Genomic DNA, 105,049 nt, shown 5'->3' with positions numbered 1-105,049 from the left:
AGGTAATTTACACCAACATTCAGCTCCACTACAATTCATAATGTCTATAGTGTCACTTCCATCAAGTGCATAATAATATGAATGTCACTACATTATTGAAAACAATGTATGAAGTATGGAGGGCCAAAACTGACAGGATTAAGATGATGAAAAAAATTATTTATTCAGTAAATAACTAACTATGCCATTAAATGCCACAAAATAAATTTTATATTTTTTGATTATTAATTTTTATCACACTGATTAATTTTTATTTGATCCTATGTTAATTTTACATTTTATTTTTTAAAATAATTTATGCATTAATATGTTTATTTCCCTCAAATACATTCATTTTGTGATTTTACATTTCTTTATGCATTTCTGCTTCATTGTACACATAAGAGGGCTTAGCTAACCTATTTTAAATCTTTAGTGACTAAGACTTATTTAAACATTTATTTACAAAAGGCAAAAGGTTCACCTCATGACTGATTTTGATTGATAGCCAAATTATTTGCAACAGAAAGCAGAAATGTGGAAAGAAATTTGAAAAGAGAATACAACAATACAGTCGTTTGGGTAAAAAGAAAACACAACTAATGCTTAAAGTAAGTTATTATGCTATTTGAGAGGCATTTAATGGCATATGAATTTATTTAAAAAACAATTTATTTTAAATTTTTGGCTGTTTTGGTCCTCCACAGCGAACAAGAAGTATTGTGCCACAATGAATACAACATTTTTTATATTTAAAAAAAGCATGTATTATAAAGTTTGTATAATGTGTAAACATAAGGGCATTTACATCCTTGCATATACTGACTGTAAACTCAGAAGAGTCACATATCCTCCAGATGACAACATCAAAGTCTTTCAGTAACATGGTGGCATATCAGTACACGCTGGACAGCGAGATCACCATTTTACAGATGAAAAATGGAGCATTATTCCTTTACTATCAACACATAATGGTACAGAGTATATCGTATATGCTGGTGGTTTACATTCATGGATATGGTTTTACCACAGTGTCTCAGCAGGAGGAAATCATGCAAAATCAGGCATGGATTTGATGATCTTATGATCTTTTTTTGCAGCTAAATCCACACTCACCTGCTCACATGTACTGTAATAAACCAGTCTCTATCTTTTATGTCCACATGATGGGTGTAATGATGTGTATTTGTACCACAGTTGCCGGCAGGTTTCATCATGGCAGTAGGCAGCAGAAAAGTCCCATTTTATGCGTAATGCTTGATTGAGTTTTCATGATGCGTTTTAGTCTGTCAAGGTAAAGGCTCATAGGACTAGACAGTGTTAGTGCGCCCACATTTTTTCATTTTCTGGGTCAGTCAAGACAAATTAATCGCATGTTAAAGCCACTAAAGCAAAAAAAAAAAATGTCCGCCTGATTCTGTTTTCTCTCTTATTTTCTTCAAGATGGCGAAACTGTTAATTCCAACATTTACATCCAAGGTTAGAAGGAAAGCACCAACTGTAAACATCATGTTAGTGTGTCAGTCACTCAACATCCACAACAGTCTGGAGCTGCCACATAGCACCAACGCCAAACAGTCAAGTACAGAGAAATCCACTAAAGAAGAAGAAAAAGAAGCAGAGATGCACCAGGATGCAACAAAACCACAGGACCGGCTGTTAGGAGGGCATGAGTCTGAACTTCTCTCAGTCTGAACAAATGCCTCTCCCTTTCTAACATCCTTAGGTCACTGCCTGCTGAAATTAAGCTTATACCTGTTGTCTGAAGTTAATAAAAGGCATTCTGGGTAATGTAGGAACAAACAGATGATTAAAAAAGAATTTACAGATATGGTTTAACAGTGAGTGAGAACGTCCAAGATTTAAATAGTCACTTGAAGTCAGAGGTTTCCACTTTGGGATGTACACCAGCACAAACTGGCGATCCTCCACTTGAGATTTGTTTTCACAGTTATTGCTGTAGTTAGAAATTAAATTTGTAGAAGCTGCTCCATAATGAATCACTGAATGAAGGTGAGATGGTTAAACCTCTGAGAAAGTCCCTATGAGGTATCTGCAGCCTTAGTTTCACATGCACTGTAAAAGCTGTAGCGATGGTGTGCTTTGTAACAGTCTGCGTCTTCTTGGTTTTTCCTGGAAGCCAAGCAGATATGATTTGTTTGTGTGTGTGAGCTTATCATGGGATGCCACTTTGTTCTCCGCTCACTGACCTCTGTTATTGCTTTGGTGATTCACACATTCAGGATTCAGGCAATTGTTTCTTACAGCATCCACTACGCCCTGTTTTTGAAGTGCTACAGAAATGCCGCTGTGACTGCATATCATAAAGAGGTCTCCACGCAGGAGCCATTTCTGTGGAAAGATCTGTGGTTGTGGCAGTTCTCACTGCAGTGGACAATGAGCACCGGGTAACAAAGTGCATCCTCGTAGTCCGGGGGCTCCTCGTCATCTGTGGTGAGGCGTTCCGATAGGCAGCGGGTATTTTCGCTGGGGCTCTCCTGGTCGTCCAGGCTGCCGCTCCTCCAGAAGCAGCTGCGCTGGGAGCCATAGCGCCGGGCCAAGGAGAAGCGGCTGCTGCTGAAGGGGATGCGGGAGCTGGCACCAGTGCAGATGCTGAGGGCGCTTCGGGAGAACACTGAGGAGCAGCTCATGGCTCTGTGGCAGCGCTCGCAGTTCTGACGAAGCCCACTGAAGCTAGAGGGGCACTGGGCCAGGTCCATGAGGCCAGCCTCTGAGTAACTGGGAACCAGCTGCTGGTTGGAGCGAATGTGCCACTCCAGTTCTGTACTGTCAATGGTGTTAACTCGAGGGATACGGCGCCAATAAGGGCGATCATCACAAGGGGTCACAGGGAGGTAATCGTGGCCAAAGAGCTTTTCAACACGATAGTGGACGTATGCAGTGCGATACTCCGTGAAGACTCTGAGAGGCCAGGAGAACGTGAGGAAGGAGGCAAACCAGAAGACGTACTGGGACAGATACCAAGGGTGGTGCTCCGGGTCACAGAGCACCAAGACATACTCCTTCAGGTCAATGTTCTTCAGATGCATGCCCTCTCTTGCTTCCATGTAGTCATCCAGGCCCTCATTGTCGGTGAAAAACCTCGCCCTTTGTGTGAGATAAGAATTCTCGGACTCCACGTTGGCAAAACTGAAACACTTGGTGAAGCGCATCTTTGTCAGCGCAGACTTCTCCAAGCCCAGCAGCTGTTTGGAAACATCTTTGACACCACAGTGGCTGTAGTCAAATTCTGCTTCTGCCACGTGGGTGTTGACACGCTCATGGTAAACCTGGGTGCTCGTGTAGGCGTCTCCGTTGCGGTAGCGCGTGACTTGTCGAGTTCGGCGCACATAGTGATAGCTGATGGCCTTCCACCAGATGCAGGGCTTAGCCTGCTGCATCCTCTGGATACGCTCGGAGATGCCCTCCACGTCCACTTTGTGCTGCAGCTCATTCTTCACGTGACAGTGCCAGCACTCAACTAGGTAAACTAAATAGAGCATGCCCAGCAGGGCCAAGGGGATGTAGATGTAGCCATCAGAGCAGGGGCTGTCGTGGTACATCATGGAATTCCCTTTGAAGTCACTGTCGAAGGTCAGGCGGGTCACCTTGGTGATGTGACACCAAACCATGGCTCCCATGCAGCCATACATGAGAACGGACAAGAGTAGGCATTTCCAGAAACTCTCCCGACATAAGGACTTGCTTAGAGATTGCTTCAGCGGTCTTTGCTGTCGGGTGAAAGCACAAACATAAGAAGAAACGTTTTAAAAACTGATCAGAACATATTTATAATTCTATCACCACCAAATCTTAAACATCCATAATCCTTGATGTATTTAGAACACAAGTCGTAAGAACAAATTCAGCCTTTTGTAAATATTAACAAGCTGCGAATAGCTTTGTAACTGCAGAACAATATATTTCTTCAGTGCTGTACAAGCAAGCTTCATTTTTATGTGCAGGCAGTTTCATTCATGCAAAGTCAAAATCGTAATAGAACCAGGATTCTGTTAAAATCTCAATATGCTGTATGAAAAAGAAATGCCAAAGCCAAAATTCACTAATCACAAAATTTTGTGTATCTACCCAAAAAATGGTTTAAATCCTATACTCAATGAAAAAATTTGAAATTAGAAATGTACAATTTATCAAATGAAGTGGAAACTTAAATTGAAAACTAAATAAATATGAGAATTTATACAGCTGATTTTAATTGAATTAAAACAAATGTCAATTTATGTCACATGTACTTTGTAGAAAGTGTGTGATTTTTGTTTTTTTGGGGGGGGCAGTTTAGGTCCTCCATAGTTAAACACCACAGACTGCCAGTAGCTGTCAGATGCAGGTTTGTGTTTTGCTCGTTTGCTATCTGACTATTTTTGTTAGATTAAATATCAGAAACGTTAATAAACTTTTAATTGTAGGCGAAAAGCTTTAGAAAAGAGGAATTTCTGATTAAATTAAAATGTGTAAATAAAGTAAAAGCCTGGCCTTTATCATTTCTCACTGTGGTCCTCAGTGAACCTGACTGGCGTCGTCCGTATCTGCTGGGTTTGTGTTTCTGGTTTGTGTGGCAACAAATAAATTATGTTGCCACTGTGAGTTATTTCTCTTTTAGCCAGCTTGTGCTTTTTTAAGTTATCTCATGTGTATTATTGTGACTTTTCCTTCCTTCCTTTCCACTTCTTTCTTCCCTTCATGTTTCCTAATTGTGTCTTGATCCCCCAGTCAGTCCTTTGTGTATCCCCCTGTCAGCTGATCTGCTTTACAGTGTTTTTGCAAAAAAAGCGCTATACAAATACAGGCCATTTTGCATGCTTTGATTGCAGCTGCTGATTAATAACCGTGACATTGTTCAGTCTTTCGCATAATTAGACCAAAATAAACAAAGGAGTCACAAACCCTTGCAAGCAGCACTGGGGTTATGGTTGAAAAGAACAACAAGATAATTATGTAAATTGTCAGATGAAGTATGCAGCACTTACATGATATAGAAAAATGTTGCCACACACTTTCAGACAATAAAAGTACCTTTTTGCACTTTTAGTGGTACAGAGGTTTATCACTGAGGCTTTATCCTCTGAGGTGCAGAGTGCAGGGGAGACTTCTTTACACCCTTTGCACATCTGGTATCAATAAGTGCACAAGGCTCCCAGAAACAGGGAGAACAGGTGACAGTCCTCTGCGATTCTGCACCTTTACCTTAAATCTTAAACTGTAAGAGTAAATTTTATATTTCACCTAGTTCTGAAACAGTCACACTAACACGTTTCAAATTATCTGATTTTATTATTAGACAAAGATAACCCAAGTAAGACACACACACAAAAAAGACAAAAAGAAGAGTTCAATTTCAGTCATCACACCCAGACCTGTTTACTGTCCGACCTGTCGAATCAAGAATTTACTTAAACAGAACCTGTCCCACAAAGTGAAGTAGGCTAAAAGTTGACAAAAAGCAACACATTGTGCCACGATCTAAAGAAACTGAGAAAAAAAAATCATTGACATCTGTGAGTCTTAAATGGTTACATTGTCATTTCTGAGGCTTTGGAACTCCAGTGAATCACGGTGAAGACCATTATTGATAAATAGAGAGAATTTGGAACAGTGGTGAACCTTCCCAGGAGTGGCCAGCATACCAAAATAACCCCCAGCGTCCAGTGACGACTCATCCAGAAGGTCACAAAAGAATCCAAAAGAAAATCTAAATAACTGCAGGTCTCACTTTCCTCAGTTAAGATCAGAGGTCATGAATCAACAATAAGAGACTGGGAAAAAGTGAGAGCATTCCAAGGAGAAAGCCACTGCTGACCAAAACAAACACAAGGGCTCGTTTAACATTTGCTAAAAAAAAAACATTAATGATCCCCAAGACTTTTGAGAAATTTTCTCTGGACTAATGAGACTTGCTGTAATTGATGGAACAAGAAAAGCTGAAGGAGAATGTCTGGCCATCACTTCATGCCCTGAAGCTCCATCACTGTTGGGTTATGCAGCATGACAGTGATTTGCAACAGACCAGCAAGTCCACCTCAAACAACCCTTCAATGTGGCTGAATTAAAACAACAGTGCCAAAATTTCTCCACAGTACATTATGAATTGAAAGCCTCATTGCCAGTTATCACAAATGCTTGATTCTGCCAAGCTGGCACAGCCAGCCATAAGATTTAGTTTTCACACCAGGCTATGCAGGTTTGGATAGCATTTTTTTCTTAATAAATAAAATCATCATCTAAAAAAATACTGCATTTTGTATTTAGCCAAGTTATTTTTATCTAGTATTAAAATGTATTTGATGAACTGAGATATTCAAAAATAGAAAAAGAAACCATTAAAGGGCCAACCACTAAACAGTACTGCACCCTTTTGGTCCTTAAAAAGGTATATAGTTGTCTTGAAGTCTAATAATTAGCTTAATGGGTGCAGATGTGTGTTGATTATACTTTTAGGGGCCGAAATTGATGTTTTCATTTCTGTGAGTGTCCATGCATTTGGGCTTACAATTATGTAATTATTGCATTGGGTGAAAATTCCTTAAGAAAGAATGGATGTTAACTCTAACCCTAAACGGATCCCAGCCAAACTGATGGATGTTATTAGGTCACTGGCTCGTTTGCAGCTGACCTGCATCTCTGCTGACTGATAACTGCAACGTCTGTGGATGTTTTGCATAAAAGTATGACCAAAAGGGTCAAACACACACGGATCAGACATTTCTGTCCAAAGAAAATCAATCTGCAAACAGTAAGAATAACTGAGGATATTCCGTCCATGGTCAGGTTCACAGGCCCGCTGCGGCACACGGGAGGTGAAAAACAGGTAAAGACGCTGGCTGGCTGATTCCCAATCACATATCCTGCAGTTTTCCTCTAAAATAATCAATGCATGCTACAAGATTATAGAAATTCCTTTCTATATCAGACTGTGGAACAGTGGCATGTCTGTAACACCAAATTCCCGTCAGATTATCCACCTGCAGCGTGTCACAGCCTGCACAGCACTCACATGGACACATTAAAGCTCTGCGACAAGCTCTGACAAACAGACCGTAACAAAAGGAATTTGCTGTGCCAAAAAAAAAAAGATTGCCAGAAAATTCTACCTCCTCTCTGGTGTCCTCCTCGAAAACGGTGGTGGTGCTGCTTTCACTCGCTGTCGCAGCCGATGCTGGAGGAGACATGATGCTGGGCAGCTACTGGTAGTGATGACAGGGCGTGGAGGAGGAGGAAGAGCGAGAGATTTCACCACCTTTGCTCCACAGCGACCCTCAAATGAGACTCGTCACATCTGCTGTCGTTTAGAGGCATTTAGAGCTGAGCCGACGGGGACCGGCTGATCGGTGAAAGACAAAATAAGAGCATCTGTACCTTCCCGGTGCGTAAGAAACGAAAAACAATACGCGAGGGTGTTTCTACAGGAACTCCCGCATCCTGCTGTCTACGGTTCAGCCGTCAGTGCCGCAGTAACATGATGGGAGATTTGCTGTATTAGCCGGTTGTTGTTACTGAAGGAGCGTGCCCTGCCCCTCGGGGCCCGCTGGGTGCGCAGGAGGCGGCCGGAGAGCTGGCGGGGTCGCTGTCCATGGTGCTGACTGAGGTAGACTGAGGTACCGGGAGATGCTGTTGCATAAATCACTTAAAGGGAAAGTCCGACCTAAAATGTGCCGCCCCACTGATTATCAACATATGGAGCAAAAATAAAGTTACTTTTAGTTTAGTAAAGTAATCTGGTCACTCTTTAGGCTTAGCCACTGGTTTTATTTGGACGGCTTAATTGTTCGTAGTGTTGTTGTGACTTTGTGATCTTTGGTTACTTAATATGAATGAGTTTTGATTTTATTGAAGTTTTGGATTCTCCTGTTTGTTGATTTGTTGTTTGTTGATGATACTGCCAAAGGGAACCATGTATAATTCTGTTTACATAAACATGCTTCCCTTAGGCAGTATCATTAGAAGACATAGTATACATTTTCACTGCTATGCAGATGACACCCAACTTTATCTACCCATGAAGCCAGGTAACACACACCAAATTGTTAAACTGCAGGAATGTCTTAAAGACACAAAGACCTGGGTAAACACTAATTTTCTGCTTATAAATTCGGTTAAAACTGACGTTATTGTACTCAGCCCTGAAAATCTTAGTAATATGCCCTCTAACGAGATACTTGCTCTGGTTTGCATTGCCTTGACCTCCAAACTGCAGGCTTGCTTGTTGTTCCTAAAGTATTTAAAGTAGAATTGGAGGCAGAGCCTTCAGCTTTCACGCCCCTCTTCTGTAGAACCAGCTTCCAGTTTGGATTCAGGAGACAGACACAATCTCCAAAGGCTTAAAACTTTAATTTTTGCTAAAGCACATATTTAGGGCTGGATCAGGTGACCCTGACTCCTCCCTTAGTTATGCTGCAATAGGTGTAGGCTGCTGGGGGAGTCCCATGATGTTTCTTCTTTAGTCACCTTTCTCACTCACTATGTGTTAACAGACCTCTCTGCATTGAATCTGGCTCTCTTCCACAACAGCTCTCTTTTATCCTGTCTTCCTCCCCCTGACCCAAACCAGTCGTGGCAGATGGCTGCCCCTCTGCCTGGTTCTGCTGGAGGTTTCTTCCTGTTAAACAGGGGTTTTTCCTTACCACTGTCACCAATGCGACCTTCTGCATGTGGATCATCGGGCGCAAGAATCACATACATGTCAAAGAAGTGCAAGTAACAACTGTTTTTTAAAGGGCATTGTGATTTAAGCACTTCAGCCACACAGCTATCAGGAATCCTATTCACCCAGCACAATATATCTCAGTTAGTTTTTGATACACATGGCACATACACACAAATATAAATGATACAGAGTCATTAAAATTTGTTCTTTTTCACAGGACTCAGACAGATGGCCTCACATTTGACCATACAGCACTTTGGTACATAGATGAGTTTATTGTTGACTCAGTGACTCAAAGGTGTCCAGGTCCCGTGGTTGCAAAACAAGCACAAATCATTCATATTCCACCACCATTCTTGACAGTTGGTGGGACATGTTTGTGCTGATATGCCGTCTTTGGCTTTTGCCATAAAGTCATGCTGCCATGTTTTGTTTTGTTTTTAGAGAGAAATGGCTTACTTCTCTCTAAAAGCCATACTTCTTCATCTTTTTTTCTAATTGTAATGCCATGAACTTTAACCTTTAGCATGCTGGCTGAGGCATTTAGAGTCTGACATGTTGCTCTTGGGCTTTTTTGCAGTTTCTCTGAACATTGCACGGTCTGAAGTTGGTTTGAATTTGCTGGGATTTTCACTACTTTGTAGCTTGTGGCATTTTGTTAACACACTGGTGAATCCTCCAGACCCACAAACTGCCAAAACGTCTGCTCTTATAAAGGTGGTCACACAGCTGTGCTCTAGTAAGTAGAAGCACCCAGCTTCTACTTACCCTTAATTCCAATGGAAAGTAGAAATAAGTGTATATCTACTTTTTCCCAGGACCCTCTATAGAGTAAACATTAAACATTCTTTCAAAAGAAATTAGTTCCATTTGTAGATTTTGTCAACTTTTGTATATTCAGCTTCTTTAAATTTATCTTTACTATTCATTTTTTTTAGCTGTTTGACTCATTTCTGTCTTTTTGATCTGTTTTTTTCCCACTTTTAATTTCACTTCTGATTCTCTGTTCTATTCTGGAGTCATCAAAGAGAAATGGTAAAAATAAAATACTTTTTATTATTGATTTACATATTTAAATTTGAATATGAATACCATCAGTCACATTACTAATGTTACATCTGTTAAACAACGTGTAAAATGTTTTCAAGAACCTCAATAAGTGTTCACGAAATGTGGTGAACAAGGGAGCAAAAGTTTCCAGAAACCATCAAGCATCAAATCTACTGCATGAAAACTCTTATTTCTTTAAGTCTAATAAAGATATTTGTAAGTAGAGCTCCTCCTGTGTGTGAGTCATGTGTCATACATGATATGAAGCACATTTAATGCTGGCATTATTACTAAAAAGCACATTTCTTCACATAATTGGGATACATGAAAGAGAAGACTCCATCAAACATCAAAATTATATCACATTCTGGGTCACAATTAAACTTACAACTCACAACAAAAGTAATGTTTGTGTTATGTATGATCTAAAGCTGCCTGTTCAGCTGTTTGGTTCTAATTTGTCTTTACTGAAACAGAGGAGGACATCAGTTCAGCAGGATGTTGGAAAATCTTATGGGTCACTTGGAAGGGTTGTGGTGTTAGTAAATGACTAAATGTGCTATTAAAATGTACTTTAATGCACTGATAACGGCATTGCAGTACATTATTTCCTTACTTGACACTGAATAAATGTAACTGAGCATCAGTCTTTAGTAAAATAGTCTTCATTTTAACCCTCAAACAACTCGTCTATTACTATTTTCTTGCAAAGAGGAGTTGCACAATTAAAATGACATTTTATTTAGACAATCCTATGATTTTTCTCACAAAACAAAAGTTCTTTGTTTCGGTAACACTAGAAAAATATGTATGTAAGTATATAAGTATATGTAATATACTTTTAAGCAGATTATGTATCATTTAACACCGAACTATGAAATGGCGACTCCATAACACTTTGATCACCGACAAATTACAGTGAAGTTATCACAGTCAGGAGGTTTGTTTTTCATCTTTTGTTACTTCCAGGCTCAAACTAAATCTATTTGCCAATATGTAATATGGTTCTTTGAGCAGAAACACTCAAAATTTCCAGATTACTAAAATATCTAAAAATAATAACTGTCAATATTGGACTCAGAAATATGACATTATTACCAACAAGTCACAAATTACAATAAAATCAAAGCCTATAACGATAAAATAAGAAGAAGGTGGGAAAAAAATCATGGCAAGAAATAGTTCTACAATCAAAAATATCACAAAGGCACATATAAATATAAGGCTTGGGTCATAAATGACTCCACACAGGTCACCTGAAGGCTAAAGAAACAGAAATCACAGAAAAGGATTCTTGACGGAGACAAAACTACAACAAAGTCTTCACCTTTGGGGCTCCTCCTCCCTGATGACCACACTGTCTGAAACCCAATACTGGTTACTGCTTTTTTCCAGCATTTCTTTTTTCTGGTGATGATGGGATCCCTTAAAGGAACGTTGGCACAAGTGCAGATGCTGAGGGGGCTTCTAAAGAACACTGAGGATCAGATGATGACTCTGTGGCAGCGCTCACAGTTCTGATGAATCTCGCTGAAGTTGGACGGTCACTGGGCCAGATCCATGAGGTCAGCCTCTGGGTAAGCAGCTGCTGGTTGGAGCAAATGTGCCACTCCAGTTCTGTAACATCAGTGCTTTTAACTCGAGGGATACGACACCAGTATCGTCGATCAACACATGGCGACACAGGGCGGTAATCGTGCCCGAAGACCTTCTCAACACGATAGTGGACGTATGCAGTGCGATACTCCGTGAAGACTCTGAGAGGCCAGGAGAACGTGAGGAAGGAGGCAAACCAGAAGACGTAGTGGGACAGATACCAGGGGTGGTGCTTTGGGTCACAGAGCACCAAGACATACTCCTTCAGGTCAATGTTCTTCAGGTTCATGTCTTCTCTGGCTTCCATGTAGTCATCCAGGCCCTCATTGTCGGTGAAAAACCTCGCCCTTTGTGTGAGATAAGAATTTTCGGACTCCACATTGGCAAAACTGAAACACTTGGTGAAGCGCATCTTTGTAAGCACAGACTTCTCCAAGCCCAGCAGCTGTTTGGAAACATCTTTGACACCACAGTGGCTGTAGTCAAATTCTGCTTCTGCCACGTGGGTGTCGAGGCGCTCGTGGTAAACCTGGGTGCAAGTATAACGGCGGTAGCGCGTGACTTGTCGAGTTCGGCGCACATAGTGATAGCTGAAGGCCTTCCACCAGATGCAGGGCTTAGCCTGCTGCATCTTCTTTATGTGCTCATAGATGCCCTCCACGTCCATTTTGTGCAGCAGCTCATTCTTCACGTGACAGTGCCAGCACTCCAACAGGTAGACTAAATAGAGCATGCCCAGCAGGGCCAAGGGGATGTAGATGTAGCCATCAGAGCAGGGGCTGTCGTGGTACATCTTGGATTTCCCTTTGAAGGCACTGTCGAAGGTGAAACGGGTCACCTTGGTGATGTGACACCAAACCATGGCTCCCATGCAGCCATACATGAGAACGGAAAGGAGGAAGCATTTCCAGAAACTCTCCCGACATAAGGACTTGCTCAGAGATTGCTTCAGCGGTCTTTGCTGTTGAGTGAAAGCACAAACATAAGAAGAAACATTTAAAAAACTGATCAGGACATATTTATAATCCTATAACCACCTAATCTCATGATGTATTTAAAGTACAAGTCCTCAGGTCCCGTGAACAAAATTCAGCATTAGCAAATACTAATCCAGCCTGCATTATGCAACTTTGGAAGGAGAGTGTTTGCTTTCTCAAAGAACAGTTTGTATTTTATTCAGACTGCACAACACTGCAGAGTTTAGGACCGAAATGCAGGACTCTGAGTCTGGCAGATGTAAAAACTACTTTTACTCCAGGCAAGGTAGGCAAACTTCAAAAGTCCAAAGTTCAAACAAACTTAACAATGGTCTGGCCAGAGTAATGCAATGGTATCTTACAGGGTAGAAACACTAATCAGGGGAAGTGAGCACAGCTGGGGGGAAACTGGGCACAGGTTAACAAAATCTACATAACAAGGTAAGAGAAATAAAAGCGATTTTATTTATATAGCACAAAAAATAAAAACAGAAATCCTTGTAGGTTTACAATTCATTAAGGTAGTGAAAAACAATGAGATATCATTTTTTTTTAAAAGCCAATCAAAATTAAACAAAAAAACAAACTTGAGTGTGGTCCTGTGTGAATAGTAAAGGTAAAGTAAAACTAAAAAGAAAGGCACAAAAGACAAGAAGAAAAGACTTGGCTAGAGGATGAAGAGGAAGTTTGGAACAAGCATAGACTCAAACATGACTCTAAACACAAACTAAAAAAGAATGAAATTGGCCACAGGGGTGTTACTACAGTTAAACATAATAAACCTGCAACATAAGAAACCTAACAGAGATTAATAATGAAGAATTCAAAGTTCATAAAACTCTAAACTTCATGTTTCAAATCAGGAACATGACAGGTATTTCTATATGTACTTGCTGTAAAGGCAAGTTTCATGGTATGGAAGACAAAAGTAGCTCAATTTGAGTAATAAAACTATGATTTAAAGTTAATATACATGAAGGCAGGCATTAATTTGGTTGAAGAGAACAGACATTAATATGCTGTCAGTTGTTTTGTAATTGTCTTTGTAAAAAACAAAATAGGAAATTAAAAGTATTTATTTTTACCCTTTTTGGTCTACATTTTCTCTCATTTCATTCATTTCTATTTGTCAAAAATAATTCATAAAAACGAAAAACTGTGAGAAAACTTTACTTAAAACATGTTTCAAATAAAATGAACAAATTAATAAATAAAATGGAAACTTAAATGGAAAACTAAATAAACAGGAAGATAAGCAGAGTGAATCGCCACCGCCACACGCACTCCCGTGTTCAAGTTTTCACCGATGACACCTGTCAGATCATCCACCTGCAGCGTGTCACAGCCTGCACAGCACGCGCACGGACACAATAAAAATCAACCACACAGAGACTGTAAGAAAAAGGAAAAAGAAAAAAGAGAATTGCCAGAAAATTCTACCTCCTCTCTGGTGTCCTCCTCGAAAACGGTGGTGGTGCTGCTTTCACTCGCTGTCGCAGCTGATGGTGGAGAAGACATGGTGCTGGGCAGCTACTGGTAGTGATGACAGGGCGTGGAGGAGGGAGAAGAGGGAGAGATTTCACCACCTTTGCTCCACAGCGACCCTCAAATGAGACTCGTCACATCTGCTGTCGTTTAGAGGCATTTACAGCCGGTGATCGGCCAAAAAAGAGCATCTGTACCTTCCAGCTGCTGGGAAACGGGTTAAGACAAGAAAAACAATACGCGGGGGTGTTTCTACGGGAAATCCCGCATCCTGCTGTCTACGGTTCAGCTGTCAGTGCCGCAGTAACATGATGGGAGATGTGCTGTATTAGCTGGTCGTCGTTACTGAAGGAGCCTGCCCTGCCCCTCGGGGCCCGCTGGGTGCGCAGGAGGCGGCCGGAGAGCTGGCGGGGTCGCTGTCCATGGTGCTGACTGAGGTAGACTGAGGTACCGGGAGATGCTGTTGCATAAATCACTTAAAGGGAAAGTCCGACCTTAAGCGAGTCTTAAAATGTGAAGCTGCACCGATTTTCAATGCAGGGAAGGAAAAACAGAGTTTTTCGCTTTAACTCAGTAATCCGATGACACTTAAAGGTTCCTCCTCAATGTGCCGGCTCATCAGCTTGATCAAGGTGTCATGGTCCCAGGGTTTTGTTCCTTATTCATGACTTTTGATTTCAGTGCTGTTGTAGAGGGGTTTTTTTTTTTAAGTTTTTGGATTCGTGGATTCAGGGTTTTTAGTCACGGTCTGGGCTTTTGTGTTGTTTGAGGGTTTTTCATTCTTAATACATTTGAGCTTTTATTTTTAAAACTGTTTTTTCATTTATTATTATTCTGCTAGTGATTTTAAGACATCATCAAGTCTTTGATTCCTGTCTTCAACTTTATAATTTTCCAGTTTTGTGATTTGGGGTTTTGGTTTTTGATCCAGTGACTTTCCAATTTCTGTGTTTTTGTTTTCCACCATTATAACAAATCTCCTTTTGCCCGCTCCCTGTGTAGGTCTGTATGATGTTTTCCTGCCATGTTCCCTCCTGAAATAGTTCATTAATTTTTAGAATCTTTCTTTCATCTCTCCTTGTTTGGTCATTTCCTTTTTTCTTATTGATAGTTTCCTCTGCTTGTTTCTTTTGGGTTTTATTTCCTCCTCTTCTGTTTTCTATTCCCTAATCAGCCCTCTGTATATTTATAGTCATGTTTTCATCTTTGTCAAAGAGTCTGTTAAGTCAGCAAAAGTATAAAACCCACAAAAACACAAAGCCCAAAAAAGTTTTGGGTTTCTTGTGGATTTTTAAAATAATTTTATTATTTAATATTTATTTTTGGTTGACACTTTCCGCTTATTTCAGTTAGGATTCTGCTTTAGATTACTTATTTTAGACTCTTTTTTTCCTTAACTTTTCCTTTGTGTTTAGTTACCTCCTGTGTTATTTTTGACAGTCACATTTCCTTGTGTCTGGTACAAAGAGTAGGTAAAAAAGTAATTTTTACAGATTTGCTTGTTTAATTTTAAACATGAATTCCACCAATAACATCAGTTATGTTGTAAATGATGTATTATGTAAAATGTTTTCAAAAACCTTGATAAGTCCATAATAAATGTAGTTAACAGGAGTCTCCAGAAACTGTCAAGCATAAAATCTGCTGTATGAAAATGCATTTAACTATTATAAAGGTTTTTATATTTACAGTTTACAGTATTTGTGTGAATCTTGTGTCAGAGATGATATGAAGCACATTCAATCTAGAAATGAATACAAAATCTTTACAAACAGAAAAGACCTGTTCATACATGAAAGACTCCATGAAATATCAAAATCATGTCAGATTTTAGGTCAAAAATAAACTCACAACTTAAAAAATACAATCTACTTCTCAGAAATTCAGTCAAAATCTCAGAGCAGTGAGTAAAATTGTTTTTCAGCTGTTTGGTTTAAATCTTTACTGAAACACATGAAGCACATGTTGGAAAATTGTGGATCATTTTTGAAGGGCTGTTCATCCATCCATTTTATTCTGCTCATATCCAATTCGAAGCCATGTGGGGTCCCTGGACAGGTCGCTCGTCTGCCGCAGGGCTAACACAGAGACACAGAACCATTCCCACAATCACGCCTACAGTCAATAACCCACAGAGACTCAGGGAGAACACGCAAAGAAAGGCCACAGGGTGGCCTCAAACAAAGCATCAATCTCTAGTAAAACTGTCTTTTAATCCTCAACAATCACTTTTTTTCCATTTTCAATGCAAAAAGGAGTTAAAAACAAAATTGTATGAACAAAATCACATTTATTTGGACAATCCTTCTTTGGTTCTTCACACAAAACAATTTTCTCTGTCAGTAAACCAGAACATTTTTAAAACTTAAGATTTGTCGGATAGAATCATATGTGGACAGGTTGTTACTTTCAACAAGTTGTAATGAAATAAGCGCCAATAAATTCCAAATTGCAATAAAATAAACGTCTGTAGTGTTAAATGTATGTACATATATTACCTCTATCCAGTTTTGTTTCCTAGTTGCCCATAAACAGCTGTGAAAAGTTGTACAAGAAGTCAAATCAAAAAATTTTTGTGGTCAAAAATATCCTGAAGGCACATGTAAATATGAGGCTGGGATCATGAATGACTCCACGTCACGTGAAGAAACAGAAGTCATTGAAAGGGATTCAGGGTGGAGGCAAAGCCGTAAGACAATCTTCATCCTCAGGAGTGCTCCTCCCTGATGTGCCCACGGTGTGAAATCCCACGCTGTTCACTGCTTTTCCCAGGGTCTCCTTTTCTGGTGACGAAGGGAACCCTAAAAGGAAAAGCAAATAAGAGTTATGAGTGCATGAAAATCTCTTCATGGTCAGAAATATTCCATAACCTTTCAGTCTGACTTTATACATGTTAATAAAAGAGGATAATGCTTAATTTAAAATTGTTTCGGATGATGCACTGAGCTACTTACAGAGTACATGTTGGAGAGGTTGTTGAAAAGCACTTGGCCTGCGCTCACTTTGTTCCTCACTCCTCTCACGGTCCCATTCTTGCTGCAGATATTGATCCGCTTGTTGCTAAACAGCATCTCTCTCTTGGCACTGGCGTACAAAAGCAGGTCATCGGGTTCACAGCCATTCTCGTCCACGGCTGCTTCCACCACCAAACCGTTCAGGTGGCTGTTGGCCTCGCTGGTGGGGAGAGAGCCACCCTGCTGCTCTGCCTCCGGGCTGCTGGTCGGGTCAGACTCCACAGAGTCCTCCACCGAGCCGCACCAGGCTCTCTCATCCTTGAACACCTCCGCCAAGACCCGGCCGCTGTTGGCAGACGCTACTCTAAACCTGACTGTTTTCCCAGCCTTCTCGTTCTCCTGTTTCAGTTTTGGCCTCTCCATTGAAATACAAGAATGTCTCACATGTTTTACATCCCATTCAGAAAAGCCAGACACGCTCTCTCTGTGCTGCGCAATTATCAAACAATAATATCCTCACTGATGTGTCAAAATGAGCTGAAAATACCCTGAGTACAAAAACTAGACACCCAGATGGTTAATAATTAATGAGCTTCTGCCATGGTAACCGCTAAAACAGGCAAACAGTAAATTGATATTACCATGTTCAATAATTGATCCAGGTTAGTTTTCAAACAGCTACAGAAGTGTGTGATCCTTTATGGTCGACTGGGCCAGCAACAAGGATGAATTACCCAAGAAACACCAGACAACCTCCGGTGACCTTTACTGCGACCCCCGTTTTGTTTGTCTGACCCCGAGGTTATCATGAGAGCGCAGACTCGAAAGCCAAAGTAGGCAGATTGTTCTTTTCTGTGTTGGCCACTTTATTATATGCATCTGTTCTGCTCACAAATATCTAATCAGCTAATCACATGCCAGCAGCTCAGTGCATTTAGGCATGTAGACATGATCAAGATGAAGAAACAACAAATGGCATGACGGTTGGTGGTTCTCGAGAGAGCCTCTCCACTGGAACCTCAGTAAGCTCACTCTTTCAATTCATCTCATAAATATTTTCTTGGAAAAATCTGGACCACCAGGATTAACCCCTGTCTCCTCTCTCTCCCTACACCTGGAAAAGGACCACTGTATTCTAACTCACGCTTCCACTGCTGATACAAGTCAGCAGTGGGAGTCATGACAAATCATGACATGCTCATAAATACACCGTGTGTCCTTTCTGTCAGTGTGGAAGGTTATTGCTTTGTATTTTGGTTCCTGTTGTGATAGCTTGTTTTGTTGTGTTTCTTTGTTTTCAGTTTCAGTGTTTGCCTTTTAGTTACTTCATGTTTTATTTTGAAGGTTAACTTTTCCTTTGTGTCTTGTCCTAGTTTTATTTCCAACTTTTTGCAACCTCTGCACCTTCCAGCAGGCTATTTTATTTGCCAGAGTAAAACACAGTAGGTTCAGTTAAGTGTCACAAAGTAATGAATAGAGCCAGAGGCAAAACTTTAAGCCTTACCACCATCAAGTTAGTTACTAGCAACTTAACTGATCTCCTTGACCTGTATAACCCAAAAAGAGCACTAAGATCCAAGGGCGTGGATTTGGCATGGACGGAGGGGACACGTCCCCACCAATATCCAGCGATTATTGAATTGTCCCCACCAATAATTTGATCGCTTCTTGTAAAAAAAAAAAAAAAAAAAAAAAAACGATAGAAAGAAAAAAAATCCATCTGTCAGCGTCTCAGTCACCCAGCGGTGCAGAAAGAGTTAAATTACGTTCTCTACTGGAGTCCGACCTCATGTGACAAATATGGCCAATGTGATTGGCTGAGCTTTTCAGGGAGCTCTGTTTAGTTTCAGCAGCGGCAAACCTGCGCTGCGAGGAGGAGAGGAGGATGGCAGCAACGAGGAAGAACGTGCATATAAGAAAGTATTTTTCAAAGAAACCTGTAAGTCACTTAAAGCCAAGTTCACTCATGAAATGTGTCCGTCATAATAACGTTACAGGCTATGCTAGGCTTTGGCCCACATCAGTCTAAAATTGTATGCAACCATGAATTACGTGTTTTGGACACTAACTGCACAACAAGCAGCTCTATTAGTTCTCCCAGTCTCAGAGCAACATGTCTAATTAGGGCCCGAGCACTGAGAGTGCGAAGGCCCTATTGTATCTGCTCTGTTTATTATTATTATTATTATTATTATTATTATTATTATTATTATTTTTCATTGAAATGAATTGCCTTTTTGAGGGCTTTAACATGCTCAAAAACTCATGAAATTTTGCACACATGCCAGGTCTGGTGAAAAATTTTGTATTTTAATGGTTTTACAAATGAGCACTGGGAAATGGCTCTGTAGCGCCACCTATGCCTTGTTAAATGCAGCCCTACGAACACATCGTTTTAGCTACATGTATGAAATTTGGCACACATGTGTATCATGCCAAGACGAACAAAAAGTCAGTGGGACCATTGACGCAAACCCAACAGGAAGTCCGCCATTTTGGATTGAAGGTCACATTTTGGCTCTAATTTTGCCATTTCCATGCCTCGAACTTTTGCGAACTCCTCATTGGAATTTCATCGTACAAGCTTCATATTTGGTCAGTGCCAACTACACACCTGGGCCATGTTAAATTGCGGAGCTTTTGAGTTTTCGGGATACGGTGAGGCCGTGGCACCACGGCGAATTTCAATGACTCGCCATGAAAATCTTATTGCCTCTCGTTCTGTCATACATTGTCCGACCTTGACCAAAGTGGACACATATGATAAGGCTCCACCCTGAACATATTTCAACTGCCATATTTGACATCAGGAGAGCGCCACCTAGTGGGAACAGGAAATGTCATGTTTTACACTTTGGGGTACAGTATTGTAATGGGTGACATCTGCAGCCTCAAATTTCTCCAGGAAAGCCTTAAGGAGTTGGTCTTGGGTTACAGAGAAAACTGTGAGTTTTCGCTGAAGGGTGTGACCCCAGCAGCATGGCGAACATTGAGGTCTCGCCATGAAGAAACAAATTAGTGTAACTCAATGAAATCCAATCTGATCAGTACCAGATTTTACAGGGATGATGTCAGACCCGCCCTGAAGAGATTGATGTGCCCATTGTCAGGAATACGTAGAGCGCCACCTAGTGGCACCAGGAAATGTCATGTCTTTCATTTTGTTGTACTGATTTTCACAGGTTCATCGTGGCCACCTCAAAAGCGGTGAGTATCACCATCAGTCCTTCATGATGCTTCTGTGCGAAAATTGTGACTTTAAACTGAACGGCGCACCCTGGTGGCAACGCGGTTCACCATGAAAGACAAAGTGGCTTTTGAGGGGCTTGGAAATTTTAAAAAGTCTTGGAATTTGGCCCAAACCTCCAATGTGATGAGCGCTTTGTTGTTATGTGATCATTTTCCTTGAATAGTGCAAAATGGCTCCACAGCGCCCCCTACAAAATTTCAAAACATCAGCCCCTGCTCTGTGTTTTATTTATAAGTCTGAAACCTGGTAAGCTTATGGAGGATATCAAGATGTACAAAAAAGTCTCTTGGAGCAATATCCCAAATCCAACAGGAAGTCAGCCATTTTAAAATTAAGGTGTAATTTTAGCCACTTTTTCCCCGCTTTTCAGACCTCATACTTTGACGAACTCCTCCAAGGGATTTCATCACATTAACCCGATCTCCTGTGTGTGGAATCTAAAGACCTTTGTGATGTTAAATTGCGAAGCTTTTTACGTTCAGGGAAACGGGGTGGCCATGGCGGCACGTGGAGTTTCAATCCCTCGCCAAAAAGCAGTAATCTGCTGTCACTCAAAAACACAATGTCCAATCTCTCCCAAAGTTCGCAGGCGTGATGAGACTCAAGGTCGGAAATGTTTGTTATCCCATTTGTCAGTAATGGTTAGAGCGCCACCTAGTGGGACGACTATAATAATGATTGAATGAGATGAATCGTTAGCTGGTGGTTCTAGGCATGAATTCCATCAATGTGACATCAGATCGGACGTGCTGGTTGTAGGTGTTGGGCGTGGCCCGACGTGCCGGGGTGCGAGGGCCCTCATAACGCTGCTTGCAGCTTTAATTTTGATTGAAACTGTAAGAAAAAACGGCAGCCTCGAGCAAGCCAGGATATTAGTTTAAAGAGGCTGTTAGAATTATGTCTAACGTTAAAATGTTGGTGACACAATAATTTCATCCTAGTGGCACTGACATATTCATAGGGTTAATTTTTGAGACAAAATATCATGAGGTAGTCATGATTTTGCAAATATTCCATACCACTTATTGTAGTGCAGTTTGCACTACAATTGTTTGGCTGCTGATGTAAATTGATTGATTAGTGTAGATTTGACAAAGAATCTGAATTGTCTCACTTTTTATATGGCACGAATCAATGTGTTATTTTATCAATATGTCCTAGTGCAGTCAGAGGGGAAAAGCCAGGGCCAAAGGTGAGGCACATCAAGCACAGAATAATAATTTTGTGGTCATCTTAGATGAGTTTTATGGACAAAAACCACCAGTTCATTTAGTGTTCTCTTAGTGCTAATGTATAAGAGAAGTTGGTGTACTATAACTGAAGTAATCGTGTTAAGATAAGATTACCTTTCATTTTGTCACAGCAGAAAGTGGACAGTGCAAAGTTATATAGCAAAAATTAGAATACAATAAGAATAATATACTGTACACAACTGTACAGAATAGAATAAAATAGAATAAAATATACATTAGGATAAAAATAGAATACAAATGTTATATACACCTGAGTAAAACTACAACTTACAACGTCTTATGTGTGTTTGATCAGCTGCAAAAGTCTTTGTTGTGGAGTCTGACAGCAGTGGGGAGGAAAGACCTGCGAAATCGCTCCATCCCACATTTAAGTCCTTAAAGTCATATTCTTTTATTGTCTTGACTGTATTTGAAGCTATTTTTATTTTTGTATGATACCTGATTTATGTGGAATATGGCTGAAGTAAACTAAAGTCTAAAATACTTAGTCAGTCATTTGTTTAATAGTAATTTAACATTATATAATTCACATATAAAACTATGAATTGTAATTTTACATGTTTTAATAGCATGTAGAATAGCATATGTAGGCAAGTATATTTGTCCTTTTTTATCAAGAAGCAAAGACGAAAAGGAAAAAAAAGAAAGAAAAAGGGCGGGGTTCGGTGGTTGAAACACCCGTCCCCACCAATGCCAAAACCAAATCTACGCCCTTGCTAAGATCCTCCAGCCAACTGCTCCTAATACAACCAAGGTCTCGTTTAAAAGAGGTGACCGTGTCTTTGCTATTGCCGCTCCTAGACTCTAGAATAATCTCCTAGTTGATAGGATTGAATCGGAATCTATTCAGTCGTTCAAATCGCGCTTAAAATCCCACCTGTTCAACTTAGCTTTTGAAGCAAATTAGTTTGACTTTCACTTGGCCTGCACTACACCATGTAATTGTAATTTTTAATTGAAATTGTACTATTTGTTTCTTGTTTCTGCCCGCATTGCGGTATTATTATGAAGCACTTTGATCTACCCTAGTCTTTTAAAATGTGCTATAGAAATAAACTTTGATTCTGGTGAGTTTTTTTTAATGTTATGTTATTATTAAATGAGATGGGAAGCTATCCACAGAGACCAGGATTTTTATTATTATTATTTATTATTGTTGTTGGTATTTGGGTGTAATCATCGACTGTAAAGTTGATTATTTTAGAATTAGAACCTGTGGAGATTCACCGACTTTTGGAGCCAGCCTCAATTGGCCACTACAAGAACTGCAGTTTGCTTGTTTTTTTGCCGAGAATAGCTATCAGCGGTAACAAAAATCTCATCTTTGCTTCTGAAAGCCTCTCTGGCAAGTTGTTTTTATATCAAACCATGTTTTTCATCAATCAGGTGTTTGTCAGATTTTTTTGGGGGGGTGCTTTTTTTTATTGTACTAAACAACTTTCCAGTCATTTAAGTGTTTCTAGGATCAAAGGAAAATAAGTGCTAATTGATTTCTTCTCCATTCTTCTCATGCAACTTATTAGCGAGTGTACTCCTAATGTTAATCCCAATCCAGGGATCGGGTAAATTCGTGGCCAAACAAATAATGCGGATCATAAAGTTCCCTCTAAATAATGTCGATCCGCCAGCCTGTAATTCCACCCCGCTCCTGTAGATGGCAGAAAGCGCCCGCTGCTGGCGCACAGCAAGAAGAGGAAGAAGCAGACCCCACACGTGTTCCTGCACCAGAGTGTCAACATGGGCAAAAGAAAGGAGAATAAGCAGTTTATAACTACTTTATCCAAAAAACAGAAGAAGCACTTGAAGGAGTTTGGAGAGGAGCATCCTTTTCACGATGTGTAAGCAGCACGACAGCAACTTCCGGTCTGGTTTAAATGAAGAAGCTGCTTTATATTAGCAAGGCTGCTAATTGGTACTCAGATGGCAGTTTATTCAAACTATTGCACGGATATGTATGCGTTATCAGCAAAGACCTGGCTGTATTAATATACATTTCACTAAAAAAGAGGGTCACGGGTAATTTCTTTTCAATTTTTTAAACGTAACTGTAGTTTTTTTTCCCCCGTATTATCTCGGTGTAAAGTACAAACAGAAATGTAGCAAACATGTTAAGTTTACGTTTTCTAAGGAGGGCAATGTGCTGATGTTTACCTGATGACGTGGATTTTTAATATTAGAAACTATCAGTGAGTTAAGCCCCTAGTAAAGCCGAAACAGTAGAAGAAGAATGGCGCATTTTAAGGGAACTCTTTAACTTCAGTCAGAACAGTTTCTCCTGCTTTGTGGAAAGTGACGCAGGTACGCCGGAGAGGCAACAACAGCACAGCCTCGCTCCTAATACCATCTGGCTGATCGTTCTATAGTTTTGCTTTTTGGTGGTACTTTTTTCTACTGGTAGCTCAGGAGATGGGCTGTTACACAAGGAGAGCTGGACAGAGCCACAGAAAGGCATCAGCACCGCTACAGCACTGCGATCTGCTCCTCTGTGTGTGTGTAGAAACAGGAGGAGCCACCGCCAAAGCTCTAAATGATGACCTCATTCATTTTCTGGATAAACTGTTAGAATAAGACTCCATGAGGACGGCAGGAGGAGCTCACATCTAGTGGGACATGTCAGATTCTGCTGTTTTTACATTTAATTCAGAAAGCCATCCAGTGGGTTGAATTCTATACTTTGGTGGGTCAGCTCTCTCACCACTGGTGCCATCCCTGATCTACATAAGCAGTGGTGCAGGCCAAAAGAACAATGCGTTAATATATATATATATATATAATAAACTGCCACTTATTGATCACAGTAAGTGGCAGATTATTAATCATTGGTGTAAAACTAGTACAAAGCTTTACTTTGTCTTTCCAATATTCCAATATAATTCCAATATTTTTACAAATATGTTGTCTGAGCAGCTTCATTTCATTCTCCCTGCCTCTCTCTCCCTCTCTCTCTCTCTATTTTTTTTACAGAGTTAATGAAAGACCTGAAAAAACTCAAGTAATAGAACTGGTGAGTAGAAAGTCCTAAACCGTTTAGTGCTGTGAAAAGTGTGTGCCTTGTCAAAGTCTGCTTTTTTCCCCGACTCCCCGTATATGTTTCTACAAATACAGTCTGGACACATTTTTCTGTTTGATTTAGCGCTTTTCTTTTGTGTAGTTTTAAGCTTATTGAGACCGTTGTTTTTGCCACATTGTATTGCACTTTAATGCTTTATTTAAAGTATGTAATAATAGGTGGTATTTATTGTTTTGGCTCCTCTAATACATGAAATTTCAAAGTTTTTTCTAATTTACCACTTTGGGCTTATGTGTCCCAATGAAGCCTCGATTATACTTTCCACATCGATGAGTCTGCTCAGGTTAGGCTGATCTAAATTTCATCGTAATACGGCAAGCCTGAGGGTCCTAGTGGACAGCTGCATGCCTCCCTGTTTTGTGTGATCAGCTATGCATGCGCTTCAGGCAGCGGTCTTCAAAGAAGTGTAACGGGAATGACTGCGGAACAAAATCAAAGCTTTAGGGTAGTGATGCCCAAAGGGTGGACTAGGCCCCCCTGGTGGGCTGCTAAGGAACTGCAGGTGGGCCAGAGTAATAACAGAAATTCAGTTTGAAATTACTTACTAGTATGTACAGTTACAGACTTGTATAAATGTATTTATTTATATAAAAAGGGAAATAAAACTGGTAGTAGGAGGTGGTTGTTTGTGATATTACTCTGACCTAAATTTACTGCATTTGCATTAAGGTTTGTGTCCCAGTGGCAGATGTGTTGGTGTTCACATATGACTGTATAACCAAAAGCCTGTATGGTTTAAGGGTTCTGAGTACATTTTTTAAGGAAATACAATATTTCTTGTTGTATTTTTACTAGAGTAAAGTTTTAAGATTGGGTGGGGCCCATCGGATTTTCTGTGTTTTAAGTGGGCCGCACACTCTTGACTTGGGGAGTGGCTGCTTTAGCCTAAGGTTTACATTGTTAATTTGTCATTCCGAGCATCTCAGGTCATCTGAAGTAATGAACAAGTAATGTAGTGTATCAAATTACCTTCTTCAGACAGTAAAGTAAGTAAATAAATAGTTACTTAATTAATCTGTAATATACTTTTTTTAAATATCTATGACACCCCATCCTTGCATAAACCATCACATTTGATCCAGTTTTGAGGTTACATTTAGGTTCAGTATTTACTATTACACACAAAGCGATGACGCCACATTCAGTGAGCAGCAATAATCGTTAGGATGTAGGAACAGCATCAACACAGCGATAATAAATGGATTCATGAGCTACCTTTTTTTATTTTTAGCCGTCAAGTCCAGAACAATCTGAGTCAGAGCCCGATGAGCTGGAACCAGAAGAAGAAGAGGAGGAACCAGAGCAGAAAACAGCCTATCAGAAACTTCTTTCAACTCTCAGCCAACCAAGAGGTGAAGCTCAGAGCGAAGAGGAGGACAGCACAGATGATGATGATGATAATGAAGAAGAAGAAGAAGAGGAGCTTCTTGGTGAAGGTGAGCTGTTTGTTTCCAGGGTTCTTTATTTCAGCAACCACTTTGGATTTCACTGAATGTGTTTGTGTTTTTTTCCATCTCAGATGAGAGTGACGCTGAGGAGGGAAGTGAGGGTGGTGATGAAGATGAAAAGGGAGAAGGAGAACCTGCAGATGGAGAGGAAGCTTTGATGGAAGCAGGAGATGGGGAGGATGACAGGAAGGAGCCAGGAGATGAGTTTGTAGACAAAGAGCATGAGTCCCAGTTCTGTCTGGAGACCAACTTCACCGGAAAAGGAGAACAGGAGGAAACACGGGATGAAGATAGTAAAGGTACTTAAAGGGTTGGAGGGGAAAAAAGATCTCCGGTATTCTTTAGTATAATTACTTAGTATCTTAAAAAACTGATTTTTGAATGTTTTCTTGTACATTTGTTTTATCAGCTCTAGATACGAGTATGGTGTGTTTTATAGTTTTATCTTGGTTTACAGACTTGTTTGTCCAGCATTTGGACACAGAGCTTGATGAAGAGGACGTGCAGAAGATAACATCGGGCTGCAAATCAAAGACTCAGATTACGGTACACCAGTCTCATTAAATACATCTTCATTAAAGGAGACTTATAATGCTCATCAACAGCTGCATATTTTTTGTCGTAGAGTAGCTTTATGTTGCTGATCCTTGGTGCAGCCCCTCATTTTTAATCCTCTGTCTGACAGAAGCCGTGTTAGCCCCTTCTCCTTTAAGGCCCCCCCCCAACTTTCTTCAGATTGGTTCCACCTCTCAAACATAGGGTTTGATTAGCAAGGAGGGGTGGACTTTATGTGCTTATAGTCCCAAGCCATGTGCCTGAGGTGATTCTCAGTGATGTCATACGGAGCCATAAGTAAAAAAAGAAGCCTAAAACTGAGGTTTTGGCTCACAGGAGCAATTTGCACATGTTCTGGGCATGTTTAATATCGGCATCCATTATTGTATGTGTGTGTGTGTATACATATATATATATATATGTATATATATATCTAAAAAACTCTAATATATAAATATCCAGAAATATTACCAAGACTTGAAATATAAAAGTTGAACTTGAAGTGCCGCTCTTATCATACTACAAAGTGTAAAGTTTCAGTCTTTGCCTTTCTCTTTCTTAGTGGCCAAAGCTGGGAACTCTGCTTTGCACCAATCCCCTGGAGAAGTTTGGCCCTATCAGCCCCCAGAAAGACACAGAGCTCCCAGTTTTCCATAAACTTGTGGAGACACGCTGGAAGGATCTGAACCAGACTTTCAATCATAAAGGGCAGGCCGAAGAGATCAGCCCTCTCCAGCTGGAGTTGCTGGCCCTCATGGGCTCCTATAAAGATCTCTACTTCCCGGAGACATGCCCTCTCAAGCAGGGACCACATGTGCGCAGTGCATACTGCCTCCATGTGCTTAACCATGTACTTAAGGCCAATTCTCGGGTTCTGGCTCATAACTCACAGTTGAAAGAGCAGAAGAGTCGGACTAAAGCAGGAGCCGAGCCACAGGATGAGCTCCGAGACCAAGGACTCACCAGGCCGAAAGTAATCCACAGAAATGTTTATTAATTCTTGTTCTAGTTCTTGTTCTTTTTTATTACATATTAGTATTGTTGGGTATCTGCTAACCTGCTGTCATCGCCCTGATGAATATGTCAGGTCCTGATCCTCGTTCCATTTCGGGGAAGTGCACTGCAGGTCATCCATACGCTCATCAGCCTGCTGGAGACTAAAGGCAAGAAAGTGATGGTGAGCAACAAGAAGAAGTTCAAGGAAGAATTTGGAGAGGACGAGGATGAGAAGCCGCCCAATTTGCAGAGACCAGACGACTATAACGCTATCTTTACAGGCAACGTGGACGATCACTTCAGGATAGGTACGCTCTGAAAAAAGAACCCGAGCTTCTTTAAAAACCCGAGTTTGTCTCTTTGACTGTCTCCTGCTGTCTCCTCTCCAGGTGTCTCCATTTTGAAGGGCAGCATGCGCCTCTATGCCCCCTTCTACTCATCTGACATCATCATCACGTCTCCTCTGGGCCTTCGCACTGTGCTGGGAGCAGAAGGAGAACGCAAGAGAGACTTCGATTTCTTGTCCTCTATCGAGATGCTAGTGGTGGATCAGGCAGACGTCTTCCTCATGCAGAACTGGGAGCACGTCCTGGTAAGAATAGGATTTACTGCGGAGAAACCGTAGCGCCCTCTGCTGTCCAGGAAGCAACTTTGGGCATAAGCAACAAAAATGTTTGCATTTCAAATGTAAGGAAAGAGATGAAAGCTTCATTTAAGACTCGTTCTGACCAGATTTACTTCACTCATGCTTTCACTGCTACCTGCTGTACTCATTTATCACAATCAAAGTCCAAAGTGCGTTTGAGTACCACTGACAGTGATAATTAGGGCTTTAATAACCCACTATTACTGCTGCAATTTAAATCTCATCCAGAGTGATGAAATGTACTTTTTAATCTTTGTTGGAAAATTATCTTTCCTTATCCTGTTTCTTATCCACACAGTGTAATAATTAAACTTCAGTGTGATAATGGAGGAAGTTCATTATATTTTTTTACAGATTTGATGGAAACAAAAAGCAGCTTACTGACCTAATTGATTGATTATAAAGGAAACAAAAGCCATTACAAGAATACCAACCTGTAGAATAATCACGTTATTTAGTATTTACTAAGACCTTTTCACCCGTTCTTCAAGCATAACTTCCCCTACACCCTCACTTTAAATCAGTGTGTATAACTGTTATAAAATCATGACATGTTAGTTTATACAAGCCCTGATTTTCATTCTAGTGCTTTTAATGTGTTCTTCCTTCTGTTGTTTATTAGTGGCTGGCACATAGTAGCATGCTGCACATTAATGTGCCCTGATTACAAAAAAGAAAATATTGGTTTTAATCCCGGAAATGGTTGAAAAATGTTTTGCTTTTAATTTAATGACTAGTCAAGCATTTAAACATGGTGACTGTCCTTAGTATTTAACATTTTAACAAGTTGGTACCATTAAAACCATGTTGGATCAGCTATTAGTAGATGCTGCTTACAAAGTACTCTGGATGTAATAACAATAATAATCATTCATCTATGTACCACATTTAAAAATCCACATTGCATCGTTTTTAATAGGAGAAACAACAAAGACGAAATCAGGGAAATCCTTCCTCTAAAAATATGTTTTCAGATTCAATTTAAATGAATAGCAGGAAAATTGTTCTTCCACCTTCTCTCATAATGTTATTATTTTCTTCTTTTTATTTTTCCCCCTTATGGCCACCAGCATGTGATGAAGCACATGAACCTGCAGCCGCTGGACTCCCACGGTGTCGACTTTTCCAGAGTGAGGATGTGGAATCTGAACAACTGGGCCCGACACTACAGGCAGACGCTGGTTTTCAGCTCCATTCAGGACCCGCAGATCAACAACATCCTCACCAAGCACTGCGCCAACTACCGGGGACAGGTAGACCACACTTCACACTTGACTATTACTGAGAGAGAGAAGGTGGATGTAAACCCTTTATTATGCAACATTTCCAGAACAAGGCTCGGAAATATCTGCAGGTTCATATTGATTTGGTTTTAACTAAGGTGTTAATTTTTTGTCCTGTTTTCTTTGTGTGTGTTTGGCTCAGATTGTCATAAAGAACATGCCAAAAACTGGTTCCATCTGCCAGGTCTTGGTCCAGCTGCCTCATGTCTTCCAGATGTTTTCCTCCGCCAGCTTCATCGACCACGATGCTCGGTAAAGTCCAGCGTGTACCTTGACCCTAAACTCTCTTCTGACATTAGTACTGTTTTTTCTCTCTCACAGCATTCTAACATATAGGTCCTGGTAGCTGATTGGTTGTTTTCTTCGATTTTGTGTATAGGTTTCAGTTCTTTGTAGACAAAGTGCTGCCGCAGTACAAGGATTCGGTTATGTCACACACTCTGATCTACATCCCGTCTTACTTCGACTACGTTCGGCTGCGTAACTACATGAAGAAAGAGGAGATGAACTTTGCCAGCGTCTGCGAGTATTCCAGCAAATCCGAGGTGTCCCGAGCACGCCACTTTTTCCAAAAGGGGGAGAAACAGTTCATGCTCTTCACGGAGCGCTTTCACTTCTACAAGAGGTCAGTTCTTTGTAATGCCCTGTCATGTGGGCCTTTTCCATATTAAATCAAACAAATCTAAAGAAAAAAAACCCCACCTGACCACCTCTGAGTCATCTGATTTATTTTGTACAATAACTTTGGTTAAGTTACAGGCCCTCAGGGTGCAAACGGTGGTCAAAATTTAGCTTTGTTTAATCAGTACGTTTTTCGGGGCGTTAAAAAGACTTTTAAGATCTGGTTTAGTGTTTTTTGTTTTTTGTTTCGTTTATTTCAAACAGCAACCAAATCAATTTTATACCCACTCAAAATGTTACAATCTAAAGCCAAAAAACAACCCTGTTTTGGGAGTCAATAACAAGACTGCACCAGCTTTTACCAATTGCTCTCTTATTGCCTGTTCAGTTTGTAACACTTTTCTTTTGGCTTTACTAAACTTTAGAAATTCAACTGTAAGAGGACTTTTAACAATCGCTTCTGTCAGCTGTGAAGGCTTTAAAGGCACTAATCTTTAGAGTTAACATCACCAGATAACTGATATATTTGTAATCCATTTTATTGCACTCACCTGATAGCTGCATATGACAAGTTGCCAAGAGAGAAACTGTGGTAATGTATGATGAAGTCACAAGTGGCAGAGAAGTATGTGAGGCTGGTACAGGGCATGAATGTGGGGGTGGGATTGCATCAGGGATCATCTCTGAGCCCCCTGTTGTTTGCAGTGGTGATGAACAGGTTGACAGATGGGGTCAAGCATGAGTCTCTGCAGACTGTGATGTTTGCAGATGACAAGACAGAATATGTGTGTGAATAAGGGGGAGACAGGTGAACAGGCAGATTTTAAATACCTGATGGAAGAATAGCAGAAAGAGTGAAAGGGAAGTTTTACAAGATGGTAGTGAGAGCTGCTATGATGTGTGGTTTGTGAGGTGGTGGTACTGACAAAAACACAGGAGGCTGAGCTGAAGGTCGTAGGATTTTCATTGGGAGTGACAAGACTGGAAATAAGTACATCTGGGGGACAGCTCAGTTTGAAAACAAAGTTAGAGAGCCAATGCTGAGCTTGTGTGGAAATGTGAAGAGAAAGAATATAGGATATATATAGGATGGAGAAGCCAGGCAGGAGGCAAAGAGGAAGACCTCGAGAAGAATTGTGGATAAAGTGAAGGAGGACATGCAGGGGGTTGGTGTGACAGAGGATACTTTGGCTGGGCTGAAATGGAGGCAGATTATCTGCTGTGGTGACCCCTAAAGGGAGCAGTCAGAAGAAGAATTGTAGGACTGTCGGGTGTTTTCATCTTGTTGTTGCTTTGATGCTTCTTTTTTAAAAATTTATAGCACATAGATGCCTAATCATGGAATAATTCCTAAATATTTCAAAAGAAAACATGAAGATATTTTTGCCTTTTTCTGCTAGATTTATCCAACTCATTTCCTCCTTGTTTAGAATTACTGCAACGTAAAACAATGCCTTGCATTCATTGCTTATCCCAGCCGATCTGAAATGAAAATTATTTAAATTAAAGGTTGCAACTACTCCAACAGTTTTTACTAAGCAAATTAAGTGACATTAAACCCTTAAATGCACTTTGATCAATTAATACAGCTCATGATCTCTATTTAGGAAGCTTATATAAATATATGCTCTCAAGGCAACAACTTGATAAGATTTTATTACACCAGCGTGATAGTGTAATAGTTCTGCGTGATCGTTCGGCGTGATAGTTCAGCTCGGGGTCAAACAGGCTGTTGAAAAGTCAAATCGTATCAGCAATGCATGTCATTATAATGTTTCCTGTTATAGAAACTGGTTTCGTGTATCCTCTGCTGTAGGCGGTAATAAAGGACAGTTTATTATCAGTTCTGTCCTCTTGCTTAAAGAAAATAGTCATTCAGCTTAAGCCACTTTCTTTTCCCATTAATGTGCTCCCTTTGATCCTTTTTAAAGAGCTCTGGAAGACTATTGGACCAATCGTTCAGACCACTGTTTAAATTAAATACCCCGTTCAGACTAATATTAATAAGCTGTGGTACTCCTGCTGATTAAAACATAAATCTCAGTGCTTTGGTTTTCTCTTATTTTAGACTTATTTAAAAACTGCCATACATACCTAAAGTTTTAGAGAAAACTGTACTTTTAGAACGGCAGTTCTTTTTAGGCACTCGCAGTATTTAAGTTTTCTAGTCTGGTCTGAAAATCATCCATGTTTTTGTGAATTCTAAATGGTCTTTTACTAACTAACTTGCATGACTTCACTATTATTGTGCTTTTAAATCTTACTGATGCTTCTGACGCAGTGAACTACACCAATCTCATGTCCCGTGTAGAACACTAGGGCATCAATGGTGGTTTAGGTCCTATTTATCACAGAGAACCTTCTCGGCTCGTCTTGGTGACCTTCCTTCCTCAACCATTCACAAGGTTTAATTCTTGGGCCAATTCTCTTCTCTCTTTATTCTTTCCCTATGGGACTAATTGCAGATGATACCGTAATTTACGTGCCAATAAAAAGAAACTATGTCAGCTCCCTTAAACCACTGCTGGTGGCTTTAAATACTTAAAAGCCTGGGTGGCCTTAAAGTTTTTTTCATTTAAGTAAACTGAGGTCATTCTGTTCACATCAAGTGGTGTCTGTACTGCTTCTCTCCTGGGCCTTCAGCTAAACCTACAGTAACAATCCAAGTGTCGAACTAGATGGGCAGATTATTTCTGTTCTTGAAGCAAGATTTTACCTGCTGAGCCTTTTATTCAAGGCGAAATCTACTTAAGCTTTTTTTTTTTTTTATTAAACAAATTTCTTAGTCATGCTTTTATGATAAAACACCTGGACTACTTTAATGCACTTTACGTTGCCTTTAGCAACACTTCACTTGCTCGTCTGCAGTTAGTCCGTTTTTTTTTTTAAACCTTTAAAAGATCAGCACCAACTTGGGTATCCAAGCTGCTGACGATTAATTTTAATAGAATTTTATTACTAACTCTCACTAGTCTAACCCAGGTTGCTTCCCTCAGTTTGGCTCCTTTCTAGGTAAAACTGTTTCACTGCTTTTTTTTTTTTCCATCACTGGACCAGGCCTTTGTCTTCTTGAGGGCATCCAACCAGTCTACATGCATTTTGTGGACCTATTATTGTAGGGAATTTGGTCCTTGTATTACGATAGCTTGGTTTGCATCAGAAATCCAGTTTGCAGATTGGATGACAGTTAGCTCCACCAAGTATAAAGCAGCTGTTTTTAACTGGAAAAAACCATGAGAAAATGATGGACCATGTTGTCCTTGGTTTAAAAGAGCCTGATCTCTGACGTGCTTCTTTTAGGTACACAATCAAAGGGATACAGAACCTGATATTTTACGGATTGCCCTCCTTCCCACACTTCTACAGCGAGGTGTGTAACATGCTGGCAACAGCAAGTCAGGGGGAGGAGGCCAGCTGGACCTGCACGGCACTCTACTCGCGCTACGACGCTCACAAACTGGCCGCCATCACCGGAGCACAGCGAGCAGGACAGATGCTGAACTCCAACAAGGCTGTTCACCTCTTTGTCACGGGAGGGGAAGACAAAAATGTATGATGACACTGGATAGATATGAGAAGGACGACTGGAGTAAATTGAGCATAGGTGTTTACCATGCTTAATAATCAGGAAAGTTTCCACATGCACCAGAAAACATGTTTATTGGCCTTGTTATTGCAGGAGACCATAAAAACATTCCTTTCATTTGTAAAGAGATTATTAAATTGTCACTGGTAAGAAGAAAGAGTTGGATGTTTATTATTAAAAAACTTCTTATCTTTTACTTGATTAAAGTTCATGCATAGCAATATGTGACCTAACATGACCATGAAGTGCCAAAATAATTGCATAATAGTTTTCATGAGGTGACCACGCAGTAATTTAATGAGAATTTCAAGCCAAAAAACCTGCTAGACTAGCTTTGCATGATTTACAGTTCAGATTAATCCTCATAAAACTTAATCAAAGACAGTGTAGATTAAAACCTTAATGTCACCGTGAGAATCATGGACATAAATGTGGAGCGACTAAAGCTCACAAACTCAACATGTAAATGTTGATGTTGAGGGTCCAAAGCAATGAGAAGACCCCCATTTCAGACAGGTCATTGAAGGTGACAACACTATTCTCACAGGTTGTTTATTTAATTCCAGTTCGCTCCTGTTTTATGACTACTAAACAAGCAAAGGTGGGGAGATGATAACCGCCTTTAAGCATCAAGAAACCCCCAGCAAAGCAAGGCTCGCGGAGGGGTAACAATCTATTACATCGGGTTTGGGGCATGAGGGAAAAAATGAGAGAGCTGGAGGAGTATATAGAGGCCACTATCAATTGAAACAATACATTAAACGAGAACAACGAGAGGGGATAGGTTAATTGGATAATCCAAATTGTCACTAGGTGTGAATGTGAGCGTGAATGGTTGTCTGTCCCTGTGTGTTGGCCCTGCGACAGACTGGCGACCTGTCCAGGGTGTACCCCGCCTCTCGCCCTATGACAGCTGGGATAGGCTCCAGCGCCCCCCGCGACCCTGGAAAAGATAAGCGGAAGCGAATGGATGGATGGAGAACACAAAGGGTAATGCATGCAGAAAGGTGCAAAAATAATGGTGAACCATAGATTATGAGCCATTTTTTCCCCTCTTTTTATTAAATGCAGCTGATCTAAGCGGATGTCACTGATAAGTCCTAGGCTTAAGTTTTCCTGGGGGTAAGGAGACTATTTTAGAGCTTTAAATTGGTCTTTTTATAAAACAGTCTAATTTCCATTAGAATAACAAATGCGTAAAATGAAGTCTAGTCTTACCCTAAAAACTGATCTAGAGTATGTTTGTGAAACCAGCCCTTGTCCAGAGGAGACTGAAAGCTGAAGGCTCTACCTCCCATTTTGCAGTCTCACAGTGATGTGCTCTATCGGGATAATATGTTATTAGCGGGTAACATAACATCTCAAGGCCAGTGAAGGAGTACAACAGAGAGTCTTTGTGGTCTGATTTACATACTTCTGACTCAGGGCTGCTTAGGTGCTGTGCATCTCTGTCATCCCTGAAGCAGCCAATAAGAAAAGCCCAACAAACATATGAGGCCGTGTGAGAATACCAAGCAAAACAGGTGGTTGTATGAGCCGCCCACATAATTATTAACTCCTTGTGTTGATGCAATAGTGACTTTGGTCACGCTATTATAGTGTTTTCTCCACTGTTAAAGGTGTCAGATTGTAGGCAGCTGTGTAACTGCAGTGATGACGGAAGAAAAGCCGCAGAAGCTCAAACTAAAGCGGGAGCTGGGGATGCTGGGAGCCGTGTCCCTCATCTTGGGGACAGCGGTCGGATCTGGGATCTTCATGACCCCGCAGACGGTGATCAGCTCCATTGGGAGCCCCGGTGCCAGCCTGGTGATATGGGCGTCCTGCGGCTTGCTGGCGATTCTGGCGTCGTTCTGCTACGCCGAGCTCGGCACAGTTATCAGAGAATCAGGGGGCGAGTACATCTACATTCTGAGGACTTCAGGTCCAGTGCTTGCCTTCATGTTAATCTTTAGCTCTGTGCTCTTTGTGAGACCTGCAGCCATTGCTGGCATGGGACTGAGTTTTGCCACCTATGTTGCAACTCCTTTCTACGGAGACTGCCCCCCTCCGGTGCTGGTGGTGAAGTGCGTGGCTGCAGCAGCAATTATCACGCTCGCCATCGTGAACTGCATGAATGTTCGCTTTGCAATGTCAATCCAAGTTTTCTTTACTGTAGTCAAAGTCTTGGCTCTGACAGGGATTATCATAGGAGGTGTGGTGATGCTTATCAAAGGCCACACTGAGAATTTTGAAAACTCCTTTGAGAACACAAATGTTGGCGTCAATTCAATAGGAATTGCTTTCTACCAGGGGCTGTGGTCATACGACGGCTGGAACAATCTGAACTCAGTGACTGAAGAGTTAAAACGTCCCGAGGTAAGTGGGAGGGTCTTCAGAGGCTGACCCACGCCCTGACTGTAAAACACAATCACCCCGAATAAATAAGTAATGGTTTCTCTGCAGGGAGAAAATAATTTATTTTTATTGCTTAGAAACAAATGTTTAACGTGAACTTTGAGCTATAACCGGCTGAGACCTTTGTGTTGAGGCCAGAGAAGCACAGTAGCGACAGAGGTAATAAATGAATAAACTGTTTAATTTCAGATCTATTATCTGTTAGTAGTGTGTATTATGAACATCACATAGAGAAAAAAAAAAATTTCTGTTGATATTCTTCCTATTTCTAATCTTTCGGTAGCATAATAAGACCATAAACTTAAATCAGTAGTTTCTTATCGTAAAACTTAACAAGAAGGGCGAGCACAAACCCCCACCAAGGCAGTTCATTTACTTTTAAGGGATTAGTGTTAAATTTAGTTCATATTCATTTTATTTTTTTCTTTTTAAAAGTACTCTGAGAAGTTTGTAGTGCAGGTTTTTATTTGCCCTGTTGAAACACATTTTAATAAACAACATAATTTGAGTATAATTACTTTTTATTTCCCCTGAGCCATAAAATGCAGATGAGGTATTGTCATCACACAGGCGGGCGGGCGACGTGGGCACCCAAGTTTGTGAATGCAATAACGACATAGGAGTAGGCATTGATTTAATTATTAGGTCAAATTAATTTGTGTTTAGTAATAAAGACCAAGTGAAAAACAATGATAACTTTTATCTTTTTTCTCTTATTCAGGAACATTGTACATGTATCACACTGTTATTATTTAAACGTTTTAAATCTTGGTACCTTTAAGAGTCAGCTGTCAATTTTCAACCAATAAATCATTAAACTGACCTTGGGGATAATTCAGTGATTTAATGTCTTACATAGATGGATGTAGCCCAGATGTTGGATGATAGATTAATGGATTGTTAACATGAGCCCATTAAATGATTATTGTGTTTTTCTCCTGAAGTCAAGATACACTCTGTGGTTCTGTATTCAGGTTTAGATCTGTTTGCATTTATTTATTTGTTTATTTGGCTCAATTATAATTTAAAAGATTTGATTTTGAATGTATTTATTTAAACGGGACAGTGGATATTAATGTAAATATGTCAGAGTTAGCCAAACAGCAAGGGAAGCAAAAGCAATAAAAAAGACATTTAACACAACATCAGACAATGAACAAGAATCTTGCTCAGACAACAAGAATATTAGAGGCTGTTCTTTTCTTTCTAAACATTCAGCAGGGAATCAAATACATTATTTCTCCCCTATCAAAAAAAATCTATTTTCCCTTTCAGAATATAACAGAATAATAGTTACTAATTTTCCTAATCTATTGGTCCACACGTGTTTATCCCAGAGTAGACGAATATTTCTAGGAATTGGTTTCCTGATAAGATGTGGCTCAAGGTTAAAATCCCTAATAAATATTTTTGAGTACAACAGCAACTTTAAATCTGGTGTTTTGTGTGTTAGTTGGGGCATCTCGCAGCAAGAAGTTGAGTGCCTTTAAACAGTTCATGATGCAAAAATCTCATCTCAACCCACAGTTTGCACTGGAGAGTTTGTGGTTTTGCAGGATTTACAGCGCTATAACCTGGTAGTTAGGAATGTGCTAAGTCATGCAGAACTGCTCATGCTGTTCATGAGACCATATTGCTAAGCAGTTTTATATTTTCTCATATTTTTATTTTTAGCTTTTTAGTTTCTGGAGTGGCAGTGGTTATTTAAGATACTCACTTATTCATTCATTGCTTAGTTATACATTTATTTTTATTAATGTTACTGTTACATGGGTATTTCTAGTGTATATACATATATTCTTGTACCCCCAAAATATTTAGTTTTTATATTTTCTAAAGTACATAGTAACTACTAAAATATTTTGACACCATAACTAATAACAGCGAACAAGGTAAAACACATGAATTAAACACCTCAAATTCAGAACTGAACATTGAAGTCATTTCTTCATATACAGATGGTGATACCGAGTGCCTGTATTTTATTTATAAGTTGTTTAATTTGGAAAAGCTTATGTTTAAGTAGTTAAGCAATAAGAAAAAACCACAGAGTAACTGCATTAAAAATGCACTCTGCTTTTTATTGACCAGGTTTTATCAGTTCTGAAAGTACACTGAGGACAGACTGAGCTGTGAGTCATAGAATAACATACTTAGACATGTCCTTTCTATGATAACATTGTTAAGCAGATTGTCTGTTCATGTTTTCTCTAGGTATTTTTCTGCTGACAGTACAGCTCTCTAATATTCATGTAGGTCGAGACACAAGAAAACATAATATCGAGGCCTGAAGACAAAGTCTTTCTCTGACTTTGAGGACACTAGTAGAATCCATTCGGTTTGCAGGGATTATTTCTGTAGAAAAGCAGGACTGAAATGATTTAAAACATCTATATTTTTAATGTTTTACTTCCCTGTCAGTGTTTTATACAGAACCTAAAATAAATGACTGCTTATGTGAAACCTAAGAGAAAAGAACAACTTTAAACAGGCATGCATATAACAGCCATGCTGCTGATAGCCTCACCTTACTTTCGTAGCTGTATAATTATGTGTGCTCCTCCTCTTATGTAACAGACGTTTTACAGCTACAGGTGTTTATTCTTGTCCGCTGCTTCTAAGAAGACGAAAACTTTCTAAACATGGGACATGACACAAATGGACTCAATCTGCAGAGGGAAGTGGGGATCATAGGAGCAATTTCCTTCATTGGTGGGACCATGATTGGATCTGGGATCTTCATTTCTCCCCAGTACGTCCTTTCCACTATTGGGAGCCCAGGGGCCAGCTTCATTATATGGTCCTGCTGTGGACTGATAGCCATGCTGGGGGGGCTGTGCTATGCTGAACTGGGCACTATCATACCAGAGTCTGGAGCCGAGTACATTTACATACTGCGGACTGCAGGGAAAGTGGTGGCCTTCATGTTCGTCTTCAGCTTCATCATGGTCATGAGGCCGGCTAGTGGCACAGGAATCGCTCTCAGCTTTGCTGAATACGCTGTGGCCCCCTTTTACAGCGGCTGCACTCCTCCACAGCTGGCAGTGAAGTTTGTGGCTGCCGGATCAATCTTGGTGCTGGCTATAATCAACTGTCTGAATGTCCGCTTGGCCACTGGCATCCAGGTGGTCACCATGGCAGTGAAGGTGGTGGCCCTGGTGGTGATCATCCTGGGAGGCATTGTGATGCTTTTCCAGGGCCACACTGAGAACTTTGAGGACTCCTTTGAGGGAACCAATGTAGGGGTCAGCTCCATTGGCATTGCTTTCTATCAGGGCTTGTGGTCATATGATGGCTGGAACACTTTAAATTATTTAACTGAGGAGGTGAAACATCCAGAAGTAAGTCTGTGTAGGTTTGCAGTAATCTAACTCATGGTGGTCTCAAAAACTGGTACTTTTTTAACAATTTGGCTCATGTGATGACACATATGATAATTAGTAGATCAACAACTCCCTCCAATAGGGATAACCCCCACTACGGTTGAATACCTGGAACTCTTCACCTTTTCTTTTAGAACTGAAGAAGCCTCAGGGATGACAGGTAAAATGATCTTAAGGTATCAAAAAAGTAAGAATTTCAACATTTACTCTTTGTGGTTTATAGAAACACAAAAAGAATGAGATAAATCGAGCCAAAATTGTGGCTTTTTAGTGAGGATTGTATATATTTTATCTTCTTACTAAACGAGTAAGAAGATAAAATATCGTTTAGATGAGTGGACTGGACAAAGTAACATGAAAACTGATATTAATTTTAGACATGATGACCCAAGCCTGTTGGCCCTTTAGTGCAGTGGTTAGCACTTTTGCTATAGAGCAAAAAAAACGGTGGAGTTAATATTTAAATGAGGGTAACGAGTAGGTTTTACGACCCCTTGATCACATTGAGAGCTTTTTTTTTTTTTTTTTTGAAAGCCATTTCGAAGCAGTTTGTAGCGTCTGAATTCTTTGTGATCTTTCTCAGTCTGCTCTGTAGACGTGTCGCTTTGTGCTCCCTGCTCTCTATGACCATGGCGGACAAAACCCCAAAAAACGAAGGCCTGCAACTGAAGAGGGAGATTGGGTTGATTGGCGGAGTAGCAATAGTTTCTGGAACCATGATTGGATCCGGTATCTTCATGTCCCCACAGTATGTCCTGGCGTATGTGGGAAGTCCTGGGGCCAGCATGTTAATCTGGGTTTTTTCAGGTGTTGTGGCTTTGTTTGCAGCTCTCTCCTACACTGAGCTTGGGACCCTCATTCCTGAATCCGGTGGGGAATTTACTTACATCCTGAGGATCTATGGTTCATTCCCAGCCTTCTTTGCGGCAATCACTTTTATGCTGCTTTTGAAACCTTTCAGCATTGCAGCAAAAGCAATGACCATTGCAAAGTATGTCATGGCTCCCTTTTACCCAGGCTGCCCACCTCCTCAGCTGGCTGTGAAATGCTTTGCAGCTTTTAGTATTGTGGTAGTTGCCATGACCAACATCCTGAATGTCCGACTTGCTCTGAGAGTGCAGGTGATCTTCTTGGTGGCCAAAGTGTTTTCACTCACTTTCATTGTAATTGGAGGACTAGTGGAAGTCATACAGAGCAGCACTGTGATCGAGGAAAATTTTGACGTTGACAATGCTTTTCAAGGCACCGAGTATTCTGTGGGAACTCTGGGAATGGCTTTCTATCAAGGCCTCTGGTCTTACGGTGGCTGGTGCAACTTGAACTATGTGACTGAGGAGCTGAACAAACCAGAGGTGAGGCTGAAAGGGTCAGAAGTGACCTAAAATAGTAGCATTTATTCATTCTAAATTTTTTAAAATACAGCTTAAAACCTGTCAAGAATGATTTGATGCTCTACTGCAAAAGATGCCTATATGCTGCTATATTTTCTTCCTTAACTCTGGATTTGTATTTCAGGTAATTTATTGACTTTGTCCTAACACAGGTTGTCTATAACACTCTGTAAATCAGTGATCAATGTGTCTGAGGTGTTGTATGGGGATAATAAAGGTAGACGAGAGGACATTATGTTTGGATTGCTATCACTTCGGTCCTAACTCCAATGGGGCGTGACTCCTTGGTATCAAAGACTGTATATAAAGATGTACAGTGAATATAATATATGAGGATCAAGTAACAGAATATATTTTACAACAAGAAGCATTTTGACCAACATTTTTCTGTCTCTTCAGCTTTTCCAGAACAAATACTTTGTTTTTAGTTACAGCTCCTTACAGCATTTTATATAATAATTAGTGCTGTCAGCGTTAATCTTGTTCAAATGACGTTAACGCCATAACCGCATTAATGCACCAAATCTCCATTAGCGAGTTACCGTGGATCGCCCCGTGCGTGGGGCTGCACAGTGTCAACGCATTAGCACAGGTAGCTCATTAACGCGTTGACGCTGTGCAGCCCCACGCACGAGGCGATCCACGGTAACTCGCTAATGGAGATATGGCGCATTAATGCGGTTATGGCGTTAACGTCATTTGAACAAGATTAATGCTGACAGCACTAATAATAATATTACTGTTTAAATAGGAATTTAATATTTTTAAAGACTTGGTAAATTATTTAAAAATACTCCAACTCATGATAAACTTAATTTATCCTTATCTTAAATGGTTTAAACTTCAGTGTGATTGTCCTTTTTCATATTATTTCATAATAATTCACCCATTTCCACTGACTGAATTTTGCAGCTTGGTGTTCTTTTCTATTATATCACACTAGAGTCTTTTTAATCAAAAGAAGAGTTCAACTTTGGAGAGCATTTTTAACTACATGGTTTAGCAAAGTATTAAAGAAAGTAAATATTCAACTTAGTTTTATGTTATTCTGTTGGACCGCTTAAATTGGTACAAGGGAGAACCAGGCCAAGTCATGCCCATCCTCTGATAACATTGTCATGCAGATACTCTGTTCATTTCTTCACTCAGATGAAGCCCTGTCTAAACTTTTACAAAAGTTTCAGTGTTTTTGATCTTAATGTAGGTCATGTAGATCCAGACACAAGTAAACATAATATGGACAAACACCAGAGAAAGAATTGAGGACACCAGAAGAATCCACTTGGCCTGCAGGGACATTTCCAGTTGACTGGAAATATTCAAAACGGTCTATACTTTTAATTTTTCACTTCTCTGACTGTGTTTTATAGAGCAGAACCTAAAATAAATCACTGTTTACGTGAAACCTAAGAGAAAAGAACAAGTCTGGACAAACAGACATCCATAAAATCTGCTTAAAAAATAGCCTGATTTTAATTTCATAGCAGTTTAACTTTGTGCACTCCTCCTATCGTGCAACAGGCAGTGTTTTATAACTGCACATGTCTGATCTTCTTTGCTGCTTCTGAGAAGACAAAAGAGTTCTGACAATGGGACATGACACAAATGGACTCAATCTGCAGAGGGAAGTGGGGATCATAGGAGCAATTTCCTTCATTGGTGGGACCATGATTGGATCTGGGATCTTCATTTCTCCCCAGTACGTCCTTTCCACTATTGGGAGCCCAGGGGCCAGCTTCATTATATGGTCCTGCTGTGGACTGATAGCCATGCTGGGGGGGCTGTGCTATGCTGAACTGGGCACTATCATACCAGAGTCTGGAGCCGAGTACATTTACATACTGCGGACTGCAGGGAAAGTGGTGGCCTTCATGTTCGTCTTCAGCTTCATCATGGTCATGAGGCCGGCTAGTGGCACAGGAATCGCTCTCAGCTTTGCTGAGTACGCTGTGGCCCCCTTTTACAGCGGCTGCACTCCTCCACAGCTGGCAGTGAAGTTTGTGGCTGCCGGATCAATCTTGATGCTGGCTATAATCAACTGTCTGAATGTCCGCTTGGCCACTGGCATCCAGGTGGTCACCATGGCAGTGAAGGTGGTGGCCCTGGTGGTGATCATCCTGGGAGGCATTGTGATGCTTTTCCAGGGCCACACTGAGAACTTTGAGGACTCCTTTGAGGGAACCAACGTAGGGGTCAGCTCCATTGGCATTGCTTTCTATCAGGGCTTGTGGTCATATGATGGCTGGAACACTTTAAATTGTTTAACTGAGGAGGTGAAACATCCAGAAGTAAGAATTTCAATATTTACTATTAGAAGTTTATAGAAAGTCAAAATAAAGATGAAGCATGCCAACACTGTGCGTCTCCACTCATGATTGTGCATTTTTTAATCTCCTTACTGATTTAGATGAGCAGGCCAGGACAAACTGTAACATAAGAACTGATACTGGTTTAGGATATAATAATCTAAGCCATAACCAACTGGTGGCTCATTGGTGCAGTGGTTAGCACTTTTTCCACACAGTTAGAAAACTGTAGAGTTAATATTTAATTGAAGCCAAAACAAGTATATTTTACACCACGTGATTTCTTATGAAAGCTTTTTCTACGCAGTTTGTAGCGTCTGAATTCTTTGTGATCTTTCTCAGTCTGCTCTGTAGACGTGTCGCTTTGTGCTCCCTGCTCTCTATGACCATGGCGGACAAAACCCAAAAAAACCAAGGCCTGCAACTGAAGAGGGAGATTGGGTTGATTGGCGGAGTAGCAATAGTTTCTGGAAGCATGATTGGAGCTGGTATCTTCATGTCCCCACAGTATGTCCTAGCGTATGTGGGAAGTCCTGGGGCCAGCATGTTAATCTGGGTTTTTTCAGGTGTTGTGGCTTTGTTTGGGGCTCTCTCCTACATTGAGCTTGGGACCCTCATTCCTGAATCCGGTGGGGAATTTACTTACATCCTGAGGATCTATGGTTCATTCCCAGCCTTCTTCGCGGCAATCACTTTTATCCTGCTTTTGAAACCTTCCAGCATTGCAGCAAAAGCAATGACCATTGCAAGGTATGTCATGGCTCCCTTTTACCCAGGCTGCCCACCTCCTCAGCTGGCTGTGAAATGCTTTGCAGCTTTTAGTATTCTGGTAGCTGCCATGACCAACATCCTGAATGTCCGACTTGCTCTGAGAGTGCAGGTGATCTTCTTGGTGGCCAAAGTGTTTTCACTCACTTTCATTGTAATTGGAGGGCTAGTGAAAGTTTTACAGGGCAGCACTGTGATCGAGGAAAATTTTGACGTTGAGAATGCTTTTCAAGGAACTCAGTTTTCTTTGAACACTCTGGGAAAGGCTTTACTTCAAGGTCTCTGGTCTTACGGTGGCTGGAGCAACTTGAACTATGTGACTGAGGAGCTGAACAGACCAGAGGTGAGGCTGAAAGGGTCAGAAGTGACCTAAAATAGTAGTATTTATGCACATTATATGTAAAAAAATAAAATAAAATAAAAAATACAGTTTATAACCTGTGCTTTGGTAAAGATTCTGCAGGGAATTATGATTGTTGTCTTGCTGCTATCCTGAGAAAAATGACCACTTACCTCCCCCCCCCCCCCTCCCTAAACTCTAAATTTGTTTTTCAGGTAATTTATTGACTTTGTACCAAAACACATCCCTACAACGCTGTAAATCAGTGTTTAAAGTTTCTGAGGTGACTAAAGAGGTACACGAGTTGACATTGTTAGGATTGTTGTAATTGCAGTTCTTACTCTGAGTATGTCAAGTATAACAAGAAGCATTTCAACCAAAATTTTTCTCTTTCTCCAAATTTTCCAGAATAAATGAAAGTTTTTTTTAATTACAGCTCTTTAAAATGTTTAATAAAGTTTATGCCTTTTTGATTAGGAATTTAATATTTTTATTTATTCTAAGAAATTTGGGGGTAAATTAAGTTTATCTTAAGTAGTTAAAATTTCAGTGTGATCATACGTATTGTTCATGTCAGTTTATAATTCACCAGTTTGTCCTGTCTGCATGAAACTTGGTGCTTGGTGTTGTTTGGTGAGCTTTCCCCCCCATGGTTTGGCAAAGTATTAAAAAAAAAGTAAATCTTCAAGGAGGCTTTGTTTTATCATGTGAGACTGCTTTGTTAATATGTGTAATCAAGATTTAGCCAAACATAACAACCATGTCATGTCATGACATTTAATTTAATTTCATGTCATTTCTTTTTTTTGTACAGGTGAATCTTCCTCGGGCGGTGCTGATAGCCATTTCTCTTGTGACTACTTTGTACCTGCTGGTGAATGTGAGCTATCTGACAGTAATGACGCCTAAAGAGCTCATGTCCTCAAGCGCGGTAGCAGTTACCTGGGGGTAAGACAACACCTGTTCTCAACCTGATAAGACCTTTTTTTTATTACTTCTCCCATAGAACAGGAAGCAAACCTGAAGAAATCCTCTTCTCTGTACAGTCATTTGATATATGCATTAAAATTACTGATGTTCAAACAAATGGGGCTTTTGTAAGTTGAAAACACAGACTATATTTAAAGATGGATGTTGCCATCCTGTCTCCATTTTGAATCCTCTTTATTAGCATGTTAGCTCCCTGCCATGTCAATTCCACAGATTAAATCATCCAGCGGGATTAATTGGTGATTAATAGGTAATTTAAATCTACCCACTGTGCAAATAATTATGAAACTTATCTTACACAGTTGATGTGATTTCTCGCAAGACTCATCAATCCACTGTAAGGAAAATTACTTACGAGTCACCTCCAAACATTTCAAACATAGAAGGAATGGCAGCAAAGAGCATCACTACTGTGAGGTGCTCACTTCTAGTGTGTCACAAATACCAAGAGAAATTGGACCCCTTCTCGTCACCGTCTCTATGTTCTTCCTTGGTCAGATCATCTGCCGCCACGGTCTCTGCTTCCATTCCTATGCTGATGATACACAGCTTTATCTTTGTACTAAACTCTCTACCCTGCTCCCCCACAATCACTTGTCAACTATCTGCATGAAATCAAAATATGGATGTCAATTAACCTACTCAAGCTCAACAGTAATAACGCAGAGGTCTTGGTTGAGGCCCCCAATGCACTACTCCAGAAGACTGGCCATCTACTCATTGATATAGACCAGGGGAAGGCAACTCCAGGCCTCGCGTTCCGGTCTCCTGCAGGTTTTAGATGTGTCCTTGATCCAGCACAGCTGATTTAAATGGCTACATTACCTCCTCAACAAGTCTTGAAGTTCTCCAGAGGCCTCGTAATGAACTAATCATTTGATTCAGGTGTGCTGATCCAGGGTGAGATCTAAAACCTGCAGGACACCGGCACGTGAGGCCTGGAGTTGCCTACCCCTGATATAGATGGTTTCCTCATCTGGCCTTCCCTCAAGGTTCACAGTCTGGGTGTCATTTTGGAACACTCTCCCATATGAACTTCATAACAACCCGTCACTGGAGTCCTTCAAAAAACTTCTCAAAATTCACCTCTTCAATAAAACCTTCAATCTCTAAGCCTTTTTTATTTATTATGTTTTGTAAAGCGTCCTTGAGTTTCTTGAAAGGCGCTTTACAAGTCTAATGTATTATTATTATTATTATTATTATTATTATTACATAGGCAGAAGGGGCCTCAGAACAGATGTTTGTAGTGTTAAACCTGGTCACACCAGCAAAGGCCCCATTCAACACCTTTCAAGATAAATATTACATTGAGGTGACATCACATCCTGTCCAAAAGGTTTATTCCTAAATAAGTCCACAGAGGATGTTTTTGATTTCATTTGTTAAATTACTGAAATGTATATAGAAAAGGGTCGATTGATATGCACTATATAAGATGTTTTGTAATAGAAACGGCTTCCCTGCAGGAATAAGGTGCTGGGCAGCTGGGGCTGGGTCATGTCTGTGGCCGCAGCCTTGTCAGCTTTCGGTTCTCTAAACGGGACGTTCTTCAGCGGCGGCCGTGTGTGCTTTGTTGCTGCCCGGGAAGGACACATGGTAACAGTCTCTGTCTCATGAGAACGCATACACCTGTTTAAAATAAAGCTACATGCAGATTTTCACACAGACCTGTGCTGGTTTTGCAGCCAGATATTCTGTCCATGGCCCACGTCCACAGACTGACTCCATCTCCGGCGCTGATCTTCACCACAATAATCTCTCTGGTGGTGCTGATTCCTGGAGACTTTCAGAGTATCGTCAACTACTTCAGGTGAAGGCTGACTCTGTTTCTGCTCCATTTCGACTTCGTTTGTTTTTTAACACACATTGCATTTTTTGTTTGTCTTAAATTCCTCTTCCTTTGCCGTTTTCAGTTTCACCGCCTGGTTTTTCTATGCCATTGTCCTGTCTGGGCTCATCTATCTCAAAATCAAGAAGCCAGACCTCCCCAGGCCATACAAGGTTAGTGTCATTTTTTTAACATTATATGACAATAACATCTTGTCCTCATGCCTGGTTCTTCCTCTCCCCACAGGTTCCCATTGTAATTCCTATACTGGTCCTCGCTGCAGCGATATTCCTCGTGCTGGCACCCATCATAGACAATCCTCAGATTGAGTACCTCTACGTGGCTTTATTTATCTTAAGTGGCGTTATAGTCTACATACCCTTCATCCATTACAAGCTCTGCCCAGGAGTGTTGGACAAGTTAACAGTGTTCCTGCAGCTCTTCTTAGAGGTCGCCCCTGCAGACAAAAACCTGTAATTTTTACTGAACACACATGGATAGCATCTTTGATAACATGCAGATAACTGAAAGCTACCAATAAAATAAGCCTTTTTCCATGGATTATCCTTACATGTTAAATTACATCTGATAATGCAGTGTTGCTGTTTTATGTAAAGGTGCATTTAAAGTGTTTTACTTGCATTTTTAAAATTATCTTATTGTAAATTCACAACTTTCATTTAAGCTCATTGTAAAAGATTTTTTGAAAGATGTTTAAGTTCAAAACTCAAGATTTACAGGGGAAATCCATGTTTGTTATCTTTTTTTAATACATCCATCCATCCATTCGCTTCCGCTTATCCTTATCCTTTTTTTAATACAATAAACACTAAAACACGCTATAATTCAGCATTGCAGGGGACTTTACAGCTCTGCCATTTACTGCATGTCAGTCCTACCTTGCTGTCACTTTATAATCAACAAAAAAATAAAGTATTTCAAACATATCAGCAAACTTAGTGCTCCTGACGTTTCCTGATTTCTTGCAACATTCAGATTCTGTTTGTACTCGCTGTACGTGAATAAGCATCACAAAAGCATCTGAATGGAGCACATCTTCATGAAGTAAATGTGCTTTTCGGGTCTGAGAACACTCGTACAGACGTGTGAATTAAAAAGAAAATAAAAAGTTTATTAAATATTTTTCGGCAAATTGCTAAAACAAAACATGGTCAATTTATAGTGCAACTTTCACGAGACAGGACATAAATCAGGGGAAAGCAAGGAAAAGAGAGCGTGTATGAATATGCTGTTTATTCATATTTAGACCATTTTTTGGATTGGCGTTCAGAGAAGTTTGGCAGTTTGTGTAAAAGCCACATTCTCAAAATTAAGACTGGAAATTTTGTTCAGCTCTAATTTTCAGTTACCTAATAAATTTCATGTTGACAGTTTGGAAAAAGCGCTTTTTTTCTCAAAGCTTAAATTATTTAATACCATTAAGATCCAAAAAAAAAAAAAAAGCTTTTCCAAACAAAACAAAAAATGTAAAGTCTTTTTTTTACGTGTTCTTTATGTGTGAAAGTCTTTTAATGACAATCTGGCTGATCCATCACTCTACTCCAGTTTTCTTCTCTGTGCCATTAGCAGCGGTTGACCTGTTTTCGCCACTCTGCTCGCCTGTCTCGCCTTTGCCCCCCAGTGGCGACTGGTGGTACAGCTTGTAAAGCCTCTCTGCATACTGGTCTGCATCCTCCACCCCCTCACAGCATCTTATCCAGGACAGAGGGATGGTCTCGATGCCATAGTGGGCCCCCGCGATGGCCCCAGCCATGCAGGCTATGGTATCAGTGTCCCCTCCCAGCGCCAGGCTGTACGCTATCGTCCTCTCCACGCCGCCGTAGCTCTCTGGGAGGCATTCCCGGGGCTGCAGGCAGTGGAGGACACAGAAGATTGCAGTGGGGACGGAGTGGAGAGCTGCAATGCCATTACCTGGTAAAAGTCACAAAGACGAGGGCATGTTTTTGTGGTGGCAGTCAAGAGAAACAGGAAATGTCATGTAAAGAAAGGAAGTGGATCGGGGCCTTATTGCACATGTGGCTTGCTCCCTAACCCCTGTTAATACTTCCTCATATACTAAAAGATAAAATAAGATGGGGAAATTTACTTAGAATGAATCAGGAGAAATATATCTAAAATTTAAAAAAATATAGTAATGGTGTTATTTATCATGTTCTTTGTCTTTATGTTTATTTGAAGATGGTTCATTCAACCAAGTTGGTAATAACTTCTCTGTATTAAATTTCGTTCCCCCTCTGATATTCAGCCACCAATGGCTGTGTCTCACTGTCTCCATAGAAAAATGGGGGCGTGACAGATAGTAGTAATAGTCAGAGGTGGTGGTTTTGAATGACTGATTCCATAACAGGGGCACGGTGGTATGAGCAAAACTGGGCAGGTTTCATGAATCTAGACGTAAATTTGCATGCACACTTCCTAAAAAACCCAGATCCAGATTCAGATTGACTCTTAAAGTCACCTCTAATTTTAGATCAAACCCAAAATCTGTCAATCAACCTTTCTTATGGAATTCTTTAAATAAACATTTCCATAATCCTGAAAACAAGCAAACCCCATCACATACCACTCCTCATCAGCGATAAATAATCATACTGACCCAGTTCAGAGATGACTTCCTCTATGCTAACTTTGCTCCTGTCCATCAGGTCTCTGATTCGGTGGAGACGTTCACAGAATGGCTTCTCTGCTTCTTTTAAACTGCAAAAGCATAGATCAAAAATATATACATCTCACACAGCATGAAAAGGGATATTTCAAGTTTTTAAAATACATTTTGAAAGACATAAATCCCTCCTAAGGTTATTTTTTCTCACTCCGAATTGGCCTTTTGATGTGAAAGTTTAATTTAAAATTGAGTCTGAGTTACCTTGCATGACAGACTTGTAAGATAAATGTCTATTATGCTTCAGGGAATAAAACCTCAAATAAAAAAATAAGTTACAGAAAAACTACAATGTTTTCCTTTGGAGGAAAAACCCTGTTCGCTTTCGCTGCCTGTGACCAGTCTACTCACATTCTTGCATCATTGCGTGCAGCCTCATCACCTTCCACTTCCTCCATCTCTTTAATTAACCTGCTGATGAACTGGTGAGGCAAGTCCAGTGCCCCCTGCAGAGAGAGGTGCACTGCTAACGCCTGCAGCACCGCCCCATTATAACCCAGAGAGCAGGAGTGCGTCAGCATGGCACCCAGATGGGCAAACTGCAGAGGAAGAGGGCAAATTTAAAGATGTTGTTTATATCCGATCCATATATAGAGAGAAAACTCAACATTCAAAAGACCCCTGCTCACCCTTTTAACATCAGACAAGTCCGGAAAGGCCAGGGCGAAGGGAGCTGCTCTCATGGCCCCTCCATTTCCAAAGGAGCCCCGACCGTTAAACTGGTCCCTCGCTGGCTGATACACATCATTTAACTGGGGGGATGAGAGCTTCTTCAACACCTGGATCACTCCAGCACCATAACCACGATGTGGGGATGCACTGTACTCCTTCGCAAACCTAAAAATGGTGAGACACCGAGGTAGGAACCATCATCAGTTTACCTGAAGAGCTTTTGGATCCATATTTAACTCATAAAAATCCTTTTCCTTATTTTCTATCATATATACACACTGCTCCAAATGTGGAGCCTCACATTAAACATGTGCAAAATTTCCAAAAATTAAGTTGTTGTAATACAAATAATGCCTGTGAGAGAATTTTTCTATTCTTGGCTGTGTACACAGAAACCCCACCCTCCTGCTGTTTAAACCTTTTGTTTACAAGGAACAACCAATCAGAGGAAAGTTGGCTTAATGCAGGAGGAGGAAGGAAGAAGATGATGATGAAGTGATGGGTTTCACAAAGGCCATGGATAAATAAGGCTTATTTTAAGCACTGAAGCATGCAAAGCTACTCTACAACAGTCCAAGAATAAAAATACATAGCAGGAAAGATGATGATTCCTCTACCTGCGAGCCATGTCGTGCTCATCAAAGCCAGTCCTGGTGAGTAGAGACTGAGCCACACAGCGTGCCATGGCTGTGTCATCACTGTATTCAAGGATACCTAAAACACAGACACATAAATACACACATTTTAACAAATAATAACAGTAATTCAGAACTTTAAATAAACAGCTGACACCAATTTAATCATCCTTAAATTGTAATCACTTTATCGCCTAATCTAGTGGACTTGCTGAAATCCTCAGCCAACAAAGACACCAAAATAATTTGCGGATAATAAAGTGAACATATCTACAGATGGTGATTGTTTACACAGTTTCCCATTCTCTAAAAAGTTTGTGAACCCATGACTTAATGAAGAAAAATTAATAGTTTAATTTACTTCCCCCTGTTACTCATATAAGATTTAAATGAACTATAACCAAGCATATTTATAGAAATACAGTGTGGATGTATTTTTGCTACTTTCTCAAAGAATCCTGACTACAACAAAAAGAAATTGAGGGGAATACCTTAATACAAAACATGGTCTCATCTCACTTCCTTCCCTAAAGAGACAATCAACAGCCTAAACAGGAATCACAAGGCCCAATCAGTGGCGCTTTACACAGCATTTGTTCTGAGCCCTGATGGGATGAGCAGAGACGTCGATGAGAGACTCAGAGACTGCCATCAGAGACTCAGCACTCTACGCTGAGCCCCGTTAATCAAGCAGTAAAGTCTTACAATTTTTGTGCCTGTAAACAGACGCATTGTGGAGCTTCAAACTAACACCACAGCCCATACACTGAGGAATGAATCAAACTATGATGATATGAGATGAGAAAAAGTAAGAGCCCCAGTTTCTGCAGGATAAATAATCCAGTGGACATCATGATCCTGATTATCTAATATTACTGGATCATAATTATAGATTCATTAATGTGTATATCACTTGTTGCTGGAAATATAGATTACTTAATTGCTTAAATACTGCTGGGTATCCAAAGCATGCTTTATTAGTCATGTCTGCCAACATTTAGGCCTTTTTCTGAAGGGAGCTGGGATATTTAAAGCATTCTTTTTCCAATCTAACCGCAGCAAATTCATCTGAATGTTACACGGTATAACAGTGAAGTTATTTTAAGTAACTATTTAGCCGGCACAATTTACACCGTGTAATTTTTTATTTTTGTAGTTTGTTGGTTCCCAGCTCATCCCAGCCAGTCCAGATCTGATTTTTGTGAAAATGGTTATAATTCAGCTATGCATTATTGGTTTCAGAAGCTTGATGAATATCTCCAACTCTCATTCTTCACCTTATCTTCACAGTAATGACAGATGAAATCGTGAAGCAGCAGATAGGATAGCAAGCCAATTCATTTGACAGCCAACCACCTGTCTGTCTGCACAAAGATTAGGTTCCATGTCTAAAAAGAGAAGCCAAGGCAATAGTGCCTTAATCCTGCATTCTATTTACCAGCCAACAGGGGCGATACCTGGAGTCTCCAAAAGACGACTTATTCTATAGAAGGTTACGGGAAACGGCTCTTGCTTCTGATGGTACCTTATGCATATTTTACAGTATTGGGTATGCGAGTTTCCATACAGATTTCTACATTGACAGCTTCCCTAAACATGCCCTCATACAGTCCTCCAAAATTCCAACTGCACATTGGTAAACACAGATGACCTATTCATCAGTTGAATGCTGATTGGTTGACAAGTCAGCCAGAGTAGGTTGTATTTATTTTATGAACCATAATCATATACGAAACATGGCAAAACAATGTAAGAGCAAATTATGTCTTATAGAGCTGCCTTTACGCCAGTTTTGAGAGTGCAACGTTCATTTCAGGGGGCTAGTGCCTCCCCATCCCCCCCTTTGGAGAGACCCCTTCAGGTTTCAGACCTGATCTTTTTTACCCCCTTTCTTTCTTTTTTTAGTAATTTCAAACCATTTTGACCCCTTTAAGTTACTCTGTATGTCAGCTTTGCTTCACGGTGCAGTGGGCTTGTTATGAAACCACCTCCTCCTCTCACTGACCGGTTCCTTTAGTTTCGTCGTCCAGGCTGCTGAGGTGCTGCAGCACACTCTCCATGGGAACCTCCTCCGCCCCTTCAAACTCTCCTCCGATACAGTCTCCCAGCACACCCGCGACCAGCGCTCCCCTGAAGCGGGACAAAGACGCCGGACCTCCCGCGGCTGCCGCTGCTCTCACCGCCGTGACTGCCATTCATCCGACGGGGAAAAGGACTTCAGCTTGCTCGTTTCTCCGCTGACCCTACTGCCAGACAGCTGTCTAGCGGATCCAAAGTAGTCCACAACAACAACAAACGTCGACCTGAAGCTCTCTCTGCACGGCTTCCGGAAAACGTTCAGATCACCGTTTGACCCCCGGTGAAAGTTCGCACATAGAAGTACAGCCAAGCAGAGAAGACCTCCATTAAACGACAGCATTGAGTCTAATCTAGTTCACCCATTTCTATGCACCGGATACCGAAACTGCTGTAATAAATGCGCACGAACTTTATACAGTGTGATTCTTCATCAGAATCAGGTTTATTGACGAAGCATGTGTTCACAAAGAATTGGTCCGTGTCTTTTTGCTCTCAATTTACTTCACAGAACAGACAACTAACACTACCGACAACAGCAACATGACCCAGACATTAATAATAGTAGAACTGGCCTTTTAAAAATACAGAAATTAATATCAGTGAAAATCATAAATCAAAATTTTAAATAAAACTTCTTCTAGATACTTATTGGGGCTCACCAGGACATAAAAAGCTGTGTGTAAAGGATCTACAGCTAGATCTAATTATTAAAAATGATTTAAAGTTTGCAGGCTTTGCCATGAGTTATAGTTACAAAAACAACATTTTTCCTGCTCACTCGTTTTCTACCATCTTTTCTTTTACAAAAAATCCCTTTAAAGATTAAATTCGGGATTTGCTGAGTGAAAATTTAAAAAATAATAATAATAATAAATTAAGCAAATGTGAACTTGTGAAACTACCCATGAATCTAAGATTCTACATAACTTTCCATAAAAAACACTACAAAACAAACATGTTTCTTTTTCACTGAATTTATTACAGTTCTTTTATTTATTAGCTTTCCTGATAAATACCAGTTTAAAAATGTATTTGTATAATACGATTGTATCAGTATGCTCAGGCAGCATACTGAACAGCACAGGAGCACCACTGATCACCTTTTCTCTTCACCTTCTATACCTGAGACTCAAGGTACAGATCAGACTCGTGCCACCTACAGAGATTTCTAGACAGCTCTGCTGTTGTTGGCTGTATCACTGATGGAGGTTAAAATCTAGAAGTACACATAGACAAAACGATTAAGAAGGTTCTGGTTTAGTTCTGAGAGTCGTACCTGAGATGGTAGAGGTGTCTGAGCGGAGGATGCTGAAGAATCTCCTCAGCATCATGAACAATTCACTCTAGCCCATGCATGATTGGTCATCGTATTACACACAGCAAAAGGCTCATTGCCCCAAGCAGCAGGACTGAGTATTGCAGGAGATCTTTTCTACTTGTGGCTATAAGACTGTACAACTCCACATTCACACTTTAAAATATCATACTCCACACTATCTCAGCTGTTCTTTACCAGATGGAAGGACCGTTATTATTTTTACTGCAGTACTGTATATATATTTACATATATATTTTGCGCAAACACACTAATACTTACGGTAGGGTCGTACATTTAAATAGCTCGTCCCTGCCGGACAGGAGATGCGACCTCTGAAAGGATGAAATGCAGAGGGCAACTTTAAGGAGAGAACTGTTATAGTAAGGTGTGCACCTCCAGATAAGCCTAGGTGCTCCTTTGGAGACTCACTGTCCAAGTCTGTGGAGAATTATCTGAGTGATTTCGCGCCATTCTTCCACAGATATCTCCTTATTGTGGTGTTTTGATGATGGTGGTCGAAAGGGCTTTCTAACAAAATCTCTTATTAATGTAAAACTGGGTTGACAGCTGGAGACTGAAGGCCGTGGCACATCATTCACATCATGTTTATGTAATCCTGGAAGTGATTCTCCATTAATAACAAAGCGTAATCATAGGTGATCAATCAAAACAGCTCTGCGCTGATTTGCACTGTAAGGATCAGGTTCTTTAATTTGTCACCCACCTGACAGTATACTGACACATGCACATAAATATCCATTGTGTTAACCAGACTGGGGGAAAGGAATATGGAGGATGCGCAGGAATGATGAAACAGACGCTTGTCATTTATCTTCAGTAAGAAATGCAGCATTTCATAGTCACTTACAAACAGGGTTTACCGTAATCACCACAAAATAGCAGCAATTAAAGAAATTGCCATAGAGACTGCTTTTTTAAAAATCAAGTATTTGATGTGTGATTTTGAGTATTAAAAAATAAAGTTCAGGACGTGCTTATAAGAAAATACTGTGCAGCGCTACTTGACATTTATAATGCTTACAGTTTCAGGAGTAAAAAGAAGGGAACGCTTATCTAGCCATTACGGTAATCTTAACCCACATCTCTTCTATGAAAGTACTTTTGTTTCGTCTGTAGTAGTCTTTGGATTCACTTTAAAAGTAGCATAATACTTAAGTTTTTTCCCTACGAAGTGAACTCCTCTGCGCCTGTTGTCGGTCCGCTCGTTTCCTCGGTGAACTGCAGCATCCTCTGCATACATACATGACCCATAACCCGGAGAGGAGGTGGGCGGCTGGGTGCGAAGCGCGGCGTCTGCAGCATAATTAAAACATGGCGGACTCGGAGGAATATAGACTTAAACGATTAAAGGTAAGGCATTCACAACCAGACTGTAGTTATAGCGGCACTCAGCTGGACGCTAAATTGATTAGCTGATCCGGCCACACACTGTGTTGTTTAGTTGCTGTGGGCCGGTGGAGATTCGCACATTCAGGCTAGTGTTAGCGGCTAGCTTGGTGCTTGCTATTCAGTGCTGATGCATGCCGAGAATTTGCAGAGCAGCAAACGAATATGTTGAGAACATTGTGTCCACGGGCCTTTGATGTGCACCTCTGGAGCTGGTTATTAAGCCAGCCGGAGACCAACTTTTGGGTTTCAGCAGCGTCCACGTAGCTCGTAAAGGCATCGGCCAGGACTGCTGAGAATAATGAGAAGTGGGGGGTTTATTGAAATGATCTATGGCTACATTAAGACCGTTTTTTGCATGAGTAGTGTAGCCATCACCAACATTATTTTTCTTATTATTTGGGGTGTGTCTGAACTCAAAAGTATGAGTGAGTTCAGAATATGGTTGAATTTTAAATGGAGTTTGGTGGGACGCCCCCCCCACCCCCCTTTCTTTCATACAACTACTAATTAGACATGAGGCCTGGAGCCTTTAAAAGGCACTAAAACGTGAAAGCTAACGTTTAACTCACATTGTCTTAATGGTATTTGAATAATTAGAAGCACTAAAATGTTATTAAATTTATATACAGGTACCAGAGTTATAGCATTGGTACCCTTCGGGGATTTTCTGGTACATTTTTTGATTGCCACATGACAAAAATTGTAGTTCCTCTAATGGCCACTTGAGGCCGCCTTAAAAAGAGTCATGAACTCCATGTTTTTGCATCTGTACATAGTTTGCCCCTTCAATAAAGAAAATGCTACAGAGATTATTTTCCCATCTGGATACTGGAGTTAAGGGTATGGCCACCCAACAGGTGTAGCTAATTAGAGTTATTGAACTGGTCATTAGCAGGTATGTGATATGAATGACATTCATGACTGCAGGAGAAATACCCACTGACTATACGTTGTAGGCACATTCCAAGATGGACCTAAATCTACTTCCAGGCGAGCGATTGAAGTGACAACCAGTGAGTGCAGGATACTCCTGTTTGGAGAGTGACCTGGTTATTACATTCGATGGATGCCTAGGTAATCAAAATCTAGGGGGAGGTCCATAAGCAACCAGGCGCCGGCTTCAAAACTACAAACACCAACCAACGTGGATGTAGCCCAAGTTAGCTGACTTAAGTTAGCCCTACAACCTCCAAACTGCACATATACAGTTGTGGTCAGAAGTTTTCATACTCTTCGTGGGAATGAATTTCATGATAATTTGGGGATTTTTAAGTATTTCTTTGAACTGTTCTTTTTCCAGCATGGAATGATTGTACAGCGCACATCTTTAATGAGTTTAAAAAACCCAGAATTGGGTGCACAAGCTTAATGTATTTTGGATTTTTTCTAATCCATTCAGGGTCAAATTTATACATATACTCACTTTCATCTTTTAAGCGAGTGGTGCTGAAGGTTCTATAAATGAAGGTTCTTATCTTGACATGGCCAAGGTTTGTTAACTTCTCATTAGTATACATGATTGACTACAACTGTGTGCCAGCAGTCTTTGGATTGGCCAGTACTCAGCACAATGGGAAAGTCTAAGACACTCAGTGAATATCTATCTATGATCAAATTAGACAGAGATTGAGATATTTAGTCCGAATGACAAGAGGTATGTTTTAGGGATAAAGATGAGGGTTTTGAACCCAGGAACGCTATCAGCTGTCAAGCATGGTGCTGGTAGCATCATGCTCTGGTCTGTTTTGCTGCCAGTGGGACTGGTACATTACATAAAGAGTGGATGAAGGAAGAGCTTCACCTCAACTTCACCTCAGCTCAACAGCTAGACAGCTCAAACTCCAACAGGACAATGATCCTAAACATATTAAAAAATGGTTTTAGAGTGGATAAAACAGGCTAACGTTAAACTTCGGAATGGCCTTCCCGAAGCCCCGACCTCAATCTTATTGGATATTTATGGACTACACTTAAAAAGCAGAGTTTGTGCCGGCAAACCAACAAATTTAAATTAACTCTACCAATTCTGCTAAGAATAGAGGTCAGTTATCTATTCAGAAGCTTGTGGATGACTACCGAAAGCATCTACTACTAGAGCTGCAGCTTGCCAAGAGACGTTTAAACATATTTCTTAGATAAAATCAAAAATGAATTCAAACCTGTGCACCCTGTGTTTTTGTTCATTCAAGTCATTAAAGATGTATGCTGTGCAATTATTCCACCCTGTGAAGAAAAAAAAGAAAAGAAGAGAGAGAATAAAGAAATCATTAATATCCCCCAAATTACCATGATAGTCACACCCATGATGAGTGGATGTAAACAACCTGGCTCAGGTTGGGCTTCAGTTGATATATCTTTAGCACAATATATAGGATAGAGGTATTTTTATTTACTTTATGTCAATGGCTTGTTATTTTTAGAATATTTAAAACTGCTTTTAAATAATACCTTTAAAGTAAGGTTAAGACATTCCCTCCTTCTCTTATTTGAACAAGTTTTGTTTGTGTGGTCCATCATCAGTGTGATCATCTTCACCTGTGGTTGCTCTGCAAGAGCCAGGTGTTTATACTCTGTGCTAATTGGCCTTGTTCATCCATTATAAACTACCATGAAACTGGTCAGCAACTCCCATTTAACAAAAAGAAAATTATGGTAAAAATAAGTGAGGTGTCCTCAGAGAAACGAAAAAGCATTGTTTATTTGCACACACTGGGACACTCTGTTCGTCAGATTAGCAAGAAAATCAATGTGCCATCCTCCACAATTCAATATATTATCAGAAAGTTCAAAAATGATGGCCTCATTACCGAGAACAGAAGACGCTCGGGCAGACCCAGAAAGACCAAGGCAAGGTCCATAACTGTGAGTAACATCAAGAAAACCCTCAGAGAGACACAACTCAGCTCACAGAGAGAGAGTGATGGGAGGGAAGTCATTTTTAAGAGTGATTAGGTAAAATGTCTCTGCCAATGTAGGGGAGCCATTTCAGTTCATGTTATTTTATTTACAGAAATGTGCCACAATTCAGCCTGGAGCCCAGCAGAGGGCGTGCTCAACATAATCCTCATTCCAGAATATAATGATTTACTCCTGATTCTAGTTAAAAAGTTGAAATGTAAATTTTTACGAAAAATAGTTTTGATAATATGTCGGAATTGGAATAAAAAGCTTTTGTTTTTTTCCCCACAAACCCACAACACTTGGTTTAAAATGGACATGCTGCCTTGACGATGTGTGTTTACAGACAATAGCTAGATCTTTGAGCATAGTCAAACTACAACAGAAGCTCCTGTGTGTGTGCACAGAGGCCGCTGGTTGTGGTGATTGTAAGGTACTGCTGTCAAGAGGTTGCTGGCTCAATGGATGCTGTAAAGTGTCTAATGGTCTTTACCAACAAAACCAGCAAAGTCTGAAAATCAAGCTTAACATTTCATCCCAGTTACAAGGTAAAATTCTCCGATGTGGGCTACTGCTCCACGGGTAACTTTTGATTTCATGGCCAGGTTTTCTGAAGGTCCCACTGGGTGTCCGTAAGCTTTTTGCGTCTTAATTTTGACCCGTGTGTCTGTTTTATCATCTTAAGCAGGTTTTCATTGATTATTTTGTATTTTTCTTTAAAATGATTGTTATTTGCTTGGATGTTTTATTGTCTATTGTATAGAAATTAATACTTTTTTAAAGTCATAATCAAGAGTTTATTTTCTTACCATGGGAGTCTGTGGGGACTGACTCCCTGCTAGATGTTTTTTAGATCAACGAATCATAAAAAAATGTTGTGCTTTATTCAAGATTGGCAGAAATAACAGAAAAATGCATTAACTCAAGTAAGACACCAGCAGCCAGTCGTGCTACATGTTTGGTTATCTCTAGAATATGTGTTTTTAATCAGAAAACTGTTGTATGTTAAACTAAAACGGCACTTGATGCCTTAATTATATCTCTGATTGTGTTGTATCGTTTTTCTTAACTACTTATCAAATTCGGGGTTGTATCCAGGATGTATTTTATGTTTTCACTGAACATATTTGGCCCCTATCTGTCAAAAATTGTATTGTATATGGATGTATTGTCGAGAAATTATGATGATCTCTCTCCTCTACAGCATGAGGAGCACATGTCCAGGGTGTTTGACGAGGTGATGGGGCTGGGAGACTTCGCCGACTCCTCCAGGGGCTCCAATGCATCCTCCAAGAGTGGTGAACAGGACGAGACGAAGGGAGTGGACCAAACTTCAGGACAAGAGGAGCAACAACCCATGGAGGAGGAGGAGGAGGTAGAGGAGGAGAATAGCAACTGCAGCAGGAAAGAAGAAAAGATAGACAAAGGGGCGGGCGAGTCATCACTTCCTCGCATTGCCTCGCCCACCTCTGACCCACAGGATTCTTTTAAAATGGGGAGCAGCGACGGGGGAGGTGGACGAGGAGGAAGCGGGGCGGCAGCGTTTGATGACGCGCTGGATGGCCTTCCTTCATTTGGGCAGGAGGAAGATGATGAAGACTGGCACTTTGCCCTGCCCATGGGCACCCTGGAGGATGTAGACGTGGATAAGGCCGGCAGGAAAAGTACCCAGCAGGCGAACAGCGAAGCTCCGAGCAATACCTTCGGTTCTGAGCCAAAAGTAGGGGAGGAGGAGGAAGAGGAGGAGGAGCAAGAAGAGAGGGCAGGGAGCACCGGTTCCGCCAACACCTTCCACTCGTCACAAGACAACAGCAGAGGTAACACTGCTTATTTTGAAGGACATGATAATTAGTGACTCATCTGTTTGCTTATTTTTTTATTTCTACTCCACTGTTTTTATACAGTTAGTCACAGAGCGTACCATTCAGCTCATAAAACAGTCTTTGAGTCGAGGGTGGAGCCTAATAAAAGCAAAACAACCCTCATGAAGTCACAATGATGTCAATTTAATTCCCCTTTATCTGTGTAACACCAAATAACAACAATCATAGCCTCAAGGTGCTTCATACTGTAAGGTACAATAACAATATGTTATTACTGCATATGCAGGTCAGTTTAGATATAATTGCTTCACAGATGAAAGACAAGCTGATGACTAGAAGAAAAAGTAAGAGAAACAAACAAATATTCAGTAATTTAAAATACCATATAAATAGTATGCTTAGTAAAAATGAGAAACCTAAAAAAAAAACAAGCAAAATAGTAACATTAGAGATAAAGTGAGGCTGTAGTAACTGCATTAAAAATTTAAAAAGGCAGTCCTAAATAAATACTTTTTAAAAGAATATAAATATTAGTCTAAGCAAAGGACATGAATAAAAATACAGTGATGTGTAGTCTCATGTCATGTCACACACATTTCTAATAACCAGGGGAGGGGCAAGCTCCAAATCTGGCAGCACTGTCTGATTACGTCACAAAACTTGACAATTAAATAAGAATGAATGGCAGCATTTGAAATTAAATAGATTGACTATTTGAAATCAAAACATTTTACTTGCAGACTGACAGTTTTAACAGCACATGGATGGAGCTTCTCAAGTGTAGAAGCAGCCAACTTTCATAACCTTCACTAACTTGGAGTGATTTGAGGACTTTTGAGGCCGAGAAGTGGCGAAAGCAATAGAGGTTACCTGTTACCAGCACAGAAAAGTGTGTTAGGCCTGCAGGTCTGCAGCTAACAGAAGTGAAACGCCAGCTATTTCTTTAAAGAGGACAGCATGAATAGAAGCCTTATAAGTGCAGGATGTTCTCCCTGAAGCCTACTTCTTTTAGTCAAAGAGACAAATGATTTGAATCCTGGTGAGCTGCTCTGCATCTTACAGATGTACCTCAGAAATATGAAGACAGGAATGAGGTTAGCTCAGACTCACTTTTTTTTTCTAATTCTACTAAATGATTTAGAATTTGGGAAATGTCTGTGCAGTGACGTAAAGGACTAAAATAAATGTTTTTATCATCCTCTTGGATCATCATTTAAGATCCGCTGAGCCATTACAAGTTGTAACCTGCACATGTCCTGAAAGGAAAGTGAAAATGGTTTCAAAAGGTGTCACAGATTTTAAAAAAATCCTTCACACTGTAGCCAGGTGCTTGCTCACAGGAGTTGTCTGATTGTTGGGCTTCTCTTTGTGTTATTGTGTCTTTACCTTACAATATAAAGCGCCCTGGGAGCTGACTTGTTGTGATTTGGTGTCATTATTCAGTTGAATTAAATGTAACCTTATAGACAGTAAAAAAGTACTAAAACATTAATTTAACAAGTGCATGCCCATGCTACAATTAGAATAAGTGGCAGTCAGTTCCTGTGTGTGACCAACAACATATTGATTTAATGTAATATCACATGAATCAGAATTTGTGATTTTTGTGGAGTTCCAGTGGTTTAATGAAGATCTTAGCATGCATTTTATTTGGTAATTTTTGTTCAGTTTAATTGTTTGTTTTTTTTTCCTTTGTGGGTTTTTTTTTTTTCTTTTTTTCTCAGAAAATCTTAGAATTTAGCATCTGTTGGTATCGGGTAACGCACTGACAGAAAGTCTCAGTGGAAGTACTGCGAACAGTACTGTCAACAAGCCATTCTTAAAGAAGAGAAGTTAAACAAGAACCTGTCATGAATCCAGATTTGAAGTTTTTAGCTCAAATAATCAGACAGGTACAGCAGAGCGTCTACAGCCATCTGTGAAACACAGTGGAGGCTCTCTCACGGTCTGAGGCTGCTTGTCAGACAGTGGTTTTGGGATCGATCGAATTACGAAAGCAGAAGGATACCATCTGATCCACCGTGTAATACCATCTGGAAAGCATCTTGATTGGCATCTATTTCCTCTGCAGATCATATTTGTTCCAACTTATTTAAAGTGTTTACTAAAAAAAATAACAAAAACAATAATACATGCTGTTTTTTGTTTTGTGTGTTTTTTTTCCCCCTATCCATGTTTAGATGCAGGCGTCTTGAACCAGACAGAGGAGACGGAAGACAGTGAACAGGAAGAGGTGAGGGTTGGAAAACACTGTCAGTTAACTGCCTTTTTAGCTCAGGTAGTTATGGACGCTTTCTATTATTTCAGACGTCAGAGGCAGCTCCGGTGGAGGACAGCAATACCCCGATCTCGCCGAGTGTGAATATAAAAGAGGAACCTATTGATGAAGGCTACGATGCTGCGTTATTGCCTCAGAGCTCCATCAGACAGATCAAAGAGGAGCTCGAACACCAGGAGGTTGGTATAGAGACAAGGCAAAGATTACCTCACTGTATTTGGATTGAAGCTGCTAACAGACTAAATTGTTTCATAACAATACATAGACTCATTATTTCGGTCATCAAGTTTAACAATATCCCACCCAGTCCCCTCAGAATCAGCCGATTGCTTTTGCACAATAACATGTCAAATTTTATTTTCACACTACGTTAATATTTTCAGAGTTGCAGGCCTTTGAAGTGCAGTGAGGTGGGTCAAAATTGTGTGCTTTTAAATTTAAGTCATGTTTTTCAGCATTTTGGAGCACACGAGCAATATGCCATGCTCTTATATAGTCACAGCATGAAGATCAAATTTTACCTGCCTTCATTAAATATACTGAAGTTACTGTACCAAAAGTGGCTGATTCTGAGGGTCTTTTTAAATAGATAATGATCTTTTGACCTTTTTGATGTGATTTATAGCAGTATGAAAGACAGACAGAAGTGCGCAGTCTGATTTCTTATCGTTTTATTGTTGCAGGAGGAGCTGAGGATCAGCTCCGTCTTCTCCGTAGGTGGAGGCAACACCTTTGCCTCTCCTACCAGTGAGTGCATTTGTTTTAACATTAGTGGTGATGTTTTATACACTATGTTGTAGTTTATTTGATTTTAACTGTAATAACACGAATCCAATTGCGTTATTTTTATTAGTCCTGGTAATAATGCACCGAAGACTTTCAGTGAACCAAAGAAGATCTTGGTCTGAAGATTGGCCTGAAATTGGACCTACTGATAAACCACGGATTAGTGGCAGAGAGGAAAAAATCTGCGAATTATCTAAGGGTTAATAAATCTGCCTGATAGCTTTGTTAACCTCTTGTCCACCCCAGTGCCAGCAGCAGTCCCAGCCCCAGCTCCGACTGCCATTTTTATCCCTGGTAGAGGAGCTGTCCTACAAGCCATGGCTCCCCTCCCCATCAGACCTCCAGTTCCACTCCCAACTTCACTACCAGCTCTGACACCAATACCGCCACGCCCACCACAACCCCCAGTTCCTGGTAGCGTTCGCTGCAGCGGCTGCTCTAAGGTATTAATGCAAAAATGCACATTGTTAAAGGAAAACTACTACAATTTGAAAAGCTTCACGTAACTCTGTATTTAGCTTATTAATGCTTTTATCTGCTGAGAATTTGTACAATGATGTGACTTTACATTTTCAGGTTCTGCTGAAAGGTCAAACAGCTTTCCAGAGAAAAGGATCAACGCAGCTCTTCTGCTCCACCGTATGTCTGACAGGCCATCTTCCTCTGCCCACTAAAAACCGAAGCTGTTTCCAGTGCAACAGGTACACACTGTTTCCACTGGGCATCGACATGAACTCACTGCCTTGTGGTGCTATGAAACCTGTATACGGATGGTCACTTGAGAGTTTAACGAAATGCTACTTTATTTTACATGATCTACTTTTAAATGTTGCTGAAATGTGAGATCCTTTAGTGCATAGCATAACTTTCTCTCTTTGCCTCTATTTTCACATTGCTTTGGAGCAGCTGGTTATCTTAAACACCCAACATAAATGTAAACAACTGTTTAAAAATTGCCAAATTTGTCACTTAACAGTCAAATTTGTAATAAGCAGATTTAAACTAGGTGCTTAATTGAGCTTTTTTTCAGTCAGATGTTTTAAGTCAGAGCTGCAGCTGCACCTCCCGATATTCTCCAAAGCCCTGATGGAGGATTGTACGCTATGTGATTATTTCTTTTTTAATAGCTCTGAGACTTTTAATGGCCTGTGTAGCATCTTTCAGGGGGTGTTTAGAGATAGCAACATGATCATCTCAGTAGAAGATAGCTCCCTCACTTTTATTTTAAAATTTCAGTTGTTGCTCCGTCCAGTCTCATGGGTCATTGTGGGTCTGCTACTCCAGTTTCATTTGCTATCATTCAGCCTATGATTTTAGGTGGCAATGGTAGTCCTTGTTCTGATCTGGACGGCCAGCCTGCAAAACAAGGGCTTCCTGTGCTACCTGTGAATCAAAAGATTTGATTTATTCCATTTAAACCAGCACAGGGATCCACATCGATAGTTCTTGTTTTACTCTTTGCAGGGAGATTGTCCAGCCCAGGGACATGATCACGATCCCAACAGACGACAGCACCTTCATGCACTTTTGCGGCCAGTTCTGTTTATCCGTCTTTAGACACAAGAAGAAACAGACTGACAAGCTTCCTGACAAATGGGTCGATAAACGAGTGGAGAGAAAGCCAGAGAAGCCGCCAGAGAAACCAGCAGACCGCCAGACTGACAGACCCTTCTGTAGTGTCTGTAAAGTCTCCAACAAGGTAAAAGACCTCACGCGTGTAACATAAAGATCCAATTTTAGGTCAGCGTCTCTTCATTTTGGTTGCATTTATTGCTTTTCCACATGTTTTGATTGCGATCATCTCTACAGCCGATTGAGCACGAGGTCACCCATCAAGGCCGCCTACACAGACTCTGCAGCGATGCTTGCTTTGTAACCTGGCGCAAGATACGTCAGTTAGCCATGAACTGCTGCGAAGGCTGCGGTCTTTACTGTAACACCAAATCAGGTTCCTGTCAGACGCTCACAATCGAAAGGTCTCAGCTCAACTTCTGTGGTCCCACCTGCATTAGCACCTACAAACAGGTATAAATATCTTTGTATCAGTTCTATACATTTAACTTTTTGGAGTCATGTTGTTTATTTATAACAAAACCTGTTTTTGGTTTTTTTGGTTTTTTTGCCACCTTATTGCTCAGGGGCAGCTGTGCCCCCTCATATGTGTCCAAATTATCAGAACCTGCTGAATTTTGAAGATATATGCTTTATGAGTGCTAGAGTTGAATTGATGTTTTGGCATACTTGGTGGTTCAGTGGTTTGCCCTGTCGTATCATATGAAGAGGGATCTATCCTGGGCAGTGAAGTTTTTTCCACAGGAGTTACAATAATCGATCCAACTTCTTAGTTTTAAAAAAGTGTTTTTCATAACAAAATGTTTTATAGTCTCTCTTTGAGCAAAATGGGAGCAGCACAGACTCGCCTCGCCAGCACAGCTGCTGCTTCTGTGTGTATATACTTATATGCATCTGTTCTCATGATTCATTATGTCAGAAAAATCATGCTTTGCACCCTCGTATTGTTTCCTCCACAGACCTGTAGAAAGACAACAGAGTGCGCGTACTGTCACAAGACAGTGGTCGTATCCACCACCATCATGGAACGAGACCAGAAGGGCAAAGTTCAGCTTTACTGTTCAGTGGTCTGCGTGGAACAGAGTCGACCACCTCAGCATAATCTCACTGGTATGACACACACGCGTCCACATGTGTCAGGGTCATGTCACAAGCAGAGGGTTTACAGCAGTATATTTATTACAAATTAAGATACCATGCAGAATAGAAAATAATTAGTTAGCGTCCTGGCTCCAGTGGAGGAAAATTCTCAAGTTTTTGCTTTTAATGACTGTTTTATTTTTAAATTTTTTTGCAGGTACTCCATTCCCATGTTCCCTGTGTAAAGTGACCGCCGTTCCTCAGTATCACCTGGCCATGGTGGACGGCACCATACGTAACTTCTGCTCCTACACCTGTGTGTCTATCTTCAGGGTAAAGCAACAGTGGCATTAGTAAATTTAACGATGGCACAGATTGATGGTCTAAGACGTCTTGTAATTTTGTTTTTTCTTTTCCCTTCATGTCTCATAGAAATCTGGCCACATATCCCAGCCAGACCTGACCAATGGAGCCTCTTCTCTCAGGGACCCCTCCGTCAGAGATGCCCCCAAACCGGGGCCTTCTGCCGGAGCCAGCTCAGTCCCTCCCGTCCCTCAGGATTACCCATCCTCAGTTCCCTATCCAGGCAATCATCCCAGTCATACCTCAGTGCCCCCACTAGTGCCTCCCCATCCAGCCATCTCCTCCTCCCCTTCTGTGCCGGGACAAACGCAAGCCGGTCAGCCACTGAAACCGGCAGAGGGTCGGCTAGGTGACACCTCCAAACTGACCTGTCATCAGTGCAGCAAACAGTTCAACACCAAGCCGCTATTATTCAGTCACCAGGTAAGTAAACACGCTCATATCCTTCCGCATGACCAGTGCCACACCATAAAAAAGGAATATACTAGTTGTTGTTTTTGCCTGCAGGGTCGAATTTCTGTGTTCTGCAGTAAGATGTGCTGTGAGCAGTATAAAACCCACAAAAATATCCTTGCTGTGTGCGAGTGGTGTAAGCAGGATAAGGTGATCTTTGACACCATCGCCTACAACCAGCAGGACCTGGTCTTCTGCAGTGAAAGTGAGTAATGCTCAAAGATGGCCTTCATCCTCTTCTACACAGTTAATGCTGCTAGTCAAGTTTCATCATGTTGGTTACTGAACATAATTCAGCCATGTGCCGCTCTTTTGCTGTGATCCTTTGCAAATCCTTCTCATCAGAGGTCCTCTTGGTTATTATTTTTTACCCTCAAACTCTAACTCACAATCTACTTGGACCTTTTTTGGTAATTTTGAACGTACAAGATAATTCTTATCTCTTAGGAACTATCTGCATTTTCTCTCTAGCTTTTCTCTCTGTTTTAATTTCCAGATTTGATTGCTTGATTGTGTTTGTAGTAGTGCTGAGTTAATACCCCTCCTGCTGTGTTTTCCAGACTGTAAGCTGCTCTTCAAGCATGACCTGACTTCTCGTAGCAAGGAGCATGCCTGGCGTCCCTGCACCTACTGCTCTGGCATTGCGCAGAAGATGCTGCACAGTCACTACGGAGGCAAGCTGGAGGAGTTCTGCAGACCGCACTGCATGTCCCAGTACACTGTACTCTACTACGGGGTGAGAATATGGCTGTCCCACTGCACTATTCACCGAACCACACGATGCCTCTTGCAGCGTGTTGAATGTGGTCGTGTTTTCCTATGTCTTGGTGCAGATGGGTCGGTGTGACAGCTGCAGGAAGCAGGGCTACATGACGGAGAAGCTGCAGTGTTTGGGTTCGGTGCGTAACTTCTGCAACCTGCCCTGCCTACAGCAGTACTGCCACCTTCACTTTGAGACGAGCCAACACAGCAGCAGTAATGGGACGGCGCCACAGACACCATATGGTAAACGATGTTCAAAACTGTAAAGCTGCACATGAACACGCGCAGTAATTATTTCAAATCTGCAAAAGCTTAAAAAGCTACAGAGCTGCTTCTCAAATGGTGTTTAAATCAAAACATACCAAGTAAGGTCTGCGTGGTAAACACTGAAGCATCTGGGTGAAGGGATTGCATTCACTATTTTGGGTTTGACCCCCTTTCTCTCTACTTCCAGCTCCAGCTCCAACCCAACCCCACCACTCCTCAAAGATGAATCCAGTCATAGCTGATGTCGTCTCATTGGCCAACGGCTCCGCCACGCAGCCCAGCGTGTCAGCAGATACCACTCTGACTGGTTAGGACATGCACACATCCATAAAACCATTGTCCTAATATTCTAATATTTTTTGTGTATTTAGTGTCTTTAGATTTGGTTTTTAAACATTTTATCCTTTCTAGAGTGAGTATTTGCAATAAGTGAGAAGCTCTTATGTAATTTTTTTTTTTTCTGTAATGAGCACAGTACAGATTTAAAAAAAGAAAAAAGATAGCTACCTCTAAAGCAGCTGATAATATTTAAAGTCATTTAGGTTTGTGTTTGTGATGTCAGATCTCATATTATTATAACCATATTATTGGGGTTTTGTGTTTTGTCTGTTTGTTCTTTTAGGAGCTCTACCAACCTCCAATGTAGACGGCAAGAATCTCGACCACGTATGTACTGTTTCTGTGTCTATTTGTTCTCACAGGTTAGATGATTTTGCCTGACATTATTAGAGAGGATCAATTGTGTATATTACTGGGTCCATTTTCATTTATTTTCTTTACTCTGTGGCATTCCGTACTCAAGTGTCAACTTCCCGAGCACGTTGCAAGGATCACAATTAACCTCACCACGGCGACATCGCCTGTCACTTGCATTTTTCATTGACCTCAAAGATCTAAAAGAGAATAAATAAAGAAAACTGCTTTGTTGAAACTACCTAAAGATTTTCTCTAAATGGTGCGTCTTAGATACTTCACCCAAAATGTTTAATCATGTTTCAAGCATGCTGTGTAAAGAGAGTCCACAAAGATCAAACAATATGTGCTCACACTACAACTAAGTGTCGGTATGCAGTCCGAGTGACTCCAGTATCCATTCCTATTCTTAATGATGCAGTGAGTGAAGAGGGGGGAGAGAGTGGGGAAGACAGGCAGAGGGTCATCTGCTCAACCTGTAAGCTAACCTGGTGCCCCAGTATCCATTGTTATTCTTAATAGAGCTGTAGTTCAGAAAGGCTGAAACCTGATCTTTGGACTTGCAGAGAGCAGTTTCACATTAAGGTGGCCTCAAGATTTACATCTCTGATGTCAAACAGCACAGACTGCTAAAGAAATGGCACCCTTTTTGGCACTCAAATGATTCCTGTTGGAGAAACTGTCCACTGTAACAAACTTATGATTAGGAGTCAGATCCGCCTCGTTTATCGTTACTGTTTGATACTTATATGCAGGCCAGTACCCAGACCGATGCCATGCGTGTGCCTTCATCCCGTCGACGTCAGATGAAGAACAAGTCCGTTCTGTGCAGGCCCTTCACCATGGACCAAGAGAGCATGTGCCAGCTGCCTTCCACTGAATCAGGAGGTAATTGCAGGAATCACCTCAACATGTTTTGCCAGTTGATTAGTGAGATTTGGGAGCTGAGCTGCACCACTTTCAGTAACTTCCTGACAGTAAAACTCAGTACAGCACAGCAACAAACACCTGGTGAACACATAGTGCACTAAGAGACATGTACCGGTAATGCACCTTTAAAAAAATTATCATTTCAGAAAGTTTAAAAATGGACAGATGTTGATTTTTACACAAACCTGCTACATTGTTCTCATGTCTTTGTTTATTGGGGGTTTTTACAAGTCACAGCTTTGCATGTTTGTCTCAACAGCAATAATTATATTTTATGTATTAAACATCTGCCTCACATAAAACTAATATTTTATATAAGTCATCATCAGGGTGTCAGCTTAATTTTCTCAACTTTATAAGGCGAACTGTTAACAAAAAAAGAGGAACCCAGTAGGACTCAATAAAATTGCTTTTCCTAGTGAAACTTCAAAAAAGGGAATCAAGATAAATAATATAAACGTTATTCACAATAATAAAAATAATAATCATGTTCTTTTAATGCTGTTACTGTGAGTGCACCAGTTATCAGGGGTTTTTTCTCATTCGTTTTCACTCTTATTTTGTTGACTTTGCGCTTTCATTTTTTTTCCATTTCAGCAAGTTTTCCATAGTGGATTCGTACGCTGGCTGTGAGACGTCAAATGCACTGCAAATTAAGAAAACACCAGCAAATGGCACAAAAGCACATAAAACACAATGGAAATAGAAACACCCAATGTGAATTTTTTTTCTATGTGATTTTTCTATTTCTTCTGTGTTTTGTGTTATTTTGCAACATTTTTCTGTTTGCTGGTGTTTTCTTAAGTTCCTGTTTGACCTCTCAGGGCCAGTGTAGGTTTGCTTATTTTCTTATAGATTTTATTGTTGTAAATATTTAGTTTGAGTTTAGTTTTTATTGGTTTCAGTGTCAGTCCTTCAGTGTATGAGAGGCAGCACAGACATTATAATAAAAACACAGAACTTCTTGAAAGTGTTGTAGATGTTGAGACTTGAGAAGTCTCAACAAACACTTTCATCGAAGCATCATCAGACAGACTAAAACTAATATTCTGATAGACTTGCTACCATTTGTGCCATCATTCACTAAGAGTTGACATTTGCTGTGTATCAGTCACTGCTCCATCTAAACACCATGCACCTAAAATAAAAATGAATCCTATGCTCAGCAGCAGTGTTCCTGCAGGCCACGGCTGGTGTTTCTTTTTTCCAGTTTTTTTTTTTCTTTAATCTTTGCTCACAATTAGCTGTTTTTAACAATTGCACCAGCTCTGCTAGATAGCTCCTCGCAGTCCGACCAACCGTCAGCTCAAGCTTCCACGCCAGCGCAGTCGTGCACAAAATGTCAGGGAGAAACGCAACCGTGTGATGGCTTGCCAGCGCGTCTAACCGGGCGCCATTTCCTGGGGAAGAGAGAGACTTACTCAGACTGCAAGGTCTGCAGACAGGACAAGAGGAAGAGGGTGGAGGAAGAAGAGGGAGCGGAGAAGAAGCAGAAGAGGGCAGAGGATGAGGAGAGGGAGAAGAAAGAAGAAGAAGACGAGGAGGAGGAGGAGCACCTTGAAAAGACAGATTGTGAGAGCAGGAGTGAGCCGTCGGGCAGGCAGACGTCGTATTACTGTAAGACGTGTTCAGGAGAGCCCGGCCTCTGCCCCGTGCCCTGTTTCGAGCTCTATCACACCCGGCTGATCTACAAAATGATTCCTGAACTGGAAACTGAAGGTGAGTCTTCCAAGAACACACAAATTCCCTTCTGCTTTAACACATGTAAATAATAAAGCTTGTGAATTCAGCATGTGTGAATGTTTGAGAGTGTTACAACAACTACAGCCTTTTTGTTTGTTTCTTTTTTAAACCTGTTAATGCTGTGCTTGCGTGATTTGTTGAAATGTATTTGCATTTTTCCAGCTGACTTCTTGAGAGGGTCGAGTGTGTCACCCGAGTTTTTCTCTCCACAGCCTCCTGATCTGCCAACGTGAGAGGCTCTCCTCCTCTTCCTCCTCCTCCCCTTCTCCCCTGACCTCGGATACAGATTGAAAACTACAGGGTTTAACCGATGTTTCCACACTACTTCATATATATATTGTTTTGCTGTTTATGATTACCTCCAGAGCCTTAGGAACAAAGGCAAAAAAACCTCATTTCATTACAGTACTTTTGTGAATTCATACTTGTAATCTGGCACTACAAAGAAATGATGCACTTAAAGGGGCTTTCTGTGTATTTTTATAAGAAGTAAAGACAGCAGTATTTATGACCTAATCACATGGCTGAGTATTTTCTTTCTGCTATGAGTATTTAGTTTGTATGGTGGGTATTTGCAAGAGATCCACAAAACAGAAGTCAAAAAAAAAAGAAGAAGAAGAATTGTGTAAAATGATTAAAACCTTCTATTAAATTTGGATTTCATTTTTTAAAAATTATTATTATTCATGATGGGCCCTCATACATACTAGTATTCCTCCATTTCCTGTGATGTGAGATTTGTTTTTTCTTCTTTATAAGCTGAAAGGTATACAAAAAAAACAAAACAAAAAAACCTCTTCTAGCTTCTCAATAAGCTTCTCATGAAGATGATACCCCATTTGGAGGCATGTGTTGTTATTGTGTAGGATGGTGACTGCATTAAAGAGGACCTATTACCCTTTTCCATATATACTGTAACAACTGTGGATGCTCACAATTAAAACAGCCCGCAACTTTAGTGTATTTGCAAGTAAAACATCTGGCTTCAGACTGCTCTAAAATTTAAGTTTCAGGCTTTTTTTTTTTTTTAAACTCTCAGCTCTGTACAATGTCAGTGAGAGTGGTTATTCCTAGTATGGTCAATTTAGGCACAGACCCCACCCACTCACAGGGGAGGGGCTAAAGCAGGGAGGATAGAGCGAGGGGCTGCAGCCAGGCCTAGTAAAAGATAAATGAGGATTATTTTCAACTGTGAATCATGCAAAGCTACTCTGGTAGCTGGTAGAGTCCAGGAGTAACAATCTAAAAACATCTGCTTTAAAGCATTGGCATTAAATACTTAAATTATAAAAACAACGGATCCCCCTTTAATAGGTGAGTAAATCTATTAAAATCAAGCTGGAGTATTTGAGCAGTTTGAAGGTTAGTAAATCCCCAACTGAAACCTCAGGTAGGCATTCATCTTTGAGGTTAAAACTTGCACTCACTTTAATGTCTGACTGGTCTCGAGTCTGGCAAACCTCATTCATTCATTTATTTGATGTCAGTCTAACTTTATATCCTGTTACACTTTGTTTGATATGAATGTGTGATTCATGAAGATTACCTCACTACTGATGCAGTCGTGCGAACCAAGTTTGGTTTCAATTCTGACCTGAGTTGAAGTCTAACTGATTCCAACTGTGTGTAACATTACTGAACTTTATTTAATGACCCATTGTACACTGTTTTAGTTTTAATATTTATTCCACTTTGCTGTATGTGCATCTGCATGTTTCATTTCCTCATTTTCTCTGGGGTTTTTTCTCACCTGAAAGTTTTGGTTGAAAACAAGAACTGCAAATAAATTATATTTGTGAAAAAAACAATTGTGATGGTTTATTTCTTTTCTTTTTTTTTTTATTGACATGTACAAATTTAAGATAGCGGACATATTTGAACCTCACCTCGGCCGCTTGCCAACAAATGCTAACAAAATAATCAGAATGGAGCTCAGACTCTTAACATTGTGGCTCAGTTAAGGCACTGGCAATGGTTTTAAGAGCCCCAAGTCTTCTGCTGGGATCAACATGGGTTACAGGAGGTGTTTTGTGGCCCAAATGCCACAAAGCATCTGATATTTGACTCAGGTGAAATACCTAGACTCCTCTCCACCTAATGAGGTGGCTGCAGGTGACTTACAGGTCTCTTGTTTTCATCCTTTCGGCACATTTGGGTCCTCTCGGCTGTTTTTTAGGTGTAAAACCATCAACAGTAATAGTGTCTTGATAAAATATGCATCTTAAACATCTAAAAAGTACAGTCTGCATATATGTGAGGATGCTAAAATAATGATAAATGTCAACGAAGCAAACCATGTATGCCAGAGGGTTTTTTTAATAAGAAGTGGGACTTCATGATGGTCTTATTTTCTTAATATAAATAAACACATTTGGGCATTTTTCTGAAATTAAACCAAAAGAATGATCGTTTTGAACTGACATCAACGTTTGATGTTTATTTCCAGATCAAATGTAATCATTGAAGTGATATTAAGAAAGGTTTTAAAGTCTTACATTTATTGTGATTATGTGAAGGTTGCTATCTGGGATTTTTTTCAGTCTGATATAAATGCATGTCAGCTGAGTCCTGACATGAGGCAGCTGGGTTTATTTGCCATCCCTGATGGTTCAGAAATGCAGAAACAGTGATGAGAAATCAAATTTTTCTGATGGAGTGAGCTGACACTCCATCAGAAAAGTCAGCTACGTCTCAGTGGCGACATCTGTTGGCCACATGTTTGTTATTGCGTTTATCAGAAAAATCAAAAAGCTGCTGTTCCAATAAATCAGAAGACAGCAGACAGCAGATCTTTTAGGGTCACAATGGTAGCGTTTTAACTTCATGAGACTGTGAAAGGAATCTCTCTTTCCACTTTTCCCTGTGCCCACTTCCCAGATTTTCTCTGTGTTATTTTTGTAGCCGACTCCATCAGCTGGGGGGGTTTTCCTGTTGATGTCTGTGGGTCACCTATAATCCTAATGATCAGCTGGTAGTAAAGACAGGTTTGGTTAGTTCCAGAGCGGAGATTTTTTTATTAATAAATGCCACCTTTTTGTACATACACCCACTTCTTTAAGATCCCTTTCTGGAGTGAATCAATAACAGCTGCTCCTTAGAGTCTGAGTGCGACTGTAAGCTCAGTAATCTGAGAGCATTCATTTTTGTTGTTTTCATTTTGTTTCAGTTGTGCAATGAGTATCGTATGGGGAAAAAGTAAAAGCTAATGGTAGCTTCTTTTAAAAAAAAATCAATTTCATCAGTTAGGAACACAAACAGCTGGTTAAGAGGTCCACTTACTCTTGGCTAACCCCAAACTGTCACTTTTTGGTCTCTTGTGAAGTTTGTTTAATTGGCCCGTGATGTCACAGTGACCCCCTCCTGTGTCTCACCTTTAATTTTCCTCTTCTTCAAATCATTTGCTTCACATAAAAACAGGATTAACTCTTTCTTTATCTCCCTGTCATCCTCCTCTAGCAGCAGGAGAGGAGAACGTGAAGGTGTTAATGGTTCCAGTCCCAGTGCCGGTCTTTATTCCAGTGCCTATGAACATGTATTCCCAGCACACACCTGTTCCACTGCCTATGCCCATGCCTGTAGGTCCTCTTACTTTATATTCACAATCCATAAGGTTTAAATAATTGTTTCAGTAAATCAAACACTTCTTTCCATTTTTTTCTTTACAGGTTCCAGTACCCATGATGGTTCCACCACTGAACAAGGACACGAAAGATGCAGCTGTCCAGTCAGAGGCGTCTTTGGTGGAGGAAGAAACTCAAAGAGATGAGTCCGGTGCAGGTGAGCATTCTGATCCTGGTTTTAATAGATGTAACAATTCCAGCAAAGTGTTTTCATGATCCTCTGGGTTTGTATGTGACTGCTCTAGACCAGAACACCTCTGAGAGTGGAGACATGAAGTCTGAAGTGGTCGCTCCCACAATCCCTCATCACGCGGAAACTCTGAGGGAAGAAGAAGACCAAGCTGACCTACCACTCACTCAGATTTCAGAGAAGAATCCAGAGGCAGCTGATCCAGAGCCGGAGACGAGCCAAATCACAACCGACCCTCCTGCCAGCTGTGCCGACGATCAACCACCAACCTCCCCGATGATGGACTTGGAAAATGACTTCCCTTCTAGTGAGAAGTGACATCACTGATAGTCAGCTGAAGAAAGCATAACATATACTTGATTCAGATTTGCTTTAGCGGTATATGCTAAGTTCAAGAAGAAATCCAGACAGACAAGATAAAAAATAAAAAGAACAGCAAAAAAAGTAAAAACAGAAATTCTCAGTATGATAGCTCCATAAGTTTGATTTTGGAGGGTTTTTTGTTATTTTTTTAAGCTGTTTCTCCTTCCAGACTCAAACCAGGAATCCTGTGCTTGTTAGGTGAACATTAAGCCACTAGAAATTGTGGCTGATTAATAGATATTAATAAATGAATAGAATTAATACAGAAGAAAGATGAAAATCATCCACTAACAACAGAAGCAGGATAATTGGAAATGTTTGTTTTTGCAGAGTCGCTGGATCAGAAGTCATGTGCTCCACAGCGAGGAGTGAAGAGACCCAGAGAGGGCTCGTCCGGCCGGAAACGGGTACAACATCATTGATTATGAGTCTCTTTTTTCCCCCTATGATGGACTTTGGAATTTGCCAGCTTATTTTATTACTTGTATATTTTAATAGACAACAAAAAAAATACCTAAGCCATGTTTAATCATGTATGTTTTAAATTATACTGTAAGAGCATAAGCTATCTTCCTCGCTTCTATTTCCACTCCTGCCAATCAAGGGTGTTTAGAGAATTGTTTTAAATGTGGAGGCACTGATCAGAGAACCCATCAGGACGGGGGCGGGGTTTATTTCCCCATACCCTGTCTGATTATGTAGCTGAAAACTCCTACTCATACAAAAACCAGGACACAAAACAAAGAATGCTTCCCTGTACTTCCATGTTATGTTGTTATGATGTTTTAAATGCACCTAATTTGGCCATAAAAGCTTTTTTTTTTCCATCAACTATTCAGGGTCGGAGGCGGACTGGTTCTCTGGAGCGTGGCACAGCCATGGCACCTTCTGCCGCCTCCAAACTGAACCACCTGTACGGGGTTAAAGCCTGGAGAAGCTGGGTCCAGCAACGCAACAAGCAGCCACAAAAATGTAAGTTTTTTTCCTCGTTCTTGATTAATTTTCTGCTTAATCTGCACTGCCTGCGCTTTACCTTCATTCTCCCCGTGACAGCCGATCCAGTTGAAGTGAAAGAAGACGTCCTTGACTGCAACTCCGCTGAGCTGAGCTTTGGTCTGTCTTGCTTCATCAAAGAAGTGCGACGGCCCAACGGAGAGCCCTACAGCCCGGACAGCATCTTCTACCTCTGTCTAGGGATACAACAGGTGCCCACGAAAAATTGCACAACTGGTTTCCATCATGTTTCTTTATGTTTTTTCCTAAAACAACCCTCTCTGTCCCCCACCCTCTCTGTTTGGACAGCATCTGTTTATGATGGGTCGCATAGAGAACATCTTCACCGACCAGCTGTACAATCAGTTTGCCTCCGAGATCTCTGGGATGCTTCAACTCTGGAAACCAAAACTACTACCTAGTGGTATGATGAATAAAATAGATTTTATTCAATTATTCCTCATCTATTTTCTTTAATAGACATATCATTGTAGCAAAAATAAGAATTAATTCACTGTAGGGTATTATCTCGATACATATTTACAGTATGTTTGTCTTGCTTTAAACACCAACCAGCAAACAAAAAGATCCAGACGTCTCTCTTCCTCCAGGTGGCGTTGTTTCCTCCCGTGTCGAGGAGTCCTACCTGTGGGAGTGTAAGCAGCTGGGCGCCTACTCACCCATAGTGTTGCTCAACACCTTGCTCTTCTTCTGCACCAAATACTTCCACTTCAACACCGTGGAGAAGCACCAGCGCCTGTCTTTTTCCAACTTCACCCGCCACTCTAAACCCTGCAGCCGAGCTGGCAAAGTCTACTACCTCCGATTCCAGAGAAGCAGCACCAGCGCGCCCAGCTCTGAAGAGACAGGTGGGCGTCGTTGACTGAAATCATGTGAATGACTTTAACTAAAGTATGCACAGAAGTAGTGATCAGCTGGGTTTTTGTGTCCCGTTATGTCTAGAACGACTCAGAAAAAGGCAGACGGAGAACGAGGGGGACCTGGAGATGATGGAGAACGTCACCAACCCTCTGCACTGTCCTGTCCGACTCTATGAGTTCTACCTCTCCAGATGGTGAGACTCACACACAGACAAACTTGCCATCACTGCTGCAGGAATGAAAACTGAGCGCATTACTTCCTTTGTGCCCCACAGCCCGGAGTCTGTGAAGAAAAAGACCAACATGTTTTACCTGCAGCCGGAACAGAACGTCCACACACACAGGTCAGAGTGTCGTTATTACCCAAGCTTCGTTGTGAATACGTGTGGGCGTTGCTTCTTGAATCGGTTATGGGTGTCTTGTTATTTTTGTTTCTGTATTTTCTACAAAAGCAACACTTCAGTAAGCATTTCAGTGCTGTGTGATCAACACAAGCTAACGAGACAGGATTTCCTTGTCATTTTGCATAATTTTTTTGAGGGGGGCTCTGGTCCCGCACTCTGATATTTCATTGGATTGCCTTTAGCCTCGGTGCTGCCATCCTCATACAAAGTTTCTTGATGCATGCTCAATCATCCAGGTAAGTAAATCTCCAAAAGTTGTGTTTTCAGTTGGAGAAACGTTTTGTCACTCATCCAAGTGACTTCTTCAGTCTCAGCTGACTGCAGGTTTCCCCAATCTTATAAACAGTACATTTGCATGAGACTCATGCAAAGTTACTTTTTTCTGTCCATCACATTTTCACAAAGATTAGAAAACAGAAAAGACTTTATGTTGACACTGTAAAGTGAAAATAATGTGTTTTTTATCATTTCCATTTTAACCTCAACAGTCCCCACTGGTACACTTCTCAACCATTGGATGCCGCCACTCTACAGAGCATGCTCACTCGCATCTTGGCTGTCAGAGAGGTTCAGCAGGAAGAGGAAGCAGTGGTTCTCGCATCCTCATCTGCACCTGCCGAATGTGGCGGCTTACAGTGATGCCAAGCGGCGCTCGTCCCGCTCAGAGTCCCCTGAATTAAAACTGTGCTCATCGGTCACATCAGGCGGAGGCTGACAGGGAAAGGGAGCGAACAGAGACGCGATGAACGGGCGCTTCGGGTTTGTTACCTCAGCAGCAGTCACAGAAACGCACAACGAGTTTACAAACATCTGATGTTATTAGGCAGGACAAAGGGAATGTCTCACACAGCTTTCAGTGGCCGGCATGTCAGATGTGCTTTTTATTTCAGATACAGACTGGTGAGAGGTGACGCCCATCTGAGTTGTCTTATTAGTGTCCCCTTATTTTGCTTCAACCCTTTCTGTGGAGAATAGTGAACCCGACGCAGACGGTTGCCTCTCTGGCAACACGTCACATGATCGATAACAGCATTTTGAGCAGATACTGTTGTGTTTGTGTGCACTGCTGCACCTCAGTTAAAGTGACTGCTTTTTCCAGATCGTTCCCTGGAAGCTCCGTTCTGTCCCATAGCGACCCTAGAACTTAATTTTGAGGAAGATGATGAAGTCACAGAGAGCCAGGTGTGACGAGAAGGGCGGATGCTGAGAAAAGCTTGTGCTGGCGTGACTGGTGAATGATGCCACTGGCTTTCAGATTTATCTAGAAGTTTCTGCAACTGTTTCTTCTCGTTATGATTTCCTGTCATTTTTACCACATTTTTACCAGATCTACAACAAAAAGATGGTCCCAGTCCAACTGGAAAGTGTTTATCCATTTGTACAGAAACTGGTTGGGGGTGCTCATGCTAAATCCCTAAAATAATTATTTACACCTGCTGCTAGACAAAAAAAGAAATACTCGCCGTATTCAGAGCAGCTGGTTATAGTGCCATTCTTCGTTCTTCTTCCTCTTATCCAGGGCTGGGTTGTGGGGGGGAACAGCCTAAGCAGAGAAACCCAGACCTCCCTCTCCCCAGCCACCTCCTCCAGCTTACCTGGAGCTGAGGCGTGTCCTGGGTCCAGCCCGCGGCCTCATCCTGGTAGGACATGCCGGGCGCACCTCACCTAGGAGGCTGTGGATATCATAAAGTGTTACTTTGACATCCCAAATACTCACAGAAATCTGATTATTAGGGATTAAAATTTAGTTTTATGCATTATTTCAGCCCCTAATGTCCCAAAAATGGAAAAATTTCCAGAAGAAATTGTGAAATGTACTAAATGTGCTATACTAAAAATAGCAAAATTTAGAGAAAATAAATGAAATTTAGGCCCATTGCAAAGGCCGCTACAAGTCTACAGCGGCCGTGTGAACCATACGTTGTCCTAAAGCTTGTAACGGGACTTCCAGGGAGAGATCCAAGAAAAGCCAAAATTCAAACTTTGAAGGGGAGATGGGCCAAATGTCAGGTGTGTTTTTTTAAAATATATTTTATGGACAGACCTTCTACTCACACCTTGTATTTTAATCAGTTAAACTGCATTACATGTCGAGTGTAATCCCTGCATCATACCCATCACTTTGGATGTGGATGACTCTTAATGGTTGAGATCTGATTAAAACTTTAAAGTGGACCTGTTCTGCTCCTTTACTAAAATAGCTTTGCATGATTCGCAGTTCAAAGTAAGCAACCCAGAATCAAAGCAAAACATGTAATAGAGACGCTGGTCCACCTTGATCATTTCACGCTTTGCCTCTCCAAAATGTGAAATGGACACACCTGCAGAAGTTGCATTACCAGCAGGGGGAGATAATGTATTTAAAGCCACAAAGCAAGAAACGTATGAAGTACATTCCAGGGTCCTTAATCTTCAGAATCGATTTAGCCGGGGGGCTAATGTGTATATACATGTAAATGTGTTAATAATGTCTGTTTAAACACTTTCCCGTGATTATTTTCATGTTGGTTGAAATAAAATATCTCCCTCTGCTGTTACTGCAACTTCTGCATGCGTGTACATTTCATGTTTTGGAGAGGCAAAGCATGAAATGGTGGACCGTGATATCAGGTTGAAATAAGCCATCTCTGTCTTGCTTAAGTAGCTCCTCCCAATTTAGCCCAGCTATCCTCTCATTGGCAGCTCCCTGTAAAGAGAAAGTGGGCGGAGTCTCTGTTCTCACAGCCAGAAGCTTGTGTCAGAGCTTTACGCTCTCACTGGGTTCGTAATCTTGCACAGACTGGCCATCATTAAAATAATAACCCGCTACTGTAACAGTCTATTTTGCTATAAGAGCAAAATAGGTCCCCTTTAATATTCATCAGTGTAATCCTTCTGGTAATAGCAAAAAACGCACAGTGCCTCTCATGTTTTCTTCTTTTTTTAATGAATTATAGTTAATTATAGAATTATAATATAGTTCCCCCATTTATTTATTTATTCATATATATGTCCCATGTGGCCTTATTTCACTGCTATGAACTTTCCATTTTCCGTGCTGTAGGAGAATCCGTTGATATTTTCTTTCTCCTTCTTGCAGTGAACGGCTCACTACGAGTATATAATCGGCTAAACTCTCAAACCCCGAGGCTGACTTTCCCTTGTCTCCTTTCTTTCCCCTCCACTTCATCCCCTCTGTCCTTCTTGTTTTTCACTCCTAACACCTGGTTCCTAACTTAAGGAGTTGGCAGATTTTAGAAGAGCAGCAGACAAATCAAAAGTATAAAAACAATACTCTTACTAACTCCTAAACCGGAGGTTTTCTGTATTTTAACACTCTTTGTGTGCTTTCCTTTGTTTGGAGTTTTCTGTGAGAGACTTTTGATGAGGAATGAACTCTGTGGTTCTTTTATCTTTGTTGCCACACCCAGGCATGTCTCCACATGCTGGACATTATTAGGCCTAAACCCAATTGTTTTGATTGTATTTTGCTTCTTTTTTTCACTCTTTGAACTTCCTTTCATGAGCAGTTCACAGTTCTGCTGGTTGAGCAAGAACTTAAGGAAAACCTCTGGGATAAGCTGGGGTGTGTTGCTCCGTTGACCTAATGAAAATATGAATTTGTTCGTTCTCGTCGTGGACGTCGGGGAGCGGGTGCGTTCATACAGCCTTTGTTGTTACTCATTTTGTTGTTGTTGATGGATGGATGGGTGTTGCGGTTTAAACTAGCCCCTGGCTGACATTTTCCAGCACTTACAGTGTTTACTGATGGTGAATTAACACACACTCACACACAGACTGTCGAGCATAACTGTCACCATTACTGGTGTAAATGAAATATTACTGTCTCAATATTACAGCTGCTGTCTGAAGCCTTTTTTTATTTTATTTTTTTCCTCATGATTTTTCACTGAGAAGTGGCCCAAAGATGGTGTGATGTTTTATGTCATGCACAAAATGCTGAACTGCCATTAAGTATTTAAAAAACGACAACAAATAAAACAAAATCCATCGTATTTCTTTTTCTTTTTTTTTTGCCAGGTGAAAGGTTTGTTCCGTTTTCAAACATCAATTCATAAAATAAAAGAATGAAATGTGAACAAATATTTGCTATGTGTCTGCTTTACTCAATTAAGGGGCTTATTGTTAATTTATATCTATGCTATGTATTATATGTTAATATGTTTAACTTAATTTAACCTGCTGGCTCTAAGCTCAAAATAATCCTTATTTGTCTTAGTGCAAAGCCTCAGTTCATCCTCTGTCTGAAACAACCAATGACTGTATATCTACAGTCAATGGAAACAACCCATTATGGCTCCCCTACCCCTTTAAGTGAGCGTTCTTTTGATTGGCTGCTGCTTGTAACAGGAAGTTTGAAACAGACATGAGTGATGCTTCTGTGCATTAGACAGCTAGTTTCTGTGACATCATACAGATCCAAGAGTGAAAAAAACTACCAGAAAATGAGCATTTAGGCAAGTAAACATGGTCAAGATTGCCTGCTAAAGTTCAAACTGATGGTCAGACTGAGGGAGAAGTGACTTTGGACATTTGACTTGGGTGTTGGTGCCAAGTGGATGCTAGTATTTTTATTTCAGTATTTTAGAAACAGCTGATCTGCTGGGATTCTCCTGCTCTACAGTCTCCGCGGTTTTATGGTCTGTATGAGGGAAAATACCCAGTGAGAGGCGGTTCTCGGGGTGAAAATCCCTTGTTGATGCCAGAGGTCAGAGGAGTAACTCGACTCAACTTAAGTATGCAGAAGAATCTCTGAGTGCACAACACGTCAACTTTGAAGCAGATGAGCTACAGCAGCAGAAGACCACACTACAGTGCTCTTGTCAGCTAAGAAATATAAACTGAGGTGACACTTCACATGGCCTCACCAAAATTGGACTCTAGGAAATTGGAAAAATGTTACCGGAGCTGATGGGTCTTGATTTCTTCTGGATGGATGGATGGATGGATGGATGGATTCAGACAGTAGGGTCAGAATTTGATGTGAACAACATGAAAGCATGGATCCATCCTGCCTGGTGTAATGCTATTTTCTTGGCACACTATCAGCTGAGCATCATTCAAACCCCACACCCTACCCGAGTATTGCTGCTGAACATGACCATCCCTTTATGACCACAGTGTACACATCTTCTGATGGCCGCCTCCAGTGGGAAAACTCAAGCTCAACTCATCTCAAACTGGTTTATTCAACATGACAATGAGTTCACTGTACTCAAATTACATCCACAGTCACCAGATCTCAATCCAATAGAGAAACTTTGGAATGTGGTGGAACAGGAGATTCCCATCATGGACGAGCAGCTGACAAGTCTGCAGCAACTGTGTGACACTGTTGTGCCAACATGGACCAAAAAGTACGTTGTTGAATCTATGCCACGAATAATTAAGGTGGCCCTGGCAAAACAGTGTCCAAGCAAGTATTAGAAAGTGACTGGTGAGCGTACATATGTGGCTTATCAGTGTGGTTTATATGAAAAAAAAAACAGGCAGGACTAGTAGTGTCTGTATGTGAAACAGCTGTTTCAAGTTTGTTTCTATACACATGGCAGGAAATAAGGTAAGGCACAGAAGGTCGATTAATGTTTACTAAATCCTGTCACCGTGTCATGGGTCAGCTGCATAATGGAGTCGCGGTTTCATGACTTCTGGAAAACAGGCATTCCTGTTATTCAAGAGGAGGCAGACGCCCAAATCCCAAAACTAGATAAATAAAAAACAAAACAGACGAGAGGAAAAAAAGCATGAATTCACGCTCATACAAATAAACTCAGTACATTAGATAACAAACAGTCAGCTTCACTTTGACCTCAAAAACAATGCTCTAACTTATCTTCATATCATCTTATATTAGTTTGAAAGCATTCATGGTCATTCCTGTGTAAATATCAATAAAAAGCAGAAACTACAGGCACACCAGAGAAAAAAAGGGGAGCAGTTTGCAAACTGAGAACAAATTTTGTAAATGATGTGCAAGCTGCTGATTTTCTTTCTTTAGTTCCATGTAAATGAAAGAAACAGGACCAGGAAGTTTCCAATCATAATGACATCGGTTTGTTATCTGTCATTTAAATATTCAGGATTATTTCCCTTCATCTGCAATCGCCAGGTTCTTGTTCTCTCTGATGGCTTCTGATAAATCCCTTTGAATAAATTAGATGTAAAATCTTCTCATGATCAAATGCAGTTTGATTTCCCCACTTTTTCAAAAGAAACGGTTTGAAAATCTGAATTTTGTCTTGTTCTCTTCAGCCTTTCATTATATTTAGACTCTAATTTACCCGACACACTGCAAAATATCCAACATTTCACAATGGTGGATTATTCTGGCCATGATAATTGTGGCAGCTTAAGCAGACGGAGAGATGAAGTCAAATACCCGACATGGATGAGTGTTTGCACTGAGCTTTATTCAAACACGCACAAAAACATGCTATTGTTAGCTGTGTGGCTGTGCAGCTGGACAAGGGTTAAAGGAAAGTAGCCATTATACTGATGAAGGTGGATAAAGATCAAATCTGTGGCATGTCCGGACGAGGAAACAAACTTCACATAAGCAGCTTTTATTTTGCATGAATAGATCTGAAACAGAGGTTATCGCCAAATGCAAAATTCCCCCATCTGAGTATGCAGATAAAAATATGGGTCAAGCCTTAGTTTAAAACAAAAAAAGACCTCTGAATGTTGCAGGGAAATCTTTTGCACCAAAACTGACTGACATATATAAAGCTGTGGTCTGAAGTTTACATCCACTCGTCATGAGTGTGAATGTCATGTTAGTTTTGGGATTTTACTGATTTCTGTAACGATTGTACAGCATACATGTTTAATGACCCAATAAAACAAGATTTTATTTCTACCTGCTGATTTGAAGTGAAACCGAAGAATTAGGAGGTAATCCTCCTTCATTATTCCATACCTTTTGTGTCATGTACCAGTACCACTGGCATGATGCTACCACCACTGTGCCTGACAGTTCACACAGTGTTCTTAGATTTGAAAGCCTCACTTTACTCCTCCAAAGATATCACTTGGCACGGTGGCCAAAAAGCTCTCTCTTTGTCTCATCTGGTCATAAAACCTTTCTCCAGAAAGCATTTGACGTTGTGTTTTTGTCTTAATCAACACCCTCTCCGTCAATGGTGATATCAGAAAACACTTCTGTGGACAGAGATGCAGGAGTTCCAGCAGTTTCCAGTTCATGGCAGGGATAACTTGTAATTATGTACAGTTGGTTGAACTGATGATGCAAAAATCTGCAGTTGTTTAGAAATGTTTTAAAGTCATTAAAGAAAAACACTTTTAAAAATTATTAAAAGCCCATGATATAAACTTCTGTGAAGGTTCTCAGTCAAACTCCTTTGACCCATGATATAAACTTCTGACCACATTTACAGAGACAGGATGAAATGTCTCATTTAAGTTATTACAGGTGTTTTGATCTGTGGGTTTTCCAGTTGTTCTGTCTCCTGCGATCTTCCAGAAGTCCCTGCACTTGGCCAGCTTCCTCTTGAAACGCTTGCTCTGTACAGTCTTCCCAGATTGCTGTCAGAGCAAGCTGTTTTGAAGTCCCTGGCTCAAGTCTACCATTACCTGCCAGTGTTCATGATGGAAAGTAGACCTGCAGCAGTTTCAGTTACTCTCCCACTTTGACAAATGTTATGTGTTTCCTAAGGGGACAGTGGAGCCTGTTTATTGTCACAGCTGGGGAGCGACCCATGGCAACCGTCCCCCAGGGCCTTCAAATAGCAGCTCAGGATGTGTGTGAGTGTCCGACTCCCAGAGCACAGCAGATGGGAAGGTGTTTCCACCTTTGAAAGGCTAAGTATGTCACATAGAGAGCTTTCAACTCATTGCATTCTCTGGTTACATCCAAGCTCTCTGCTGCTTCTTTCCTCATTCCCTGCTGCTATCATCTCCTCTTAATTTCATCCACTTTGTTCCCCATCCTGCATTTTGTTCCTTACTCCACCCCTTGACAGCAAGAGATGAGCAGACCTGGCCATATCAGGCTAACCAGTGATTCAGATATAAACATTTAACTACAGTTATCCAGCATTCTGTGTAAAAGGTCTCATATTTGTTAAAAATTAGGGAAAAGTAATGCAAAATCATAAAAATTAAAGAGTAAATCTATAAAATATATTCATTGTTTTTAGTTCTATGATTTAAAATGAGCCACCAGTAATTAAAGAGGCCAGAATCAAATACACACATATTTGACATTGGATCTTAAATTTAACTTAACTTTTTCCTTTTTAAAAAAAGGGAATTTAACATTTACATTTTTATCAATGATATGTTTTTTTAGTCAGCAGCCATGCTTGCAGATGCACTTATGAACATGCATAATGTCTGTACAAAAACTCAGAATATTAAATGTTTTCTCATCTTTACCCCCACTGTACTACTGCACAAGCATCTGCACTCATCATGCAATAATTATTAACCAATTGCCTTGAGCACATCTGACTTATTTGTTTTTAAGTACACAAAAAGACAAAAGTAGAAGTAATCCACCAAATGTAGCACCAAACTTTATTAACCCCAACAGGGAATTTGCCATTTCAGATTGAGGAAGTTTTGGATGTCACACGCATTTGCTAGGATAGAAGGGATATCAGGACAGTACAGCCATGATAATGTAAAAATATCATGGCTGTACTGCACCGCTTCACAAAAAAAGACAAACTTTATTCAAATTCTTCTACAAAATCAGAACAAGCACACAAAGTTAGGTGGGAGTGATGAGTTCCTGACGCTCTCAGTGTTTTCTTTCATTTAAAATAAATCTTAAATATTTAATTCCGCTTAAAAACAACAATTATATTCTACATGAAACGTTGAGTGTTAAAAATCAGGAGAAAGTGCCATGAATTAGTCAGTGTTACATTCTCTCATTAGTACATGTTAAAGCTGGAGCTGGGTCATGTTCAAAATCTGTGGTGACATCAAACAGTGCAAAGGGTAAGTGATCTACGCAAACAGGACTTTTTCTATGTTCTATTTACTGCTACATCTTTTTTAAACTGAGTTTTTTTATCAAACCTCCTGTAATAAGCGTCAGGCTCCCTTTAATGACATCATCCATTTAGAAACAGAGCGCAATGATGAGGTGACACTAACCAGAAAGAACAGGCTGAAAACACTCATATGGGGAACAAAAACAAACATGTAACACATAAAAGCGTGGAGATGACCTGTACGCTCTAAATAACTTGGTGTTATATGACAACTTTTGTTCTTAAAAAAAAAGAAAAGAAAAAAGTTGTTTAACTTCTCGACGTCTGAACTGCATTGACCTGAAACTGTTGCATAGAAAGAAGAAAAGGGAGAAAAAGAAGAAAGAGCCGTGGCTGATTTTTAGGCCATGTCCTCTTCACCCTCCTCCTCGAACTCTCCCTCCTCCTCGGCCGTGGCCTCCTGGTACTGCTGGTACTCGGACACCAGGTCGTTCATGTTGCTCTCGGCCTCCGTGAACTCCATCTCGTCCATGCCCTCGCCCGTGTACCTGAAACAGAAGCGGTGAGGTGATTAACGCGTCGCACTCGGGCATGCACTCGGGCTACAAACGGACCGGCGTGTCTCTCACCAGTGAAGGAAGGCCTTGCGGCGGAACATGGCGGTGAACTGCTCAGAGATGCGCTTGAACAGCTCCTGGATGGCCGTGCTGTTGCCAATGAATGTGGCAGCCATCTTGAGGCCGCGCGGCGGGATGTCGCAGACGGCCGTCTTCACGTTGTTGGGGATCCACTCCACGAAGTAGCTGCTGTTCTTGTTCTGCACGTTCAGCATCTGCTCGTCCACCTCCTTCATGGACATGCGGCCTCGGAAGATGGCGGCGACCGTTAGGTAGCGCCCGTGGCGTGGGTCGCATGCTGCCATCATGTTCTTGGCGTCGAACATCTGCTGGGTCAGCTCGGGAACGGTCAACGCCCTAGGAAAATGAAGAGATATTTTAGTTGAGATTTAATTCAAACTCAAAATATGCATTGCTAACAGTAACCAGCTGCTGTACCTGTACTGCTGGCTGCCGCGGCTGGTCAGGGGCGCAAAGCCCGGCATGAAGAAGTGCAGCCTGGGAAACGGCACCATGTTCACGGCCAGTTTCCTCAGGTCCGCGTTGAGCTGGCCGGGAAAGCGGAGGCAGGTGGTCACGCCGCTCATTGTGGCCGAGACAAGATGGTTAAGGTCGCCGTAGGTGGGCGTCGTGAGCTTCAGCGTGCGGAAGCAGATGTCGTACAAGGCCTCGTTATCGATGCAGTAAGTCTCGTCCGTGTTCTCTACCAGCTGGTGTACGGAGAGGGTGGCGTTGTATGGCTCCACCACTGTGTCGGACACCTGAAGACGGAGAAGGTGCGTTAAGAGCCCCACACAGTTAATCTGGAATGATGTGGACGTTAAATACGGACCTTGGGGGAGGGAACCACGCTGAAAGTGTTCATGATGCGATCCGGGTATTCCTCGCGGATCTTGCTGATGAGCAGCGTGCCCATGCCGGAGCCCGTACCTCCGCCCAGGGAGTGCGTGAGTTGGAAGCCCTGGAGGCAGTCGCAGCTCTCTGCCTCCTTCCTCACCACATCCAGGACTGAATCCACCAGCTCCGCCCCCTCAGTGTAGTGGCCTTTAGCCCAGTTGTTCCCTGCCCCGCTCTGACCTGTGTGTCACAAGCAAATATAGAAATCTGACACCACTGACTCCATTTCCATATTTAAAACACAATTTACTTACATTGAGCAGCCAAACATGAAACATCACTGGAAAACATACTATTCCACTGTTTTTTTGAACAAACAAATAAATAAATACATACAGAGAAATTAAAACAAACAAACACAGATTTTTTTTCCTTTGGTCACAATACTTTCCATTTTACTTTTCTACAGCCAGGATGATGAAAGAATGAATGTTCAGCTTTCAAAGGCTCACCAAAGACAAAGTTGTCAGGTCTAAACACCTGACCGAAGGGGCCAGACCTCACAGAGTCCATTGTGCCCGGCTCCAAGTCCACCAGGACCGCACGAGGGACATACTTCCCACCTGGTGAAGACAGATGACAAAAAAAGCCACACTTTTAACTTCAAGATAATATAATTGGTTTAGGGATAGGGAACCTGTTTAATATAAGTTATAAATCCTTAATAATCCTCCGAGCTCTATCAGCAAACTACGCGAAGGGCAAATAAATACAAAAACTAATAAAGCCCAAATTATCACAGGTAACTACAGAGGGAAAAAACTAACAAGAGGTGAAAATCACACCAAAAACAACCAAATCAAGACGGGTATGTTTTATTACCAATTACCATCTAAATTTCTCAGTCCTTCACCCCTCAAAACACTTCTTTTGGTGTAGTATTAAAAAAACAAAAAAAGTAAAAGGAAATAGAGGGGTCCTTCTTCAGAAATGTCTGATGTTGAGATAGCAGAGAATCTTAAAATTGATGTATTTTAAAATATTTAAACCTAAACCACATTATAGAACTTGCTCTTTTATTAATTAAAACGAATAAAAATCAGAAGACAGTTTAATGATTTTTTTTTTTTTTTAATCTTTTATCTACATCTACTTGAATTCTTGTGTAAGTGGTGTTTGCCAAAGGAGCAACTTTGGCAAAAGTGGTTTAAGTTTTCAACGTTTTCTGAAGGTATCTGAACATTTTCTTTGGACTCCTTTAAAACGCTTTAATTAAATACTTGGTCCCCATTCTCTTCAGACAGAAGAATGTCAATAATAATGGATCTGGGGATTATCTTTTATTATTATCATCAGTTTTGTTTGTTAAAATGTGACCACATGATATTTGTCCATTCATGGAACTATTTATTTGCTATAACAATGAAGATAATTTGAAGAACAATTAAAAATGAGTAGTGATGTAATCCCTTATATCTTGTAACAAAATTCAATTGATGTGAAATTATTATCATATCAGTGTGATGTGACAGAAATAATAAACCCCATACAGTAACACCAGTGACACATTAATCATCATGCCACTCAGTTAAGCCATACCTGACAAAAAGAGGATTCATTATGATAAAAATAAATTTAGCATTTGCATAAGATACAAATATTTTATGCAAAAAGTTCCTCTGAACATAGTAACACCGGTGACTTCTGAGTAAGTAATGGCTGTTTTTACCAAGTCCCTTTCATAAAATCCACATGTTGTCATATTGTGCTCACAAAACTGGGAGGTGGTATGATGCATTCTTTACAGAGCTTAAGGAAATTAGTAATAGGAAGTGAACTCATAATAGGCTGTTTTTCCACAGTAACACCGGTGAGGCAACTTCATAGGATCATTACTTTCTTTATACATTTTATATTTGTTCTACATTTCTTACATTTCTATATGTGTATTGTGTCTATTGTATAACTTATTTATTAATTCATTTCTGAACTTCATATGAAATCACAGCGCTTAGCCGCTATAGCTGACTGTGGTGCTTGGGCCACTCTATGACAGATTAAAAACGAACACTGCCAAACTGATAGCTCAGGAACTGTTTAAATAACATGTTTATTTTAAACACAGAAATAAACTATAACCCTAAAATGTTTCTGCAAAGGCCGGGGGTGGGAGACAGACGTCACCGTAGAATGACCCAGACTATGACATGAGCAAACCCACTGCAGAATACACACATACTTACTGTACTTAACTACAAAAACTTTACAGTTGTCATAAACTGCCTGCAACATATTTAATGCTTTGCCTTTTTAACTCAGTGATAATATCGCCCCAGTCCTAAGTGTGAGTTAAAGCGGGAACAGTCTAATTTGTGGGCACCATTGCTAGGCGAGGGTTTGTTTTTGTTGTTTTGTCTTGGAAACTGAGTGACGGTAACCAGGAAGGAGAGCCAAGAAAAAGCCCCCTGACTCTGAAGGAGGGGAGGGGGGATTAATGCCCCCCCTGCTGGACGGTGGCTGTACTAACCAAGTTTCTGCTGGCTATTGAATTACCTCAGCTCACCCAGAAATTAGATCAGACTGTGCAGTGTGAAGTTAACCTGTAGCCTCGTTGTAGTACACGTTGATTCGCTCCAGCTGTAGGTCGCTGTCCCCGTGGTAAGTCCCGGTGGGATCGATGCCATGTTCGTCGCTTATAACCTCCCAGAACTGGAACACATACACAGGGACAGAATAAAACGATTAAATCAGTCGGCTCAGTCAAAATGAGCGGCGCTATGATTAGCTCTGGCGCTAATTTAATTTAGCGGCCCGCGCACTCGAACTTCAAACACTCAAACACTTAAAACCACTATCACTCTCACCTTCGCGCCGATTTGGTTGCCGCACTGGCCGGCCTGCAGATGAACTATTTCCCTCATTTTTTGGTCGAAATGAAAAACTTCTGAACAGCCAAGAGTACACACTGATCCAGCGCTCAACCAACAACGGACTAACCTGAGAAGGCAGGAGCATTGCCAGCTATAGAGACACCGAGAAGGCAATTGGAGGAACTAAGTGTCAAACAAAACAGACAAGGAATCGGATTGGCCCAAACACCTTGGTTTCGGGTTTTGATTGGATAGTGATCCCAAGAGGTCCGTTACCTCGGTAACACGGACAGAACTGTGCACACATTCAGCACACAACGCGTCTCTTAGAGACCTGCCTGCAAAAGCTCTGCGTGCGCGTCACTCAGGTTTGAATAACAAACCCAGGAAAGACTTTTCAGGATCAACTTCATTTTCTACCCGATACACGAGCTCACGACATGAAACCTAATAGGGAGACTGAATCTTAACGCCAAAGACAGGCGATCGTTTGTAGTTGCCATGTGACATAGTCGTTATATTTTAGAGTCAGCGATTATAAAATAACAGTCCCATGTGCATTCAGTCATTCAATCGGGAGAAAATCAAATTTAAATACCAGGTCTAATGACGACGTGGGAGCATTTCTAATTTTATTTTTGACAGTACAGTGCAAAAGTGTTGAGTCATCCCTAATTTCTTTATACTTTGCTTCCAAGGAGACATTTGTGTGTTTTTATCTTGAGCATTACATTTCCAGGCTTTCTGGAGGAAATTTTATTTGGACATTGGATCCTTTTTCACTCATTTTCAGACCAGTCCTTGAAACTGATCAATTTGTATTTACTGAGTTTTAGCTTTGTCTAATATTAAAAAACAAGATAAGCATTTGAACATTTAAATGTGACAAATATGCAAAAAATAAAAGAAAATACAAAAAGAAAAAAAACTGCTAACTTAAAAATCTGGAAAGGGGCAAATACTTTTTTACAGCACTGGACTGCCATCAGCTGTCTTCACCATCCAAACAATTTTCATTACAGTTCATACTGATTTTGATAATACGGTTTTAACAAAATTTAAATGTGTCTGTAGTTCTCTGATGTGCAATATAAACTGTAAAAAAAGTGCCAACCTATTTCATTTTTTAAAATTTCTTTTGCTGAAGCACTGGAAGGGATTACATAGCAACGATCACACTTATGCATTTAGAACCTCCTTTATAAACTCTGGTGTCATTAATTGTACACCTCTTCTAATCACTGACGGACCTTTTCATTGAAGTCCCAGAGAAGCCATTATTTAGTAACAGGAAGTAAAAAATCAACTTTCCCTTGTCAATCATCTGTCATTTGTGTCAGTGCTAGTTTGAATAGTCTTATTTTTCTACTAGATTATTCCATATTAAGTACCCGTGGGCAGGAGAGATTATATTTGTTAATTAATAGCCAAAGCTGCCAACTCAGTCATGAACTCAAGCTTTCAGGTCAACAGGGGCTCTTTTAACGTTTTAAATTAGAAAATAATAGATTAAAATAAAATCTGAAGTCGTTCCTTCTTATTTCCGAATGTATTATCTGTTTAGAAAAGACAATTTTTTAAGTGAGTATATTACTCTTCAACAGAAATGGGATTTTAATTTTTTAACATTTGAAAAATCCCCAAACAGCATTCATGTTTTACTTTGGCGAGCCCAAACGCCGTTGTGACGTCACATTCCTGCGCCCTGTTTCTAAGTGACGCAGCATCATGGCGCTGTTTCCAGCGTTTGCAGAAGAGGCAAGCAACAAAGTTAGAGATTCTTCCACAGGTGATCCCTGCTTCCTGTAATACACGGTTTTTAATGTCGGTTAGCACTCACCCGGACGCTCTGTTAGACTGACAGTCTGCCGGAAAACTAAAATCTGACCGAAACAACGACCTGATATTCGCTGTCAGATCAGCCGCTCATCGCTGGAACTGAATGACACAAAATATCTTAACTTCTTTTAGCTTTATCTCTCATTTCACGATATGTTTTTCCTCTTGGAAGTCCAAGAAACTCGCTGTCTTTGAGCTAAAACAGCGATGATTTTACGTCTTTATAATCTAAACGGCTTGTCAGTATCTTTAGATACTATAAATTTTGACTTACTACTATGAATATTTTCAGCATTAGTATTTCAAAAAATTATAATACTGTATAAAAGTCTCGAGCCACCCTTGATTTTTGATATTTCTCTGTTTGGGAAATGGAAAATAGACTGAGTGATTTCTTGAAATAAGTGGGAAAATACATGGAGGTACAGTATATATGGTAAAAACTCAGTTTGTTCAAATTTTAAAAACATCTTGGAAATCAGTATTTGGCATCACCAACTTTCTTCTCTCTGAGGGAGTTTTTTTGTAATTTCTTTAAGTACCCTTTAGGAATAGTTTTCCAGTCTTCTTGATGGACATTCAAAGATCTTCTTTCAATGTTGGCTACCTTTAGATGATCCCACACTGTTTCAATAATTGAGGTCCGGGCTCTGGGGCAGCCAATCCATGACTCATAGTTTTTCATTGTGTGTTTTTCTATCCAGTTGTAATTTAACTGCATTGACAGTAAGTTTGGGATCATTGTCGTACTTAAAAAGAAAGCTGTTGCAGGTCATAAACTTTTCAGATTGTATTACATGGTGGATGAGAATCTGATGGTACTTCTGTGTTCTTAATTTCATCAGCTTTGACAAGATCTTCAATACTGCTGGGCGAAATGCAGTTCATCTGCAGATAGTTTTTTAGGCCTGTTGCTTTTGTTCTCCATTCGTCCAGTTTCCTCAGTTTTACTCTCAGTTTTCCCTGCACAACATCCAGAGATATGCCATGTTTTCAGCTAATGCCCCTTAGGGAAGAATCATGTTGTTGGTGCAAAAATGCCATGTTATGTCTGTTATACTGCACTGTCTTTGCTATTTTCATTGATTTGACTAAAGAAATGGGAAGAAGTTTATTGTGTATGCAAAATGTAAAGTGTTGTGGTCCAAAACACTCGCACAGTGCAGTATCACTACTTGGGATAGACAGATTGCATTGTTCATGATTTCTAAGTCCTTCTGATTATCTTGTAGTTATGTCTTGTCTGCTCTCATTTTCAGAGTTAGATTGGCTGAAGAATAAGAGTTTTCAGACCGGCGATGCGCTCTCTCTTCACGGTCGATTTCTAGAGAAGACCAGCGAGGAGCAAAACAAGAAGGAACCAAGGTAAAAGAATCCAACTCTGGTCACTGAACTGTGAAATGTGTTGGTTCTTCCTTAGAAATTCATCGCTGCCCAGTTCAGTCCCAGGAGGAGCTCTAAAAAATCTGCCAAATCAAACTCTTCCTCTCTTCCTCATTGACCCTCAGTGTTAGCAGAGATGTCAACTCTGAAGAGGACGGCGAGGATGGTGTGGCACCCAGAAAGAAGAAAAGGAAGAAGAAACAGAAGAAAAAGCACAAAAAAAAGAGCGGGAGGTATTCGCACAGCAGCGCATCTGACTCTGAAACCATTTACCCGAGTGATCTCAAAAAGGAGCAAGAAGCTGAAAGGTACACAAACATCTTTAACATCACTGAGGCATAAACTTATAATTTTATACACTGAGCATAACCTCACTTCTGTTCTGTAATTATGTTTGTGGGAAACAGGCGGGAGGCTCCTCAGTTAGCGAACCGTTTCTCTTGGTTGGATGACCTCCAGTCGCCCACAGAGCAGCCGTTTTGTGTGGACCGAAAACCAGACCCCGCCAACTGGACTTACAAGTCCCTGTACAGAGGAGACGTAGCCAGGTAAAAGACACTTGACTCTTTTTTTAGCCCTTCACAGAAAAGACACACGAGAAGAGACACAAGGAAAATGACATTCTTGCAAACATTTGACACAACTGCATCATAAACAGTGTCGTTATAGCCCAACTGTGTCTACATTTCCAAACAGTCCATGCTGCACAAAGTGCTTAATAATGTAAAATGCCACTAAAACAAATAAAATGTAAAATAATGATGCAGTAAAATATAGAAAAAAAACAAATAAATAAATAAAATAACTCAATAAAAACAACTAAAACAACATCTAAAGCTGTTAAAACCAAAATGTTTAGGTCAAAGTGTGTTAAAAGCCAGTATTTGCCTTTGTTTGTCATGCTGGTATGATAAAACAAGCACACATATTCAGTGAGTTTATTGTCATAGTTTTCTTCTTTTCAAAACTTGTGATGTGTTTAAGGGACATCTGTATCAACGGGCTGGTAAAAAATGCGCTAAGCTTAAAAGGATGTAACATCACGGTGTCACATTTATTCCAGGATTTAAGTGGACTGAAATATCTCTGACACCTTCCCATTTTTATCATGTTGGTCTTTAAAGCTTAACTCTTTAAACTTAACTTAAAATGATCTCAGGTGTAACCATGCTCACATTTAAAGCTGCGTTTGAATAGTTTCCAACATGGTACAATATGACGGGACATTATACTTTTTTTTTAATCTCACAAAGAAAAATGATCATTTTCAATAAATGAAGCAGTGCACGAATAAAAAGGATGAGTTGTTTAAAGAGTTTTGTTCAAGGCGTGGTTTGTATTTTCCAGCCGTGTGAGATGCCTTTTTTATACTCTGAAGGTAAAAACACTTCTGCAAAGGATACACTTGTGCTCTTCCTATAAGCCTCCTCTGTCCATCAGATGTGTCTTTTAGGAATCCTCATACAGCCTAAGGAGAGCGGAGACTGTAATGTCTGTACTGAGTGTAAAATCAGGACACAAAGGACAAATCTTAAACCATGCTCCCAAAACGTGGGATTCATCCGTTTGTTTTTTTTTACCCTATTAATGACTGGCTGAAGGTTTTATTTTGAACCAAATTATAAAGTTACATGGGCTGTACAGTTGAGTACAGAAGAAAACCTACAATCTGAGATAAGCTGCACCATTTTTGTGTTCCAGGTATAGAAGGAAAGGCAGCTCGGCTCTGGGTTTGGACTTTCACAGGCAGGGGGTCAGCTGGGAGGACTCAGAGGTGACTAATAATAAGAAGAAGAAAGGCGGCGACAGGAAGAAGGCAGCGGACAGATACTACTCTACAGTCAGTCGACAGCTGCTGAAGGCAGCGCCTGCTCTTCCTGCATTACCAGCGAGTTCTGATGGTAGCGATGGCACCAGCTCCGCAATCTTCCTCCCTCTGGGTGATGATGAGGCAGACACTAAAGAAGGAGATAAAGGTATGGGGTGTAGCTGGGTGTGGCAAAGAGAGAATTCAGCCACTTCATGCTTAATGCGCCATTTTAGTGCTGATCATTTTTGAACTGAAAGTCTCATTTAGACTTGCGCAAGTGACCAAGAAGAAGCACATTAAACCAGAAAATGTCAGCAGCTTTTGATGATTTTCTCAAGGAAAGAAAACAAGATTAGACCTTCACATTTTTAACGGGCCATGGCACTAATAATTTGACTGTTCTTTGACTTTTCTCTTTATCTCATCTCCCTCAAACTTTGGAGCCCTGAGTGAGTGAGATCTCAATGAGTTTGAGGTTCTTTGGCTGTTGTCAGTTCTCATATTTTTGGCTAAAATCATTTTCTCTGTTAGATTATGTATTGGGGAAGGGGCAGACATAGTCACACAGTTATGCTTTGTTTTGGGGTTTTTTGTGGCTCTGTTAGGATCTTTATCTGCCTGCACATCCATGTCCCAAACGTTATACCCCCAAGTTAAACCATCAAAAAAGAAAAAAAAAAAGAAGAAGAAGAAGAAGAGCTAAACACTCATCCTCATCCTTTAACCCCCAAACAGGCCTTTAATGGGTGTGGAAACATTACAAGGTCTCACTTTTATGTAGCTTTGAGACTCTGATGAACTAAAACCAGTAGGTCAAGGGCAAGGTTAAGTTTCTTTATATAGCACATTTCCAAACAGTCCATGCTGCACAAAGTGCTTAACAATGTAAAATGCCACTAAAACAAATAAAATGTAAAATAATGATGCAGTAAAATATAGAAAAAAAGCAAATAAATAAATATAATAACTCAATAAAAACAACTAAAACAACAACTAAGACTGTTAAAACCAAAATGTTTAGGTCAAAGTGTGTTAAAAGCCAGTATTTGCCTTTGTTTGTCATGCTGGTATGATAAAACAAGCACACATATTCAGCGAGTGTATTGTCATAGCTTTCTTCTTTTCAAAACTTGTGATGTGTTTAAGGGACATCTGTATCAATGGGCTGGTAAAAAATGTGCTACACTTAAAAGGATGTAACTTCACGGTGTCACATTTATTCCAGGATTTAAGTGGACTGAAATATCTCTGACACCTTCTGATTTTTCTCATGTTGGTCTTTAAAGCTTAACTCTTTAAATTTAACTTAAAATGTAACTGATTTTTTAAAATTTATTTATGTTTTTAGCTCACAGAGGGCAGACGTCATCGGTGAATCCCCTCGGTGTGTATGACTCCTCAACGGCCCTCTGGCTGCAGGGGAAAGGACACCAAGACCAGCAAAAGGAGGACGCTCACACAGAGGAGGGCACTGCACTTTTGGGTGGCAGGACCGAAGAGTTCAACAGGCAGCTGAGAGAGCAGCCAGCAGACACACAGCTGTGGATAGAGTTCATACGATACCAGGTACACACGCTGCTTTATAATACTGCTGCAGGAATGTCAGGGCTTCAGAACGTGGTTTCTTTTAACAAAAGTTTGCGGACTCCTGACGTGTGCTCACCTCTCATGAGAACATCACAAGAAGCAGTAATCAAATGTATCAAATGCACTCAAAGTGCAAGTGAACTTTGAGGGGGAATGTTTATCTGAGGCAAGTGACCACTCACTTTACTGAGAGGAAATCCTGCAGCGTGGGCTCCTTCTGCACCTCTGAACCTGCACTCCTCACACTGGTGCTCCAAAACACTCTCACAAAGATTGAAGATTTAGTGTTTCACGTTCTTCATTATTACCAAAACAGCAATGAAAGTACAAGAGGGTTGATTTACTTGAATAACGTTCATCCACTGAAGAACCATTTAGGTAACTCAGAAGTGGATTTGTTGAACTCCTCAGAGGCTTATTCATCTAAATTGCCTGCAGCAACTATTCAAAATTCTTCTAGAGCTTTAGAGATGTGCTGGTAAAGGCTTACGCTGCTTAAATCATACACATAAGTCAAACCAGGGGTTCTAACTCAGTGTCACTACTAACCGCAATAGGAAATCAACACAACAGGGGACAGACATAATTAGTTAATTGATATGCTTTCATTTCATGCAAATTGCAAGTTTCACAAAGTCTTCTTGTGTGCATAAAGCCCTCAGTCAGTCAGCAGAAAAGCAAGAAGCATGGAGTTTCCTCCAACATGCTCTTTGGCTTATCACATAAGGTTTGGGTACTTCATCGCCTTTTCCAATCTCTCCCTACCTCTCTAGGATGAGGCGAGTGCAGCTGTGTTCAAAGGCGAGGAGGAGCAGCAGGGCAGTGATGCTGCTGAGCGCCGCAAGTCTTCCTACAGGGCAGTGCTGGAGAAAAAGCTAAGCATCGCAGAGCGCGCCGTGGCCACCAACCCCCTCTGCATAGCTCTGCAACTCGAGAGACTCCGCATCTGCCAGGAGCTCTGGGAGCCCTCAGCTCTGGCTAAGGAGTGGAAGAAACTGGTATGTCTATGTATGAATGTCACAACAAGTCCCTAAAATGCTGAGGAAACCCTCAGGAGTGTCTGTTTCTTACTGATTCTATCAAAAAGTAAATGTCACATACAAGTAATAATGTTGCTCTTTATTTGTTGTGTTTCAGGTGTTTCTCCACCCAAACAGCACCCCCCTGTGGAGGGAGTATCTGCTCTTCACCCAGAGCTATTTCAGCAGCTTCACTGTGTCCAAGGTCAACTCTGCGTACGGCAAGTGTCTGAGCACGCTCAGTGCTGTCCGAGATGGCAGCATGGTGTCTCACCCGGCTCTGCCAGGAATAGAGGAGGATATGTTGGGTAACAGACATTTCAGCATGAGGTTCATTCATTATTCAGTCCTGCTTGCTTTGTATGACTACAAATCCCACATCCTTTTTTTTTTTCTGCCCAGATATTTTTTGGCAGCAGTGTCACTTCCTGCGTCAGTGCGGTCATTCGGAGAAGGCAACTGCTCTGTTTCAGGCAATGATTGACTTTACTTTCTTCAAGCCTGACAGCGTGCGAGAGCTGTCCACTCCGCAGCAGGTATGTTCTCGCTGAGTTTTAATGTTGTAATCTACTCTTAGAGGACTTGTGTGACATTTCAGGAGTTATATTTGTTGCTCAGAGTTGGATGTGATGATCAGTGAAGTGGCCTTGGCTGGTCATTTAAATAATAATAGTAAATAAATTGTGCCCTGCTATAGTTAAATTTCTGCCTCACTGTCCACAGGTCGAGTTCTTTGAGCCGTTCTGGGACAGCGGGGAGGCCAGGGTCGGGGAGCTGGGCGCCAGAGGCTGGAAAGCTTGGATGCTCCAACAAGAGCGAGGAGGTTGGCTGCAACCCACTGCAGGTAAAACACACACACACACACACACTCTTTACACATGCCATGTGTAAAGTGTCATTTATCCACCCATTTTATAATGCCTATCAGGCTTTGGCTCACGAGCCAACAGTTTAAGCAGAGATCCCTAGACCTCCCTCTCTCTCTGAGCCCAAAGAACGGAAAACTCTGCTATATGACTGCACCTAGAAATTCTGTCTGTGAAGAGTTATTGCAGTTTGTGTGATCCAAGATCTCTTTATGGGGATGTAATTAATCTAATCTAATCTTTCTGTTTGTTTCCACAGAGGAGGAGGAGGAGGAAGAGGAAGAGGATGAAGAGGAGGTGAAGGACAGGACCCAGCCCAGAGGTACCATCTGGCTGGATGTGGAGTCATCTCGTGAAGCCACACACTGGTTGCCCTGGAGACCCGACAAAGCCAAGGGCCAGTCAGAGGAGGACTGTGAGGATCCTGACAGACAGGTGTTGTGTTTGATTGGTTTAAGACAAAATATTCTTTTTGGTGAACTTTACCATGTAGGTTGACCTCTCTGCTGACCTCTATCTCTAATTCCAGGTGTTGTTTGATGACATCGGGCCGTCACTGATTTGTTTGTCTTCGCCAGAGCTCCAGCTCCACCTGCTTCTCCGTTTCTTGAGCTTTCTGGGTTTGCCTGTGGACTCAGTGCTCTCGGTTTCCCCAGGTCAGCCTGGCTTGCTGCTGGAGAACCTTTCTCTGCTCACTCAAGGTAAAACAGTCTAAACAAGCTTTCATTTTTTAAATCTAACTGAGGTGAAGTCTTAAAAAAAAAACCACTTTTTCCATCCTAGGTAATGCTCCCCAGTGTCCTCTGACCTCCTATGATTTACCTGATGGTGGCATTAACTCTGTCGGTCACATGACCACTCTCCAAGGAACAAGAAAGTGGGTGGGGCTTGGGAAACAGGGCGAGAAGTTCCTCACGAACTTGTTCAGTATGCTTCAGCCTGTGCTTCCGCCCCACCACCGAGCCTTCCTGTCACTCAGCTGGATCCAGTACGAGAAACTCAAGGTAGGAGTTGGTTCATTTGACTACATTCAAACTCAAAGTGAGGTCAGACTAACCCTTACACTCTTCTGGTTCTTGTTTTTTTACGTAAGGTCATGCGCTGCTTGCACAGCGGAAATAAAAAGCGCCTTCGTTCTCAGGGGAAGAGCAGCAAGCAGGTTGCCAAGCGGCTGCTCAAAGAACCAGACAATCGCTCGTCATTAGTGTTGTGGCGGGAGTACGGCCACCTGGAATGGCTGCTGGGCAACCTGGATGAGGCCCGCAAAGTGTTCTCCACTGCGACAGCACTGGGGGGACCCAAAGGGCTGGGCAGTCTCGCTCTGTGTGATCTCTGCCTGCTGTGGTCCCAGCTGGAGTTGGAGGATGGAGCGAAAGAGCGAGGGGGTCAACCGGCTGATGTAACAGCATCCCCGGCTGTGTCTGTACTGACACGGCTAGCAGAAGGAACCTCTGCATCGTCCACTTCATCCTCCCTCTCCACGGTTTCCATCCTGAAAGCCAGAAAATCGTATGAACAGGCTCTGGCTGCCAGTTTATCAGCACTGGACCAAAACAGGAAAGGTTTGTTTTCTGATCAGTTTCCAACTTTTTAACTTCTCAGAAACCTGACATGAACATTTTTACTATAAATCCACACTCACTGCACAATCAGAGTAGCAGTAATTTTGTATTTTCTGTTTATTTTTTCTGTTTTTAGTTTTCTCCACTTTATTTTTTTTTTGTGTTTCATTTTGTTTAATTCAGTGAGTGCGTGGCATATTTATCAGATGATTTATGGTTACGTAAGAAGTTCAGAACAGTATAATAATAATAAAATAAAACATGAAAAACACAGGAAGCAACATAGTGACCAAAAATAATGGCGTTCAGCGACTTAAAGCAACATATGTGAAATGGCTCCCGAGTTGAACTTTTTCTCAACATCGGAGCTGCCAATGAAAGCGGAGGATACAGTTGTTTTAAATATGAAAGGATGGTAAATGCATTAGAGGGTTACCTAGGCAGCCAGAGGCTGTAGCAACCAGTAGTCAGGGTCAAAGCGATATGCTATAAACGCATTGCTTCCATTAGGCATCTCAGTCCTAAATATCTGCAACAAAGCTTCCTCCACCTGGTTGTTTACAGATTTGACTAGATCAGAGATTTTCTGGGTATTTTTATTTAATTTAGTCATATTGTAGAAACAAACATCTGGGGTTTTTTTCTATTTATTTCATTTCAGTTAACCAGAATGTTTTTTTCACTATTTATTCAACTTGCTCAATCTTGTCCTCAAAGCTGAGAGCGTTATGCTTGACAGGGTCATGCTTTTTGCTGTATGTGAACTCTCTTGTTATCTACTGGATACAACTGAACCCAGCTTTTCTGGTGGAAACCCATCTTCCACACTAATATAACTTGTTGAAAATTTTAATGTAGTTAAAAATGAGCCCTTTCTATTTTTGAGCTTGAGCTCTTTGTCTTATCCTTTCTTCTCCAGTTCAAGACGACCTGATGGGAGAGAAGCTGAGGTTGAGAGGTCTGGTTGGCTGCTACGCTCTTTTCCAGTACCTCACGGTGAGCGTGCAAGCAGCCAACGCTGTCTACACCCAGGTTAGAGAGAAGATGGAAGAACTACACCGCACGTTAACAGCAGCTGAACAGCAGCTGAACAGCAGCAAGGAGGGTAAGCTCGCGAGAGCTGACGCTGACTCAAACAGGCCCTGTGTCAGTAGGGTAGCTGCTGAGTGTGAGTCGTTGGCTGTGCAGCAGGCGGGACTGCTCAAGTACCACAACAGCGTCGCTGTGTTTCCTCTGGTGACACTGAGACAAACGCTGACGTCGGCCCTCCCAGTCTGGACCACCAGCGTCCCTCTCTGGAGCATTTATCTACAGGTCAGGCTAATAAAAGCACATTTTTCCTCATTCTTCTCTAGATGTCTTTCTCAAAGCCTTTTGAGCCCTGACCTTATTTGTTTATTTTGGCCTGACTGACCTCCATGTGATTTGTGCTTCAGGTGGAGAACCGTTACCATAGCGCTGGCCGGGCACGCCGTTTTTTTCATTCTGTAACCAGAAACTGCAGCAGCGTGGTGCCACGTCTCTTTGCCATTGTTGCTGAACAGCAAAGGAAGCAGCTGGTAGATGCAGCTCAGAGGTAAAAAGACAAACGATGATCACAAACATCAGACAGCAGGATCACATCAAAGTTCACATATGATTTATATCTTTGTTTCCAAAAAAGTAAAATGCCGTGTAAACTACAAATAAAAACAGAAGGTGATGATTTCGAAAGTATTTACAAAAACTACATTTAAATTGCTCATTTAAAAAAATTAAGATTCATAAGTAGCGTGATGAAAGAAGAGCATCTCAAAAGGTTTCAGTGTTTAATGTTGTTTATATGCAGATTTAAGTGATTTGCAGTCTTGCTTTTAGTTTGACTTAATGCAGCTTTTATAGAAACAGAAACAGTTTGTACATAATCAACTGATAATTAGCACTTACTGTCCATTAAACTGTACATGTCTGCGGTATTTATAGATCGTGTTTCCATGATGATCCCTTATCCATCCTGCCGGAGAATGGCCTCAGCAACCGCATCCGTGGACTGTTTGAAAATGCCATAGCAACAGAAACTGGGGCTCATTGTCCTTTACTCTGGAGAATGTACATCCACTTCCTGGTGAGACCAGTCATACAAACTCACATTGATGCTGTTCTGCCCTGGAGCACTAAAAGTTTTAGGAAGAAGGTAGAGACCTGATCCTGCTTGAATGAGAAAAAAGAAATTTGGTATCTGAAAGCTTTAGTGTCATTTTAAAAAACAAAAAAAGAAGGAATATTAATACTTGCATTTCAGGAATAAGATCTAAAATGTCCTCTTTTTACAAATATTAAACATGGAGACAAAAGTGTAGAAGTGCTTCTGTGCATGTGGATACACTAATGTCACCGTGCTTACATTGTGTATGTAAAGTGTGAACGTGTGAATTTTTAGGTGTCTGAAGGAAAAGTGGATAAAGCCACAGGAATCTTCTATAAGGCCTTACAGAATATCCCCTGGTCTAAGGTGAGGCACACATATACTGTGAAAGTGATATTTCCCAAAGCTTGATTTGTAGTTCTGTGCTGAGTCCCTGCAGAGTCATCAGGTGTTGTTATACGAGTGAAAATGAGCTGTGAGATAATGAACAGCAGCTTGTTTTACCTCAGAACCAACTGACTTTTATACAGGGATGCTCAGATTTTGAAAAAGAGGAAATGAAATGAAACCAGAAGTGACAATGTTGTATATACCAGTAACCCTTAAGGGTGACACCAGTGAATGTATATATGTATAAGTATCAACAGTGTTAAAGATGATTTAACACAAGTGATTAGCACTTGGTGACTGTTGGGAGCAAGAACTCCCCTTTTGATGGGAAGAACCTGTAGCAGGACCAAACTCAGGGACAGGCAGCTAAGAGAGAGGTGGTGAGAAAAGAGGAGCATAACAAGAATCAGTTGCTGATAGCCACTGCTCCTTATCTTTGTTGGTTACAATTCAGAAAAAAAAAAAAGGTCTGTATATCTTTTATATACAGGTTATGGATGAGACAGGGCTCAATCTTTTACTGTGTTAAACTTTTACTGTCTCTGTGTTTAACGTGGACAGACTCATAAAATTGGAGAATTTCTCTCATCAAAACTGAAATTGAAATTTGATGGCACATTAGTACAATTAGCCACACAGTAGGCAACACTACTTGTTATATGATTTCATTAAAGATGTTGCCACTTGATCAATATACTGCCTTGCTCAGCATATTATTACCAAACTAACCAATTACACTTATCGCTATGTTATTGTGTCATGTAGTCATCACTGCAAACTAAATCAACATCAGTGGTGTATGTATGTCGCTAGTACATAAAATTCACCCTCCTTTTCTTTGTGTGTGTGTGTGTGTGTGTGTGTGTGTGTGTGTGTGTGTGTGTGTGTGTGTGTGTGTGTGTGAGTTCAGGGTTTGTATATGGACGCAGTGCAGCTGTTCCCCGATCACCTGCAGGAGTTTGTAGACCTGTTGACAGAGAAAGAACTGCGAGTGCGACTGCCTTTAGAAGAATTGGACATACTGCTAGAAGACTAAGCACACATCTTAATTCAAGTGTGTGTTCAAATTGTCAAATTTGATGGGAAGAAAAGGACAAGCACAAAGCCAAACTCGACAGATATACAGCTGCAGTAATATGAGCAAAGAGCTGGGTTTTGTTTGGGGGTTTTTTGTATAAAGTGACACAAAATGCTTTAATTGCCACAGCAAACCACTAAAACTGTATTTTCTTAGTTGATATTGTCAATAAATACAAGATTGATCTATGTGACATGCCTTTAAAAAAACGAGTAAAATTGACAGTGTTTATACCGGAAGTTTTTACATTCCAACTTATTAAGAAAAACTCTGTGGAAATGAGAAAGGAAAACGCTGCCACTCGGCATATTACCATGTTGACACCTCTTAAAGAGTTTTTAACCATTTTTTAAATTATAATAAATAAAGGATTATATTTTATTATATTTGTTA

The 105,049-nt window shown here is 40.8% G+C and overlaps 7 protein-coding genes and 1 pseudogene across 15 annotated transcripts; 4 read left to right on the top strand and 4 right to left on the bottom strand.

Moving 5' to 3' along the window:
- Positions 1–1,983: 1,983 nt before the first annotated feature.
- On the bottom strand, positions 1,984–7,569 carry LOC116325314 (transmembrane protein 151B-like). The gene is made up of 2 exons (XM_031746161.2): positions 7,492–7,569; positions 1,984–3,710 (listed from the first exon to the last, which is right to left on the bottom strand). The coding sequence occupies exons 1-2, from the start codon at positions 7,567–7,569 to the stop codon at positions 2,301–2,303; spliced, it is 1,488 nt and encodes a 495-aa protein (XP_031602021.2). The 3' UTR covers positions 1,984–2,300.
- A 3,374-nt stretch (positions 7,570–10,943) lies between these two features.
- LOC116325312 lies at positions 10,944–13,899 on the bottom strand (annotated as a pseudogene).
- Positions 13,900–22,880: 8,981 nt separating this feature from the next.
- Positions 22,881–33,570, top strand: utp25 (UTP25 small subunit processor component). The gene is made up of 12 exons (XM_031746169.2): positions 22,881–23,044; positions 24,171–24,210; positions 25,508–25,712; positions 25,796–26,023; positions 26,182–26,270; positions 26,842–27,252; positions 27,367–27,583; positions 27,665–27,867; positions 28,992–29,174; positions 29,347–29,456; positions 29,584–29,829; positions 33,126–33,570. Exons 1-12 carry the CDS (start codon positions 22,944–22,946, stop codon positions 33,379–33,381), a joined length of 2,289 nt encoding a protein of 762 aa, XP_031602029.1. The 5' UTR covers positions 22,881–22,943; the 3' UTR covers positions 33,382–33,570.
- Positions 33,571–34,996: 1,426 nt separating this feature from the next.
- On the top strand, positions 34,997–47,769 carry zmp:0000001267 (b(0,+)-type amino acid transporter 1). 4 transcript variants are annotated; one of them, XM_039603109.1, is made up of 6 exons: positions 34,997–35,766; positions 44,808–44,941; positions 46,453–46,582; positions 46,672–46,796; positions 46,900–46,987; positions 47,061–47,769. In XM_039603109.1, the coding sequence occupies exons 1-6, from the start codon at positions 35,065–35,067 to the stop codon at positions 47,289–47,291; spliced, it is 1,410 nt and encodes a 469-aa protein (XP_039459043.1). In that variant the 5' UTR covers positions 34,997–35,064; the 3' UTR covers positions 47,292–47,769. The 4 variants fall into 4 exon arrangements, with proteins under 4 accessions (XP_039459043.1, XP_039459042.1, XP_031602020.1 ...); XM_039603108.1 differs by lacking the exon at positions 34,997–35,766 and adding an exon at positions 39,749–40,540; XM_031746160.2 differs by lacking the exon at positions 34,997–35,766 and adding an exon at positions 41,293–42,867.
- Positions 47,770–48,046: 277 nt separating this feature from the next.
- On the bottom strand, positions 48,047–58,134 carry adprs (ADP-ribosylserine hydrolase). Of its 3 annotated transcripts, none has more exons than XM_039603111.1 (6): positions 58,060–58,134; positions 50,787–50,883; positions 50,127–50,334; positions 49,849–50,036; positions 49,432–49,532; positions 48,047–48,746 (listed from the first exon to the last, which is right to left on the bottom strand). In XM_039603111.1, the coding sequence occupies exons 2-6, from the start codon at positions 50,852–50,854 to the stop codon at positions 48,367–48,369; spliced, it is 945 nt and encodes a 314-aa protein (XP_039459045.1). In that variant the 5' UTR covers positions 50,855–50,883; positions 58,060–58,134; the 3' UTR covers positions 48,047–48,366. The 3 variants fall into 3 exon arrangements, with proteins under 3 accessions (XP_039459045.1, XP_039459044.1, XP_031602030.1); XM_039603110.1 differs by lacking the exon at positions 58,060–58,134 and adding an exon at positions 57,771–57,823; XM_031746170.2 differs by lacking the exon at positions 58,060–58,134 and adding an exon at positions 52,810–53,175.
- Positions 55,260–81,793, top strand: LOC116325294 (zinc finger MYM-type protein 4-like). 4 transcript variants are annotated; one of them, XM_039603103.1, is made up of 29 exons: positions 58,216–58,473; positions 59,714–60,326; positions 62,513–62,565; positions 62,640–62,789; positions 63,294–63,357; positions 63,643–63,839; positions 63,973–64,097; positions 64,861–65,095; positions 65,206–65,421; positions 65,928–66,078; positions 66,266–66,381; positions 66,481–66,834; positions 66,919–67,069; positions 67,425–67,600; positions 67,698–67,869; positions 68,081–68,200; positions 68,516–68,559; positions 69,342–69,474; positions 74,716–74,834; positions 74,925–75,036; positions 75,125–75,376; positions 75,763–75,839; positions 76,272–76,404; positions 76,486–76,637; positions 76,735–76,849; positions 77,037–77,294; positions 77,389–77,500; positions 77,582–77,650; positions 78,199–81,793. In XM_039603103.1, exons 1-29 carry the CDS (start codon positions 58,261–58,263, stop codon positions 78,347–78,349), a joined length of 4,833 nt encoding a protein of 1,610 aa, XP_039459037.1. In that variant the 5' UTR covers positions 58,216–58,260; the 3' UTR covers positions 78,350–81,793. The 4 variants fall into 4 exon arrangements, with proteins under 4 accessions (XP_039459038.1, XP_039459037.1, XP_039459036.1 ...); XM_039603104.1 differs by lacking the exon at positions 58,216–58,473 and adding an exon at positions 55,260–55,572 and having other exon boundaries at positions 77,582–78,341; XM_039603102.1 differs by having other exon boundaries at positions 74,719–74,834; positions 77,582–78,341.
- Positions 81,794–86,222: 4,429 nt separating this feature from the next.
- On the bottom strand, positions 86,223–91,162 carry LOC116325297 (tubulin beta-4B chain). Its single transcript, XM_031746145.2, has 7 exons — positions 90,992–91,162; positions 90,728–90,836; positions 88,640–88,750; positions 88,123–88,367; positions 87,729–88,051; positions 87,303–87,647; positions 86,223–87,221 (listed from the first exon to the last, which is right to left on the bottom strand). Exons 1-7 carry the CDS (start codon positions 91,046–91,048, stop codon positions 87,074–87,076), a joined length of 1,338 nt encoding a protein of 445 aa, XP_031602005.2. The 5' UTR covers positions 91,049–91,162; the 3' UTR covers positions 86,223–87,073.
- Positions 91,163–92,682: 1,520 nt separating this feature from the next.
- nrde2 (NRDE-2, necessary for RNA interference, domain containing) lies at positions 92,683–104,849 on the top strand. Its single transcript, XM_031746144.2, has 19 exons — positions 92,683–92,786; positions 94,096–94,201; positions 94,345–94,527; positions 94,627–94,767; positions 95,921–96,195; positions 97,378–97,595; positions 98,390–98,614; positions 98,754–98,943; positions 99,038–99,171; positions 99,359–99,479; positions 99,761–99,936; positions 100,031–100,202; positions 100,285–100,505; positions 100,595–101,063; positions 101,983–102,377; positions 102,500–102,639; positions 103,026–103,167; positions 103,483–103,554; positions 104,489–104,849. The coding sequence occupies exons 1-19, from the start codon at positions 92,726–92,728 to the stop codon at positions 104,612–104,614; spliced, it is 3,567 nt and encodes a 1,188-aa protein (XP_031602004.2). The 5' UTR covers positions 92,683–92,725; the 3' UTR covers positions 104,615–104,849.
- Positions 104,850–105,049: the final 200 nt, after the last annotated feature.

The sequence above is a fragment of the Oreochromis aureus genome, linkage group 19, assembly GCF_013358895.1.
Source record: "Oreochromis aureus strain Israel breed Guangdong linkage group 19, ZZ_aureus, whole genome shotgun sequence".
Classification (NCBI taxonomy): domain Eukaryota; kingdom Metazoa; phylum Chordata; class Actinopteri; order Cichliformes; family Cichlidae; genus Oreochromis; species Oreochromis aureus.
The sequence above is the reverse complement of the archived record's forward strand: the minus strand, read 5'-3'. Positions and strand labels throughout refer to the sequence as shown.

Excerpts from the sequence above, each read along its gene's own strand:
- LOC116325314 (XM_031746161.2), bottom strand. The coding sequence starts at position 7,569 with ATGGACAGCGACCCCGCCAGCTCTCCGGCCGCCTCCTGCGCACCCAGC. Across the intron at positions 3,711-7,491 it reads GGGCAGGGCACGCTCCTTCA|CAAAGACCGCTGAAGCAATC; the intron begins GTAACAACAACC and ends TTCACCCGACAG.
- utp25 (XM_031746169.2), top strand. The coding sequence starts at position 22,944 with ATGGGCAAAAGAAAGGAGAATAAGCAGTTTATAACTACTTTATCCAAA. Across the intron at positions 26,024-26,181 it reads ACGGGATGAAGATAGTAAAG|ACTTGTTTGTCCAGCATTTG; the intron begins GTACTTAAAGGG and ends CTTGGTTTACAG. Across the intron at positions 29,457-29,583 it reads TTCATCGACCACGATGCTCG|GTTTCAGTTCTTTGTAGACA; the intron begins GTAAAGTCCAGC and ends TTTTGTGTATAG.
- zmp:0000001267 (XM_039603107.1), top strand. The coding sequence starts at position 43,172 with ATGAAAGCTTTTTCTACGCAGTTTGTAGCGTCTGAATTCTTTGTGATC. Across the intron at positions 46,583-46,671 it reads CTGCCCGGGAAGGACACATG|CCAGATATTCTGTCCATGGC; the intron begins GTAACAGTCTCT and ends CTGGTTTTGCAG. Across the intron at positions 46,797-46,899 it reads AGTATCGTCAACTACTTCAG|TTTCACCGCCTGGTTTTTCT; the intron begins GTGAAGGCTGAC and ends TGCCGTTTTCAG.
- adprs (XM_031746170.2), bottom strand. The coding sequence starts at position 52,999 with ATGGCAGTCACGGCGGTGAGAGCAGCGGCAGCCGCGGGAGGTCCGGCG. Across the intron at positions 50,335-50,786 it reads GAGCACGACATGGCTCGCAG|GTTTGCGAAGGAGTACAGTG; the intron begins GTAGAGGAATCA and ends CACCATTTTTAG. Across the intron at positions 50,037-50,126 it reads ACTTGTCTGATGTTAAAAGG|TTTGCCCATCTGGGTGCCAT; the intron begins GTGAGCAGGGGT and ends CTTCCTCTGCAG.
- LOC116325294 (XM_039603101.1), top strand. The coding sequence starts at position 58,261 with ATGGTAAAAATAAGTGAGGTGTCCTCAGAGAAACGAAAAAGCATTGTT. Across the intron at positions 65,422-65,927 it reads GCATTAGCACCTACAAACAG|ACCTGTAGAAAGACAACAGA; the intron begins GTATAAATATCT and ends TTTCCTCCACAG. Across the intron at positions 75,037-75,124 it reads AAGAGATGAGTCCGGTGCAG|ACCAGAACACCTCTGAGAGT; the intron begins GTGAGCATTCTG and ends TGACTGCTCTAG.
- LOC116325297 (XM_031746145.2), bottom strand. The coding sequence starts at position 91,048 with ATGAGGGAAATAGTTCATCTGCAGGCCGGCCAGTGCGGCAACCAAATC. Across the intron at positions 88,368-88,639 it reads ACCTGACAACTTTGTCTTTG|GTCAGAGCGGGGCAGGGAAC; the intron begins GTGAGCCTTTGA and ends TGTGACACACAG. Across the intron at positions 87,648-87,728 it reads CGCGGCAGCCAGCAGTACAG|GGCGTTGACCGTTCCCGAGC; the intron begins GTACAGCAGCTG and ends TCATTTTCCTAG.
- nrde2 (XM_031746144.2), top strand. The coding sequence starts at position 92,726 with ATGGCGCTGTTTCCAGCGTTTGCAGAAGAGGCAAGCAACAAAGTTAGA. Across the intron at positions 99,172-99,358 it reads AGCTGTCCACTCCGCAGCAG|GTCGAGTTCTTTGAGCCGTT; the intron begins GTATGTTCTCGC and ends CACTGTCCACAG. Across the intron at positions 100,203-100,284 it reads CCTTTCTCTGCTCACTCAAG|GTAATGCTCCCCAGTGTCCT; the intron begins GTAAAACAGTCT and ends TTTCCATCCTAG.